This window comes from Lissotriton vulgaris, chromosome 12 (assembly GCF_964263255.1).
Source record: "Lissotriton vulgaris chromosome 12, aLisVul1.2, whole genome shotgun sequence".
NCBI lineage: Eukaryota > Metazoa > Chordata > Amphibia > Caudata > Salamandridae > Lissotriton > Lissotriton vulgaris.
Window position 1 is genome coordinate 119570470 of NC_141700.1, and position 144179 is coordinate 119714648.

The 144179-nt window shown below is 44.7% G+C and overlaps 2 protein-coding genes and 1 pseudogene across 2 annotated transcripts; 2 read left to right on the plus strand and 1 right to left on the minus strand.

The window, feature by feature from the left end:
• Nucleotides 1-742: 742 nt before the first annotated feature.
• LOC147673585 (myeloperoxidase-like) lies at nt 743-93091 on the minus strand. The gene is made up of 12 exons (XM_086947470.1): nt 92615-93091; nt 91416-91493; nt 58263-58386; nt 51414-51543; nt 48435-48641; nt 39184-39532; nt 28494-28654; nt 20377-20629; nt 9948-10118; nt 5356-5593; nt 2940-3151; nt 743-1538 (listed from the first exon to the last, which is right to left on the minus strand). Exons 2-12 carry the CDS (start codon nt 91489-91491, stop codon nt 1516-1518), a joined length of 1944 nt encoding a protein of 647 aa, XP_086803596.1. The 5' UTR covers nt 91492-91493; nt 92615-93091; the 3' UTR covers nt 743-1515.
• Nucleotides 93092-94715: 1624 nt separating this feature from the next.
• On the plus strand, nt 94716-96051 carry LOC147673586 (NADH dehydrogenase [ubiquinone] 1 beta subcomplex subunit 7 pseudogene; annotated as a pseudogene).
• Nucleotides 96052-138683: 42632 nt separating this feature from the next.
• LOC147673587 (olfactory receptor 1f45-like) lies at nt 138684-139613 on the plus strand. The gene has a single exon (XM_086946376.1). It carries the CDS (start codon nt 138684-138686, stop codon nt 139611-139613), a length of 930 nt encoding a protein of 309 aa, XP_086802502.1.
• Nucleotides 139614-144179: the final 4566 nt, after the last annotated feature.

Consider the following 144179-nt stretch of genomic DNA (forward strand, 5'->3'; position numbering starts at 1 on the left):
CAATGCAGATGGTGTACATTTAGTTGGCTGGTAGGTGGAGAAATTTCTCTTGGACCACATTTGTTTCTAATAAGTTGCTTTAAAAATGTAAACACACATAGAAATCAGAAATCCCTGTTTTAGGAATATGTTTCACAAGATGCACTTGATCAGAAGTGCAACTCAACTGTGGATAACGTGGTGTACTGGAGGATTCAGAATTGCAAAGAGAATAAGGATCCATATGAATTAATCAAACTGGTTTAGCTGCAATCTGTCAATGTAATTCAAGATTGGTGATTTGAAGCAACGTTGACAAAATCCTGCTGCTGTTGATTTTATAGAGAATTGGCTCATAATTAAACTATTATACAGCTTGTTAGGGCTAATTGAAATCTTCTTAGAACACATCGTTTTATAGGACCAGAACTCTCATACCCAAGACAGTGTGACAGGTTCTTGGAGGAAAATCCATTATTATGTTTATAGTTTTACTTTCGACCTTAGAACATGCATATTTCCAAAAGTGAATCAGTTGTGGACTTTGTTTTTTCATGGACTTTGTCTTTTTTAACTTATTTTTGTATTTTGAGTCTTATATTAAAAATCTTTTCAACGGTAGTGTAAGACGTGTTGTTGTATTTGAGGAAAATATCCCTTGTATTGTCTAAGTAATCATGTGCTTGCTGTTGGCTTGAATAAAACTTCCTTGTTGCTCCATAATATTTATAGTAATGTCCCACATATAAACAAGCGACAACACTTGGCCAGTATAACATACTTTATTTACATTTTACAGTTAAATTGACTGTCTTGTTAAAGGAAGACAAACTCATTATTCAGGTAGTAAACTATTTGATTTTCATTTAATAGATTTCACTTATTTTGACAAAACATTCACATCCTTTATACAACAATGTGACATAAAATGAATCTTTTCAACAGGATCAGTTTAATGGTGTGTGTTTTAATCAGATTTCCTTTCCCCACTCATTCCCTACCTCCTCTATACACAATATAAAGTGCTTCATTTGAAAGAAATTCATTCATAAGGCTAGGGTGAACATGATGAGTGCCCTCTGATAGGATACACCTGTTTCATAGCCTTTGGTCTCCTTTTTCCCACTTCAATCCTGCTAGTTCCACTAGCAAGAGCCCCTAACCCACCTCTCTTCGTAATTCTTAAAAACAATTCCCATACCACTGGCAAACCAGTCTTTTGGACAATAACTTGTGAAATAAATCTTTGACAGCATTTCAGGACACACAGTGTATTCAGTCAAGAATTTAATAGAATTCTTTTAAATCCCTTTTTCAATTTAGACTGTCCACAAATAAATAAATGAAATAAATTAGAAGACCTACACAATGCAAACAATTATTAGAAATCATATAAGTAAAGCATTCAGCTAAAAATGAGAGGTTCGTTTGTCGGTTTCAACACTTCTTTGTACAGGAAATGCAGAGTATCCAATCTGTTGACATTATTTGCATGCCTCTTGATGGGGGTAAGATATTCCTCGATATAGAAATCCACTATAGCTCTGTGTGTTGTTTCTCTGTTAATAAAACATTAAAAATTATTTGTAAATTCAGAACTACAATCCCAATTTCAAGCAAATCTATGCATAGCCTGGATTTCATCTAAAATAGAGTACTGTAGCTGTCTGCCCAAAGGGTATTTATTTGGTTCTCAATATTTGTTTTATGATAGGGTCAACAAGCAAAGCATCTGCCAATACGCAACATGGTTGTAGGTACATACATTCTGTGAAATCGAGTATCTCCTCTATCTTGCCAGTACAGGAAGAGACTTATAGTTCCCTTTCGATCGGGCCAAATAAAATATTTAGGTTCAGCTACTTTCACATGGTGAGATCAGTAGTGTGTTCAAGTGACCAAACTACACGCTTCGTGATAGCTTGACCGAGCATATGTCTCTTGTTCATTTTAGTAGAGAAAGCAGTTGTAAATGCTTTAGAGTTTAACCAATTGAAAGCTCTATGATATAAAACAAACTTATTATCAATGACAACAATAAAAGGAACGTTTAAATATTAACTATTTATGAAAACGGGTAGTGAAAAGTGGATTGACTATTAAAATGAGTAAGGGAAAATGGTGATAAAAAACAAGGGAGGCAGGTAAATGGCGAAAATATCTTGTTTAAACAACGAATATACTCATTTAGGGTTAACAGGTAAATGCAGAACTGTGCAGCATTGTTGTTAAGGATTCAGTTCTACCAGTACTTCGGATTTAGGGTAATGTGGTATTTTTGCCCGATTACATGTACTGCAACAGACTTCCAAAATAAGGGAACATATTTAAAGCTACTGCCAATAAAAGTCTACGAGTAACCAATCGCAATCCTTAGACCTTCACTTGGCAAAGGTGAATCGTGTTTACCCCACACTCATTCTGTAAAGAAATTGTGTGTGAAACAAAAATGTACATGATTTGAAACACGTATTGCACCACCCGTATATCCTGGAAGTACATAAACACATTCTGTTCAGCAGGCTGGTATTAGCACCGGTGTAGCACATATTTTAAAGAATTTGTTTGCCCTGACCTACTGTTCAAGTTTAAAGCCAGGACTATTAGAACCCGTATGAATGTGGTGAAGATTTTACTGTATCCTGGCAAAACCCAAGCATTTCACCCTGAAAGTAAAAGATCGTCTGTCAAGTCTTTTATGCTTTTTAATGTACCATTGAAAATAAGTTTAATGCATCATGTTGATGATGTCAGAATGCTTGCAAGATGGCTCCCTGCTTAACATTAGCTGTTAAAAATGTACTGCTCTGCAGGTCACAGGCCTCAATTCAAGCAAGGGTGGCTCACCATTCTATTCTTCTGGAGGTTAGTAAATTGAGGAATGTTAATTCGGGGAATAGTATGCACTCTATAAAAATTTAGTTATTAACAAATCACCCAGATATACATGCTAAATGTACCTTTTATTTTCCTGCCTTCCATCCAGGCAGACAGGTCGAGTTTGTTGATATCATTACAGCTCACAAATCCCTCTGGGTACTCATTAGACACGATTACATTCATCGGCACCTCTTTCAGACCACTGTTGTCACAGATTATTCGCGATAAAGTTGCTGTGCTCAAAGCAGATAATTGTTTTTGGGAGAACACACCTGGATTCTGCCACCAAAACCTGAAAAGGAAAGATGGAAATATTTATTTATGCTATATATTTATTTGTGTATTGCCTCATATCAATAAACCCCACCTACTTGAATTTGAAGCGCTGTACAACAAGCACAGAGTAAAAGCAGCATCCAACAGTCACATTTGTCATGCATTTTCGAGGTTAGTAAACTATGCAGACACATTGATTTAAGACATTAATTCATTGATTGTCAAATACCGAATTGTGAGTGGAGTTGTAAGGGTCTGCACACATGGACATTAATTAGAGGACGCCTTGGGTAGGAGTGATTTTATTGGGAACTCTGGCACTGACCCTGTTAACCCTGGTATCAGAATGAATGAAGGCAGAAGCAGAAAAAGAAGGTAAACTTGCTATAGTATTGAAGCCCTGCCATTTCCGTAACTACTCAGCAGGAAAAAGTAGGCGTTGAGGGGCGGGAGCAGATTTGAACCCTGCGAAGTCATTCGGGTCAAAGGGTATGTGATACTTCTTGGCATCCTTGGTATCTTGGTGAAACAAGGTCCATTTCTATGGAACACATTAAATCCTGTTGCAGGTCAGAGGGTGCACTGGTTGCAGATAAGGGGGTCTTTAGAACACCGTAAACTGCGGCTGTAGCCCAGCTAAAACATTGAAAACAGAACTGTTCTCATTTGTATACAAGTGAACTTCAAGCAACTGAGGAGAGTTGAAGAAACTGTACTATGGCATAACTATCTCTAAAAGGACTCCAACATCTTTCCTGTATCCGAACATAGGGACTCAGGCAGGCCCACAGCATTAGTTGGAATGCAACAGTTATTACCCTGAAGTGTTGTTTATTTTGGAATAATTTATACTTTACTTCATAATATACTTCAGTACATGATATTATGGTAATTCCATGCAGCCTGATCATCTACATGCCTTCCGCCATCCTGTTGCTCCACTGATAGTGCGTTTAACGTCCTTTTGCAAGACTTTTCCTTTTGGTTAAACACCTGTGACTGTGTCTAGGGGGCATTTGTCCTGCATGTATGGCTCTTTCGATACCAGAGAGCTCTCAGGAGGGATGATAACAATATATATATATAGGCATACATGTATTCAGTTTACAGTTTCACAGCAGGTATAAAAGAAAACTCAACTGTATGTTTATACTATGCTTTAATGTGGTGGGTGCAAAGCACAAATGATGTATTTTATCAAAGTTATTAGGAATGGTATTAGCTGCACGAGTCCCATTGACGAGCCATGTAGATGTAGCAACAGGGAAGTCTTTTGCCAGAGCGGGGTCAATGCAGCCCTTGTCATCATTGTGGCCCATACCATCATCACCTACAGATTGTTTGTAGAAGGAATTCCTACCCTCAAGGTCATCTTTAGTTTACTCATGTAAGGTTGCCGTCTTCAGTTCAAGCCAAGCTAGACCAGAAAAAAAGCTACATTAAACCTTTAAAGGCTAGATCCCTCTGTCAATCTAAAGGAAGAGGTGTTCTAATAAAGATTCCTGAAGCTCTGAAAACAACACAGGTCTCTATGAGTTGGTTTTTCCCTCCGACCTCAGCTAAAAAGGCCTAACTTGAACTGTTCAAATGTCCTCCTGAGCACTGGATGAGGAAGTAATCATGGAGAACCAAAAGACATGAGTCCTTGAAATATTGCTAGAGTACTTTTGGAACAGTAAACTTGAGGACCATGTACATACCACCGCACATAAAGGCATCCAATCCTCAGAATATTTAGGAGAGATATGTTTTCAGTGCTGAAGCCCTTGTCAAGAGAACATATTATCTGCCAACAAACCTAATTGGCATCTCGTGCCATATCCACAGACGTTGTCAGAAAAGACAATTCATCACTGTCAGGGTTACTTTGTCAACTCTGTATTACCTATCTATGCCTCTTCTAGTGGCCCTTACCCCTAGCTACCCTTTCCTATGATGGCAAGTTCCATTCATTTTGCCCAGAGGGCAGGTTTACTCCATAACTGGGTCACTCCTGACTAATACAGCAATTCTACTCTGAACCACATCGATCCCAATGACATATGCTCAAAATAGATGGCTTCAAATATGGAACTCAAATTCCATACCTACAGTACCCACCTACTAATTACAATATTGTATAGAAGCATAGCCTATAAATTGCTCTATATTTGAACTAGTGTTCACTAGAAAGGATCTACATCCAACTGGTTTTCAGGCATCAGTCCTTTAGCAAATTACCTGTCTCCATCCCGGATTTTTCTGAATTGGCTTCCGATCAGACAAGCGAAGAGGGGACCAACTCGCCCATTTTCAACAAAAGGTTCAGCAATTCCTCCAATCCAGAGGTCAATATTTTCTGGAGTCTTATACAAATCCAACAACTTCCTAGCCAGTTCTTTATTTTTAAAGACTGCAGCGAGTTCAGCCAAGTTGCGTGGTTCAGTGAGTCCACAGTACCTCCGCCAGGTATTGTATTCTAAAGTAAAAAGTATATAAGATAACATGGTAAAACCAAATGCCATGCTTCACATGATTTAACTACATATGATGGAACACATTATTTTGCTGAGAATCAATACATAACAACTTGTATGCCTTTGGAGTAAATATGAGGGTGAGCCTATTTACCAGAGTAAGTAGGAGTTGGTACCTTATCTATCTTTCAAAAGACAGGTGGATCCTAGCTCTACTGAGTAATTGATAAATATACACATGTCGACAAATACTAGGATATACATCACATAGCCATGCACTAGCATTGCCAAAAACCACTAAGAAGTTTGCACCACAATTTACTTTCCATCCAATTGTAACTAACTGCAACAGTTTTGAGTTTTATATAAGTTTGACAGTCTTCAAAAATGTGTCTTATTTGGGTGTAGTTGTGAAAGATTGAGTTATAATGGATCTTTTCTATAAATGCTGTTCTTTGTCAATTTGAACAATAGTTATTCTTGAAAATGTTGAATTTAATTGAAATCCATTTTTATGTGTAATCTTGCGTTATTCTCACACAATACTTTTAAGGCTGTGAATAGCATACAACTTTATTGTACATACTGGTTTTACTGCGGATAGGGCTTGATAAAGAGCCCTGTTTTAATTTCAATGTGGCCAGTAACTGGGGTTACAAATCCTAATAAAATTACAAGGTTCACCCACGGACTCTCTTGCTGAAAACAGGAAAAAAATGGAATTACCAGCATAATTACACCAGTAAGTACTGAATACTTTTGTAATTCATCATTTCTTTGTGGTATCTCAGGGACTCATTTGCAATTCTTGTTAAACTCTGCACACTCAGAGTCTCTGGTACCTGGTTGGGGTGAGGGGAGAGAAAGTTACTGGGTACAATTTTTTGAGTTACCGATTCAAACAAGATGACAAGTTTCTCCCAAGGGACTCCATTGCTGAAAGTAGCAAAAATGAGAATATCAACATAATTAACTAAGCATGAGCGGGAAATCCGTTACGCTCGCGGATTTTGCGGATTTTTGGGAAATCCGCAATCCGCGAATTTTGCGGATTTCCTGCAAAATCCGCAAAAAAAAATCCGCGAGCGTAACGGGTTCAAAAGTTGAACCCCCACTCATGCAACTATTTTACAATGGCGCCAGCAAGCTGCCAGCGCCGTTGTAAAATAGTTACAAAGTTAGCTTGCACAGGAACCACTAGATAAAACGAAGCAGGTGCTTCCTGTGCAGGCTAACTTTGTAACTATTTTACAACGGCGCTGGCAGCTTGCTGGCGCCATTGTAAAATAGTTACAGCCTTACACAGGTCACTCAAGGGACCCCTGCGCCCTTCAGGGCGATTGCATAGTAACACACACATGGTCACTCGAACTAGTTGATGCTCAAATTCAGTGACTCATTCATTAGCCCAAAAACAATCATGAGCGTCTTCGAGGCTGGACAGGTGTGCCTCTTCCCAAATCTACCGTGGAAAATCAGCTGTGATGCTGGGTAGAGGGCGGCCTTTGCATTGTCGCTCGAACTAGTTGATGCTCAAAATCAGTGACTCATTCATTAGCCCAAAAACGTTCATGAGCGTCTTCGAGGCTGGACAGGTGTGCCTCTTCCCAAATCTACTGTGTAAAATCAGCTGTGATGCTGGGTAGAGGCCTTTGCATCCTTGACTTTCATGAGCGCAATCCCCGTGCTGTTCCTGTGACCAGGAGCTTCTTTCTCTTCATATAATTGTGTTCGCACGGGTTGCTGCAAGTTCGCACGCGTTTTGTACAATTTCGCAATTTGCGAAATTGTACAAAACCCTCGCGAACTTGCAGAAACCCGTGCGAACATAAAAAAAAAAAATCCGCGCACATTCGCGGATTTTGCGGATTTTGGCAATCCGCAAATTCGCAAATCCGCTAATTCGCGGATTGCCAATCCGCAAAATCCGCTCATGCCTATAATTAACTTCAGGAATTACTGATTATTCCTGTAATTCCTAATTTCTCAGTGGAGACTCATTTGCAATCCACAATAAACTCTGCACTCACATTGTTATTGGTACCTCCCCCAAACCCCAGGGCAGGTGGGTTACAGGGTAAAATTCTATGGCCCTTTATGAGTTGACTAAATTATTGCTAAGCATAGTAGCAACATGCCAATACTAGGATAACACCTGACAAATCACACAAAGGAATTATATGTGTTAAAAATATGTCTTCCTCTATGAACTTACCATAAGATAAGGTACAAAGTCATGTTCTAGGTCACTTTGCACCCTGATTACCAGAGCAAGTCAAAACTTGCCTCAAGATTCGAGCAAATGACTTAAATAACTGGCACTTCTGTGCACAGTTATCGACAGGGCCTTGAGCTCTACACTTTGTTCTTGATATCTACATCTACAGGCTTGTTTTTCACGATTGTGGCCACCACTTGTCTGTTTCATATGTTTCCTTTTGAAATTTGAGGTTCAACGACCATGCCATCAAGTTGCTATATGCACTTACTGGGCCTGATTCACAAAGCTAAATTTGCACACATAGATTTACTCTCATACTGGACCAAGGTGTACATTTACAGGTGTCTGCTATTCACCATTTCAAAATGTAGATTTACATTGGAATGTACACCTAAATGTCTCTACCACATAGAGAAGCTACCGACAACAGGATCTACCAGTGTAAAGTTGCTACTAGTAATCCATTTTTCACATGTAGAGTCTCCCTGTTAAAAGTATAGGCAAAATATTAAAATGTAATATTCTTCAACAAAATTATTTAAAGTATTTTAATATAAAACATACATATAAAATAATTTTGAAAGTGTAACATAAACATTCAACTAGTAAGATAAAATGTTATAGCTCACTAGTTCATTTTGTTAAAATTGCGTAAAATAATTAATTAATTAAAAGATATCTATTTAACACCTTGGCTGCTAAGGCAATTCCCATCCTGTGCTGGAAATTGCTATTCTTCTTTATTCATGACGAGCTTAGCTCGTCATAAGCACAGCTCCAGTGTGCCTCATGACGAGCTGAGCTCGTCATGAGCAGGGAAGGGGTTAATGTATAACTATTTTTTAAACAATAATTCAACTACAAAAATCCCCACTACAGTAACATACTAATCCCTACTTAATATGTTATAATTGTTGTTAAAAGGTATGTGTAGAATTACATTAAAACATTTGAAATTGTTTACCTATATTTAAACATTTGAATTTTATTTTAAAATTAAGTTTCTTATGACAGTTTAAAATAATAAAACAATTGTCTAGTAGTAATGTATAGTTCTAACATTAAACAAACAAAATAAATACATATAAGCATATATACAATTTAAAAATTGAAATCATTCACCTTTATTTACAATAAAGTGTTAAGTTAGACTTGATTATTTTCAATGGGAGTGTGTTGCAGTATTAGTGAGTGGCCATGTGTGATGCTTGACTTACTATAAGAATGAACTGGAAAACAATTACTACTGGTTTGTAACCTCTAGGGCTGTAGTTACTTAGGAAGTATATAGGCTCACTGTTTGAGGGTGGGTGTTTGAAGTAGCATGTCATTCCCCAAACCCAAAGGAACTTTTCCCTTAACCCCTTACATTTTGTATTCCCACATTTTCCAGCCACTTGCTTTGTGTAACCAAAACTTACCAACAAAACATAGGTTTGAACATGATAAAATCTCCATACAGAAATGATGGGAAGGGCGGAGGTCTCCGCTTGTAGGTTAGTGAACAGCATTTGATCATTTTGTAGCAAGTGAGTAGTACTACTGAAGTATTACTTCATGTACTAGAAAATTCAGTTTGTGAATAGACCCCTCTGTGTTTGTTTTGTACTGCGGTGGGCTCCTGTATTTGTTTTTGTGAGAATTATCTTTTTTTCATATCACCAGACTTGAGAGATGGAGGAGAGAAAGGGAGGGAGAAACAAAGTAGGTGGTAGAGAAAGGTAGGAAAACAGTGAAAAAGAAAGAAAGATAGAAAGAAAGTAAGATACAAACAAACAAAGATACAAACAAAGATACAAACACACAAAGATAGAAACAAACAAAGAAAGAAACAAAGAAAAACAAAGGAAGTATTGAAATGCAAGAGTGAGATAAAAACCTGTGGGTAAAGGGGGTGGTGGTTGCAACAATGTGCAGAAAATCGGGTAAAGAGCAAGTAAGCTCTGCAGATCTTGTGGAAAGCATTGTACATGTTAATGGTGAAAATATCGAGGTGGAAGAATCCAAGCCACTAAAAGGAATATATTGACTGTTTTTCTTCATTCTGAAAGTCAATATACTACAATGATAGTGGAGGAATATAGAACAAAAGATAGTAGGAGGTTGTTATATCATTATAAAAAGCCAGGACTTACTCGGAAGGCCGAAGTCTCTTCCTCGCTGTAGATCTATAGAAGCCAAGTCTACTCCAACCCCATTAGATGTTTTGAAGAGTCTCTCACGGACCTCGTCTGACATCATAGTGTCATGTTTCATTAACTTGGCGTCGTTAATCAGAAGGCCCCTAAGTAGCGGGTCAATCCCACCTGTAATCAGACCACAGGTTCCAGTGAGTTAGGGTTAAGAACAACAAGTGAGAAAACATCAGATAATCCTAAGATATTATCATGAAAAGACACACTAGGAGTAATCTTAGCTTGAACCTCTTGAATATAGTGACATACAGGATGTAAAGCTATGTTTGCCTTAGTTGTGGTAATCCAAAAACATTGAGTAAACATTCAAAACTGCCAAAAAATACCTTCCAGATAAATTGTAAATTCATGGTCAAACCCATGTCTGATTTTCAGGATAGTCACGTCAGATAAAGTTTCCTATAATTAATTTTGTTTATGTAGTCAGTGATTATCTTGAAAATTTAGTTTGGACCCTTCCCTTGTGGACCTATACTGGACAACTTTGCTATAAACCTTTTGAGGCCGCACCTGACTTGCATGGTATTTTATTACTTGCAACATCCAAAATTGTGCTAAATGACAGCCTTCTAAAGCTTTACACCCAACATTACAGGTACTCTCTTCTGTCCTAATACTCCACTAACCCATTTGTTCATTGATCCTATATATATGTAAGCAGTGGTCGAAGTGGGAAATAAAAAGTAGGGGAACTGTGGGTGGAGAATCAGGGGGCAGGAATAACCAAAGATTGAAACAGTGGGCGGAGTCAGGGGTGTGGCTAGAAATAGCAAAACATACCAATTTTTAGTACGTTTAGCATTTCACTGACCAGTTACAGCTTATAACGTTATTTAATTAAAACAATGGATAAACATGTTTATTTCAGGTTTAATTCAGGAAAAAGCAAACACTTATAGGGAATACAGGTTTATGTAAAGCGTGTGAAATATAAGCAGGAACAACATGTTACTTTAACCCTTTTGTTGCTGCAGTCGGCACACAAGGTGCCCCATGCATAGCCCGGTTCAAACCAGTTACTGGGGCACTCCAGCCCCAGCTGTGGTGCGAAACTGGACAAAGGGAAAGGGGTGTAACCAGGGCCGGTTCTAGGATTTACGAGACCCTGGGCTAAAATGGAATGTGCGAGGCCCCTCTAATGTAGATAAGTGGCCCCTTTAAGGAGACCAATCACAGACACTGTGAGCGGCCCATTGTCCAGCATTTTGCCCCCCCCCCACAGTCATTTCTAACACCTTCAGTCTGACAGGTGTGAGAATTGCTTGTGGGCTAAAAGTTAAAACTATGGGGGTGCCAAAATGCTGGACAATGGGCCTCCCACGGTGTCTTTGAATGGGTCTCTTTGCAATTGAAGGGGGCGTCTCCCTCCCCTATGCCTCAAGACACCATCCCTGGGGGGCCCCTCTGAAGGACCTTAAATGCAAGGCGACACCTTTCTCTGAAATGGATCGCCAGGGAAACAACAGGACACACCACCAGTGCATGGCCCCATGCTGGTGGGCTGAGTTCGAGGCCCTGGGCAGCTGCCCACACTGCCCTTGCCTAGCGCCGGCCCTGAGTGTAACCACCCCCTTCCCAGGTTCCACTCATAGGAGGGACCTAGCAGGTAATCCAGCCCCTTAGTTTAGTATAAAGTTAGGAGCTGTGTATAGAGACTTTAGATTTATCCTGGAAAGAAACTCTGAAACTAAACTCTTGGACCTTCGACGTTCCATATCGACTGGAAGACTGAAGACATCTCCCTTGTGGTCAAGGAGTGACCACCCTGTGCAAACAGGCACCAACAGTAACTTGCCAGATTGCTTTGTCGACGCTCCCGCTGGAACCCGAAGACTTAGCAATGCAGGAACTGGACTTCCAGACTTCTGACTCCGACTCACATCCACAGCAAAGCTGAGACCCGTGGCGGACACGAGAGACGTGGGACCGGACATCCTGGACTACCTGATTTTTGCTACCTGTGCAGCTTCTGAGATACCCTTGAAGTTGTGCATTAGGGTTTGAGAGGCCCCAGACCTGAGCAGCATTTGCACCGAAGCTCAGCCCTCCACACTCTACGAGTGCTGCGTGGGGCCTGCGCCTGCATTTCCGCTCAATACGTCTTTGCGGTTGCTAGCCCGTTGGCTTATAGGCCCTCTGAAGACATCTTTGTAAAACTACACCGCTTTCCTGGTTGCTCCGGGCTTGCTCCAGCTTCTCTGTGAAGGAGAAGCTCCCCAGACTTGCTGGTCTGAACTAAAGCCAATCTTCCCATCCTGCGTGGATTGCATTTGCCAAGGTTTGTTGGGTCCAATCCGGATACCGACACCGCCAACAACTAGATCCGTCATGGGACAGCTCGACTCCTGCACCTGGTCACTGGCTAGTGACCCAGACTCCGTCCCCACTGCTTTCAGGTTTTTCTCGACTGTGATCCGGCCTTGGATCCACCCGGACACTTTTCTCCTGGTCGCCTGCAGCACTTTCTTGCAGCTCTCCATAGGAGACAGCGACGAAACCCGACACGAAAGAACACCTATGCACCCGGCTTCCCTGGGTGAGGTAACTTGAGTAATCCGGTTCTCCAGTGGGTATTAACTATCCAAGTGTCCTAGTTTAACATGGTTTTCCCGTAGTCCTTCCGGAAGGTCCCACATCTACTACTTCGTAACTTTTACGTTCCCATTGAAACTCTATGGTAACCTGCATATGTGTTTAGACACTGCACACGCGTCCTGTGGGTCTCCTACTTCCAATCCCTTGGTTGCTCAGTGTAGCCCCAGCAAATTCCTAGGCCCTAGGCCTACTCACCTTTCCTGAAGTGGTTCTTATACCACTTATTCAGTATATGGTTGGTGAGGCCCCTAGAGCAGAATTGTATTTGTGCAACTTATAGTATGGTTATTGAGCAACTTGTGCTGTATCTCGAACTGTGACCTCATAAAGAGTGCAGAGGGGTTGTGTTAGTGATAAATACATATATATTTGATATATACCTTGTGTGGTGTCCTTTCATTTGGTATTATACATGGTAAAACAGCTGGCTTCATATGCTCTCTGAAGTTTAAGCCTAAGACTGCCTTGTCCATGCTACCACTAGGATAGCTGGTCTATAAGGTTGACTTTACAACCGTCACCATAAGGGTTGTTTGGACTGGTGCAAGGTGCCCATTAGAATAGTGGACATCATGTACCAGGCCAACTTCTCACACTCCCCTGTTCACTACTCCTGCCCCGTTCACTACACCTGCCCCGTCCACTGCTCTTGCCCCGTCCACTGCTCCTGCCCCGTCCACTGCTCCTGCCCCGTCCACTGCTCCTGCCCCGTCCACTGCTCCTGCCCCGTCCACTGCTCCTGCCCTGTCCACTGCTCCTGCCCCGTCCACTGCTCCTGCCCCGTCCACTGCTCCTGCCCCGTCCACTGCTCCTGCCCTGTTCACTGCTCCTGCCCTGTTCACTGCTCCTGCCCCGTTCACCGCTCCTGCCCAGTTACCACTCTTGCTCATGCCTAATCACCTCTCCTGCCCCATCACTTCTCCTGCTTCGTCACCTCTCCTGCCCATCACCTCACCTGCCCGTCACCTCACCTGCCTGTCACTTCTTCTGCCTGTCACTTCTTCTGCCCGGTCACTTCTCCAGCCCATCACTTCTCCAGCCCATCACTTCTCCAGCCCATCACCTGCCCGTCATGTCACCTGCCCGTCACGTCACCTGCCCATCACATCACCTGCCCGGTCACTTCTCCTGCCCTGTTGCCTCTCTTTCCCTGTCACTTCTCATTCCCCGTCACTTCTTCTTCCCAGACACTTCTCCTGTCCCGTCACTTCTCCTGTCCCGTCACTTCTCCTGTCCCGTCACTTCTCCTGGCCCGTCACTTCTCCTGGCCCGTCACTCCTCCTGGCCCCCGTCACTTTTCCTCCACTGCTGCTTCTGCCCCATTCACTCCTCCTGCCCCGTTCACTGCTCCTGCCCCGTTCACTGCTCCTGCCCCGTTCACTGCTCCTGCCCCGTTCACTGCTCCTGCCCCGTTCACTGCTCCTGCCCGGTTCACCGCTCCTGCCCGGTTACCACTCCTGCTCATGCCTAATCACCTCTCCTGCCCCATTACTTCTAATGCTTCATCACTTCTCGTGCCCCGTCACCTCTCCTGCCCATCACATCACCTGCCTGTCATGCCACATGCCTGTCACTTCTTGTGCCCAGTCACCTCTCCTTCCCAGTCGCCTCTCCTTCCCAGTCGCCTCTCCTGCCCTGTCACATCTCCTGCCCCATCACTGCTCCTGCCCCATCACTGCTCCTGCCCCATCACTGCTCCTGCGCCATCACTTCTCCCGCCCCATCACTTCTCCTGTCCCATCATTTCTCCTGCACAGTTCACTGCTCTTGTCCGTTCACTGCCCCTATCCGTTCACTGCTCCTGCCCATTCCTAATCACAGCTCCTGCCCCTTCCCTTCTCCTGCCCCATCATTTCTCCTGCCCCGTCACCTCTCCTTTCCTGTCACCTGTCCTGTCCCATCACTGCTCCTGACACGTCACCTCTCCTGCCCCGCTACTTCTCCTATCCGTTACTTCTCCTGCCCGTCACTTCTCCTGCCCGTCACTTCTCCTGCCCGTCACTTCTCCTGCCCTGTCACTTCTCCTGCCCTGTCACTTCTCCTGCCCTGTCACTTCTCCTGCCCTGTCACTTCTCCTGCCCGTTACTTCTCCTGTCCGTTCTTCTCCTGCCCAGTCACCTCTCCTGTCCTATTACCTCTCCTTTCCTGTCGCCTCTTCTGTCCCGTCACTGCTCCTACCCAGTTCACTCTGTGTACAACATTGACAAGATACACAAGGTGGCAAATTCCCCACAGTACTCTGTTTGGGGAAAGCTCCTCTGAAATCACTAACTCCAATCTCACTGGCACATGACATGCTAAAGGCAGACGGCGGGTGCATTGTCATTCGAAAGGGGGTAATCAGCCTCAATCGGAGACTAAAACGTTTTCAATCAGAAACTAAAGCATTTTCAATATTATATAGAACAAAGTCATAGTTGTATGAATGTAGTATATTTGGGCCATATGTAACAAGCAAATTCACATTCGCAAAGGCCGAAATTCGTGGAATTTCCGCCTTTGCGAATGCGAATTTGCTAAATGGTATATTAAGCAAAATCTGGTGTAAAATAAGGATTCGCAAAATTTGTGATTCCTTATTTTGCGATTGCATTTAAGGAATCACAAATTTAGCGATTCCTTAAATGCAATGTATGAAGCCAAAAAATTTGCAAAATGTCCTTAAGGAATCGCAAATTACCACCAACTTCTAGTTGTTGGTAAGTTGCGAATTCCTTGAAAAATGCACATTTATGCATTTTTCAAAGTGCCATGTGACGCACATACATGCCCTGTATGTGCGCCACATGTGTACCCATGCATATTTCTGGGGTGAAACAGGGTGTCCTTTGGACACCCCTGTACCCTTGAAATTATTCTCAAATTGCGATTAGCAAATTGCGAATCGCAAATTGAGAATAACTTCCAATTCATTCCGATGGGCCTCCTGGCCCATAGAAATGAATGGGAAATATTCCTTAATTGCGATTCGCAATTTGCTAATCGCAATGAAGGAATTTTAAGAAATCGCAAAAAAATGCAATTTTGTACATAAATGCCTATTTGCAATTCTCAAATAGCGATTTCTTAAAAATCGCTATTTGAGAATCGCAAAAGGGTATCTTGATACATATGGCCCCCTATCTTTTCCAGCCAACAACCTTTGACAAAGCCAATAGTCCTGGCTTCTTGTAGGTGTAATGTTACTTGTATTATATATGTGGAGTCAATAACAGAAGCAGCAAAATACAAGTCGGGCAGCACATTACGCTGGGCACATATTTTTAGCAAAAATGTTTTCAGCCACATCCTTAAGCCACGTCCCTTTGAGAGCCCCCCAGTTTTTTCATCCCACTTAAAGCCCTGCCCCAATTGTGCTGTGCGTGATGGAAGGTCATGAAAAGTTGGTTGTATGGGTGTCAAGGGGGATCATATTATCAGAGCCACTGTCGCGTCACAACGAGAGATTCCCCAGCACACAGGCCCTTTACGAGGAGATACAAAGCTATACTGATCTGCGCTGCTTAACGATTTCAATCAGATCTGCAGCCATTGCAGTCTCAGACAAACAAAGTCAGCACAGAGGGAATTGAGAAATAGTTTTTCTCAGTCTCTTTTGATTGTACTGGGTTGCCTTCCTGAGGAACAGTGCAAAAAAATTCAGTGTATCAGTGAAAAAAAATGGATTAACCCTATACACAGAAAAGGCATTTCTTTCAGGCCTTCTGACATAACATGACACAATCATTGTATTGTATTGTAATTGCATTTATATGGTGCTTACTACCCCCAACGAGGCGTCGAAGCGCTCTTGCAGGGAAAGCGCCTCTGTAATCACTAACTCCAATCTCTGTGGCACATGACATGCTAATGGCAGACGGCGGGCGCATTGTCATTCGAAAGGGGGCCATCAGCCTTAATCGGAATGACAACAGGCCTGCCCTCAGCCTGTGCGAGCTCAGGGAGGGGCTGCTGCAGCCTCTGGAGTTCAACAGAGAAGTGCGAGCAGCCCCTGAAAGCGGAAAAAAAAAGCTATACTTTTTTATTAAGTAGAACTATTCTTGCCGTCCCGGGATGCGTTTTTGAAAGTAAGAAGTAGGGGAACGGACTGGAATAATTTCTAGAAGTAGGGGCACGCCGTGCCCACCGATCCCCCTCCACTTCTACCACTGTATGTAAGTAACTTTAAGTTTCAGCTTATGTATATCGTACTGACCTCAGTATATCACATCTATGTAAGTAGTTACACACACTGCCGTCAAGTGGTGATACTTACCTCGAGCATATGGGCATAGCACTTAAAATGTGATCTCAAGACCTGGAATGATATTTAGATGGGCTCATAAGAACTAAAAAAACACTTTGTAGCAACAGCAGAACTGGACAACCCCACTTAAGCGACCTACAGAACTTTGCATGATCGTACTGCAGTTCATTATGCTTCTCAAGTTATTCTCTTCTCCATCTAAGAAGACGGTGCAGTTGCACTGGTTGGACCAACAGAGTGTCCTAGTTTCTTTATTGCTTGAACTAGGGACCATAACATTACAGATCAACTCACTGGGATCACTGAGGTGAAGAATGGAAAAACAGACCAGAATCAAACCTTATCCCTTCGGATTCTTAACTGCAAAGCTCTTGATGAAACTTTCAGGTCTACACATAATAATCTATTTGTCACAACCAGAAAAAGGCATTCCATTCCAGTTGCAGTATTCATAACAGAGAACAATACTTTATGTGTTTTCCATGAAGTCAACACAACTGTCTAATAATTTTGATAAGCTCACTAACTTTATCATTGTGGCAAGTTTGGGGCTGAGGTTTCAGAACTTTCACTGTGGATGATGGTTGTAGATAGTGACTTACTTGCATTGTTACACATCTACATATGAGGTGTATTCATTAACAGGCCCTCATCTGTAACAAAACATATCTTGTGAAGTCTTTAGAGTACGCATGATAAAAAATGTTAAGTGCCTTCACCGGATGCTAATTGTAACTGCCATTCTTTCTATTCATAAATGAAGCTGCTCTGCTTTTCGTAAGTGGTCTTGTAAGGTGTAGGAGAGTAGGGTCTGCAATCCTATGATCACCCAGATTTTTTGCTTTTGTTTCACTGGTTTACGACTTTCTCTGGCTGTGGGCCTGCTAATCAGACCCACAGCCTGGCTGTTCTCTTTCTAAATTACGACATGTACCCTAGGTGCATTTACCAATTGGTACTGGGCCACCTTATCAGACCCTGTAACTCAGGGCATAGGTGTACCCAGGGCCGCCAGGGGCTGCAGCATGTATTATGCCACCCCTGGCTGGCCTCCTAAATTTGACACAACTGGCTGCATGACAGCTGGGGCGAAGTCGTGTAATCACACTTTGCTTTAGATATAGTAGCCCTATATCTAACCATACCATGGACACCCGAGTTCCTATCAGTCACTCCTATGGCAGGCCTTGACAATCCTGAAGGCAGAGTGCGTGGGCTCGTGTGAACTAGGTTCTGGCCCGAGCCGAGCCCGGTTGCAGCTTGCGGAATCAAGACCCAATGGCTGTTCCATGATAACGCGTACCACATCGGTAACTTCGGTGTCGCGTTATCAAGACATGTCGAGTAAGGTGTCATACGAATCGGGATGCTGCCCTCTCACCAACTCTGGCGACGAGGTTAGCATTCCGCCCTTCTAGAGGGACACGACATGTACGTAACTGTGAACCCCGGTTAAAGTTAACTAAAGCCTCAGCTCCACAAAATGGATGCTGCCACCACAGACACGAGTCTGACCTCCTGCAGCTGGGAGTCCTTCCAGCGAGGAGAGCTTGGACAAAGGGTTTCCTGTCGAGGGCGGTGTTCGCACCGTCCCAGACAGGGTTTGTGTATTCTGGGTAGGTAGGGCTTTTGCGAGAAGGTGACTGCGGAGTGGCACCCCGGTGCTCACTACGCATCTGCCGGTCAGAACCAGTTCCAGGGGCGCCAGCCCTGGCCTGGGGAAAGTCCGACAGGGGGAGAGGGGTGTAACTACCCCCCTTCCTGGTCCCACCCTTAGGGCAGGACCTAGTCATGTACCCACCCCTTTCTTTAGAATAAAGGCCGGAGCGGGGACCCTTCCAAATTAGATCATCTTTGAATCAAGAACTACTTTCTACGAAAGGACACTCAAGACTCTTCTCAAGATTTCTCCCTTGTGACTAAGGAGTAGTCACCCTGCATCAGCGGGCACCATCTAAGAACTCTGCGGTTTGCTGCAAGTCCTTCCTCAAGGAATCCGACGGCCCAGCTCGACGAGAACCGGCTTCCCTGGCACCTCTGACCTCTACCCACGTCATCAGCTCAGCTGTGATCTGTGGGTGCGACGAGACCTCGAGGGACCGGCCATCATCAGAACCTGCACGCTCTTAACCAGCACGACCATCGAAGCAATTCTCTGGTGAGTGCTCTGGGGTCCGAGAAGCCCCGACCCTGAGCCGCTCCAGCACCGAAGTGCAGTCTCCCAGCATCTCCACGATCTGCGTGGGGCCCTTCTGCTCGCTGCTCAGCACGTTGTCTGGTCACTAGCCGCTGGCTTGTGCCCTTCTGTGACGACATCCGACAATCAACACTGCTAGTCTGGTTGCTCCAGACTGGCCCTTGCTTCCATCTTTGCGAGAAGCACCCCGGGCCCTCCTGGTCCACTCACGACGCCATCTTAGGCCCACCACGTGGCCCTGAGATCTGCCAAGGCTTGTTGCCCCATCCTGGGCCCAGCGACGCCGACAGCATCATCCTTCGTGGGACAGCTCGCACCTCCACCGTGGTCGCCGACAACGCCTCCTGGTCCGTGAGACTGCAGAGCCTAGCGTCGCCCACTCACCTGGTCGAGGTGACGGCCAACCGGTGCCCTCCTGGTACCCTCTGACTACTGGCTAGTAGTACGAACTTGGTCCCCTCTGCTTTCAGGTATCATCAATCTCTGATCCAGGCTTGGATCTCTACGAACTATTCATCACTGGTCGCCGGCCAGCAACTCCTTTTCTTCCGGCTCCTGGCTCGTCAGCGAAGACCCCGACGCCTGTAAGACTTGTGCAGCCGCAGCCCTCGTGGCTAGGTAACTCGGCATTTCGGTGCCTGCATAGCCTCTTTACTCTAGGGTCCCGAGTCCCTCGCTTCCGACTTGCCTTATCGGGTCCGCCCGAGACCTTAAACTTTCCGTGTCCTCGGACACTTGTTTTAATTGTGCACTTGAAGTATTTTCCTAAGAGATTTGGTTTGTGCTTAGTACCCTGTCCTCATAAAGAGAACAGGGCTGTTGTGATTCTTAATAAATATACTGTTTATTTTCATAACACTTGTGTGGTGTCCTTTCACTGGGTGTTCAAGGGGTACATGTGTGGTAAACAGCTGGCTTAACGCGCCCTCTCGAGTCTTTAGCCTTAGACTGCTCGTATCCACGCTACTAGGATAGCTGGTCTATAGGTTGACTTACAACCAAACACCATAAGGGTCGTTGGAACGATACATAGCGGTCGCTAGAATAGCGAACGTTGCATATCGGGCCAACTTCTCACATAAGGTATTTGAGTCCCAACACAAAACTTTGTTCTTATGGTATTTCATTACCCACTGAGAAAGTGTCTTTGATGGGTTTCAATGGCCAATCACTGACGTTTGTTCAGTCTGGCAAGCCTAAGCTAAGTGTGCTCTGTTTATTACAGTGTATAAGTTTGCAGACATACATTTAGATAAAGGGCCTATGAACATGAATTTTAGATTGGAATAGTATCATGTGACCTACATTGTAAATTAAGAAAAGCTTCTTACCTTCCATAATAAGTTTCCATGTAGCAAAAATGGTTTGATGGAAAGGTATCTTAAAATCTTGACCGTAAGGCTTGTACTTGCTGTCCAAACGGAACATGTACGGTGGAATGGATGTATGGGCGAAACGAAATGCAATAACGTAAACCGTGGAGATTCTGGGGTCCACATCTTCGTTGAAACTTTTGTAAGGAGGGAGCTCTAGGTCAGTCCAGTCTCCAAGGACAAGCGGGAGGTAGTCTCTATAGGTTATTACCTAGAATGAAGAAACCAAAGTTTAGTCACTAGTTGATTCATTTGATTGAGGATTGTCCTCCTAAAGGTCTCATAGTGGAACCACTAAACAAGGGATTGGGGTTCTTTCTTTACCCTGTTTGCACTGAAGGAGCTATGTTCAATGCTCCGTTTAAAAATAAATTGTTTTAATATCATTTTCATATTAACTGTCACATTTGCGTATTTTCACATTTAAATGCGGGACATGTTATTTACGAGGGATTCTTAACTTCTAGGTCAGCGCTCTAGTCCTGACGCTGCCTCGCTTTCCCGGTCAAGTTCACTCGGCTTCATATGGAACAGATGATGCACCCGCGCAGTAGCACCATCTGAGGTCGAACCTGATTTTGAGTCATTTCTAGGTTTTTACCACTAATGCAATCCTGTTTGCACTGAAGGTGATGTGTTCAATGCTCTGAGGGGGTTGTTGGTTTAATTGTTTTAATATCGTTTTCATATTAACTGTCACATTTGCGTATTTGCCCATTTAAACGCTGCACGTGTTATCCACGAGGGATTCTTAACTTCTAGGTCAGCGCTCTAGTCCTGACGCTGCCTCGCTTGCCCGGTCACGTTCACTCGGCTTCATAAGGAACCGATGACGCGACCGCGCAGCGGCACCCTCTTGTGGGCGAACCTGATATTGTGAGAATTCTAGGTTTTCACCACTAATGCGATCCTGTTTGCACTTAAGTAGCTGTGTTCACTGCTCCAAATTGTTTTAATATTGTTTTCATATTAACTGTCACATTTGCGTATTGGCACATTTAAACGCTGCACTTGTTATTCACGAGGGATTCTTAACTTCTAGGTCAGCGATCTAGTCCTGACGCTGCCTCGCTTGCCCGGTCACGTTCACTCGGCTTCATAAGGAACTGATGACGTGACCACCCAGCGGCACCATCTGAGGTCGAACCTGATGTTGTGAGATTTCTAGGTTTTTACCACTAATGCAATCCTGTTTGTACTGAAGGAGCTGGGTTCAATGCTCCGGGGGTGGGAGTTTAATTGTTTTAATATTGTTTTCATATTAACTGTCACATTTGCGTATTTGCCCATTTAAACGCTGCACGTGTTATCCACGAGGGATTCTTAACTTCTAGGTCAGCGCTCTAGTCCTGACGCTGCCTCGCTTGCCCGGTCACGTTCACTCGGCTTCATAAGGAACCGATGACGCGACCGCGCAGCGGCACCCTCTTGTGGGCGAACCTGATATTGTGAGAATTCTAGGTTTTCACCACTAATGCGATCCTGTTTGCACTTAAGTAGCTGTGTTCACTGCTCCAAATTGTTTTAATATTGTTTTCATATTAACTGTCACATTTGCGTATTGGCACATTTAAACGCTGCACTTGTTATTCACGAGGGATTCTTAACTTCTAGGTCAGCGATCTAGTCCTGACGCTGCCTCGCTTGCCCGGTCACGTTCACTCGGCTTCATAAGGAACCGATGACGTGACCACCCAGCGGCACCATCTGAGGTCGAACCTGATGTTGTGAGATTTCTAGGTTTTTACCACTAATGCAATCCTGTTTGTACTGAAGGAGCTGGGTTCAATGCTCCGGGGGTGGGGGTTTAATTGTTTTAATATTGTTTTCATATTAACTGTCACATTTGCGTATTTGCACATTTAAACGCGGCACTTGTTATCCACAAGGGATTCTTAACTTCTAGGTCAGCGCTCTAGTCCTGGCGCTGCCTCGCTTGCCCGGTCACGTTCACTCGGCTTCAGAAGGAACAGATGACGTGACAGTGCAGCGGTGGCGCCGATGGCGAGCCAAAGGCACGCCTAAGGCCAGCGCAAAAATACTCTTACACTACAAACATAATTAATTGTTATAGAGGAACCTCATTAAGTAAGTGCTTACACTCTATGCCACCAGTTGGCTCTATTAAAGATTGACAATTCTGGCATTTTAAATTCTGCCATGTATTAAAAGCTCCTTCAGACCTGCCTACTAAAGAGGTTTTTAGAATGTTGCTTCTGAACTGTCGCTCATTACCTAAACATGCAGTAGAAATCCATCTACTGTTAGAAGAAGAAAGCCCTGATATATTATTTCTGACAGAGACATTGTTGAATGCAGATGCTGACCCTGCTATTGTTGAAGCCCTTCCCCCGGGTTATGCAATACAGAGGCTGGATAGGGAAACAGGGAGAGGGGGCGGAATAGCCCTTATCTACAATAATAAATTCAGTATTCACCACCTCGAATACTCTACAAGATTGGGAAAGTCTTTTTTTCACTATCGGTACATCCTATGTCTGTACCCTTTCAGGTATCTTGGTGTACCGCCCCCCCCCCCCAGGCCTCTTGGGCAACTTTTGCAAATAGCTTCCCATTATGGTAGCTGGATTGGCTAGCTCTCTCCCCAATTTTACTCTTCTTGGGGATTTTAATTTACATTTTTATGATGCCTCACTTTTATCTGCTTTGGAAGTAATTGAAGGGTTGGAGATGCTCCAACTCATACAATTAGTTAGTAGATCCACCCACAGTAAAGGCCACCTACTTGACCCTATTTTTTTTAATATTCCCAATCTACTGGTCAAGGATCCCACCCCAATACCGTGGTCTGAACACTCTCTTATCCCATTTATATGGACAGAGCAAGACTCTCCCATTCCAGCGGAGAAAAGCATCAGACATGTACGCACATGGGCAAAATCGTCGACCAAATTGTGGACAACTATTTTGGAAGACACTATTCCCACTATAGACTCCAATCCAGTAAATGCCAATGATACACTCAATAGATGGTTAGAGTCATCACTCGACATTACTCTGCCAAAGAAACACACTCATAAGAAATCGGGAGCCAATCACAATCTCTGGTATACGCCTAAACTGCCGGAACTTAAGCAGTCTAGTAAGAGGCTAGAGAGGAATTGGAGAAAAGACCCTACAGATGCTAATAAAATGAAATACATACTTGGAATAAGGACCTATAAACTTGAAATAAAAGCTGCCAAATCCCATTATTATGAAAAAAGAATTACTTCCGCAGCAAATTGCCCTGGTGAAATTTTTAAGATTGTTAAATCACTTGTAACTCCCCCTGCGCCCCCCATTGTTATTGCTGATATCCCTTTATGCTGCAATTCAATTGCAGAATTTTTTAATGATGAAATACAAATGGCGACAGCTCTGCAGACGTTACCTTCATCTAATTCCTCCATCCACCTGCTGGAGGCAATCCCCTCACTGAATTTGATCACACTTCAGGGGATTTTGAGCCAACGGACATATGGAGCACCCACTTATGCTGCCCCCCCCTAGTATTTTACATTTAGTCTCTGAGACTGTAGCACCCGTGATCCTAGAAGTGATCAACGCTTCTTTAGAAAAGGGTCTAGTACCTACCCTTTAGAAACAGGCTATGGTTAGAGCTCTTTTAACAAAACCTAACCTTGATTCCGAGGTACTAGCAAAATACCGCCCGATCTTTCTGCTTCCAGGAATAGGAAAAATGGCTGAGAAGTACGTAAATTCCACAATCTCAACCTTCCTGGAAAACAATAATTGTCTTCACCCCACACAGACAGGATTCAGACCTCAGCAAGGCACCGAGGCTGCAATTGTGACAGTGGTGGAAGAACAAAGAGAAATTCTGGTTGGAGGGGGCTGCACTCCACTCATTCTGCTCAATCTCAGCACAGCCTTTAACACGGTTAATCACCAGTTACTAATCCAAAGACTAAGGAATGTTGGAATTGCTGGCTCAACATTAAAGTGGCTACAATCCTTTTTAGAGGACCGATCCTTTGTAGTGGAATTTACCTCAAAACCAATGCCTCTTAGGTGTGGGGTTCCTCAGGGCTCGTTCCTGAGCCCCACTCTATTTAACGCTTATATGAGCTCCTTGGCAGAAATAGTAACACCCTTTGATATCAAGATCATCTCCTATGCTGATGACACTCAGTTAGTGGTGTTGGTTAGTCAAGGGGACAACTCAGCCTCAGGCCTGGCATCATGCTTGGAAAATGTCTCTCGCTGGATGGATAGCTCATGTCTGAAACTTAATGGAGCTAAGACAGAGCTGATGCTCCTGGGTAATCATACCACATGGAGAATAAACCCCTTATGGCCTATTTGTCTTGGCCCATCTCCCTCCCCTCATCTCCCTCCCCTAAAGCTCAAATTAAGAGTCTCGGAATGTGGGTGGATCACAATTTGGATTTTAAGGAGCAACACGCAAGGTGGCAACTTGCTGTTACGGGATCTTAAGAATGCTAAGAAAGATCCTTCCCTTGCTTCCTTTCTCTGCTAAAAGAGTGCTGGTCCAGCCACTAATTCTGCCTCGCCTGGACTACGCAAACTCTCTATACCTAGGAGCTCTTCTTTCTACTATCAAAAAGCTGCAGACTGTGCAAAATTTTGCGGCACGTCTGCTTACTAATTCTTCCAAGCGCTCTTCAGCCAAACCTGCGCTTCCTTCGCTCCATTGGCTACCGATTCAAGAAAGAATCCAATTTAAGGCGATGTGTATCACTCACAAGACCATACCAGGCAAAGGCCCACCGATCATCAGATCTATCATTCAGCCCTTTCGCCCCTCTAGGTCTTTAAGATCTGACAACAAGCAGTTGACGATACGAATTAATTATATTGCTCAATGGCGATAAACATTACTACTGAGGTTTGACATGGATGGCAAAAAGAAATGCACTCACAATTATATATATTTCTCTCGTTTTTACTTCATAGTATAAATTTCATTGAAATATGTCATACAGTACATTCCATACAAAAACATGAACAATACATAGAAGTGCGGTGTGTCCCAAGTGTATCAAAAAAAAAAAACTGACAATACACAAAACATAAGTTCTCTAAAGGCACAGTGGTTTCTACTGGATATATGTACAGGAAAAAGACCAAAGAAAGATAATATGATTGTTATAAGTGAATCTACACAATCGTAGGCACTCTGTTTAAAGGTTCTATTCCTTGTAGCGTCGACGGCGTTTCGACCCTTTAAAATGTGGGTCTCATCAGGACAGGAAAATGAAGGACATCTGATCTTTATTCTTATGTTCAACCATGCATGGTGAGATAAAGGAATAAAATTCACTCACTTACAAGTGACCCAGCCGGGCACACTTGTAGTGGTCAAGGAATATCAATGCGCAAAGTGTGACTGAGGACACTTGTAATGCAGTCTCAAGGTAATAACTGTTACACCTGCGATAAGTTTGTGATTGGCTAGGATAACGCAATGGTATCCTGTTCCTAAATCCAATGATTGATTCAATCGAGGAAAATGCCTCGATGCTGTGGAGCCCGGTCGCGTCTCATAGCTCTCTCCTTCCGATTCACTTATAACAATCATATTATCTTTCTTTGGTCTTTTTCCTGTACATATATCCATTAGAAACCACTGTGCCTTTAGAGAACTTATGCTTTGTGTATTGTCAGTTTGGTTTTTTTGATACACTTGGGACACACCGCACTTCTATGTATTGTTCATGTTTTTGTATGGAATGTACTGTATGACATATTTCAATGAAATTTATACTATGAAGTAAAAACGAGAGAAATATATATAATTGTGAGTGCATTTCTTTTTGCCATCCATGTCAATCCTCAGTAGTAATGTTTATCGCCATTGAGCAATATAATTAATTCGTATCATTTTTGATTACACCACTGGAACCGCTGTTCTTGATATAATTGTTGGCCCTGGTTCCTTTGTGAGTAGGGTTTCCCTTGTTTTTCGTTAAAAACAAGCAGTTGACAGCATTTCCCAAAATAAGGAAATCATGAAGCGGAGGGCGCCACTTCGCGTCTAGTGCTGCTAAACTGTGGAACCATTTACCCCTATGGATTCACCTTGAACCGAACTGTCTGACCTACCGCAATCTTCTAAAGACCTTTTTGTTTCCTTAACTTCTCTCGAACGCGAAGCTGCCTTGCATTTAGCGTTGGGATGCCCCCAGGTAACCATGCGCTCTAGAAATGTATTTCAATCAATTTAATCAATCAATCTTTAGGGCCCCAAGTTTTGGAATGCTCTACCCTTCAACATCAAGTGCTCCTGTTCACTCCTCAATTTCTGATGTAAGCTGAAATCACGTTTGTTTGGTTAGGCAGTTATAGGCCAGTGTCAAAATACTCTACAGGTTAGTGGTGCTATATAAATCCTGTTAATCAAACAATCAATTTATTAATCAATGCAACCAATGCAACCTAATGAGTAACCTTCATTCTGATTCTAATCTTAGGCATATGCTATGTAAAATGAGAATGTTCTTGCGATATAAAATAATAGGGGAAAATAAAGCAAACCCTTGCTTTCTAAAGGCTAATGTAGCTGCAGAATGAAGCAGTAAAATGCATTGCTGTATATGCTATTGATTTGCCCTTTGAATTTGGTACAGAGATGCCTCTTTTTAAAACCAATCTTACTTGATTCAGGTCTACATTTAGTAAAAGTACCATTTCAATTTTTGACTATCTTGAAGACTTCTCTTATTGTTTTGCTGTTGCCAGATTTCAAAGAAATGTTCAGGGTGGTTTTAAAAATTGTGTACATTTGCAAATGCCCTGCCCCAAGATCTAGGAGATACATGTTACACGATTGTTAAGCTGAGCTATGCTTAATTAACATTTTTGTCTTCTGTTAAATTGCTGTAAAAGACAAGAATTTCTTTTTTAAGAAATTGTGCACTTTTGCCATTGTTTTATTTTTTCTTTTATTGCCAGAAATATTTGAGAAGTTTTACTAAAGATTTTTATATTGTTTAATAAAGTGTGATGTATTTTTTGTTCCGTTTATACATTTAATTTGAATCTAAAAAGCAATTTGTTAAAGTCAAAGAGAATTGATTTGCTCCGGTATAATTGCCTCCCGTGTGGAGATTGGCTTCCACTCCCTAGGCCTTTCATTCTTTTAAATATCGTACTGTGTTAAGGACTTTAGACCACAGTAAGATTCATGAAAGCAACCCTTTTAGGTGGTTGTACACTAAAACGCAGTTGAACTATCTACCTACAAAATACTGCGTCCTCTAGATTGTTATAATAAGTATACACTTATCTCCACATCCTACTTAGACCAAACTGCACGTACGCCATCTTAGACGGTGGTAAGGTTCGCAAGATATCTGTCGGTGGATATTTTTTTTGTATCCGCCTGATAGAGGTGTGTTAGGGATGGAACACACTTAGTATTTCATATTTTGCAGATCCGGTGTGTCTGCCAAAGGTATGTTAGGTCATTTGCTGCTTTAGTTCTGAATTGTGCCCATCCTCTGGGGGGAGGTTTAGGCCACCATATATCAAACCTTAAAGGCTCAAGTTTTGTTAGCCGTGGCATTTTCAAGATACCCTTAGCTACAAACAGGCCCTAGTGATCAATCAAGGGGTAAGAGTAGCACCACAGCTACCATTTCCCTCCAGGTCATTATAGACATTGTTTCCAGTCCTGGACAGTTGTGTGATAGCCTAAAGCATTCTGGGTGTTCTAGTCTTGTTTTACTTCCAATTAATTAGATTACCACACTTGGTTAAAATGTCATTACTGGAGACAGTGTTTGTAATCCCCTATAGTGGGATGGTCACACTAAGTAGAATTGAAAACCATAGACATGATGGTAATACGCAGCAAATCTATCCTACCGCTAATGGTGGACTAGAGTTGGTATCTCAGATACCCAACTTAATTACAAGTTTTTTTTTACCTGAAACATGAATTAACAGTGGAAGTACAAATGCATACTTACAAACGTACATAAATGGTGTGCCCTCTACTTTTCTGCACACATCAGCACAGGCACTACCACAAACAGATTTTCGTACACATTGGACAGAAAGGAGGAAACCAGGACTTCAATCATTACCTGCATCAAAGCTGCCACAATCTTCCGTGCCTCCTGATAAATTTTTTCTCCATTCCAATGTGGGTTTAACTTCTTTAGTTCCCTTGCCAGCCGGTTGTGCTCTCGCATGAAAATTGTGTTGATGGTCATGTAAGCCATATTTTGATTACCTCGTTTGTCACCTTAGAAAAGAGGAAACCGCAGTTAACAACGTGATTGATTGGCATATATATATACACACTGAATCTGAAGGATATTAAATGTAAATACCAAGGAACACAGCATGCATTGAATATACAGATATGTGGGACCACTGGGTGATTGTCCCACATTGGTTGGATCCTCAGTAGTCTACATGAACTTCCAAAGCACTTATAATTACCACTGTGGTATGTTAAATGTTACTCAACTAGTCTAGGAAATACTTCAAAAATTCAGAAAACAATGATTTTAGATTTCAAGATCTTCTACCCCAAGAACTCTCAAAAAGAGTTTGTGGGAATCTTGCAGAGCTATTTGAATACTAAACCATCACCACATTGGGATCCAGTATACTTTATTTTTGATTTGACTCAAATAAAGTTTTCTTTAAGGCACTGATCAAATGGACAGCAAACCACGGAAAGAAGACAGCACCTGAAATGTCAAATCTTGGGTGTAAATTAATTTTGGGTCCAGTTATCATAGCACTTTTCTAGGTTTCCTAAGAAACAATGGGTACTAGATGTTTGATTCCTGTATACTTTTCTCTATTTGCTGGCATTTTTTCCAGGTTTTTCTGCCAACATCTGAGCAGGGAATAGAACTTGGAAGTGCAATGCTCTCTACTCCCACACTGTTTGCAATCCTGATTGTAGCTTAAATTCTTAAATACATCCAAATCAGAATTCTCTGAATACTAATAAGGATGGGCTACATTTTCAAACTTTTATATAGATCATTTTGAATCTTCGTTTGGTCACCATAATGCACCATAATCTTACAAATACATTTTTGGACAGTGATATTCTATTGTCATTTTTTTTATTTGAAAGTGCACTATAGATTGGGATGATCAATTTTGATAATGATTTATTGACTATCAGTATGAAATTAATTATTTATAGAATGAATTAATAATTTACTTTTCGGATCTGTGGATCGTTAATAATGGAGGAGAACTATTGGCGTAACTCTTAAAACCAACAGATAAAAAATCACCCACGTGATTTAATAGTACACAGCTAAAATTAGGGGCATGCCCATTTTAAACAGTCTGCTTCTATTATAGTCAGCACTACGCAGACTATTAAATTGAATTAGTCTTAGGTAAGTCTGTATCATCATCTGCCTCTGGTGCATCTGTGCTGCCCCCATTTAAAATTCTCCACAAGTTTCAATCTTTTTCACTGAGGTGCTGTTTTCAGTCAGGAGCATTATTTCTTAGTGTTTCATAAATAGGTTTTGATACTTCCTAATGGGTCCTTCCAATAACACCCTGCGTTTTAATGTGGCTGTCTCTAGCAGCAATGTCCAGTCTACTGAGCACACAATAAAACAATGCACCAAAGTACACACAACCCTGTTACAGTAGTCGACACCTGTTAGCAGCCGACATGTGTTTCGTCCTCCTGGACTTTTTCAAGGCTGATCAATGTTAACAGAAAACAATCGTCACTGATTTGCTGCAGGTCAGCATGAACTTAGTATCTCTAAAGCCAATGTTCCCAAAATGTGTTGAAACGCCCAGAAAAGATTCAATAAATGTAATCTGTAGTATGGGAAATGTACTCCGGTAAATAAAGATCCACTATTATGTTGCATTCCCCAAAAAACAATGTATTTTTGGGTGTCTGGATCCTGATAAGTCTGCGTGTATCTACTCGGTCCTAAATCCTAACAGATACCGATCTTCATGTGCAATTTTACAAACCTCGTTTATCTCGGTCGGTGACAAGATAGTCGCAAAAAGTGAAAGAGGACTACTCCATGTGCCGTCCCCTGGGAATATTGGCTTTAGAGATACTAAGTTCATGCTGACTAGCAGCAATTCAGTGACTATTGTTTCATGTTACATTGATCAGCCTTGAAAAAATCTACAAGGACAAAACAGGTTCCGGCTGCTGTTTTTATGGTCATTGCCGAAATAAAAAAAGATCTTGTTTACCGTCAACTGCATTGTTTAATTAACTGTGCTAGACTGCATTGTTGTTCTGCATAGTAGGTTTATACCTAAGGTGGGTGGGTATTAAGTGCCACAAGAGCACCACTGAATAGAAAATTAATCATATTGTGGGTATTCAAATTGAAAACTGACAAATAGATGTGCAGACATTAGAGCATATCCACCATAAGATTACTGAGCGCACAATCACTGCATTTCAGAGGTGAATGTATCGAAATTCCTGTGAAAGAGAAATCTTATATTCTTCCTTTAAGTTTTTGAAAATCGATCAACCCACCTTTTTGCCGCATATGTTCTACTATTTAGTTATATCAACGGTATTACAACTTTGAAATCCTGCTAGGCAGGGTACTTCTTTCAATATAGAATTACCCCACTGTGGTGTCTCTTTCATAAGTCTCCTCTGCCATTCCATAAAAGTTGTGGTCTTACTCCAAATCTGTATCAATGTCCTAATCGCCTGTAGGAGTGGTTGGTTTTTCTACCTCAGTTCTGGAAGTATTGAGGTAGTACAAAACCCCAATTGTAAATTGTTCTATATTGCATGGCCAGTTTGATTCTCAATGATCTCCACTCCCATCCCATAGAAGTACCAAATTACTGTCTTTGTCTCCTGGAGGAAGGTGTCTGGGACCTGATAGGGAATGTTTTGAAGCACATATGACACTTTTTGTAGGGTTATCATTGTAAAGATGGCCACCACTCAACATCAAAATCGTGAGTTGGTGCCACCTCTGGGCATCTAACATGAAAGCTTTTAAGACCCTCGAATAATGATGGCCCATAAACCTTTCCTTGACTCTAGTGACTTCTGTACCTAGGTCCCTAAATCCTTCCTCCACTGTTTGAATGCCCCCAGCATGGATTTCTATAAAAAAGTATATTGTTAAAAGAAATGGTGCACTAAGGAATAAAACCTGGACTCAGTATCCAAAATAGTTTGTGCCATCTAGAGTTAAGCATGTCGATTGAGGGTTTAGGTGGAAAATACATCCATAACTTTTGATAACCACTGTGACAATACTATCCAAGAGTGCACTCTATTTATAAATGCATGTCCCTGAAGCCCACAAAAGTGTATCCTTGCTTTGAATACAGGAAGGGTGAAGGGGCACAGTTGACCACTATGGGATTGGTCATAAACTGGTAGTGAATTCCCGAAACGAATAGGATATTAAACATGTGATATGTGGTTATTTAAGAGGAATATAGGTGTTTAAAATTAATTGATTGATATGTGTGTAGGTTCCGGATGCAACATAGCAGTCCTCTCGTAATCTGGTTCTCTTCCCCTGTTTTCCAGGATTTAGTGGTATAAAATATGTTTCATTGATGTCTTTCTTGCATTTGAAACTGTATTATATGTAAAACAGGGGACTTCTATAGAATATTTATAATATTCAAAATGTAGTGAAAAAATATAATTAGGCTGTCCATTTCAAGTATTTGAATTATATTTAATGGAAAAGTCATCCGCCCCAACGTTGTCTTCAAAGAGACGGTCAATCAGAGAGAGGGAAATAACTGGATATTGAATTGTATGCTTTGATAAAGGCTGGTACTTAGGCTAGGAAAGTAGAAACTCATTTTGATGTTATTTATCTTTTGTAGTATCTCACAAACTCTGATTGTGGATTATATACATATATATATATACACACACACAAAGGCCTGGAGGCTTTGTGATCATTTTTTACAGCATTGTCATTTGAGCAAGAAGGATTGTGAGGGGGTGATTAGAGGATACAAGTGTTGCCAAGACAACATGCAAATTCAGAATTAGGATTTTTGCAGTGAAATAAGATTTTGGATATGTACTTTATACAATTAGTGAGCAGGTGTGTAATGATTGTATGGTTCAAATCTTTTGATTAACATTGCAAAATGATATAAGAATGCAATCGCTATGAGACCCCCTTCCTGAGGCGTGCATAGAAATAGGGAAAATAAAAACAATCCGAACAAAGTTCCAGCCAATCCTCCCCCAAACTCTGCCCCCCTCCTCCCTGTACTCACTCTAGAATAATGTGCTTGTGTATAATGCGACCCTATCATATCTCGTGCTTTACCGTCTTTCCTCCCCTGTTATGTTCCATCCCGGATTCTGTCAATGCCAGCAAGCGTAGGCACATACATTTGTATAATTCTGCAGAGAGCATTATGATGTATGGCAGCCACAGCTCTCTGTAGGCTGCTAGCTGATGAGTCATTGTGAGTGTCAGACATTCCATGCTACCATGTGCCATATTCTATAGAGCCAATCAGTGTGTGTCAGGAGTTTCTCTGTACCCCAAAGCGAGAGAATTGTAATTGTAATTGGTATTTATAAAGCGCATTATCACCATCAGGTCACTAAGCGTAGCACCACTCCCACTACCAAGCAAATGTGTCGTCCCCTTCTAGATTTGAGAAGAAAGGTCAAGTGGTTGGGAAGTCCCAGGACAAGGTACGTTGGGAAGCAGGCAGATGTGTGTTAAAGTACTTGTCAGTGTCTGTCAGGAATGCATCCTAGTACCGGGTGAGTTTTGGACAAGGGAGCAAGATTTCTGGTGCTCCATAGCCCCTGCAGCAGAATGCAAAGTGAGTGGGGTTCCCCCTGTGTAGTCTAGTAGGAGGTAGATACCAGTATCTGGCAATTTTAGTAGCAGCTTCTATGCTTGCAGTGTTGTATGACGCGCTCTATAGTAGATGTACCCCCATTCCTTCTGTGCCTGGGTCCATCCCAACTCAAGACATCACAATTTCTGGCCCGGCATTTTATCCTCTGTATGAGGTTGCCGCAAGAGGGCATATGTCATTGATAATGCTTCGCTCACTTTCCTTGGACAGTAGTCACATTTCAAAGGGTGTAAGCGTCTGCTGTGCCCCCTCCCAGACATCTGGATTGGTGACCCAGTTGCAGACCCGCAGGTACCGCAAACGTTCTGTTTATGGCAGGCTGTAGTTGAAGGGTATGAGTCCTCCAGAATCAAACATGTGGCCGATAGAGCTACCGCTTGCCGACTGCTAAGCCACGAAAGCTCTAGAATCAAGGCCTGGAGAAAACTTTGAGTTCCCCAGCATAGGTGTCAACATCAAGGCATATGAGGTCAAAGCCATCTGGATGGAGATTCGGTCCCAACCACCAAGGGTGGCTCTAGTAACAGGAGAGAAGTACAGTCTCTAGGCTCTCTGATTCTTGCTTTATCCAAGGGATTTTTCAAAGATGTTCTCCTGCTATTGCTCTATTCATAAAGTACCAGTGCTTCTAAGACTCCTTATGGCTCCACTTCACCAGGAAGCGTAGTTGCTCGACCTGATAATAGTGTAGGACTCTAGGCACCCCCAAACTCCCTCCTGGGCAGAGCAGAGAATCTGAGTGTGGTTCATGCATGGCCACTGTCAATCTCAAACTAAGCTGTTGATTTCAGCCTGGAGTGATTGAAACATGTCCCTCCCTATCCATGAAAGGCAATAGTGTTTCAATTGAGCATGGTTAAGTACGGGCATGTCGGAGCAAGGCGCAAAATTGGTGGCCACTCTCTTCTATGGTGGGGGCAATATGCACCCTGAGGTGTGTCACTGAGTCCACCCATGCTAATAGGTAGCTGCCAATCAGCAGTTTCTGCATGGGAGGTGTAACCAAGTGGTTGAGGACCTGAGATTTCTGGTGGTTAATGCGGAAACCCAAGGCCTGCCCAAACTGTCCCAGCTCATCTTGGAAGGCCAGCAGGACCCTCAAGGGCTCCAAAGAGGCTGCCAGTATGTTTCACCCCGCGAATCCTCAGTTCAATAATACGTGGATTGTCCCTAACCCGCTGTGCCAAAGGTTCCATGTAAACAGCAAATAACAGAAGAAACAGTGGTAAGCCCTGTCGTGCTCCTTTGCCAATTGGAAAGGTAGTCCAAAGCACTTCATTAACTCGTATCGCTGCATGAGGCTCGCTGTAGCTGCAAAGGATCCAGGCACATTTGTTCCTGATGCCAAAGTGCATCAACATCACATCCAGGTATGGCCAATGCACATGATAAAACACTTTTTTAGCGTGGATGGCCAGAAGCATTATTTCCCATCTGGACAGCTTGTCTTCATCCACTAGATGGAGGATTACTATGGTATTATCTCCACAATGACTATGGAGGGTGAACCTGGATCAATCGGCGTCTATCAGACCCAGAACCAGGGACCCTAAACGTGCTGCCAGGATACTGATGAAAGGTTTGTCGTCAATGTTTATGAGAGAAATGGGCTGATATGAGCCACATTGCAGTTTCCCTGGTTTGGGTATGATGGTAATAGATGCCTCCGGCTTGGTGTCTGCAGGCTGAGAGTCCTGTGCCTCATAGAGAGAAGCATAGAAATCCCTAAAGGTGGCCGCTATTGCTGTGTCCTCCGTGACTGTATTGCCATCTGGCTGGAGGAGGGCCTATAGCCCACAGCTTGTTGGCCAAGAGTCTGCTGCATTTTTCGCTACCTACATAGAAGCAGAGCTGCAAGTGGAGCAGTGCATATTCCGCCCCATCTAAATATAACCTACATAATGGGTAATAATTTTCAACTCATCGTGGACAAGGGTAAAGGAAGGTTATATCTTTGACTTACGCCCGGGTGTGATGGCATAGATGGTACTGGGCACTGTCGCTGCATACAGCTAGCAGGTGAGTCATGAGAAGGGGCCCCATGTGCGCTTGTGAGTCTGTACAATGGAGTGAGTACATGCCTAACGTAAACCCCAACCATAAACTCAAATACACCATAAACAAATTAGTTCACTGTTGATCCAGTGGTATCCAAGGAAATCCTAAGAGGTGATCCCGGGCGGGGACCGGCAAGTGTGCATTCGAGGGTGTGTATCAGGGTCATCAGCCCCCCGCCACCTCTGCCCAGAAATCCAGATAGAGCCTCACTTACCTAGCAGGGGTCTATGTCAGCTATAGGCCTGGGAACAGTCTTAGTTCGACGCTTTGGGTCACTGCAAAAGCTGCTGATGACACCTTGTCGCTCCTGGTTGGGGGTTCCCTTCATAGGCCTTTGGATATGCTGGGACTCTCCCCCATGTGCTGTGCTGTCTCTCCTTATTATTGCGGAGTCTTCACTACGAACATCCCTCCGCCTGATTGGGTACGTTTAGGAGTCTGCAAGCCTCCGCCAGGTGTTTAATTTGATGAGTGTCTTCCCAGTAAAATTTGGGGAAATGGATGACCCCAATTGTAGGAGATCCCCTTGCTCATGAGAACTGCTGTAAATGGTCAGAAGGCCCTGTAGTTCTAGACATTTAGAGCAGACAAGTCCTGATTATAATGCTAGTTTTTGGCCTTAGAAACGTTCAGGTTGGGCATCCCTCACCCTGCGCAAGATAGTCTATTTCAAGTTGAAATTATGAACTGATGTCAGTCGGTCAGCCTCCTTTGACCCTTGTGAGACCCACTCTATGAACCCAGTCCAATTGCACATCAGTCTCCCCCTGTGAGTTCAGTATTTGGCAGAAGAGGACCTTCACATAGTCTGCAATGTATGTGCTCTCAGCCCCAATCGGTGCCCAGTGGATGCATATGTTATTCCTGCATGAGCGGTTCTAAAGGTCTTCTGTGTGGCCCTGTAGTGCCGCTTGTTGTTCTTGCAGACATAGGACTTCTTGCTGCAGCTGCTCAAACTCCTCACCCTGTCTGGTTTCATTGTCTTCAGGCGTGGACGCCCTGTCGCCCACCTCCACCAGATCACAGCTGGGCTCCCTGAGGTGCAGTGCTAATTATCGTTTCACTGCCTGGATATCCTTGCGCAGGGAGGCTAAGAGCGCCTCCATAAACAACCTTGTCAATGGGGCTTCCTCCTCACTTCCCTCTGCTGTGGGCACCGATCGCTGCGAATTATGGGCTTCTGCTGCCTTGGCTGCTGCCAATCCCATAAGCATATCTTTCGGTGAGCCTTCCTTCTTTCCCCTTGCTGAAGCCATGATAGTTCTTTGTTCGTTGTCTGGTGGTCAACTCCTTACAGAGGCCTGTCTACCCAACCGCCGGGGGCCACACTCTGGGCATCCCCCACGGGTCCTAGTGTCATTCCAGGACCTCCCCTTGACATCTCTGCTGGGTTAGGCCTCTGAGAGGAGATGGTACGTCTGTCTCTTTCCCAGGGTAGTCCGGTTGTGCAGCATACATGCTCCAACATGGTACCATATGCTAGGAAACCGGGCCACCTGTCCAGATGTTTCAATCATATGTTGCTGGGCTGTGGTGTTGCATGCACTCACACCCAGAAGCCACCACTGTCCTTGAGTCTGGGAATGGGGAACTCCCGTCGTCACCAGTACCCGTTGCTATTCACGTTCGCCTGGCTGCTTCGAGTGATCCACCAGAGTGCCCTATTCCCCTGTGGTCCACATGCTCCGTGGTGCGTAGTCTTGGGTGCCCAATGAGCTCAGCTCCCACCCAGCATTGCTCTAGGTCAGGCTGACCATACAATGCGGTTTGTCCCAGCCTCCTTCGGGTGCTAGGTCTTCAGTTCCAGGCCACCGGGCCCCAGTCAGGCATCAGGTGCAGCAGCTGTCTCTTCTGGGGCCCCCAAACCCTCTTGAAGGGTCTGCAGCATCCGGGGATCCCTTGCCCCCCCTGAAGGTGACCACAGCCTCTTTTCGTGGCTAGCTAGCGCAACCTCACCACACGGCTGCCATCTTGGGAGTGGGTCACGGTTCTCTGCCGCTGGGCAGTCTGCACAGCAACAACCGGGCAGCTCTTTTGCCTTCAACTGTGCCAGTGCTTTCTACAGTCCCTTCTCCGCGTTCCAGGAGTTGCAGAAGTGGCTACCAGCAGTGGCGACCTGCGGTGAGGCAGAGACCCGCCCCCTGTAATAATTTTAAGAACTACATTGTGATACAAAAGTGTGAAATTAGTTAGGAGGATAGTATACACATTAACCACTTTTCTCTTTTATAATAAGGGTACTGTTACGTTCTTAAACTATTCCATTTACCACCACAGGGCAACATTAGAATTATAAATATATAATTTTACTTAAATTATATGAAAGAAAATGAAATCTACATAATAAACATAGACAAAAATCCAGTCAATAAAATTTAAAATAAATCTAAATTGTTCGAGGTATTAATTGAAAAAATAGTGAAAAACCAGTTATTGTTACTTCATCAACACTCTTTAACAAGAGTTTACAAAACACAATATTTCAGAAAAAAAGCGTGTTTTCCATAATGCTCATCCTGCACTCCTCTCCCTTCCAAGAATTTAATTTTTAAAAGTTCCGGAGAAGGCTGGGTGGCTTCCACTGATGCAATCTGGTCTTTATCTGAAAATGTTACCTATACTTCAGGATCTACACCATTCCTTGCAAAGCGACTGGTTACAGCATAGCTGCCAAGGTTTCAGATTGCCATGTGTGACATTTTAAAATTTTTAGTGAAATTATGAGTGACATTTCAACGACGATGAGTGACACTTTCTCGCGAGCAAAAATCATGCAATTAAGGCGAGGGAAACTTATAAATATCAGAAATTACAGCCAATTGAGAAACTGGAAACTCCAAGAACTTCTTGAAACTGTTGCAGAGCACCAGCAATGGAAGGAGACTCTGTCTCTGTGACTCAGTGTGTTTCGGGCAGGCCTCTACACAAATCAGAAATAAAGACACTGATCATGTGAAAAACACTGAAGAGAGTGTAAATGTCCATGCACTGACCCGCCTTCGGACTTGATGATAATACCCACTATTCACAGCTCTACGTGACACTCAGAGCAGCTGCTAATGTGATAACACGTGCTGCAGAGGTATTAGGTAAAACTAAACCAGGACTAAAGGCAGCAGGCTCTCTGACTCCGGAAGGATGATTAGACAGAGCAGCCCTGCAGATCGATGCTTTTTAGTATGTGAAATTATTTTGTTTCACTGCATCATGACTCATGTTAGTACAGGTCACGGTGGTGCTACGGCCAGGCAAGTAGAATACATGCCGCAGTGCTCTTTGTAGAAAATCCAAGGGGAATGGGCTGTAATAATGCTGAAGGCTTAGTTCTTACCTCTCTGCGTAGGTGGCTACTGTGTGACAGTGTCTCTTCTGGCTGGCCTACCGGTACCCAATTTCTTTGAAAACTACTGTTCCTACATTCGCAGCCTAGGCTATCTGCCTTTTTTTTTTTAAATAAACGCATGTCACGGGAGGCAAGCGGCTACAAAGAAGTTAACAGCTTTGAGCTCTTGCTGAGTGTCACTTTTCTCTTGTAACACGTGGGTTGCTACCTCTTACATTTTGTTTGCTTTAGACACTTGCACCAGTGCCACCATTGCCTACGTAACGTTACGTTTGTTCTTGTGGAGTGTGTGCCATTTATTGCACTATTATAGGTTCTACTTGTTACTGTGCACGCTTTTAATACCTTGCACGCCACTTTTTCCTGTAATGCGTTTGTGCTTGCTACCTCTTGGATTTTGTTTGTTCACGATTGTCACTTTTAACACGTTTGCTTTTTGTGTAATAATTTGTTGCCTCATAACTTTCTCCTCATGTATCAGTACTGTCTACAGGACCGACTTCGAGGTATTTTAAAATATTACTCACCAGGTCTAAAGCACGGTATGTTGTAGGTGGTGTTCGCTTGCGGGCAGGGCTCTTTACGGATACAGAACACGGTGGGGCCGCACGTGTCTGCTATCTCATCATCGAAAGGTAAAAATTCATGGCTTCCATCCTTAAAACGCTTGTTGACTGCTAGAAGGCCCATGTTGTTGGTATTGTCCCTTAGCATCTGTGCGTAACAATCATGGCTGCCATAGACGGCGCTGGCGTCCAGAAATGACGTCACGATGTTGGCGGGCTCCCGGGCCTCTGTCTCGCTCGCGCAGGCTGGGGCAATGCGCATGAATCGCATACACTTGCGTGTCTTTGTCGTTGGGTCATCGGGTGGAAGCTGTAAACAAACAAAACAAATAGAAATCGTCGGTCAGTCACTGTCAGAATTTATGCATCAGCTACTCAGACATCATTTCGCTCCTGCTGTCAACTAACCTAAATTCTTTTATTGCACACATGCAGCGGTGTAAACACCGTAATTCACATCTGTGAAATATGGAAAATAGGTACAGTTTTCCGTAAAGTTCTATTTTATCATTATAATGCAAGGACATCTTAAGGATTTCAGGGAACCTGGGCCAAACATAATTTGGGGGCCTCTGTTCGGAACAGCTTTGAATTTATTGTCCAATTTCAGCTCTTTCATACACTCTTTGGCCAGGTCACTGACAAGGCACAGGCAAATTGATCCAAATTCTAAATTTGTTTACATCTAATATTCAAGGCTAGTGACATGTTTTCAATATTATTATACAGCACCAGCTCACTAGTATTGCAAATAATCTTTGTGAATTCCTCCCATTTCTTATATGAGAGGTTCTGTTTTGACCTGTAATAAAAAAACATTCTATGGATTTTGCATGGTGTTGAAAAAACATAATAACATTTCTCTGTCTGTAGTAGACTCCCACACAGCACCCACATTCAAATAGGTTATGGGAAAATTGTATTTAAATCAATTTGTTTAAGAATTATTCAAGGTCATCAGGGCAAGACTCTCTGCAGAACAGAGCTTGCTCTATCAGGGGGCCCCCTGAAAGGCTGGGGCCCTGGGCTGCAGCCCACTTTGCCCATGCCTTAAAACGTCTCCGTTATAATGACTGCTCCGCTCCCCTTCCCAAACCGCGAAATCGCGAAATCCTGGAGGGTCTGTCAGAAGTACTAGGGTTATATGGTAATCGAGGACCAAATTATGGGGCAAAGTTGACAAAATGGAAGCAAGACAAGGAAAATTATGTGGCATGATGTAGCACAATCTCTGGCCGTATTACTTTCCTTTTTAGCAGCTCACAACATTTCTATTGAAATCTGCCAATTATGTAAATTATGTGGCAGTCGTTGTAAATCCATAATTATGTAGTAAACATCAGCCAGTCTCATAACAACAGCAGGCGCATCCACTATTTTGTGAGGAGCAGAACACCTATATCGACCACAGACCTGCCTAGGAAGATCCTGGGCATGGGAATCAAATGATTGGAGAACACTTTAGTAAATTCTGTCCAAAGGTGAAAAAGGTAAAAATCTATAAGTGGTAATTTACGAATAAAGTTGCAAAACACCATCAGTAGAAAAAAACACAAACCACACCAATGCTAAAAAGCTCCCACAAAAAAGGGTTTTAATAACCCAAAACAAATCTAAAAAAAGAGCTTGTCCCTATAAATACTTAGGCAATATCAGGCTGTCTGCAGTGGGTGGGCTGCAGGGCCTTCGACCACCAGGAACTGCGCACAGCCTTTGGCTACAGGCTGCGTGGGTGTTCATCTGCAGTAGGTTGGGTGCAGGGGCTTGTCAAATGCCAGAATCTGTAGCCAAACTCCGCTGAGCACGGCCTTCAAGTGGGTGCACCTGATGGTGATCACACAGGCTTTTGCCAGCCATTGCAGTCTGTAATGGGGAATGGCCACACTCAGTGGCCTCGACTGTTTCTTCTTTCCCTTGTTCCCTTAAACCAAAGTAATATCTTTCTATAATCGTACTTACTTTCGGTAAGAAATGTAAGTCCAATTGTTTTACACAAATCTCACACTCATTTAGCCCCCTCTGATTCGCCTGACTTAACTGAGGTAAGTTCTCTAAAACCTCCTGTCCCTCAACCCCTAGACAATGCATCAAAAGTGCATGTTTCCTTTCTGCACTCAGATTCGTTCCACAGACCCTCGCATAATTTTCAAATATCTTCCTCCATATTTTAAACCTAATGGGAGGATTCTCAGAATCTGTAAGAAAGAATGGAGGTGAAATCACATTCTAAATTTTGCGCTCACCACACAATCAAAAAAAAAATTAAATTTCTTAAATTATAACTATCTAACACAAATTTTCTTCTGTTAAACACTACTAATTACACTTTAAACTAAATAAATGGTACACAGGCTGATGAGCATTCAAAGTTATTATGAAAAAAAAAAAATAACCCTCAAGGTGTGCCTGTCACCGTAAGCACACGCACATAAATAATTTTCCTTTTCCACACCAATGTGTATACTCCTCTATAACTTGTGTCTACTTCTTCTAAGTTTAAGTCAACCAAAGAGATTTCACCATCCTTCCTTTGCTGCAAAGCGTCCCATAGAATCCCAAAATCTCTTGTTAATGTACTCGTTTTTTTAACAGCAGTACCTTCAGGGTAATCCTCTTCCGATTTCTTCACAAGCGTTTTTTATTCTTTTTTAACAACGTTACCCTTAAACCTCTTCCTTCAAAACGATAAAACCAAGATTTGAAAAAAATGCTTCACAAAATGTCCGCCGATGTCGTCACAGACGCAAGTAGTCTTTTCTCTAAAGTCGATTGGGCTTGTTTCCTCCCATACGCCTTTGCTTCTTTCACCAAATCGAGGCTTGAAACGCGCAAGACACACGCGTTACGCTCCAACTTGCAAATTGTCTTTTCTAACAACGATTGGGCATGTTTCCTCCCATACGCCTTTGCAGCTTTCACCAAATCGAGGCTTGCAACGCACAAGATACACGTGTTACGCTGCAACCTTAGACGAGACTTGGCACGCACGTTGCTCTCGCGTTTCCATGACACGCTTCGTGACACACAGAGATTCAACTTCGCGTCACTCGCAAATGGGGCCTTCAAAATCCACCTACCGACAGTCTTGTCACTTGCTGCACCACCTGCCGACAAGGTAGGACCAGAACAAATGGCATTCTTCACCCCAACTGCGCTTTTCTCGTCGAAGATTATTCGGTCTAATTTTCCTCGATGTTGAGGTTGCTTTTCCTTCTCCTCCTCCTTCAAATCACCTTTATTCTCCACACAGGATCGTCGCCAGTGTAATAAGGTGACACTGGAGCCAGCAAGATTGAAATAGTTGGAGGTATTTAATATACAACCTCAGCCATCACAGTCACAGCAGCAACTGCCAATACCTAGAACCCCCCAAGTACAATGTTCCAGGTAACAACAGAGATGGAATCCAGATACATCACAGAAGGGTTACAGCGTAGGTCTTGAGGCAGGGAGTTCCAGATGGAAGAAGCGTTTCCAGAGAATGAGCAGGGTTGTGTGTGTTTCTTCTTTAACAGAGGGGAGATAAGAATGAAGGCGTTGGTGCTCCTCGTCGGTCGGGTGCAGTCTGCTTTGTAGAGTTTGTCTGAGAGGTAACGTGGGGTGTTTTGGTGAAGGGCTTTGTGCATGATACATGCAATCTTATAGGTGGATCAGCCTTCGATGGGTAGCCATTTGAGGGTTTTAAGGGCGTGGGAGATGTGTTCGAAGCATTTGTAGTCAGAGATAAGTCTAGCAGCTAGGTTGAGCACAGATGTGAGTGGTGCAAGATGGTCTTTAGGTGTACCAGCAAAAAAAGCGCTACCATAGTTGATTCTCGACAGGACCAGCGATTGGACAAAAGTTTTGAAATAATCAGCCGGGATGAAGGGTGTAATTTTCTTGAGATAATGGAGAGTGAAGAATGCTCCTTTGGCTGAAGTTTTTATGTGGGAGGTGAGGGCAAGGCTATTATCAATAGTGATGCCTAGAGATGTAACTGAATTGGAAGTGGTGAGAGAGCAGTTGAGAGCAGTAAGGTTGGATATCCAGTCTTGTATGGGGAGTGGGTTGTTTTTAGGGGAGGAGAGAATGATTTCTTTTTTTTTAGGGTTGAGTTTGAGATGATTATGGTGGAACCATGACTGGATCTTGGTCAGGGTGTCATTGAGGTATAGGACATCAGTGTGGGATTTAATCTTATAGTAAAGTTGAGTGTCATCGACATAGATGTGGCAATTGATTCCTGCTTGTTTGAGAATGAGGGTGACGGGTTCCATGAAGAGGTTGAAGAGAGCAGGAGAGGGAATGGATCCCTGGGGGACACCGAGGGAGATTGAAGTGGGGTTGGAAAGGCAGTTCTCGATTTTGATTTGTTGGGTTCTGTGTTGGAGAAAGGTGGTGAACCAGTTGAGGACATGGCCATTGAGGCCAAAGCAGAATTTAAGAGTGTTAAGTAAGGCAGTGTGGTTAAGTGTATCGAAAGCAGCGGAAAGGTCGAGGAGAATGAGTAGGCAAGACTCACCATTGTCGAGCGAGTGATGTATGTAGTCCACTATATTGAGCATGGCAGATTCTGTGTTGCATCCTTTTCTGAAGCCAGATTGCAGAGAGTCAAAGAGGTCGAAAGTGTTGATGTGATTATCCAGTTGTACCAGTGCGTATTTTTCAAGGGGTTTGGAGAGAAGAGGGAGCTTAGAGATAGGTCGGAGGTTATTTGGGTCGTTGGGATATGTGTTGGGATTTTTTGGGATGGGTGCGATTTGACCCAGTTGGAGGGAAACAGGGATGAGTTTATAATGGTGGTCCAGAGTGGGGCAATTATATGTTAGGTCTAGGACAAGGTTAGAGGGCATAGGGTCTTTGGTATGAGAGGATGGTTTAAGCTTAGGGATCATGTTATAGACTTCGTGTTCAGAGACATACAGGGTGATAATGATGCCAGGAGGCATTGTTTTTTTGTTGCTGCGGGAGAAAAGGTTTGGATTCAGGTGGGAAGGTAACTGACGAGAGATGGGAAGGGACCTGGGGAGGATTTGATAGGGATGGAGATTCAGGAGAAATGGCGTAAGAAAGTAGTGGGTTGGGAGAGAGGGGATTTAAGAGGAAGGATTGATCTATTTTGGTGATTTTATCAAAGTAGAAATTTGCAATTTCTACGCATTTCTCGTTTGTGGCTGTCAGCTTTTGGGGGGCAGCGGTTGTTTGGTTTTTGACGATGCTGAATAGTTCTCTAGGTCTATTTTTGGCCCTATCAAGCTGTGTGTGGAAGATGGAGGACTTTTCAATGAGGATGTGTTTTTTGTAGTTGTATCTATCAAATCGGAGGAGGGCTAGATGGGAGGGGGATGGGTGTTGCCTCCAGGTTTTTTCAGACTGTCTAAGAGAGCGTCTTTCGTTGTTGAGATCAGAGTTGAACTAGGATTTGGAATGTATGTTTCTTCGGGTTTTTAGTTTGGGAGGGGCCACTACGTCTAAGACCTCTGTAACTGATTTATTATAGTGCTCGGTGAGGGCTTTAGCATTTTGGGAGAGGGGACCGAGCAGGAATTGGGCTTTGAGTTTTGTTTCTAGTTCGCGGGGGATAAGTTGAAGGTTTCTGGTCAATTTCTTGTGTTTGAAGCCTTTGGCGTGGAGGGGGGTTGTCGTGGTGATGGAGAAGAGGATGATGTGATGGTCGGACCAGTCGATGGGGATGATGTTGGGTTGGAAAGGGAGGCCAAATCAATATTAGTGATGATGGCATCAAGAGTAGCCCCTCTGATGTGAGTTGGAGAGCGACATTTTTGTTTAAGTTCACTACTCTAAAAAAGATTTGTGAGGAGATTAACTGCAGGATCTTTGATATAATTCCAGTAGAGGTTGAAGTCTCCAAGGAAGAGATTTTTAGACTTGGAAAGTGAGGATTGGGTGAGGAGGTCGGAAAGTTCCTCTGCGAAGAGAAGGGATTCGCCAGGTGGAAGGTAGATATTATGTAGGCGAATAGGTGGGGCGCCCTGAATTTTAAGTTCTGCTCTGAGGTATTCAAAGATGGTGGGGTCAGAGTTCTTAACAAGCGAGAGTTGAAGGTCGTTTTTGAAGATGATGGTAGACCACCTCCAATTCTATCTAGTCTATCTTTTCTGAGTATGGAGTAACCGGGGGGAGAGTAGGTCAAGGATAGATGTAGAGTGGACATTGAGCCAAGTTTCAGTAAGGAAGGCAATGTCAATGTCTTCGCTGAGTATGGTTTCAGCTATTTCAGTCGCATGCCGGACAGCTGAGCAGCAGTTGACCAGCATGCATGTGAGGGGTTTCAGGTTGTTTATGGGGGGATGGCATGGTTGGATAGCGGTAAGTTGTGTTGGGGGCCTAGGGGAGATGGGGGAGGAACAGATTCTGCTCGTCCCCAGGATCACGGGAATGGTAGAGTGGGGGTGGGAGGATCAATTGGCTATTTAGGGAGGTAGGAGTTATAAAGGTCGAGGAGGTCTGAAGGGGAGAGATGGCTCGAGGCACGGGGTCTGTGGGAACAGTTGCAGCGGGGGAACGTTCGTTAGGAGGATTTCAGAGAAGAGGGAGTTAAAGTCTTTCGTGAGTTGAGAGAGTTCAGACGACAAGTTAAGATCTTTCCTGAGCTGGGAGAGTTCAGACGACAAGGTACGGAGATAGCTTTTGATGTTAGATAGGGTTTGTGTTAACTGAGTTATAGGGACTGAGGGAGAGAGGGTTGTAGGGAGAAGAGTAGGATCTGAGTTTTCCGGGGAGAGCGGTCTGTAGAGTGTGTGGGTTGGTAGGGGGGCGGAGTGGAGAGGCGTTCTCAGGTTGGTGGATAAAGGGAGGCCCATGTAGTCAGAAAGGGGGTGTGTAGAGTCATAGTCGGTGTTCTGAAGGGTTTGGGAGACTGGGCATGCTGTTTAGGTGTCCGGATGAGTGAAGGTTGCTAGCGAGGGGGGTAACTGGAGGATTGGGTTTGAGAGTCATCATATGCAGCATGAGTGCCTGTAGAGTGCGAGGTTGGCGACAAGGAGGGGGAGGGGGAGAGGGCGTCAATCTTTTGGGAGAGTGAAGTGTTAGGAGGTGGGATGGATAGTAGGTAGGATAAGGTGCTGAAGTGTTGTTCAAAGATGGTGAGGTGATTTTCTGAAGCTTGGATTAGGATGTTTCCGGATTTGAAAATGGAGATGTCTATTTCGCCGAGGAAATCAGGGGAAGGGGAGGTGAACAATTTAAACCATACGGGATTTTAAATGATTTAGTGATGGGGCGGTGGTGGAGGAAAATGCTTTTCCATTTGGAGGGACGTTTGGAATAAAATATGTACTTGGTTTTTATTATGGAGGAGAGCCTAAGGTAGTTATCGACAAATGGGGTTTCGTGGTGACTAATAAGTAGTTTGTGTTTAAAGTTTTTCTTAGCGTTTTTGGAAAGATTAGGTGGGTAGAGGATGGACCATGAATTCGGGCCATGTCTAGTGATGGGTGAGTCCTGTGGATTGATTCTGTAGTTTATGGTAATGAGGGTGTGTGTGAGAGGGGCATGGTTGTTGGATTAAGGAGGATAGGGGAGGGGAAGAGGATGGGGGAAGACTTGATGTGGACCGTAGAGAGGTGTGGGGGTTAGAGTATGAGCAGGGTGAAAGTGAGTGATTAGAGTAAGAACCAGAAGGGGGGTAGGGCCGCGTTAGGGGAATGAAGTAAAAGGATAGTGTTAGAAGGAGAAGATGCGGTAAATCGAAGTCAGGTGGGCAAATCAGTCAATACACATATTGAAAAACCTGGAAAAGTGTAGAAACAGGTAGGAATAAGGGGAAAGAAGAGGGATCAGCGCTAGGGGGAAGAGAAATTGTGTAATCAAAGAGGGTCAGAAAGAGTAATAATCAGACTAACGCAGGGAGATAGAATTACAAAGAGGGAATGCGAACAGAAATTTACAAGCCTCGTCTAGAAAAGAGCAAGTTGGGGCCAGGGGAATATATTAAGGGGGGGCACATTGAGGATATAGTGAAAAACTAAGGGTGATAAAGGCAACAAATAGTGAGCAATATGTGAAACAGTGAGTAACTTACAATCATAGCTAATAGAAGTAAACCACAATGGAAAACAATGCAAAAGAGTACAGAGGGTTCAAACCATCATTAAGGAAGTCAGTAGTTCCACTATGGAAAAATAGTTAGGCAGTAGTCAAAATAAATGGGCGTATAGATTGCAAAATTATTAATACCAATTGTTTATATTGATCATAAATCAGTTTTTCACAGAGAAGTGGGGCCTAATAACCTTACTCTAATTCCTGAGACCCGTGAATGTCCTTTTTCTGTTTCAGTGGACTAAGTCACCTACACATACAAAAGCTGAATACCCATGAGCTATTAAATTTGTAGGCTTTTACAAAACATCTACAGGTAGTTTCCCTTCTGAAAATGGTCTGAGATTTACAACAGGCATACACAAATGTCAGAGTGGAAAAGGGCGGTGAACGTCACAAAGTAGGTGAGGTGGTTTCTCCGTGGAAAAAAGAATTTCTCCTTCCAGAGACAAGAAAAAAATTGAAGCATGGAAGAAGATTTATTTATACATTTTGGAATTTTGGAACTTAAACTTGCTATAACATCTGTAACTCTTTGGGCTCATGAGTGTACCAGAGACATTTCAGTTGTTACAGATTGCAGGGAGAACTCTTGGATAAGATCATTTCGGAAAAAGCAGAATTACAAATTTTAAGTTGTAACATGTGAGTGTACATTTTACAATTTCCTATGGGAGGGTTTGTGAATCAGACAAGATCGAGTATATTGGTGTTTCATGGACTCCAGGAGAGGCAATCGTAAGACACAACACGGTATGACTCTGCATTTCCACTAAAAATGTCACATTATGTGATTGCCTGGAGGTGTGAAACCAAATGAGTGGATAGCACCGTGGGACGATAGTCCCTCCATGCAAGCACAAGCCCAAATCCCCTCAGGATAATATGGGCTACCATTGTCACCACAATCCCATTGAATGCCTGTATTTGTCTGCCAAATAATGTCCCAGCAATAAACATGTAATTTGGAAAGTTCCATCCACACTGTCGGTAAACATAAAGGAAAACCTCAGAGAGGGTTAGAAGACTATCAAACAGTAGATGCTGAATGAGTTACATATATGTATTGTATGTCTTAATTCCTAAGACCCTACATGATGATAAAAAAATAAATGTTAGTACCATGGACCATTCATAATTTAGGAAAGGGAATCCATTCTGTGTCCTACCATGATGGGGAAGCTATTTTCGGGTTCCCCTTTGATACACGGGTCACCGGAGTTCTTCTGGGGGTCACAATCTAAAAATCCAAGTTGTGAAAACACTGTGTCATGGGTAATAAACTGGCCCCACTCCATGAAGACCTGTGATCTCTCCTCATCTGCGCCCTCAGGCTTGTCAAGGCAGGACACAATCTTGTTTGATACGTCTCTGACCTGTGGAAGAGAAGAAAAGGGGAGCGAAGAAACAATTTTAGAAGGTACATCAAAATTATGCACATAGCAAGTGCTCATTTGAGCATGAAGTGATGTCTATGCAAACCAAAGAGTGGTTTACCCCGTCTTTTCAATTGTAAAAGAATACCTATGTAAAGGTTAAAGTTTGTTTAGTCGTTGGTTATGGCAGCATGCTTCACAATTCCCATTGCTTGCCCTGGGTTCAAGATGAGACACTAAATACAAAACCATGAGCTATTTTAGATCTGTCTAAAACCAGATTAAAGAAATTATGATCTGAAGAGTAGGGTGTTGAGAACATATAAATGGTACCAGACAAGTGTTTTTTTTACCTTTTTCGTTACATTCTCTTACAAGATGTGGAAGGGAGATAGCAGGGTTTGCTAAGAAGGAAGTAAATCTGTGGTCAAGTGCTGACGTTAGAACTGGAACTCAAGACTTCTAAAGTCAATGTCTTAGCAGGTAGACAACCTCTCTAAATCTGGTAATTTCATTTTTCAATATTTTTCAATGCTTTCCACATATTTTCCACGTATGAAAATAAGTAGAGGACACGTAAATATAATTTGCTGGGTATTGGTAATTCGTGGTGTAGGTATGCAGTTTCTTGTATGAATATAATCAAACAAAACACTTTGGAAAATGTACGTGTAAATCTTGCCATGTGCTGAATGAAGACTATATATCTCGTGTACACCCTTTTTAACTTGTGGAACGAGGGATAAAGCAAACAAGTATTCCACATGGGCAATTAGCACATAAAGATGATTACATAAAACAGCAGACTGAATGTTCTAATTTTCACAAAGTCAATCCCATCTTTCACTTCCAGTTTAATCTATTTCTTGTTACACAGAAGGACATAATTGTGAAGAAACAGTGACAAAGACTCTTTATAGTTTGGAGGTAGTGGACAATTCTGTAACTATTTAAAGATGTTCTGCAACTTTATCACATTTTTTTTATATTTTCTTATCAACTTATCGAATCTAGACTATTGACCACAGCTACATCATGAGTAAATCATGTCTCACATTGCCTTTTCTTAGCTCTACATTTTCGTAGTTTGAGGATATACATACCTTCAAAGTATGTATATGTGGAATAGTGGAATATTAACTGTATATTTACCTGTACATGCTTACCTTCATACTAAAGTGGTTGTCAATAGCCTAGATTCCAGATTTTGGCAGGAAAATATTACCTATTTTGCTATTATGTTATATAATCTATTTTTGAGAATGCAAAATTTGACATTTTCTTGCCCATCAGGACATGGTGTTCGAGGAAATTCCTATGTGAGAATCACTTCTGGACTTAGCACTTTTGCTACGGATTAAAGTTTTTTCCTGCTACTACCCAGCTGTTAATCATGTCCTCATTTGAAACGTTTGTCCATTTCTCATATAACACACATATCAAATGTGAGAAAAAAGTAATAATTTAAAATTTTTGCATAGCTGCAAAGTGTATACTTGGATAACCCCTGAACAAGTACATGGAACATCACTCTACTGGATGAAATCAATCCTCTCAGATTACACATAACAAGTAAAACATGGACAATTCCTCTCAAAAATCTCCCAAGTGACATGAAGACTACTTCAAAGTTCTTCCATTTTCTGATTCCCTCAAATTCCTGCGTGGTTTGCCCACAACCACCCTTAAAAGTCATATAGTTGGATATCACATGTAGGCCAAAGTCACTCGGATCCACAAATCGATTCCAAAAGTTCTTGAGAATCACTTCTCTGCCAATGTATCCCTCTCCCACTTGTTCGAGCGACGGAATGCAACTTACTTTGCGTTAAAGAAGGTGAAACTAGGCCCCTGGACCTCTGCTCTGAATCTACCAGATCATTTTCTTTTGCACTTCCTCATGCATTGATCTCTTGCTGCCTCAATATGAATTGCGTATTCATGTTCGACTCATTCACCACATAAGGCAAACCTAAATTCAACATTGTGTTCTGCAGCCCATCTGATGTGTCCTGTTGTGTCTTTCAAACTCAGTCGCCCACTACACTGAAGCAATCATTGCCTGATATAATGCTTCACAATGAAAAAAACCCCAATAAAAATAAATTAGCTAAAAGTGTTTGGTGTGCGTGTTGTCTGACACAAATACAGACTATAAGTGCTTTCCTCAAAGTGTATCATATTGGTGGTGGATCATGCAGTTGATGTAGCTAAGGAAGTTGCCGTTGAGCATGTTTTTTTAGCACTAATACAAACTATACATTTTCACTCTGGTGTACCGTGCACTTGACCAAGGGAAGGAGACAGCTATACAACACTTTGTCCTTTACGGATACAAGTACATTTTTGTCTCTATAGTGCAACAGATTACAGCTATGGATGGATTGGTGGATGTTGTCCCTTTAAGATACAGACTGCTAATGTTTTTCCACCTTACAGACCATTGTTGAATTATGAACATTAGTGAATACACATTGGTTGCTGACGTAAGATTGCCTCACATACATCTTTGCGTTTCCCCCATGTATCGCCTGACACCAGTTGTTTGTTTGGCATCTAACGGCCATTCTCTCCTTGTGTCACACATTACAATTCCAATTCTCCGGGACTGGCCTTCAGCCACCTCATCAGTGCTTCAGAATAAATCCAAAATGCGTCTTTATTCAAATCTCGGGCTTCTCTTGCAAAATCCATGAACTGACATGAGGAACTATAGAGGAGAGGTGAGGTTAAGGAGATGGCAGAGGGAGAAGGAATGACAGTATGACTTACCAGTGGGAGGGGATGTCCATTGTACAGTTTGCCTTCTGTCCAACCTTGTGGTAAAGAAACTCCATCCTCGTATTCGGCTGGCAGCCAACGTGCATAAGCAGTGTCTGATACTCCAAGAGTAGGCCTTGCCCTAAAAGAGGAACAAATAATTATTTGTATGCATAGATACTTAAGCCCATGATTAGTAGCTACTATTCTGATTATCAGAAAAAAATATATAGAACGTAAAATAGGATCAATCCACCCAAAAATATTAATCCTGCATGTAGTGATTACAATTGATTACTTCCTTTTAACCATGTATGAAAGAATGTATGTCATGAATCCTTTGGCCTAAAAAACATAAAAAAGATAACAGATTTATCCACAGATATTTTGTTTGCTGAAGTTGTAGGAGCAAATCAATCCTCAACTCTCGTTGCTATTAAGCATACCTAAATTTGATAGTGCAATCCGCATCACATTTTATCGATTAACAAATCTGATATCCCAGTCGGACCTTTGTACTTAGACTTAAGTTCCTCAATCTTGATCCGCTTACACAAATTCTCTTTTGCTTGCCTAAAAGGAATGCTTGATTTTGCTACCAGATGTCGGCGGGTCCTACAAAATATTAACATATCACCTGTGTTGTAGCTGTTATCTTGGACAAAGTAACAGACAGCTGAAATTTCGAACAGGGTGTCATAAAAAGAAGGTAGTAAGTTCACTCGTAAAACAAGAGAATGAAGCAACCAAAGCCAACCATGCAAGAGAATCTTTTAACAAAATGTGACCAATCATACATTTAAATGAGCAATGTCCTTTAAAAGAAAATCATCGTAAGTTCACAGAAAGTTCAAAAGGAGGCAGCACAAAGAACTCCCATATTCTAACAGTAGTTTTCTAGGCATCCATTCTTCTTCCCTAGGGTACTGAGTAAGAAGGAAGTTGTCAATCTTCAGGATCCATTTGATCGATACTAAACCAGATTACACATCTGTAATGACGAGACTTAAAATCGTCACCACGTTTCCTGTGTAGTGACGAGACTTAAGGCGGTTACCGTCGAAGATGTTTATTATGTTGGAACGGCAAGTATCACCCCACAGGCACTGGCCAGCGTCCGCTGTCACCACTGTCCTGTCTTGCTGAAACCAACTGTCAATGGACGAAGCGCTTGCGACCACTCCACACTAGGCATGACGCAACACACTGCCCAGGCGGAGAATGGTCACACGGGGCAGATACTACAAAATTCCTACAAACACAATTTCTCCAATAAAACTGGCCAAAAGCCATAGCTTTTACAGACAGTTCAAACAACCTGGGTGTGTGAGGTAACATTGCCTAGAACCATGTTTGAAAACTGCATAAAACAGCTCGACCTTTAACCCTAAATGCTTCTAATGAGCTTTGTCCAGTGGTCAGGTCAGTGACCTGACCTGACCTGGTCAGAGCCGGTCGCTCCTTCCGCCGCGTGGCCCACCCAGAGTGTGTACGGGACCCGCTTGCCGCCGCTGCTGCCACTGCCAAGTTTGTATCTGCCCCCTGAATTGTGCCTGTATTTGTTCATTTACATCGTCAACTGTTGTACCCCTGTTCCCCTGTGCCCCTGTTCTCGCTCCCAGTGTTGCGTCAGTATTGTTTCTGCCCCCTGCCCCCTGACCTCAGTATCGTGCCTGTATTTGTTTTGTTATCGTTTGCATTGTTGTGCCCCTGATCGTTCTGTGCCTCCACCGCCGTTTTCTCCCGCTGCTCCCCCGCGGCCCCACCCCCGCTCCCTCCAGCATCACCGCTCCCCTCCCCACTCGCCACCCCGCTCCCGCCTCCCAGCTGCTCCACCCCCCCACTCTCCATTTATGGCAGAGTCCGCACGTACACGTAGCGTTCACGCGCAGCTGGCGTGCCAAAGTCAAGCCCGTCTACGCCCGTCTGCACCTGGACCGCGCCCAGCGCCAGACCCCCTGACCCCCGCAGATGCCATCCCACCCGCCGGACTTACGACGCCGCCACCCTCAGCCCACTCAACGCCGGCCGACTTCCCGGCTGCCACCGAGCCACTCCAGGACGCACCCACGGACCCATCACCTGCTAATCCTGCAAGTTCTCCTGCATCCGGACCTGCACTGCTCCCGCCCCCGCCAAGCCGAGCACCAACAACAACCACCTGAAGTGCATCCTGCTCAACACCCGCTCCGTCCACAGACATGCTGTGGAACTTTGGAACCTGCTCGACACCACATCTCCGGATGTCGCCTTCCTCACGGAAACCTGGATGAACCCCTCCTCAGCGCCCGACATCGCCATAGCCATCCCTGACGGATACAAGAACACCCGAAGGGACTGCGTCAACCAGACAGGTGGAGGCATCGCTATCGTCCACAAGAACACCATCCACATCACGACCAGCACCTACGACACCCTCACAGCCGCCAAACACCTTCACTTCCAGATACACACCGACCCCAAGACCACACTCAGAGGCACCCTCATCTACCGACCCCCAGGACCCCGCACACAATTCAGCGAAGACATCGCAGACTTCAGCAGCCCACACGCCCTCCCCTCCACTGACTACATTCTCCTAGGGGACCTCAACTTCCACCTGGAGAACAACAACGACAACAACACCACCTCCCTGCTGGACAACCTAGCAAACCTTGGACTCAAGCAACTGGTGAACACCCCCACCCACTACGCCGGACACACACTCGACCCAATCTTCTCCTCCTGCAAGTACATATCCTTCAGCCACTCCACCGGACTACACTGGACAGACCACAGCTGCGTCCATTTCAGCTTCAGAAAGACCACGAGTCACCACCACCCGCAACAGGTTCCCCGCAGGAGCTGGAACAAGATCACCACCGACCAGCTCACCACATCACTGAACCAGAACCCTCCTGCCAGATCAACGGACCCCAACCAAGCAGCCAACAACCTCACACAGTGGATCACCAACTGCGCTGACGACCTCGCACCCCTGAAAAACCATCCCAGCAGGCCCGGAAGCAAGAAAGCCTCCTGGTTCAACGACGACCTCAAGAACTCCAAGAAGAACTGCCGTACCCTCGAGAAAGCCTGACGAAAAAACCCGACCACAGACAACATGACCGCCCTCAAGCACTCCGCCCGAAAACACCACCAGCTGATCCACACCACCAAGAAGTCAGCATTCAAGGATCGACTAGACAACAACGCACACAACAGCAAGGAAGTCTTCAGCATCGTCAAAGAGCTCTCCAACCCCAGCGCCGGTAACAACGACATCACTCCCTCACAAGACCTCTGCGACTCACTCGCCTCGTTCTTCCACAGCAAGATCGCCTACATACACAACATCTTCGGCGAACAGACCACGCACCCAACCATAGAACCAATGCCCCCACCACCACCCTCCGCACCTGGACCCCCGTCAACACCGAAGACACCATCCACACGATGAACACCATCCACTCCGGATCGCCAACCGACCCATGCCCCCACCACGTCTTCAACAAGGCCGACTCCGTCATCGCACCCCAACTCCGGGACATCATCAACTGCTCCTTCAACACCGCCACCTTCCCGGAAAGCTGGAAGCATGCCAAACTCAGCGCCCTCTTGAAGAAACCTTCAGCAGACCTCACTGACCTCAAGAACTACCGCCCCATCTCGCTCCTCCCGTTCCCGCCAAAGTCATCGAGAAGACGTCAACAGTCAGCTTGCCGCCTTCCTCGAGACGAACGGATCCCTCGACCACTCACAGTCCGGCTTCCGAGCCAACCACAGCACCGAGACCGCCCTCATCGCAGCCACCGACGACATCCGAACCCTGCTCGACAACGGGGAAACGGCGGCCCTCATCCTCCTGGACCTCTCCGCAGCGTTCGATACTGTCTGCCACCGCACCCTAGTACAACGCCTCAACAACGTCAGTATCCAAGAGAAGGCACTGGAATGGATCATCTCGTTCCTCGCCGGAAGAACCCAGAGAGTCCGCCTCCCCCTGTTCAGATCCGAGGCCATCGAAGTCATCTGCGGCGTACCACAAGGATCATCACTCAGCCCCACCCTCTTCAACGTCTACATGAGCCTCCTCACAGCCATCGCACGCCAACACAACCTCAACATCATCTCCTACGCCGACGACACCCAGCTGATCCTCTCCCTCACCAACGACCCTGCCACCGCCAGAACCAACCTACATTAAGGGATGAAAGAAGTAGCTGAGTGGATGAAAAACAGCCGCCTGAAACTGAACTCAGACAAGACGGAAGTCCTCATCCTTGGATCTTCACCCTCTGCCTGGGACGACTCCTGGTGGCCCTCGGCCCTAGGCAGCGCACCCAAACCAATGGACCATGCACGCAACCTGGGCTTCATCCTGGACTCCTCCCTCTCGATGACCAGACAAGTTAACGCCCTCTCATCATCGTGTTTCAACATCCAATGCATGCTCCGAAATATTTTCCGATGGATCCCCACCGAAACCAGGAAGACGGTCACCCAAGCACTCGTCACCAGCCGACTGGACTACGGAAACACCCTCTACACCGGAACCACAACCAAACTGCAGAAAAGACTTCAACGCATCCAGAACGCCTCTGCACGACTCATCCTGGACATCCCCCGACACAGCCACATCTCCAGACACCTGAGAGACCTGCACTGGCTACCCGTCAGCAAGAGAATCACATTCTGTCTCCTCACCCACGCACACAAGGCCCTCCACGACCTGGGCCCCAGGTACCTCAACAACCGCCTGACCTTCTACACTCCCACCCGCCAACTGCGATCGACCAACCACGCCCTCGCCGCGGTTCCACGCATTCGAAGAGCCACCATGGGAGGAAGGTCCTTCTCCTACCTGGCAGCCAAGACTTGGACCTCCCTCCCCATCTACCTCCCTCGTACCCAGGACCACCTCTCCTTCAGGAAGCAACTCAAGACCTGGCTGTTCGAGCAGTAGCGGAACCCTCCGTCCCAAGCGCCTTGAGACCCTCTGGGTGAGTAGCGCGCTATACAAATTTCTTGATTGATTGATTGATGTGTTCTGGAGTGGAATGTACATTAGAATGTATATTTCCAAAGATGCAGGAGCATTCTGTGTGAATGCTGCTGGCAGAGAAGATGTTAGGGCCTGTTTTCTGAGCAGAGCTGGAACTTGGAATAAAAGAGAGAAACACGTATGGTGTCCTGATTCTTGTGTGGACACACCTCAACACTGCTCTTTCGTTTTCCTTATCCTGTTCCTTTCAACTAGATTCTCAGTCATGTAATATGGCCATGAGTTGATTTGGTGTAGGAAGGATTATAGAGTAAATAGTTGCACATATAGCACAATGTCAATCTTTTGTATAGCAATCACTCAGGTTGGTTTCACAATTCTAGTCCCAGGAATAAGTTTGTTTTGATATTTTTAATATATAAAACCAAAGGTTTATCATCTTCTGTCCTTGAGACACTTGTGAAGCACAAGGATGAATAAACTGACTCAAACAAGCTATTGCCTCTGCAACCTTTTTAACTTCTGGTCCAGTGTGCCAAACCAAACCACCTCAGTGCCCTAATTCTGTTATCCCACGTTTACTTCTCAAATATATGGGTGTGATTTCAGTCAAGATACAAATATATCCAGTGTATGCCAACCATTGCCATACGATGTCATGGCCATAACCATAAGATGGTCATTGTTCTCTTGAGTCCAGTTATGTATCATCATATGCCAGTCGACGCCATCAGAATCCAAATGTATGTTCGTGTGCCAGTTAATGTAATGTATCTAGGTATGCCCCTTGGCCACCTTGTGTCATTTGCTTTGGAATACCACGTACGCTAGTCGATTCTTCTACATCCACAAATCCCTTGTATGAAAGTCAATTCCATGTCCGGTCCATGACAACCACTATCATCAGGTTGACTTTTTATGATGTCCTGGTCCATTGGTTGAACTTTGTAGGACGTCCCGGTCCATGATTTCAGACCCCATTGGTTGAACTTTGCATGAAGACCCGGGTCACGGCTTCTACACTCATTATTTGCCCATGACTGGATGTCTGTAAGGATCAGCCGTTATAGGTGGAAAGCAGGATTCTGAGGATAGGATGACTTTACTCAAAGCACATACATGTAGTGCCCTCAGGACAAGTAAAAATCTTGTTTCTGTCTTTCCTCTCTTTTCTGTACATGTGGACGGTGAAAGTTCAGCCCCTCTTCTGTGCACTTCTGCACAGTCAATCGGTGTGCATGTAAAAAAAAAAACTGTACCCAACCTGCATACAGTTATAGTCGTTGCTAAAGAAATTGGTGAACCTTTACTCCATATTGAAAGATAGGAAATCGGTGACAAAGGAAGAAAGCAGCGTTAAACAAGCATTGGCAAAGCCAGTAGGTCTTGCCGTTCTGACCTATTGATTTGTCAACGGTTAACACAAAGGAAAGAATGAATGAGTGCCTGAAAAACAAGCAGTCAAAGCAGGGATGCAAGCCAGTCAAAGAGATGGTAAAGAAGCAAACCTCCTTTAGAGGGCCAAACATAAGATTGACAAGCTAGGACACGAATCAGATTCAGGTAAATGAGAGTTACAGGAAAGGCAACCAATGGGAAGCAATGGGCGGACTCTCAGTCCCTCTATGTTCTTGGTAAGCCACAATATGCCCTGCAACTGACAGTGAATGCACTGTCTGGTAGGCCCAAACTAAAAAGAACCAAGCTTTCCAGAGTAAGATATAGAGGCAATGCAGGTTGGTGTAAGAGAGATGCAAGCTGTCGAATTAAGACTCAGCACCCTTGCTATTTGTCAACACTAGCATTCGGCTGCACCGGCAGCGGCCACCTAAAAAAGCGTTAGCAGTTTTTCAAAAACAAATTAAGCATTGTTTTACCTGTTGTTGCATGCACCGTTGATGTTCCTGTACACATCCTGCGGTGGGCAGCTCTTCACTGACGTCTGAGGGGTGCAGTGAATGTATTTAGGATGGCTCGCATGTGAAACATGCGTCTGCTTACCTGCAACAAAACAAAAAATGATGCATCATTCAGACCTATCCCTTGTCTACTGAAAGCATGCGTAAAAGCATAGTGACCACACTTATGTACCAAGTGCAAGCTTCAACTGATGATTGTTTGGGTGTCTTAAGACGTGTGCTTCAAGAATGGTGCCTGTAGAGGGAGTTTCTATGGCTAAAGCCATGCCTACTAGAATCATGTGCTTTTGTGGCCATTGTATTTTCCACATGACTGAGGATTTACTGTACTTTCGCGACAAATAATTGTTTTCAGGTAGGGCAGTCTAATCATTTCAATAGAAGTAGAGAAGGATTACAGTGCCCAGAATGCATTAGGTGATCCACAAAAGTTCAGGATTGGGAACAGTGTCCATAATGACTTGGAAGGAGGCAATCATCCTATCTTCAGATGAGCATCTGGCACCGGGACTGGCCCCATGGTTCAATTTAGGAAAACCTGATGTAGGCCATGCATAGCAATCATGGAAAACAAGGTCCTCATTTTACTGGAAAACATGTTTTTTTTTAATTCACATGCACATTAATTTAATATAAAAAAACATCAGAACAGCATCTATTAGGGTATAGTAACTAGTGAGTATGGTTGGGCAAGTGCAGCATACTACAAGTATTAAAATTATGTGCAATTATGAATAGATTGTGAAAGGTAGAGTTCTTGCATGTCTTCAGACAGTTTAAAGAAGTGGAACCACTACCCTAAAATCATTCGAATGAACCTTAACTGCTTGGCCTGAAATTCTAACCTTTCCGCACTTTTTTGCTTGACAAGTTTTCAACCAATAGGACCTGGCCATATCTTCCACTAATAGAATATATGTCCTTCAATGTAGTATATACCTCTAATTCTAGGCTTTCATTTGAAAATGATACCTAAGATGTGAAGAGTTTTGCCTTTCTTTCGAGTCCTCTTTCCCAACAGATTTTGATAGTTTGACTTGTCAAAATCTCTAAGTGGAAATGGCAGGATTCTTCGTCTTGGTGTCAATGAGATGAAAAAAGAAAAGAAATGCTTTGACAAAATAAAATAATAATGAGATGATTATAGTTGTCACTGTTGTGTTTTGATGTTTACTGAAATGCATATGAACAATGTCTAATGGGAAGGTATAAGGGTCTGTGAGGGAAATATATAGTATTGTGTTTATTTCAATCCCCTCTTTTCCCTGGCCTAGAATATTAATAGAGGGGGTCTCTGAATTCTTGCCATAGTATGTAAGAAATATCCACACCTTTGGAGAGCCAATCCCAGCTCCTACTCCGGCATTGGAATTTGGATCTCAATTTATAATATGGACCTTAGAAGTGCCTTGGCAGCGAGAAAGATCATCATGAAAAATTCGGCGCCAAAGGAAAATCTCAATAAACAGTCAAATACAATTTTAAGATGATCCCCTTTGTAAAGATCTGAACTTCACGTAGACACAAAAGGTCAACCCCAAATTTAGTTTCAGGTTTAGGAGAGCGGTAATCAAACCATCAAAATATCAAATCCCCTGTATTTCCTCTACATAAAAATCATTCATCAATGCTCCATGACATATACTCCCACCTCTATGACAATATGATCTGTTTATTTTTCATACAAAAATCAATAACATGGTTTATTTTCAAACCTCATAATAAATTATGCATATTTGCTTTATATTTTCAAATAATTCATTTTCACAAGCCCCCATGTTATTCCCTGACATCCAAATTTCAAACACATTCATTAAAAAAACATGAGGATTCAAATACCCTATATCTCCCAATGTGATCTGAACTCAAATCATAGTTCTAATATGCAGGGAGATGTTAATGTCTCAAAGATCTGCAACTGACACCGACCAGTTTTGTCCACTCATGCTTAGGTCCATCTTTCACCCTAGTCCTGATAAAACAAATATTGATGTTTAGAAGTTGTATAAAAAAATTTGGATAAAGTTTGCTTCTCAGTTAGATGTTAGGGTCATTTATTCACATTTAAGTAAAGTTAAACATTAACGGTTTTCTTTAATTTTTATTTTGCCAAATTGATAATGATACTCTGTTAACTGATTCTATTTAACCCTGTTTTGCACCATAAATTCGCTATTCTCATAATTGCTTTTAATTGTTATGGCTTGAACAATTCTGCTTCTAATAATGTACATCAGGATATCTAACTCCGGGTCAGTATATCTAAGTCCTCAGTTATTTAAACAGGTGCAGAACAGTTTTTTTTATGTATTGTGCTTTGGCGGTGTCCATAAACTGTTATGATTTTGCATGCAACACATTTATTGTATTGCATTGATATTTACATAGGACTTAACCATACCCCTATTCAGGCCTTTAAATGTTGTTGTATAGTGCTTGACGCCACCCAAACGTTGCTTCAGTGAAGCAGTAGGGAGAGTTAGGCAAGGAGAAAACAAAGAGAATGGAAAGGGGCGACCACTCGGTCCCCCCGAACGTATGGTCGGGGGCCCGGATCCTCCCGGGAACCAATTTTGTGTGGGGGGCGTGTCACGGCTGGTATGCCTGAAGCGGCGTAGCCGGGGCGCGCCTTTTTTCCGCCCAAGAGGGGTTGTCCTAGACACCTACACCGTTGGCCACGCCCCGTAGGCGTACCAGATGAGGGTACACGCCCTCCCGAAGAGGAATAAAAGGAGCAGCAATCCGAAGAAGCATCCTCTTGTTCCTGTGCTAGGAAGCTGCACCCCTCGTTGCACGTGAGCCCTCGACGGAACAAGGAGCAATTTTGAGAACTTGTAATCTTTTGCGTTTCTCTTTTCAGAACTTCTGCCTTAGGATCCAGGACCGTGTTGAGCAAACAAGGATCGGATATCCGCTGAACGATGCCTGGCAAGAAGGTTGGAAAGAAGTCCGGGACTGACCAGATGCTTCGAATGCTGATAAAGGACATGGCAAGTATGAAGAAGCAGATGGCAGCGATGAATAATTCGGGTAGACCGAAGAAAGTTATAGGCCCTGCATTGCCGGGCGTTGTCCCTGCGGGGCGAGGTAGAAGGGTCAGAAATAGGGCGGCAGGGGGTGAAGTCCCGATCCCCGAGGTACCCCCGGCAAGCCCGGTCACTCCAGTCGAGGCCCCGGTACCGGTCCCAGACGCAGGTCAACCGATTCCGGTTGTTGTTACGCCCGCCAGCGAGGAAGACATGCCTCCCGAGTTGGCCGCCCAGTTGGCCGCATGGCTTGGTAAAAAATCAGGGGGTGCTACGGCACCGACAGACACGGCCGAGGAGGCCAAGTTACTAATAGAGCAGTTGCGGCAGTCGCGAGATGCCGCGAAGGCGAATCTCCCTTGTGTTCCCTCACAGGTGACCCCAGGAGGACCGGCAGTTGGTGTGGGAAAAACGGCGGGAACAGCAATGGAGCCGGGTAAGCATGCATTGCCAATGGCAAGGGAGGGCTCTTTGCCCTCAAGACGGGAAAAGGTGGTCCAGCATATACCGCTGGCCACAAAAGAGATGATCTGGGCTGATAAGTACGTTAATATGTTTTCCCTGTTGACCGACCACCGCGAGATGGAATATGTTAAGACACAAAAAGACTTGTGGCACCCGAGTGTATGGCGAGCAAAGATGGCGGGTTTCAGGGTGGATGAGACAATCTCTAATTGGGCCAGGGCCTTTGCGATGTTTACTGCAATTATTGGGGAGCGTAAGCCCGAGGTTTTGACCGAATTGTCCTGCTACCAGGCACGAATAATGGATTTTTATGAGACATATGAAGGTGATGAATGGATAGGTTATGATATGAAGTTTCGTAAGGCCAAGGAGTTCGATTCATCTCTGACGTGGGATTGTCTCGACTCGATATCTTGGCAGAAACAGCTCCTGCCGGGCGCGACGAAGTCGTCGTCGCTTGGCGGGAATGGGTCCGGACCTTCCCGCCGTCAGCCAGCGGCGCCCTTTCGAACGAGCCCCAATGGTGACCACCAACCAAGGAATGGAGGGAATGGGGGTAGGAAAGGGGTCTGTTGGAATTTTAACAGGGGCAAGTGCACGAGACCTCAGGGGACATGTAAGTTCAGGCATGAGTGTGCAGGTTGCGGAAATTCTTCGCACCCCGAGAGTTCGTGCAGAGCCAAGAATGGTGATACAGGGGCTAGAGGGGGGGCCAAGCAGGTCTGATGGGGACCATGGCGTACCGCCACCTTCCCCCATTGATATCATGGCAATGATCCCCTGGCTAAATGAATACCCTGATCATGTCTCCGCTGGGGTGTTGAGGAACGGCTTCTTGTATGGTTTCCACATCCCGGCGGGGGATTTTCGTGGGGAGTCACTGTGTAGGAACCAACTGTCAGCTCTGCATAATCCTGTGGTGGTACAAAAGAAGATTGCAAAGGAGGTTGCCCTGGGTCGAGTTGCTGGCCCATTCAGGCACCCGCCAGTACCTAATTTTATCTGTTCCCCCTTGGGAGTAGTCCCCAAGAAAGACCCGGGGGAATTTAGGCTGATCCATAACTTGTCAGCTCCGAGGGGTCTTTCAGTGAATGATGCAATTGACCCAGGAGTTTGTTCGGTGCGGTACGCATCCTTCGACGATGCTGTCACCATGTTGAATCTCCTGGGGCCTGGAGCGCTGATGGCAAAGTCAGATATCGAGTCAGCGTTCCGGTTGCTCCCGGTACACCCACAAGATCAGCGTCTGTTAGGTTTTGTTTTTCAAGGACGTTACTACATGGATAGATGTATGCCAATGGGCTGCGCCATTTCTTGTGCTTATTTTGAGAAGTTCAGCTCTTTTTTACAATGGGCGTTCACCAAGGCCACTGGCCATATCCAGGTTATGCATTACCTAGACGATTTCTTGTTCTTGGGGTCAGCCGGCGACACTCAGTGTGCGCAGGCGTTACGAGATTTTTGCGCTCTCATGGAGCGATTCGGGGTGCCATTGGCACCAGGTAAGACGGTTGGACCATCGACTTCACTCGAGTTTCTAGGCATTGAGCTCGATTCTGTGGAGGGATGTTTCCGTTTACCGGTGGGGAAGGTAGCGAAGTTCAGGGCTTCCTTGGAATTGTGCATCAGCAAAGAAAAAGTCACGCTCCATCAGCTACAACAAGCAGTGGGCCAGCTTAACTTTGCACTCCGAGTGATACCAATGGCCCGCCCCTTTTCCCGCTCTATTGCACAAGCCATGGTCGGTCTCAAGGAAGGACACCATTGCACGAGACTGTCTGCAGAAGTTCGCCAGGACATGCGCATATGGTTGGCATTTCTGGCGGATTTCAACGGTCGAGTGGTGTGGAACAAACCACCAGCGTCCTCGGACGAGCTGGGTTTGTGGACTGACTCGGCGGGGAGCGTGGGATTTGGCGCCATCTTTGGTAATCGATGGTCGGCGCAAACATGGCCGACGTGGTGGCACACCAGCGGTCTCACAGGTAACATTGGGTTTCTCGAGTTGTTCCCCATTCTTGTGGCTCTGATGGCATGGCCAGATGAGTTTAGAGATCGCTCTGTGGTGTTCTGGTCCGACAATATGACTGTTGTGGAATGTATAAATAGTCAGGCAGCACGCTGCAAGTGGATACTGAGATTACTGAAGGAAATTGTACTCCTTTGCATGAGATTGAACGTACAATTCAGGGCGAAGCATGTGCCAGGTGTACTGAACCAGGCGTCTGATGCACTCTCTCGTTCACACATGCAGGCTTTCAGGGGTTATCTACCTTCCGCGGACCTAGCGGCGGCACCGTTTCCCGAAGCACTCTGGCTACTCGGTGCCCCGGATTACAAGACCTTGTGGCAGCAAGCTTAGCCCCCAGGACATGGAAAGCATACGAAGGAGCGTTTCGTTCCTATTGTGCATTTTTGGGTCCAACAGGGGAGGTCAAGTGGGGTCAGGAGGAGTGTGTCTTGAATTTTCTGGTAGCACTACACAGGGCAGGCCGATCAGCGGCAACAGCCAATAGGCACCGAGCCGCCATTTCATTCATGGCGCAAGCTCATGGCATCAAGGACCCCACATCGTCTTTTTGGGTAAGGAAGGCCCTTCGGGGTTGGCAACGCCTTGAGGGTCGGAAAGTAGACGAAAGGCGCCCGATTGGGTTGGAAAGGTTGTCCCTGCTGATGTCAATACTCCCCACGACACGTTCCTCCCACCCAGTTTGAAGCAGTGCTGTTCCAGGCCGCTTTCGCATTAGCGTTCCATGGGGCCATGCGGATGAGCGAGCTGGTAGCAAAAAATAAGAAAGATGTAGAGGGAGGGCTGTGTCGAGATAACATTCTGATAAAGGGTGATACAATGGTGATCACGATAGCCAGGTCCAAGACCGATCAGGATGCTATGGGAGAAAGTATTGTTGTCCAGCGCATGCGAGGGTCCCCCATGTGCCCGGTAAAGTGCGTTGAGGAATATTTGGCACAAAGGGCGGATGCGTGGGGGGGAAGCTTGCTGAGACACATCGACGCCACCCCACTGACAAGGTTTCAGTTCCAGCGGGTGCTAACGATGGCAATTTCGGGACCCATTCCTTTGGGATAGGGGCTGCTACAGAAGCTACAGCCAGGGGTCAGAGTGTTGAGAAGGTAAAACAACTGGGGCGATGGTCCTCGAACTGTTATAAGAGGTATGTGCGGTTGCACATGTTATGAAGCCACTGTCATGCACTCACGCCTCTTGTCTTTTGTTTGGTTTACAGTTTCGCGAGCATGCGATGCGGGGCGGACTGTGCCGTCGACCCGACACCTGGGGACCAGCGGTCAGAGATCACCGGCTGAGGAAAAAGTGGTGTGGGTCGTGGGCCACTCATACGTGAGGCGGGCCGGTGACGTATTCAAAGCAGGTGACGTGATTCACGCGGCTGGGGAATACGGGTACAGGGTGACCTTCCACGGAAGGGGCGGGCTCTGTATTGACCAGTTTCAATGTTTTATTGAGGGACTGTTAGGGCGGACAAGGTCACCGCCGTCCGTAATCATAGTACACCTGGGAGGCAATGACTTAGTGACACTTGGTCGGCGAGTACTACTCGAGGTGGTTCTATCTACTGTTAGCTGGCTGGCGAGAAGGATCCCGGGGGGGCACGATAGCATGGTCACACATGATTCCCAGGAAGGTGTGGCGGGGGGGCCTCTCTGTGTCAGCGCTGAACAAGTCAGTTAAAAAGGTCAATAACAAACTTAGTAGGTTGTTTCGCTCGGCGCAGTTGCACTGTATTCCGCATGCTTGTATTCGGGGGGATCACATGTATATCGAGGATGGGGTCCATTTATCCCGGGAGGGGAATGTCTTACTCATAGGAGACTTCATAGCGTGGTTAAAGGGTTTCCAAAAGCATGACCTTTAGTAGGAGTTTGTGGGGGGGCCGGATAGCCGGTCAACTATCCGGCCTGTGGCGGTAAGGTCATGATCGGTAAGCAGTAATTTCAAGATCCCTAGAGGGGGGGCGCCACCCATTATGGATGGGAGCGCCCGGGGGGAGGCGGCCATTGGCCCCTCCCATGGGGAGGCGGCACCCACTAAGTATGGGGTCGCCTAAGGGAAGGTTGTCATAGGCCCCTTCCAGGGGAGGAGGTGGCTCGATGCCCCTCCTACGAATTTCCCGGGGCCAGGATATCCGCGACGGCGGATATGAGAAGCAGTGTGGGGTGGTCCACGCTACCTTCTAGACACCTCACACGAGTCCTCGGACGACCATTAAGATGGCGTCGAGTTAAATAGAGGGCCCCCGCGAAGACAAGGGAAATTGGAGTTGGCACAGAGGTACAGTCCTCTGTGCGCCCGCCCTCACACCGTGAGGGGGGAGTTCTGGTAGTTGGGATCTGACACCGGTTGCGACCTTGCCGTTGGCCCGTAATGCTAGGATGTACAATTTTAATTTAGAAAAGTATGCATTGGCAGGATGTTAGACTCGGCTAGGAAAACCTTTGTACTAGAGAATTGTTAAGGTTAGCCATTCAACGTGTCTTCATCATAATGTAATAAATGAAAATTGTACATGATATGAAACTGTTATTTTAATGTTTTAATTTTGTTTCATATTTTAATAAATACGGCCGGGAGGGTAACTCCCTCCTGCCTTCCAAAAGTTCAGAACTGCGTCCGTCTTCCCATCCTTGGGGATTGTGTTGGGAGGGGGTGACAGGCATCCCGGCCATATGGAAAGGGGCGACCACTCGGTCCCCCCGAACGTATGGTCGGGGGCCCGGATCCTCCCAGGAAACCATTTTGTGCGGGGGGCGTGTCACGGCTGGTATGCCCGAAGCGGCGTAGCCGGGGCGCGCCTTTTTCCCGCCCAAGAGGGGTTGTCCTAGACACCTACACCGTTGGCCACGCCCCGTAGGCGTACCAGAGGAGGGTACACGCCCTCCCGAAGAGGAATAAAAGGAGCAGCAATCCGAAGAAGCATCCTCTTGTTCCTGTGCTAGGAAGCTGCACCCCTCGTTCCACGTGAGCCCTCGACGGAACAAGGAGCAATTTTGAACCCACCCACCGGCCCCTTATGGCAAAGTTAGTACTGCAATAAAATGTTTTGCTTCGATAAACATCTTTTCCCTCCTGGTTTAGTCGTTAATAAAAATGTTGATGTTGGTACTGCAATAAAGTGATTTGTTCTTAACGTTTTTCCTCCTTAATAGAGCGGAGTATAACAGGCTAGTTGAAGGAAGTGCGAATGTGTAAGTAATACAGGATTTTAGAGGTTAATTTTCTTTCTTAGTAGGTAAACAAACGTCGTATTTATTTTGGTCGGGCGGTAAGGTCATGATCGGTGAGCAGTAATTTCAAGATCCCTAGAGGGGGGGCGCCACCCATTATGGATGGGAGCGCCCGGGGGGAGGCGGCCATTGGCCCCTCAAACGGGGAGGCGGCACCCACTAAGTATGGGGTCGCCTAAGGAAAGGTGGTCATAGGCCCCTTCCAGGGGAGGAGGTGGCTCGATGCCCCTCCTACGAATTTCCCGGGGCCAGGATATCCGCGACAGCGGATATGAGAAGCAGTGTGGGGTGGGAGGGGGGTCCACGCTACCTTCTAGACACCTCACACGAGTCCTCGGACGACCATTAAGATGGCGTCGAGTTAAATAGAGGGCCCCCGCGAAGACAAGGGAAATTGGAGTTGGCACAGAGGTACAGTCCTCTGTGCGCCCGCCCTCACACCGTGAGGGGGGAGTTCTGGTAGTTGGGATCTGACACCGGTTGCGACCTTGCCGTTGGCCCGTAATGCTAGGATGTACAATTTTAATTTAGAAAAGTATGCGTTGGCAGGATGTTAGACTCGGCTAGGAAAACCTTTGTACTAGAGATTTGTTAAGGTTAGCCATTCAACGTGTCTTCATCATAATGTAATAAATGAAAATTGTACATGATATGAAACTATTATTTTAATGTTTTAATTTTGTTTCATATTTTAATAAATACGGCCGGGAGGGTAACTCCCTCCCGCCTTCCAAAAGTTCAGAACTGCGTCCGTCTTCCCATCCTTGGGGATTGTGTTGGGAGGGGGTGACAGGCATCCCGGCCATAAGAAAGGAAGGATATAAGGGAAGAACGAAGGGCTTGGTGTAACCCCAATTGGACTGAAGGGGTCCATTGTTCCCTTCACAAGACTACCTTACTAGTCTTAGCTTTGAATACGTGACTTGGCATGTTCAGAATTCAAAGGTACTGTATGGCTCCACATGACCTCCAGATGGCGCTAGTAGCCCACTACTGTTCAACAGGCATTTTTGAGCATCATAGAGAAAGAGCGTGCGTCCCTTGATCTACGAAAGCAGCACGGTTAACACTGTATATGCTGGCGAAGGAATTATTAGAGCCTTCACAAGGACAAGCAACCCCATATGGGTCTCCGAGTCATGTAAAGCTGAAGGCAGAAATGCATTATGCATTTTGCACTCTGCCAGATGCAAGACGTAATGCATGTAGGTGCAACTTTTATATTTTTCCTGGTGAGGGATAGTAGCAGCCTTAGACAGCAACCTTTGACCCACGTGACAAAACAGTAAACACATACCATTTCAGTAATAAAGTATATACGAGGATGCATAAAAGGGTACCATTGAATATTTTCCTTTATTGCCTTTCGAGGGGGTTCTGATGACACCATAAACCACAATTTAAGTCCATATTACACAAGTTACCGATTATACATTTTATATTACAATCTTATTTTGAGGCACTTAGTTTAAAATATCCTTTTTTTTTAAATAATGGAAATGTTTATTGAAAGCTGTAAGTGAACTCTGAACCATTTGGTTGTGTATGTAAAGAAGGTGCGAAAAACAATTATGTAGGTAAGAATGTAGAATTTCTGTAAAAAAAATACGCTCTGTTAAAAAACATTTTTTTATAGAATAGAGAGAGATTACTGAATTTGTTCTTTGCAAGACGACTCTTATAGTGGCAAGTAAACATAGTCAGAACGTTTAGCTTTTGTTTATCTTTCATGAAGAGAATATTGATTAAATAGTGGGCAATGGACAATGGTAAAGTACGTAGAGTGGTTTGGGACTGTAATTGTGATGATGAAGCCCATATTTCACAGGGATCCATGAAATAATTTCCATATCTTACAGGGAACCATTAAATATTTTCCATACTTCACGGTTCACCACATTTTGTGCAAAAAAACTGCTAAATAATGCAATAATGCAGTTTATATACATGTTACAAGCTATACTTAACATGTGTGAGTTACCTTTTTGGAGTAAATGTACACTCAAGTTTTTTAAATAGCCATAAAGTAGTACATTTTCTCAAGGTTGTAAATTACTCAAAAGTGTAAGTTACCTTTGTGAACCAGGCACGTTATTATTATTATTATTAGTATTGCATTTATTGAGCGCACAGCTACCCGGAGGTTTCCCGGCGCTTGCCTTGGGAACCAGTCCTGGCTTTTCCCTGTGAGATAGCCCCTACAGGGCATCCCCAAGGTGAAAGCCAGGCATCCCGCCGCAGGGGGGCCGTTGTGGAAATTAAGCAAGCTTAATGCCCAGAGTTGCAGAGTGAGAACCCATGATTAGAGCAGGCACCGAAGCGAGAATTATCGAGTCCGTGGACATTTGAGCTCAAGACCCGTTCTGTCCCTTTATTTAATCTTGCAGTTGTTTTTCATCACTCCTTCCTTTCTTTTCCTCCTTCGTTCTCCATTTCTGCCTTTCTCTCTCTTTCTCAGGGTCAAAAATAAGTCCTGGTCACCAAAAATGAGAGTGGTCCCTACGTCTTGCACTGCTGGAGGAGTTTGGATTTATAGCTTAGCGTGCGACTCTGATGGTTTTGGGGTCTAGGGGCTCCTGGGTTGCAATCCTGACTTTAAGTTGAGGGGTCAGAGCCCTGAAGGAGTAAAGGAAACATCTGAGTGCCCTCACAGCCTTGGTAGACCTAGAACACAAGACTGGTAACTTTACGCGCATTATCTCTCCCTCCACCACAGCAAATGATTAAGTTGTACTGGTTAGGATATCTCTATCCGGCTACAACTGATGTAAAACCCCACTATGTTGTCTGTGTTTTCCTAGGTCTCCGTGGAAGTTTTTCGTTAATCGCCAGGCAGCTACATTGAGAGCTGGTGCGTGGCAGCTAGTAGTGGGGTTCCTGTGGAATGGGGGTGGCAACTCACATAGGGGCGGCGGGTCTTCGAGCCCGCCCCCACAACCAAAGCGGTGCCCACTGCCCGCAAGCACTGGCAGTGGCTAAGGTTGGGTTTATGGATCCATAGGCGAGGTTTCCTACTAGCAGGCCTTCTGAGACCCTGTTTGTAGGATCAGTGAAAGGAAGTTGCATTTGATGGTCTTTGAAGATTTCTTCCAAGTTAAAGCTGCCTATAGTCTGCATCAGGAGGACCTATTTTTTTTAATTTTATACCAGGGTTTTAACTAAGGCGTTTGTTTTGCCTTGGATCACCGTCCTGTCGACAAGATGACATATTCTTCCGCTGCCCGCCTCCACGCCTGGAAACCCTGTTTCTGTAGATGGTTTAATAACTGTAATTATATATGGCAACAAACACACCTCACTGTTCTTGTCCTGATACATCTAGGTCAGTTCTAAGAACCTTTCTCCTATGATCTTGTATTTCCACCATGCATTTTTTTGGGGGGAAATCTGTTTATTAGCATAGTAGTTGGAGCAGAGACATACATATTCAAGCGCAGCAATATTCAGGATGTCACATGCATCTGCTTGCTCAGGATGGATAGGTACATAGTATTACTAATTTTGTTGTTTTCCAGAACCATTCAACATAACAATCCCTTACTGTTCCTGAACCCTCCCCCTACCCTCAAGAGTCCCTCCCGACACTCCTTCAGTATGCGTATAATCATAGTATTTACATCTGGGTCACCCATGTCACCGTAAAATGCAGTGGTGTCCATACACACAGGTAGGTAGGGGTAGGAATAACGATGGTACGGGGTTCCTCGTACCAGGTCTCAGTGCACCACAGTCCGTGACGGTACATGAAATGTCAAGGAGGGCTGGGCATGTTCATCATACGTACAGCGAGTTATTTGTGTCCCCATCATCCCCATCATCCCCAGTTTCAAACATTCCCATTAGGGCAAACCAATCTTGTGAAATCAGTGTTTGTCTGAGGCCTCTGCGTTCCTCTCGCTGTAGTACTTCGCCTTCCGCCTTGCCCCACCGTATTACCTCCGCTTTCCATAGATCGGGGTCGGGTGGTCTGGACGACTTCCACCTCATCGTGATTGCTCGCTTCGCTAGCAATAGGGCCATGTCAGTAAAACGTGTCGCTACGCTTCTTGTACGTGCCGATGGTCCCAGCCCTAACAGCGTATATTCTAGGGTGAGTGATTGGGGCAGGGTTTCCAGTTCCCTCAAGCATGTCATTGATAGTGGTCCAGTAATAACCTAACTTAGGGCATTGCCATAGCATGTGTATTAGTGATGCGTCGTCAGTGTCACACCGGGGGCACTTGCCATCTGCATCAGGGAACATCACGTGTATGCGGTGCGGGGTCAGGTAGGCCCTATGTAGCAACATCAGTTTAATAAACTTAAACTTGGGGTTTCTAGCTACCTTCTTGGGAAACTGGAGGACACGCTCCCACTCTTTGTCTCTCAGTGGCCTCCCAATATCTCCTTCCCATGTCGCCCTGAGAGGCGACAGAGGGATCGCCCTCCCTGTTTTGATGCTAGCGGTGAGCCATTTGGTCAGGTGGTCGCCCGTGCCCATGAGGTAGTGCATTGTTATCAAGGGGTTTATATTCGGCTCTCGACCCTCAGGTGACCACTTGTGTGTTATATAATGGCGAAGGCCTGCGTGTAAAAGGAATGAGCCCCTAGGAACACCATGTGCGGCTCTGAAGTCTTCAAAGGACAATAGGTGTCCCTCAGCAAACAGGTCACCCACATGCGACACTCCTGCATCATGCCAGGACATCATTTTGTTCGTTGTAAGTGTTCCCGAGCCCAGTGGGATACCTAAGAGCGGGATTGTGGGGGCGTAAGATGTCGTGGGGGACGTGTACTTTAATGCCTTCCGCCAGTATTGCACTGCCAGCCGGAGGAGCGGTGGGGCATCTCCCGGCAGATCCGATCGGGGTAAAAGCAATGTGTGTATTCTCCCTTTGGCATGCTCATCCCCTGACATGTTAATCTCGTGGAGGTTGTGACCTGCCACCCAGTAGGCCAGCCATTGCAGCTGGCACGCGTAGTTGTAAGCCCTAAAGTCCGGCAGGCCCATGCCACCAGAGCCAGAGGGGAGCTGTAGCTTAGCGAGGCCTATGCGCCTTCGCCCGTGCCCCCACACAAGTTCCGTGAGTAGTGTGTCAAGAGTCTTAAAGGTCGCTGCTGGGATCAGGAATGGTAGGCTGGTGAAGTGGTAAATGAGGCGAGGGAGCATCACCATCTTAGAGATTGCCGCTCTGCCGGCTACCGAAAGGGGCAATGTTAGCCAGAATTGAATTTGCGATTTCAGTGCTCTTATGGCCCTCCCAAGGTTTCCATCTATCATCATGTCAGCTTCCCTGTAGATGTGCATCCCAAGGTATCGGAAGGTGGTTCCCGCCATCTGGAATTCGTGCGGGGCGAAGGGTAGGGGAGTGGACAAGCCCGCATCCCTAAAGGTGAATCCATAAGACTTAGGTTCGCTTATGGTGAGGCCTGAGATTGACCTGAAGTCCTCAAATATATGGGGTATAGGGCCCAGGTCGCCCCGCAGGTCCTGAAGGTATAAAATGATATCATCAGCGTAAGCGGACACAATGTGTACCGTCCCGTGCCTCTGAATACCACAGTGGGGGGCCGCTGTCCTAAGCCTACAGAGCAGTGGTTCGAGGGCAAGGATAAATAGGAGTGGGGAGAGTGGGCAGCCCTGACGGGTGCCCCTCGCTATAGCTATGGGTCCTGAAATGTGCCTGGAGGTACGCACTCTAGCCGTGGGGTGGGTGTATAGTAGTCTGACCCAGGCAATGTATTCGGGCGGTATCCCGAATTTCAAGAGTGTTTCAGATCCAGCGATATGCAGCCCTCTGAGCCCGTGCCCACCTGGTTTCCGAGCATCAGCTGGGCCAAGCGCCTAAGATTCATGGCCGTGTTGCGGCCCGGTACAAATCCACATTGGTCGGGATGGATCAGCTGCGGTATGTATTGCACTAGTCTCGTCGCCAGCACTTTGCTCAAAATCTTGTAATCGGTGTTGAGGAGAGATAAGGGTCTGTAGTCGGCCAGCTGCAGTCCGTCTTTGCCTGGTTTTAAGAGGGATGTGCTTAACGCTTGCATGGATGATTGTGGTAGGGAGGCTGTCCGTAAAGCTTCCAAGTAGATAGTGTGTAATCGTGGGGCTAGGAGATCAAGGAACGTCGCATAGAACTCGGCCGGTAGGCCATCTGTTCCGGGGGCCTTGCTCTTCGGGAGAGCTCGTATCGCCTGTCTAATTTCCGCCACTGAAATAGTGCGCTTTAGATCTTTGCTTTGCCTGTCAGTGAGTTGGGGTAGGTCCAATTCCCTCATGAAGGCCTCGAAGGCGGCCTCTGAGAGGGGTCGGGGGGGCTGTACAGTATAGTATAGTAGTCTTTGAATGCATTATTGATCCCTACTTGGGTTGAGGTCGGTTTGCCTGTTTGATCCAGTATTTCCAAAATCGGGTGGCAAACTGGGGAGTCACGTAGAAGACGGGCCAGTAGGGGGCCAGCTCTATCTGCTTGCGTATGCTGCCTATTCGTGTATTCTCTATAGTCTAGGAGCCTCAGGTCTTCTAGTAGCTCTGCATGTCTTATGTGAGCATCCTGCAGTGGTGTGAAATGTGCATTTGTGCCTGCGGCCTCACTCTCTAGGGACGCTAGTGAACTCTCTACTTCCTTCAATTGATTGATTACCTCTCGCCTCCTGCCCACTCGAGTGGCCATCGCTTCTCCCCTGAGGTAGACTTTGAAAGCGTCCCATTCTATCTGACCGGTGCTGGCTGTGTTTGTATTCGTGGAGAAGTAGGCTTCTATAGAGTCGGACAGGGATGACGGGAAGACCGTCTCCTCAAGGAGATCTGTGGGTAGTCTCCAAGTCGGGATGGAGGTCAGCAGTCTACCCCACTGCCAAGTGAGCTCAACGGGGTTGTGGTCGGACAGGGTTTTCCCCATGTGTTGCGCCTGAACAATCGAATCTGTTAGGGAGCGGGAGCAGAAGACATGGTCGATTCTGGTGTGGAGCTGGTGAGGTGGGGAAAAAAAGGTGCATTCCCTCTCTTGTGTATGTGTGCTGCGCCATGCGTCTGCCAAGTCCCATCCCCCAGTCCATTGTGCCAGAGCGTCTGCCTGTTTCCTGCTTTCAGTGGCCTGCAAGGGGGGGTGTGACCTATCCAGTGTAACATCAAGCACAGCGTTGAAATCCCCCCCAATTATCCAGTGATGATCAGCCCAATCTGCAAGGATCCCGTTTACAGTTAGCAAAAACTCCGACTGACCTGTGTTAGGTGAGTACACACAACCAAATACAATGGCATCCCCGTCCAACAAACCCCGTATAAACACATATCGTCCCTCCTTATCAAATTTCTGCTCCAACATCTTGAAAGGAACAGAGTTGCGAAGCCAAATAGCCGCCCCCCTAAAGAACGCGGAATAGGAGGTAGCGAAGAGCTGCCCTCTCCATTTTTTGCGTAGCTTCACGTTTTCAGCATTGTTCAAGTGTGTCTCTTGTAGGCAAGCTATCTGTATCCCTCTGCGGTTGAGTTGGGCTAGAATTCTATGGCGTTTGTGGACCGAGCCCATGCCCCGCACGTTCCAGGTGTACAATTGATAAACATTAAGAGGCCCCATGACCATCTGTGTGGAGCGGTAGAGTGGAGCACTTGGGCGACCATGCCAGATCTGTCTTGCTACAAGGTAGGAGTGTCTTACGAACATGTAACCCCATAACCATAAGGTCCCCAGGCCAACAGGCTCGGGAGCCAAACCAAGGTGCCCAACGTGGGCACAAGTCAATTAGGTCCATGTGCATACTGGGGGTAGTAGGCCACCGGTGTCTGTCACTTAATGGCCTGCATTGGCATGGTAGCCCTCAACAGGGTGGGCCCTCATGCAACCCACCACAGATGAAGAAGGGGATCAGTTATACGTTACCACCCGGAGAGGATCAAGCATGCTGCCACTCAGAACTCTGCCGCCATCTGGGCTGTGATCTTATGGAACAGTTGCAGGCTGTCCACTGATCCGGATCCCTCAGTGTGGGTGTCGGTGGTAACGGTGATCCTGTCTCCGGTTGCTCCCGCGTCGTGTGCGGCCAGCGCCTCCTCCGTTAGCCGCATCAGCGGTGACGAATGACCCGCCGTCTGATCTCCTGCAGGTTGAGCTTTCGTTGGTGCCCCTGCTGAGGGGGAATGTCCGATGTTGGAAGTGGTGGTGTCCCCTCGGTCCGGCGGGTTCCGGCGACTGCCGCTGCGATTATCTGCAAATGGGTCTTGCGAGGCCGGCGGGGATAGTGTGACCTCCATCCATTCCTCCGCCTCCTCCGGCGAGTCGAAGAAGTGAGATTTGTTGTCATGTAGTATCTTGAGTCTTGCGGGGAACAAAAGCGCATATTTCATATCTCTGTCTCTCAATTTGCGCTTCACTCCCATGAAAGTTGACCTGGCTCGTTGTACTGTGGGCGTGAAGTCGGGGTACACCGATATATTTTTGTCCTCGAAGCGTATTGGCGCCTTCTCTCGAGCCGCTCTTAGAACAGTGTCACGATCTTTATAGTGGAGAAGGCACGCAATCAAGGGACGAGGGGGTGCCCCCGGTTGCGGGGGCCGTGACGGCATTCTGTGTGCTCGCTCCACACTGTATAGGGCAGTAAGATCTTCCTGGCCCACTAGTTTCCGCAGCCAATCTTCCACAAACTGGGTGGGGTTCCTCCCCTCACTTCGCTCCGGAATTCCCAGGATGCGGACGTTGTTGCGGCGGGCACGTCCTTCCGCATCGTCCACCCTGTCCCATAGCTGCCTGAGCTGTTTCTCTACGTTCTCCAGTTTCGTAGAATGTTCCGTCTGTTGAGGTATGAGGTCGCTCAGCGCTATCTTTTGTTCCGAGACCCGCTCCGCCAACTTATTATGGTCAGCTCGCAGCAGGGATAGGCCAGTTGCCATACTGTCTATGCGTGATTCCAACGCCTCGCGCGTTGCGCGTATTTCGTTAAGGATAAGGTCCAACTTAGCGTCCTGGGATCCCTTCCCGGTCGGCGGGATGATGTCCGCGTTTGAAGAGGCTAGCGGGTCCTCGGAGCGCATGTCTGTTGGAGCGCCCTGGTCCTGATTCCTGCCCCTGTGTATGCCCATTGACCTAGTAAGCAGGGCAGCGCTGTAGTAAATGCGGCCGTCGGCCTCTACCTCTGCAAGTGTCCACTCAGGGTGCCGGACAGCGGCTGCGGCGTGCCTGGATTCTACTGGAGGAAGGCAGTTACGGTGATGGCCCCAGCTCAGGCAGGGACAGCGTCAGTCCGCCCACCACAGCGCCTCTGTAGGGTGAAGTGGCGTTCCGCTGCGGACCTTGTGAGTTGCTATGGTTCCGGCCCGGTAAGGTATAGGGGGGAGGCCGCAGTCCTCAGGTAATGGTGGGGGGGACTCCTTTCATAGACCGGGAGCGCGACAGGCGCCTGGCATCCAATGTGGCGGCAGGGCTTCACAGAGTGTGACTCTCTTCTCGTCCGCCGTGTGGGCCGGTTCTGCTCAGCTCAGCTGCTTGGGGGGCCCACATCTCGGTGCAAGGTGCGTGGGCCTCTGGTGCGCGTCGCCGCGTGGCCTGTCCCTGTACACTGCTCGCTGTTGTGCAATCCAGAGGTGGGCAAGGCGCCGCAACAGATACTCTGGGTCCCTGGTCCGGTCCCGGCGTGGAGACAAAATGGCGCCAACAGGATTGCCTTGGTGTCGGGCCGCTCCGTGTCCCCCAGTGCGTGGTGTAGCCAGAGGATGTCGGGACCCCCAGCGCCGACGTCGGTTCTCACGCTCCTCCCGACCCGCACTCCTCACCCGTGTCGATGGTTGCGTGGGCACCTCGGATGGATTCAGGCGGACGGCGGGCCGGTCCAGGAAGCTCCCGCGTCCCAAGTGGGCTGCTCTGCAGGGTACGCCGGCTGGGGGTTTCAGCAGCGGGGGGGAGGCAGCGAGGCCGCAGACGGAGCGGGGACCCCCCTGCGTCCCCCGATGTATCGGCAGGTATTGTGCTCCACCGCCGGTCCGGGACCCCGTCAGGAGCGAGCCGGCAACCGGGGGCGGGTCGGGCAGGCCACTAATCGAGGCCAAGGCTTCACACTGCTCCGCAGGCTGCAGCAGGCACCACAGCTCCAACGACTCTCCGGCGGTGTTCGGGGGGAGCAGCGCTTCTCCGCTGCACGCCGCTCTCTCCCGGAGACTTCATGCACAGGATTCAGGTGGGTTGCAAACCGGGATTGCAGGATAAATTGCTCGTATTTAGGGCTAAGGACGGAGCTCAGGGACTTCACGTCCACCATGATCGGCACTTGGCCACGCCCCCTCGTATTTCCACCATGCATGATCCTTGTTTTTATTTCATTCAGTTTGTTTGTTGTCATGCACACTCGCTGTGTGATTGGTTGCAGCCCTGAAGCACTGAACACAACAGGCAGGAAGCCAGGAGGAGGAAGAGAAGGTGCATGAGAGGTGTCTGAAGGTAGGTGGCTGGGTAGGGTCTAATCCTTACAATTTGTGGGAGTTGGGCAGATGCAGATCTTCAGTTTCTAAGGTATGGCTCGAGATGGTGCAGTAGTAAAAGGTTACATGGGTTTGCACAAAGCGAATGAAGGGATTTTACCACAGAGGGCCACGTTACTATGCCCGTGTTATACTTACCGGTAACTTAAACCCTCCTCCACCCCTCTTCCTCCTTAGTTCCCAATACCGAGGGCATCAGTGACTCTGAACGAGGGGGCGGAGTAACTTTTAAAAGTGAGATCCTGAGGGTCTCCTTAGAAATGTGGAATTACCAGGGAATCATTATTTACAGCCCGTACCCGGAAGATAATACTTCATTTTACCAAGAATTCCTCCTTGAAACTCCAGCTGCTTTCAGCTTGGTCTGATTCCAGCCGGTGCAATCTCAAGGTGAAACTCCACAGATTCGCGGAGTTATAAGAATTACTAAGGACCACGTAAAGTGGACCAAAGTGTTAGTATTGTATCCGCTGGAGGCAGGGGCAATCTGCTAAGGATTGCTACCGGTAGTGATCTTGTCATATGGTGCGGAGGTAACAGCCCTAATAAGTAATCGAGAGATCAACAGTTGAGTGCATTATGTACAAAGCCAAGAATTCCAGCAGTGCAGGAGCACAGATTCCCGCTATACAGCCTGCCTCAACGCGACATCAGCCACTGCGCCACTGGAGTACGCACACGCGCCTCCTTCCAATTTATTGTGACCGAATCTTCCTCTGCTTACTGAAGCCACCATTGACACCGCCTTCCTTCCCTACCCCTAGTTCCCCAACTCAAACTTGTCAGTGTAATAAGGCTCTATTCCACAGGCATACAATGAATGTCCTGATGATGATCCGTACATTACCCCAATGGATCGAAACACCGTCAACACTATACAACACCTTATATGCTTAAAATTCTCCATTTGAATATTGTAAAGGTATTCTTCACGATTTGTTCTTTGACACTGTGAACTGTTCTTATGTAACAAAGCACGAGCTTTGCCTGAGCCCCCTGTTGTGTTGTTTTGTCTTGTATTCTATTAGTTGAGTAGGACGCAGGCTTGTGTCCCACTTTATGTATTACTGTTTAACCACTGTTTAATTGCCTATAAGTAAGTATCAGACCTCTGTCTGGCTGGATATGTCCACTTGAAATAGTACTGATTGAGTCTATATTCATTTTTGTTGGTTTCCTATCCCTAATTTCTCTAGGGACCATTGTTGTTTAAAATAATTGATTCCCAAGGTCCCTAGTCGACTCTACTTGGGTCCCCTTGTTGTTTTATAATATGGTTTGAGAGAGTGTCCGTTGAATGAGTGCGCTTAGCAGCAAGGATACTGCTCTCGGTGGTGCTCCCTTCATACCTATTTCACTCGTAACCGGTGACTCTTACCTTAAGAATAAACCTGATCCTGTTTCACCTTACTACTGACTCCCTGAATCTTCATTTACCACAACAGGGAGTCACAAATGAGTCAGGACATTCTGCATCCTCTAGAGAATGGGCAAGTTGTGATGTGACCTCTTAGTACAAAACTTACATAGCAAATTGCACACCCATTCGCAGATCAGCGTGTGCAAAATGCACATACTGGGTTGTGATATGACCTCAAGCCCTACATCTCAGATGTATACTGTGGCTTCTTTACCTGTCAACCAAGCTGTAGATTTATAAAAAAGATTGTATTGCAAGCAATTACCGAGTGTAGAGAACCTCTCAGCTTCACTTGACTGAAATGTCACTTCAGGAGAGCAAAGATGACTACCAGCTCCCTGTTGATGTCACTGAATAAAATCCCATTTGGAGATCTGGATTCAGAGCATTCCTGTGCACGCCCTGGAACCAAGCCTGCTGACCTGAAAGAACAGCAAGTTCCATGCCAGCTAGGTGAGCTGGACACACATCACTTGCAATATAGAGAAATATTGAAATTAAATTTAGATGCAGTACACATATCCTCCTCTTGCCCTGAAGTGGCATTTATTAAAGCTCTCCAGCCATTTATCCTCTGAGGAGAAGAAGCTAGGAGATCTGCACTACAATTCCCAGAATTCCAAAAGTGGTTTTGCAGTTGTAAAAAAAAACTATTTGCCTGAACTTCCACATTCATGTATGAGTGTGAAACAGTATAACTTCTTGGACGTTATGTATCTCCAAGACATTAATGGATTTCCGCCATAAATTGACTGAGCTCCCACAATGATGCACTTGCAGTTACCCACCTCTGATTTAGAGGTGGAGAAACTCTTTGGGTTCTTCTAAAGGGGCTTAGCCAGTTTCACTGGCAGAAACCTTTGACCTGGTGGCCCATTCGCAACAAAAGCCACCATGTTGATGATGTTGGCTCAAACAATTAAAGGTGCGGTGATCAGCATCGTTTTGTCATTCCTAGGGATCACTGCCAGAATATCGGAAACAAAACTATCATGTGGACAGTATATCATGCCAAAAATATGGAGAACCAAAATATCGAGAAGGTAAGTGCAAATACAAAAGTATAGATTTACTATTCTTAACTCCATATCTGCTTACCTTGAAGATATACATAGCGTCAAGATACATATAAGTGGAGTTATATATAGTAAAACTTTGCTTAGCAATAGAAACTTACCTTCACAATATTTTAGTTCTCAATATTCTTGACACTATAATTATTCTCCAATATTTTGTCTAAACACTGTCAGAGATATTTGTTTTTCTTTTAAATTCCAGCACTAGGCCCACCACACATCCCACTTAAGGGATTTCTCCCTGGCAAGAAAAAAACAGATGAAAATAAAATCAATGGACAATATAACACAAGGAGTAAGATAGAAAATATTTGGGAACGTCCCTTCAGGTTTTAAAAATCCCTACTAGTCTGTACATGGCTACAAAAACCTTGATTGAAAGTCTGAGGGACAGGCTTATTTAAACCCTTTTGAAGATACAGTTTGTTTGAAACAGTAGTTTTTTTTTAAATCTCCCTTTAAATGTTTAATACACAAAGATGTTCCTTCCTGAATTGCAATAAATTCATCTTCAAGGTTGGTGCCTCCATTGTATGAATTACGCAGTCCTTTCATTTTCTGAAGATTATGTTCAGTGTATTTTATTGTGACGAAAATTCAAGAACATTGCATTTGCACCTACACACACATATGTGTTGTAGCACTGAGTGGTGTGAGGGTGTGAGGGTGAGGGGGTGTGAGGGTGAGTGGGTGTGTGAGTGTGTGAGGGTGAGTGAGGGGGTGTGAGGGTGAGAGTGTGTGAGGGTGAGGGTGTGAGGGTGAGAGGGTTGTGAGGGGGTGAGGATGAGGGGGTGAGTGAGGGTGTGAGGGTGAGGGGGTGTGAGGGTGGGTGAGGGTGGGTGAGGGTGTGACCAGTTAGATATGGTTGGTATATGTTAAACATAATGAGGATAAGAAATGGACCGTAGAGCATTAGCTATATATGTTTACGGTATTTGCAAATAGAGGAAAACGTCCCCAACCCTGCAAGAAATACTGGCAGGATAATGAGCAAGTAAGGGAAAATTAGATTTAGGAACAGCCATACGAGATGTGCCTAGGTTCCCAGACGATCGGTCAGGCGATGGAGCCGAGATTGGGCTCCAGTCACCTCTTTCAAAGACTTCAACTCAGCTTCCATATAAGGAAGCACAGGATAGACGATGTCGGTGATGCAACGTGCGCCCCCCCCCCCCCTTCGGTATGCATTTGGAGCGGGGGAACCAGGCTTGATCCACCATGTTTGGCTCGGCACCCAGTGATTAGGAGCAAATCACGTAATCACCCACGGGACTAACACTAAGGAAGGTGCCCCCGTTCTATAACGCTGCTGTGCGCGTAAAAAAAAATGCTTTCATATCCGCGGGCTGAGTCCACACCAGATATAGCTGTGTACTCCTACCCATTGGAGGTAAGACTACAATGCAAAAAAAAAAAAAATAAGAAAAGGAGTGGAAAGATTCATGCTAATCTCCTGAGTGTCGGGTATAACCACTTAATCTCCCGGTGAGGGGGATTTGATAGGCAGAAGGGAGCCTCAAAGACTTTTACCATGTCCTGAGTGCGACAGGATAGAGTTAAATGAAAAGAGCGTGGGAGAGGTGTGGCGCATGCCCAGAGTTGCTGAGTCCGGAGCGCAAGGCTCGCGGTTCAATCCCCACATATGCTGATCTGATGTACTAAAGGTGCCGTCAAATTCAGTGATATTGAAAGGGAGGCACAGTAAAATAAAATAATTGCCTAGGAGCTCACAGGCCGGTCAGGGGGGACAAAGCCGGGACCGCGCAGAGGTTTCTGCATTACATCTACATAAGTCAGCTTTGTCATTGAGGCGGGGTGGCTATTGGGGGTATCAAATGCATGTACATAACATGCGTACCTGCAAAATAGTGCAATGGTTATCTTTAATACGATGGAGAGCGTGTTTGAAAACCTCACACATGCAGTACAAACTAAAAAAAAATACGCATCTACCCGTGGCTGGCAGCAAGTATTCCGCAAGGTAACGCAGGCCTGTGGCATCTGATGTGCGTTAGGCTGCACTGGGCTGATTGTGTATCTCACGAGCAGCGCACTCCCCACCTCCCACCCTCCGTGGCGCCCCATTGCCATGTCCCTTCATGTGCACAAAGGGAATACACAATTGACAGTATGCAGCGTGGAACTCCGGCTTCAGGTAAGCTGTGTGATTCACGTACATTAAATGTTTGCATTTTGCTGTACACTGATCTTTCCAAGAGAATCATCAGCAGCCACCAGTCGCTGCATGCATCATTTATAGACTGGTTTACCCACGGTCACAGCCTGTCTCGCGAGGCGGCATAGACCAATCCGATGCTACTGCAGTGCCTAGGGAGATAGTTTTATGGCGCAAGCATAGCTAGAGAGCAGCGGAGTGATGGAAAAGGAGTGCTTAGAAGCCCACAAATTAACTGAAAAAAATAATCTCTGAACAAATTCATTAATTCAAAGTGTCAGAATACCCCATCAGGGTATGGTATTAGAGCATCATAGCTAGGAAGACAAGATGCGAGGCCGCCATTATTTAATGTTAAAAAAAGACAAGCAGGAAGTAGTGCTTGTGAGAGCACAGCGCTCTAAAAAAACACGCATCTACCCGTGGCTGGCAGCAAGTATTCCGCAAGGTAACGCAGGCCTGTGGCATCTGATGTGCGTTAGGCTGCACTGGGCTGATTGTGTATCTCACGAGCAGCGCACTCCCCACCTCCCCCCTCCGTGGCGCCCCATTGCCATGTCCCTTCATGTGCATAAAGGGAATACACAATTGACAGTATGCAGCGTGGAACTCCGGCTTCAGGTAAGCTGTGTGATTCACGTACATTAAATGTTTGCATTTTGCTGTACACTGATCTTTCCAAGAGAATCATCAGCAGCCACCAGTCGCTGCATGCATCATTTATAGACTGGTTTACCCACGGTCACAGCCTGTCTCGCGAGGCGGCATAGACCATTCCGATGCTACTGCAGTGCCTAGGGGAGATAGTTTTATGGCGCAAGCATAGCTAGAGAGCAGCGGAATGATGGAAAAGGAGTGCTTAGAAGCCCACAAATTAACTGAAAAAAATAATCTCGGAACAAATTCATTAATTCAAAGTGTCAGAATACCCCATCAGGGTATGGTATTAGAGCATCATAGCTAGGAAGACAAGATGCTCGGCCGCCATTATTTAATGTTAAAAAAAAGACAAGTAGGAAGTAGTGCTTGTGAGAGCACAGCGCTCTCAAAAAACACGCATCTACCCGTGGCTGGCAGCAAGTATTCCGCAAGGTAACGCAGGCCTGTGGCATCTGATGTGCGTTAGGCTGCACTGGGCTGATTGTGTATCTCACGAGCAGCGCACTTCCCACCTCCCACCCTCCGTGGCGCCCCATTGCCATGTCCCTTCATGTGCACAAAGGGAATACACAATTGACAGTATGCAGCGTGGAACTCCGGCGTTAGGTAAGCTGTGTGATTCACGTACATTAAATGTATGCATTTTGCTGTGCACTGATCTTTCCAAGAGAATCATCAGCAGCCACCAGTCGCTGCATGCATCATTTATAGACTAGTTTACCCACGGTCACAGCCTGTCTCGTGAGGCGGCATAGACCAATCCGATGCTACTGCAGTGCCTAGGGGAGATAGTTTTATGGCGCAAGCATAGCTAGAGAGCAGCGGAGTGATGGAAAAGGAGTGCTTAGAAGCCCACAAATTAACTGAAAAAAATAATCTTGGAACAAATTCATTAATTCAAAGTGTCAGAATACCCCATCAGGGTATGGTATTAGAGCATCATAGCTAGGAAGACAAAATGCGCGGCCGCCATTATTTAATGTTAAAAAAAAGACAAGTAGGAAGTAGTGCTTGTGAGAGCACAGCGCTCTAAAAAAACAAGCCATGCGCGCTCTGTGCTGGAGGAGGGCCATTAGCCTGTAAGAACTCGCGGCAAGATCAAAGGAAGGGTGGGAGGGACATTGGGGAACAGATGGCCGTGAAGGTTTGTGGCCCAAAAGCGCGTGCCTGTTGCCACGTGAACTCAAAGAAAACCGCACGAAAAAAACCGTGGTTTCATGAGTATTTTGAGCACTTGAATTCTCGCCATTTCCCATTCCTTCGGAATGGAAAAGGCGAGACCTAAAAAGAGAATTTCCATGATCATTAATCCTGTCAATTTTTCAGGCAAAAGTGCTTCACTCCAAGTTTATTAGGGAAACAGAGGTTCCTGATTTAAGCCCACCCCCTCACTGTGTCAGGTCACATGCTTCTCTGCCCTGTACATAGCTCTGGGATTGTGGGGATAATTTGCGTGACATTTAAGTACAGCTCTCAGAGGAGCACAAACACAACTATGTAGGACGCGTCATTCCTGAAAACAGTGATTACCATTTTATTAATGGGAGTGTCCACTGAGGTGCATACAATTATACTTACGTTAGCCTTGATGTTTTCAGCATTTAACATTGGCACTGACCTAAAGGTATGTGAGGAGTGTGACTTCACTGCTATGACCCAGTGACGCCACTTGTGAAATATTCTGACGATTCAGGTACTGCTTAACTCGTACACAAAAGACTCTAACCTCTTCTAATGAGCCCAGGGCTCGAGTGGAGGTGCCACGCGGGTGGACGGCGTCCCCCCACTAATTTTACCGGGGGGACGCCTCCCCCCCCTGCCAAACAGCTGGACTTCACTCTTTGGCCTCTCTGGGACGAGGAGCTCGGCACCTTTCGTGACGTCACTTCCTGTAGTGACGTCACTTCCGGTGACATCGTCCCCCCACTTCTTTTTTTAGGACTTGTGCCCTGAATGAGCCCAACTCTAGTCTGTCACACAGAAGTCATGTAGATTGAAATCGAAATCCAGTATTTGTAAAGCGCACTATTACCCGAGGGTGTCAAAGGGTATGGGCCGCCGGGAAGGGTAAGCGAGCTATTGCCCAGAGTCACATGGTGCTGGACTAACCTGCCGCCGGTACTGGGGATCGAACCGTGAACGCCATGGTCCGGAGTCAGGCACCCTGGCCGCTGTGCCACACCTCTTCCCTAAGTTCAACATGTCCGCTCTCTGAGGACCTTATACTAAAGAACAGTGCTACTTGTGGACAGTTATATATAAAGAGGCTTACTACGTGTGTCATCCACAAAAAATCAAGGTGAAATAGGGTAGAGGGGCATAGAAAGCCCCACACTGAATTTATGGTTACAATAGCCAGATGACTACCCACACAGCGGATGTCCAAGACCCAGATAGTCAGCCCAAAAGACAATCAATACAACCTATGTCTCTCTGACTCCTGTGCTTCTCTGTGGTTTCCCCACGGGTGAGCACCATGCTCGTTTCCCCTCATCTCACCACCACCTGGCAGACAGCATCGAGGGTGCCCCGCTGCCGCCGGACAACATCATCCCTCCGCTCAAAATGCTCTTTTTGAACATTGACGTTCTACATAGTAAAAAGGACAATGAAACTGGGCTGCACTCATCTCTAGCCATTATTTGATATTTCTTCAAGAAAACGGGCCCACAGAACTTGTCAGTATTGATGGGTTTGCTGCATATATGGTACTGGCAACTCTGTCACCTACCGGTCCGCCCAAAGGTGGTTTCATGGCTTACTTATGAATCTTTTTATTTTATTTTTTAAATCTCACAAAAGGGGGTCTACAGAGAGCATCAATGAATGACTCAACATCAACCATACTGCTCCAAACGAATTATCAACTCACACTATGTACGGGGATAGATAGGGTAACTTATGACCTGCTTCTCCCAGGAGAGTTGACTTGGTCTCCTAAAGGCGGAGGGAGGAATTATGCTTGGAAACCACTAGAGAATACTAAATTTCTGAAAAATTACTTCCAGACGGACGAAGTGGGTAGATGTGCATTCGTTAATTAGGCATTTCTGCCTTGTTTCTTGGTGTAATAACTTATGAGTCACCCTGGAATGTCGAATTAGCCCGCTACATTGTGAGAGTCCTACTATTCAAGCCCTTTTGTTGACCTGGCCCAATGGTATTCACTTTGTTGTCATCAGTTTCTACGATGGACTCTTTGGAGCTGAGGCTTGCGCCAACATTTTTAAGCTCTCAAGATTCATATTGGGTCTTGAATCAGAATTACCCCCCCTTTATTCAGACTTACCTGTCTATATTATTTTTCTCTGTTTTTTCCTCCCTTGATATTATGCCTCATCAATATTCTGGGGTCGATATTCAGGTGCAGACCATATTGTTCAGAAATCCATGGGTAGTCTTTCAGAATTTCAGAATGGAATTTCTGTAATTCGAGAACTGATCATAGGAATGAACAGCTTCAGCAGAAGGAACCTGCCATCATGGTACTGATGGGGCTTTTGTCTACTATTATGTGCCTAAATAAAAAAAAATGTTAAGTCATTTTGTAGATGCTAGTGCTGTGCATTCATGTGCCTACAAAATGACGTCAATTGCCTCCAGTTGGGTTTGCACAATCCTAAAGAGGCCAATTGCCTCCAGTTGGATCTGCCTAATCATAAGGAGGCCAATTGCCTCCAGTTGGGTTTGCATATTCCTAGAGAGGCCAATGGCCTCCAGTTGGGTTTGCATATTCCTAGAAAGGCCAATTGCCTCCAGTTGGATCTGCCTAATCATAAGGAGGCCAATAACCTCCAGTCGGGTTTGCATATTCCTAGAGAGGCCAATTGCCTCCAGTTGGGTCTGCCTAATCATAAGGAGGGCAATAGCCTCCAGTCGGGTTTGCATATTCCCAGAGAGACCAATTGCCCCCACTTGGGTTTGCACAATCCTAAAGAGGCCAATTGTCTCCAGTTGGGTCTGCCTAATCATAAGGAGACCAATTACCTCCAATTGGGCTTGCATATTTCTAGAGAGGCCAATTGCTTCCAGTTGGGTTTGCATATTCCTGGAGAGGCCAATTGCCTTCAGTTGTGACTGCCTAATCCTAAGGAGGCCAAGTAGTTGTGTTTGTATATTCCTAGAGAGGCCAGTTGCTTTCAGTTGAGTCTGCTGAATCCTATAGAGGCTAAGGACCAGATGTATGACCCTTTTTTGCAGCCGCAAATGGGGGAACCTCCCATTTGCAGCCGCTAAAAAAGGTAATAGCATGTACAAATGCTATTTTGCGAGTTCCGGAGTCGCAAAATAGCATTTGCGACTCTCGCTATTAGGAAGGTGCATCCCTTCCTAATAGCGAGTCAACATGCTATGTACTAGTGTTTTGCGATCACATTTGCTGCTGCAAAACATTTGCAGTTTACCACCTACTTCAAATAGGTGGTAAACCACTTGCAAAGGGGAAGGGGTCCCAAGGGAACCCCTTCCCCTTTGTCAGTATGTTGGAAAATACATTTTAAGAGCAGGCAGGCTGGAAAGTTTCATTTTTCTTTTTTAAATGCATCCCGTTTTCCTTTCTTGAAAAAACAGTCCCAGACATGGTAGTCTGCTGAGCCCAGCAGGCCACCATCCCTGGGAGGGCTGTCATTCCCAATGGGCTCGCAAATTGCGAGAGGCTCATTAATATTCACGAGCCTCACAATTTGCGACCCCATTAGGAATCGCAAACAGTGTGAAGTACACTGTGTTGTACATCAAAAATTGCGCCTCGCAAATTGGGACTCTCAAGAGAGTCGCAATTTGCAATGTGCAATTTTCTTGGTCGTACATCTGGCCCTAAATGACTACAATGGAGTCTGTACATTTGCAAAGAGGGTCATTGCCTTGAGTTGCCCTGCATGTTCCCTGAAAGACTGTTTGCCTTCAGAGGCGTATACTGATTTTCAGAGAGTTGACATGTGCCTTCTGTTGAGCCGCCATGTTAACAATGTGGGAAATTTCCTTTCAGAAGAGTCTGCACATTCCCAGTGAGGCTTATTGTGCGTATGGTCGGCCAGTTGGCCATGGGCCTTGAGTGAAGCTCGCCTCCATATTCCCGAAGAAGGTATTAACTTTCGGCTGTGTCTGCACATGAAAATGCGTTCATTTACAGAATCGATATTGCAAAGTTCAGCATACTAGCCCAGATGCCTGGTGTTTTCCTGTCTCTATTACTGCCGCAGGTGAACAGTTCTGCAAGGACCACAGGTGTGTCATCTCATCCAAATCATTTATGAGTCATCCAGGGCTAGAACTTAAATTCCTCTTTCACCAGCAAGTAAACACATTAAAATAGCAGAGGTGGTGCTTCATCATATATGGATTCACATTATTATCTGTTGCTTCCGTGTGTTGCATCACAAGTTTCAAATTACCAAGAAGCACTGGCAAAGCCAATAGGTCTGATGCTCTGCCTTTCAGCACTGACAAAAGCAATATAGGCTGATATAATGCAACACAGTTAAAAAAAGATTTGCTTTAGGTATACAATGAAATAAAATGAAATGAGTAGAGGGGCTAATGTTTTAAGATTCTTATCAAGGAATTTTACATTGCATCAAACAATGATTTGCAATTGGGGATTTCTTAATAGGAATCTACCAAAATGCATTTGGTAGAAGTGGGTGCAATGTGCACACCGACTTCTACTGAACACATTGGTATTTTGTGAACCAACCTATGTACTGATAGATTGGTTCACAAAATACAGATTAATAGTATGTCACAATTCGACCTACCTCATTAATATGCATGAGGTAGGTCGTAAATTGAAACCCTTTATGATTGGTTAAAGTCACAGGCATGGTGGCCGGCTGGGATCAGCAGACCACCATGTCTGTTATTGCTTTAAAATAAAACAGTCTTTTTTTAAAATGCAGCTCATTTTCTTAAAAGTAAAACAGAGTGCATTTAAAAAAAATGAATACTTTTATAAACAATTTTGCGAGGACCACTGCCACCTCAAAAAATGTTTTTGTTGACATTCACAAAGGGGAAGGTGCCCCTTAGAGATCCCTTCCTAATTGCAAATGCTTACCACCCTTTTTGATTTGGGGTAAAAAAATGATGTTTTGCAACTGGATTTTGGTCACCGAACATTAATACCTACGTTAAGAATCTGTATTTGGAAGAGAGGCCTGTTACATTCCCCTTCCAGCTACTGATTCTGTATTTTTTCTAAAACCCAAATTGTGATTCAATAACATGTTACCGAATCACAATATGGATTTGAATCATTTATAAAAGCCATTTTGATGTTACAAAGGCTCACATAGGACAATGTGACCCTAAAATCACTCGGTTCATCAGGCCCTAAATGTATGAGGAATGAGTATAATTTAATGAAGTAAAATAGACCCTCTTGCATTCTAATGGATGTACAAGGATACACCCTACAGCAAAGAGAAGAAAGTGAGACTAAAATGCTCATCTAAGCTGATCCAAGATGTGTTTGACACTATCTTAAGTCACAGGCCGAAAGTTCTTGAGCCAAATAAGACAATGGCGGAAGGGGGCTTATAGAAAACCTCAGGGAGTATGTAGAGAATACCAAGTACCCTAAGCACAAAGGTAAGTTGACACATGCAGATTTACTCATGAGTAATTTTACTCTTGCACATAGGTGTAACTCTACACTTTTGTGCAATTCACTATTTCGGATTTATAAGCGTAAAACTGCTACTAGAAACTTTTCACACGAAAGCAGAGATCTCCTATGGTAAAGTATATGGAAAATTCATGCAATTTGCAATTTTTTAAAATTAAAATAAAAAATATTTGAATGTAAAATATTTATGTGAATTACTTTAAAATAATGATTAATAATCTAGAACTAGTACAATAAAACATTCTGTCACAGTTACTAATAACATTCTGTATTTTTTAAGTATTGAAATAATTAAAATCTATTAATGTATTTTATAAATATTGTTTTTAAACACACAAATAGAACCCACACTAGAATACTAATATTTAAATAATATTTACTAAATTTAAATATAGAGTTTAATTAAATTATTTTTTAAATGATAAATTATTTACTTTTTAATATAATGTAACATTTAAAAACTAACAGAATGTATATATACATATATGCTGAATATTAAACGTCTGAATAGTTTAATTCATTTAACCTTATTTTCTATGGCTTTTTATGTAAAGTCCTTATCGCCATTGTTTTCTATGGGAATACGTTGCACGACATGGGATCTATCACGTGCAGTGCTAGAACCAACTCCCAGGCTGGGCTGGAGTACATTTACTGTTTTTGGTGCCTTGTTGGCTGTAGTAACTTTAAAAGTGTCGTTTGTGAATAACAAAAAACATACTCTGTTGTGGGAAGGTGTTAGTATTAGCTTGTTCTACCCTACATTCCTTCATAACCTTCTCTAAACCAGTGCTTACACCTTCCTAAATCCCTCCAATTCCACAATTTACCAATTTCTCACCTTTCCCCATGGTCCCATCAATGTTTGAAGCGCTCCACATAGAAAGGATAGATGTGGAGATTTCCACTTGTCTATTGTAGTAAGTAAATAGCGCTAATGTAATATTACTTTACCAACCACAAAATTCAGATGTGAATCGGTACGAATATGTTAACTATGAACAGCTCTTGAGCCATCATGTGTTATAACTAAAATGTAGCTCTGATCTAACTTTCAAAGTATAAGTAACTTATACTCATTCCCTAATCCTTAAATACATTTGTCTCCATTCTCCATTTTCTCCCCAATCACTGTGACCATTGGTTTGACCTCACAGCCACTCAGCCAGCCTCTCCACTTCGAAACGAGACAGACCTTTCCTTCCTATTCCTTTGCCATTAATAAACCTAAAAAGAACAATTTACAAGCTTCTTGGAGATGTCACTGGTTGACAAACCGCACCTGTGGAAAAACAGCAAACATCACTTCCAATGTACAAGTATCTGCCCTTACTTACAAAACTACCCCTGATGATGCCTCACACATTTTACAAATCATTCTCTCTTCAAACCTTTTAACCTAGACAGGAGCACGGCCAAAGAGAAGTTGTACAGTTGCATAAGCCCAGTCATCAAGGTGGCCTGCGGGTGGAGGGACATTATCGTGGTGTGCAGTACAAAGATCTGGAGGAAGCTAGGAACTTGGTACTCACATCCATGTCTTTTGCTTCACTAAAATAGCAGGGCTGGTGGAAAAGAGATCACACATCATTGACCCAATATGAGATCATGGGATTGGACCCTTGTCCTATCCATAGCTCTCGAAAGCCAGTGATGATGAACCAGAGAAGAGTAAGGAGCGGAAACTGTTTAAATTTACTTTCTCTGCCTGCTGATCCCTTTGTGACCCATAAGACCAGGGTAGAAAGTGAAAAAGAAACGGATATCATCGGGCGAGCCAAGTGTTGAAGCGAGTACTTTTGGCTACTCAATAACTGACATCCAAGAGCCCACAAGCACCCACTGAAACCTGGATGCGCACGCTGTAAAAGAAGCGAGAGATCACTACCAGACTCTTGGGCAGATCTAAGAGTGACCTGTAGATATAAAACAGTGGTGGGAAAGCCATTACCTTGACCCGAACATCCCGGAGCATTCAGTTGGGCAATGATGAGGAGGCATCCGAAGAAACGACAAACACCCTTCATCCCTAGGAAAGAGGAAGCAGTATATGAGGGAACTTGTGAAAAAAGACAAAGATATGGATGTGACAATCCAAAGTTCTGATGCTGTATTAGTAGATCTGATCACGAAACCTAAATATGTGATCTATTCAATTTTTTTACAGATATTATTATAGATTCGACCAAGCACCATGAGACTGACTTGCAAATAAAAGTGCACAGTAGGTGGTACTTTTAGGGTACCGCATGAGCAGAGTTGGTGGTAGGGTGACCACCTCATTCTAGGACGGTCATTACGGACACTGTTTCCATTTCTGAACTTTTGTGATATAGCTGGCCGTGTTCTGGGCGTTGTAGTCTTGTTTTGCTTCCATGACCTAATTAGATGAACACACCTGAAATCAATGATTTGTAGGTGAAAAAATCAGGAGCATCTTCGTAGACCTGGGGTGAGGTGGTCACACTAGTTGGTGGTATTCACAACATCCACAATGGCACAGCTGATGGTGCTCACAGATATAAAATGCTGACTTTAGCGTTACTTGCAGGGACCACCGCTGCAGTTGACAGTCCTTCAAAATACCACTAGGGTACCCTTGGTGGTACTCACAGATATGGCATGTGCACATTTTGTGTTACTTGCAGATACACAACACTGTTAGTGGCATTCACAGATGTCACTAGAGCAGAATTGGTGGTGCTGCAAGGTTTCTACTGAAAAGTAGAGTCTCTACCGCAGACTATTAGTAAACATTGAGTAACAAGCACAAAAAGCAGTTTCTAAAACTAACAAATGCCAGAGGCAGACTTAATTTAAAAGAATTCCAGTTGGCTAAACCACATACATTTAAGCATTTTAAGCACACATTTAGTGAGGGAATTATGAAAAAGATAGCTGTTCATTTTCTAAAACAGGTCCTAATCTGGTGGTAGTATTTTATGCTGGCAGAAATGTGCCAAAGTCAGTATTTCTGGGCTTCCAATATAGAAACAAATGCATTCCTAGAGTTACAGTCTTATTTCATAAAAAAGTAAATCAATCAAACTAAAATACAATAAAATAATGGTTTGCACATATAATAAGAACATTCTCATATTGTGAAACAAAAAACAGAAAAAAACATTATTAGAAAGGGCATTGTCTTACTGGCTGTGCTCTTTGTTGGAGTGGTGGTGCTTCTCGACAGAGTCACTACGGTCCAAGCTGAAGCGACAGGCCTTGTCGGCGGAGTGACCGTGCCTCTCAAGAGACTGTGATTCTTGATGTGGTGACTGTGTACCCAACCAAAGTGACAGAGTTCCTGCTACATCTGAGTGACCGATCTGGGATTACAATGAAGTAGGTACAATGCGTGTACTCCGTGTCAGAGTGTCCAACGACCTTATAAAACAAACCATGGTCTGCACTGGAGAAACCCTGTTCCTCATCCAAGTTGCTGTATCTTTCATCATAGAGTGGCCATGTTCTTCGTTGGTGTAGCACTCCTCTTCATGGTATGACTGCGTCCCTTGATGGAGTAACCCTGATCCTCGTTAAAGTGACTCAACCGCTGATTGGATGGCTTTGATCCTTGTAGAGGGGCCTGAACTCCTTGTTGGCGTGACCGTGCTCTTTGCGGGAGTCAACTTAGGTCTTCGTAACGTGGATCCTTTATACCATGTTATAAGGAGCCACCCTATTTAATAAGCTGGTTGAAGGCATGCGGCTATGAAGAAGTGATGAAACCCCATGCTTGGAAGGCGGGAATCCTCGACAAACCTGTTGGATGACTCCACACCTCAGAGGATCTGTAGTGAACCATGGTGTTGTGGGCGTGTCATTGACACCTTATTAGAGAGCACATATTAAATTTTCATTGACTCAGCTCTTAGTTATGTTTTTGATTTCGCAATAAGTTAAACTTGCGTTAGTAATTCTATGTAAAACCATTAAAGGCTTTTTAATCCCTTTATTTGACTTTAACCCCAGCCCTGTAATTAGCCTGTTATTTACTTGTCGTACAGGTATTTCATTTTATATGAGAGTTGTGCTACATGAATATAAACGTTTATTCTTAGTTATATAGAAACCTTTGAAAGATGGCCAGCCGGATCTAGGTAAGATGACCCATGTCACAATGTAATAAGTTCTAGTTAAATTAATTATTTTTATCTTAGCTGGATATTATGAAATTCTGGCATTTATTCGAACCTCTTAGATCTGTAGTGGTCAACTTGATCTAGAGTTTCCTATTGAAGCAGAAATCAATAAGACACCTCAGTTGGTTCATGCACTTGCTCAAGCTATCAAAATTGCATTTTCCTAGCTCAAGTACAGAGTTAAACATGCACGTCCCATTTAAAATTGCATTGTAAATTCAGAATATAGACATTACCTGTAGTATGAATGATCTGAGGTCTACAAAATGGGGGCAAATGAGTTACATAAAAGTAAAAACTCTTATGAATTCCATTTTGAGATCTAACAGATTTATTAAAATATTACAACTGTATAATTGCAGATTTATTTCTGGAGGTAGGTGGGGTTGTTGTGGTACCTAGCTGTAATTTCTACAAAACTAATTAAAAATGTGAAGTTTTTTGGAAATCTGCGACTGTTGCTAAATTTCAGGAGTGTTTTGGAATGATTTGTGAATTTAAAGGAAAGTGGAGATTTGCTCCAAATTTCGGGGGTAACCATATGTTAGAAAATTGTCTTTATTATTCCCTAACTTTTGTCAATCCTGTTGAGCTTTTTACATTTCAATTTATTTTATTTGCTGTGTAAAAACTTGTTTTAATTCTTTGTCTTTACATGTGTACAGGTAATTTAGTCTTTATGTCGCTCATGTATTTCAACTGTCTTTTTTGCTTTGTTTTTCCAGATGATTTGACAATGTCAAGGTGTTGTGCTTCTGTGAAAAATTGTATAAATTACATTTCTGTAAAAGATGAGAGAGGCAGGGGAACATTGGAAAGGAGATTCTAGAGTGTTGGGAAATGAAAACAAATGTTTCTGTATCAACGAGAAGACAATAGGATATAGCAAGTTTTTAAGTGAAGAGACGTCTTTTCATTTTGTTGTGGAAGAGGAGGAGAGCTGCTTCTTGTGAATCTGGAATTATTCTTGTTCTAGATCTTCAGAGTTTAGCATGCTTTCTGTCGGGTTTTCACCAAGCCCGCAATGCTGCTGTGCCAAGATACTGGACTTGAAAGCCGGATATGTAGTGGCCTTCCTTTGGGATGCTTTATAAATGGGTGGGACCGCCATGAAAATGCTGTTGGAAATGGACATCGTAATCCTGGCTGTGCTGCCTGCGCAGGCACCGCCTCCATTAAGGATCACAATTCTGACAGCAGCCCCATCGTAATCAGTAGACCCTGTTGGAGGCGGCGACAGTCAAGGGTCCTGCATCGTAATGTGGCGGTCGGCCTAGGAGGCCCATATGAAGTCTAGAAGGAGGAATGAGAAGCTAGATAAGGAGCTTGGAATTCGGAGGGAGCTATGCCGCGGTTTCTTAAATCCTCAGTTGCACTTAAGTGATTGGCATGACTCAGATACTAGTGGATGTTCAACTGTAGGGGATGAGTGATTTTATCCTGAAGCGCTTATGATTAGCTTGTTGTTGTTAGATAATTGGTCAAGCTGACAGTGATCATGTACTGTATATACCCCTTTGGACTTTGTTGTGGATCACACCCAAACGCAATGTTTAACGTTATGGTTCTATATTGGCCTTTATTGATTGTGAAAATAAAAAATAAAAGCTTACATTTTTTTTCAAATGTGGCAGTCGGCCCAAAGGGCTGTCTGTCAGTGGGACCACCACAGGCGGCCTGGTGGTGGTCCCAGTGGCATCGTAATGTGCCTCTTATTTATTACCCTAGACGACGTATTGCAGGCACAGTAGATGCATGGAAAAGTAACATAAAATGAGAGACCTGAAGGTAATACGGGTGGACAGGCAGAGTCAGTTATCCGAGAGTAGGTGTGATTTGTTTACCTTTTCAAAGTGTAGTCAGTGGGGACGGCTGCATATCAATGACTTGTCAAAGGGGCGTGGTTTCAATGCCCCCATCAGCAAGGAGGTTTCTTCTCTTTTTCAAGGTTTGAGAGTAACGCAATTTGATTTTGTTTCTACGGCGCCGCTGGCGCACTACTTCCAGGTCACGGCTGTAGGTGACTTCCTGTCAGGGCAGGCAGAGACTATTGGGCTATTCAAAGCTATCAGGGGCATCTTGCCTGTCGGTACTTGGGGTCCCAGGAACCCAACCGCCTGAACAAGCCGACCCGGCCTCAGCCCCAAGTTGAGCTTCCCAGAGGAGCGCAAGGAGCGAGTGATGATAGCTACCCAAGCAGAGATGGAAGGCACTCAGCTCCCCTTAGCGCAATGGGATTACAGTGCCCACCACCGAATCGAGTTCATGAAGTGCAAGATGGGCTACTGGCCAAACTTTCTAGCATGCAAACATGAGCGGCACGCTTGGGACTACTGCAAGCGTCAAGACTACGACATGCGGATGAAGGAGTATAAATGGGAACAAAGGCTACTAATGAGGAAGAAGAGGCGAAAGGATAAGGCAGCTGAAGCACAGGGAGCTTGAGGAGCTGCACAAGCCTATCTCATTAAGTGTGACTACTCTTGAACTCACATAATTGCATTTATTTTAAATAAATACAATTCTCCTAAAAAAAGTACCACCATTTTTACTGCAGCTCTGATGTCTTCTTCCACAAAAAATGTTTTACATTCTGAAACAGCTGTAGTCTGTGCATGTGGTTTTCATCTTATGTGTGGCACAAGTCTTGAAGCTGAGCAAGATGTCAATGTGCAGGCTAGGTTGATAATGTTGGCCAGTTTGGGTTCTATATTCATTGATCATGATTTGTTGTTTTTAAGTCTCAGCCACTCTGGAAGTTCACAAGAGTTTCAAAGAAAAAGTGACCCAAAATCTGCAACCTGTGCTATCTTCCTCAAACTCAGCCCTATCAACAGCAGTTTACCTACTGCTCATAGCAGACATTGACCACTGGTAACACTAATACTCCAGCTAGCCAACTAGTTTTTGACCATATGGTGTAGAGGCTACATCTAGGCTTCCAAAGGGATGAATTTTTTATTTACTGACTAGCAGCCCGTCCCGACCTTGTCCGGGAGCAACAGGCTTCCCCGACCCCCGCCCGCCCCGACATTGTCCAGCAGCCCGGGCCCCCGCCCGGCCCGTCCCCCGCCTGCCCCGACCCCCACCTGCCCAGACCCCCGCCTGCCCCGACATGGGTCCCCTTACCTCAGCCGCCGCTCCTCCCGCCTGTCCGCTGCTCGCACCGCCGCTGGCCTGTCCGCTGCTCCTCACGTCACCGCTCCTCCCCGCGCCATGTCCGCCACTCCCTTACCTCAGCCGCCGCTCCTCCAGCCTGTCCGCAGCTCGCACCGCCGCTGGCCTGTCCGCTGCTCCTCACGTCACCGCTCCTCCCCCGTGCCATGACCGCCGCGCTCCTGGACGCCGCTCCTCCCCGCGCTCCTGACTTGAGCACGCACGTCGCGGCCAGCGCTACTTCGGAGGGACTACTTTTTTTTCTGTAAATTTTTTAAATAACGTTTTTGTAAACATTTATATAGCCTATAACCATCTACACACCCTGACGATTCCAACGGTGTATCAGGTGTGTGGATTGGCGCTGTGGTTCCCGAGTTTACCCGCCTCAAAGGCTGAAAGTTCTTCCTTTATTATAGTAGTATAGATTTCAACGATATCTTCGATTTTCAGATATAAAGCTTTTATTTCACCCTGCAACCTCACCCTTAGACTTAATTGGCGAACAACACAACTAGCAACAAAAGCACATATATTTGCTTTGGGGCACTTACATAACCACATCTGGTCAGAAATAAATGACACTAAAAAAACTACTAATGAGAAAAGATAAATCAGTGGAGTGACATGTAAGACCCCTACAGACAGAAACATTGATACTGGTGTGCTGCTGTGAAAACTTAATCCCACCCAAATCCCTCCATAATTCAGTGGTGTGGAATTCCTATCGTCCGACGCCCAGGAGATATTGTTTGGGGCCAAGGGCCGATGTTCGATGGACAAGTAGACTCAGGTCCCCGAAGCACGAAGTAAAGTAAAGTGCAGGCCTGGACTGGCTGTTGAGGGCACCGGGCAATTCCCCGGTGGGCCGCATGGTTGGGGGCCAGTTTTGGGCCCCTGGGGCCGTTTTTGTTACAGGGCCGTTATGCTGCAAAAACGGCCCTGTAACAAAAACGGCCGAATACCGGCCCTGTCACAGAGCGCGGTCGTACCTCTCCCCCCTCCCCTCTCCTCCCGGAGGGGGGAAGGGGGGCCGGCGGAGCACTTTGCCAGGGCCGGTTCTGGTTCCCAGTCCGGCCAAGGTAAAGTGGGATTTGTATTTGCGTGTGTAAATTATTCAAACATGTATATGTGTTATATTAACTCAAAGTGTTTACTATTAAGACCGTAGCTGCAAGGAAATGTAATGAGCTGTGAGTTCAGCTTGCATTACTGACAGTGGTTCCAGTACAAAAACGGGTACACGACTGCAACATTGAACACTCTGAGACTACTTAAAGTGATCTCTGATTACATCCAGAAACCTGGAAACAATGTTGCTTATCTTGTTCGTTCTTCTAGCTCACCACTATCCTTCTCAATTCAAAGAACAGACTAACATATAGTGGAGGAGTGTGGCTCAATGGTTAGAGCGGTAGACCCTGATGCAGAGGTCTAGACCGGGACCAGGGTTCAATTCCCCGCCTCGGCAGGTCTTGGGCTCAAAAATTCCACGGACCTGATAATTCTCGCCTCGGTGCCTATTCCAATCATGGAGTCCCACTCTGCAACTCTGGGCAATAGCTTGCTTAATCTCCACAACGGCCCCCACAACGCTAAGGATGCCTGGCCTTCACCCTGGGAGTGCCCAGGAGTGGATACTTCACAGGGAAAGCCAGGAGGGGTTCCACAGCGGTATGAGAATCAGTGCCAGGAAGCCGAATAGGCTACACCACAAGGTGACCATCTGGTGACAGTGTGCTCTATAAGTACCATGACATTTAACATATCCACCGCTCAAATTAATTTCATATTTCACTATACTAATTCCCCACTAATCCTTTTTCAGATCAGGAGTAGCGTGCTACTCGCCGAAAAAGCACTTTGACACATTGTCAGTGGGTAGTAAGCGCTATATAAATGCAATTACAATACAGTACAAAATTCAATGCACACATACAAAAATTCAACTTGAAAGAAATGTCCTGCTGAACCATTGCACAACCCTTGAGAACATTTCTTTGAGGCATCTTTTTGTAAAATTTGTGTGATGCAATTCAGTATCTAAACAAAAATTGAGAGAGAATCAATGCAAACTCTTTGTGGACAACACGAAAATATGTTTAGGGCCCAATTCTTAGAGAAAGACAGAAAGGTGCACCTACAGATATATGACCTTGCATTATTTCAGATATGTGACTTTCAGGAATTCAGAAACATTTGCTAAAATATGCCTAGAAACAGAACTCCTAGAACATGTTTTCTCGAAACATTTTTGCTTGGGCAAATATACATGGTCACAGGTTCAAATCTTGTTGGCTCTGCTTAGCCTTTTATTCTTCTGAGATAGATAACATGAGTACAGCTGAGATGAGTAATAATAAACATTTCCTATTTCAGCATCAGGAAATCCTAGGCTGAACATGCATTTTACAAATACCTTGTTATATTTGCTCTTGGGGTAATCTGCTGAGAGATTGCAGACTTACCTTGTCTACACCCTTTTCCCTCCTTGTAGAAGTTCTCCTCTTGATCTTGTCAGGAGTAACATTCCAACCTTTTCCAGTGTGGAAAGATTTTTGGAGAGGAGTTGGTAAATACCAGTCGGTATGCAAGTTATAGGGTGTGCACAGAATCAAAGGGCACCCCAACCCAGGAACTACAATCAACTTCGTGCGCCTGTTTCTAGATTTGTGGAAATGTTGGAAATTCAGAGCCTTGCTAGGAATCCAAATCCAGATGCAATGTGTGCATAATCAGAGATGCTGTTATCGGAGCACTGATATAATAAAAATGCTGTCCTAATTTGCCCTTTTACAATATGGTGCCAATAGGGACAAGTGTTACAGCAAACAAATGATGGACAGAATGCTGACAATGCAAACATTCTCCCCCAGTCAAAAGATCTGGGTTAAGTCCATCGTTCTTTTGCCCACTACGCCACCCCAGTTTGGACCCAGCCATATGCTTGACCCTGCGCCCCATGGGAACAGTCTTGACCCTGTGCCCCATGGGAACAGTCCAGACCGAACTTCCAAGCCAGGTCCTCCCTGGACCGGAAACAAGCATCCTGGGACCGGTTTCAGGGTATGTCACCCTTCTTCGGCCAGGCTAGCTTGGATCCAGTGGCACAGTGAGTACGGGACCCACGTCTGGGCATACCCATCCCACTTAGGGCGAAAAGTGTTACAGCAAACAAATTCCCATCAGCAAATAGATTACCCGGCTGGGCAAGGGCCCCAAATATCTTTGTCAGAGGCTCAAATGATATTACCCTGCTAGGAACTTGCGTTCCAGTGAGAAGGAACTACTGTCAGTCCCCCTTATTCGACAAATCTAGATGGCGTGGAAGATTTTTTCCTATCTGGCTCCTAACCTTTGGAACAAACTGCCATTTCATGCCAGAACTTGTCCTGACTATAATACATTTTAGGAAAGCACTAAAAACGGTTCTGTTTTAACTCAGTTTTAACCTGTTGATGTGGCCCCAAAGATATGGAACTCTCTGCCACCGGAAGTACGTAGAATGTCCTCAACGACTGCTTTCAAATTGGAAGCCAAAAGATTCCTAATGGACAAATTCCTTCCTTAATCTGGGCCAGGTCCACCGGCTCGAAATCATTGATCCTGCAACCACTGTTCCATCATGTCATTCTGCTCTTCCTTACCGCATTGTGCGCTCCCCTAGTAACCCGCTATTATCTGTTTATTGTGTTACTCTCTTTTGTGTCATTTGGCTGTGAGTTTTTGCTATTATTCATGTTGTGTGATCTGGCTTGATGTTGTTATTTTTTTTATCTTCCTTCCACCCTTCTGTAAAGCGCTCTGATATCCTTCGGGATCTGGTTGGTGCTATATAAAACTTCATAAATAAATAAAATAAATAAATAAAATAACTGTAAGCTGAGATAACCCTGAGGGGGTGATTCGCGAGCGCTATCAAATAAACTCATTCATTCATAGATATTTTATAAAATTCTACACCTCTGCACATGCTTCCAAAAACCAGAACACAGGCCAGAGGTTCCTAGCTGCATCTCAAACAGGGTGGAGGAGTCAAGGTCAAGGCAACATTCCGTCCGCACTACACACCCATCATCACAAAATTAACTAATAACCTAAAAATATAACAATATATACACAAAATAAAGGTATCGCCCCTTACGCTTAAGCTTAGATACCTGGAGCACAGATGGGCAGTCGTTACTGGAGTTAAAAAACAAGTAACACGAGAAGGAGTACCAACTGGTACCGGACAGAAAAACAAGTAAATAAGACAGAAGTACCAGCAATTTGGAGTAAAACTCGAAAAGAGACACATATTACTCATCTGCCACCACCAAACAATTATATTGTGGGCATGTCAAAAACCCATACAACCTTCCCTCTAGATCATACTACAACACATTCTAATGCAGGCAACCCTCTACCTACTGGACATGTTCCTGACACTTGGACTGCAAACTTCAGCCCTTCGGCTCAACCACTATATTTTCCAGCACTTTAGCCAGGATCATGCTAAATCCCAGAGCAAGAGCTTGCCAGTGTAAACGGTAAGTTGACCGCCTCGCATACGTCAGCAGTGAGCTTGTAATGGATCCAACTTACCGTGCAAGGCCATTGGTTACTTCATAGTTAGGTGTGTGCAACCATTGGCCCATATAGCACAGTGGAAGACAAACATGATATAGGTTACTATATCATGTTGGCTGGAGGGCCTCAATGACCAGCTACCCCTCCTTGCATAGTGTTGGCGGTTACATGTCAATATAGTCTCTGCGGTTCTCTGGAGTGACCTAGAGGCGTAGTATTTCAATGCCCACAGACCTCTGCCTCTGTGTATTATTTATTTATTATTTAATGGTTTTGTAAAGCGCGTAGTAACTCCGAGGAGCATCCCAGCGCTGATCTGCTTCTCCAGGGGTTTTTAGCCAACTAGGGGATTATATTTGCGGGAAAAGGAAGGTTTTCAGGGTCTTTCTGAACTGGAAATAGTTCGGTTCAGTCCTAAGTTTTCGGGGTAACTGGTTCCATCGTTTTGCCGTGTGAACCGAAAAGCGGCGGCCACCGGTCTTGGCTTTTCTCACTCTAGGGACAGCAATGAGATTTTCTGTGTTGGATCGGAGATCTCTCTCTGCTTTGTAAGGGATTAAAAGTTCTTTCAGAAGAGGGGGGCCGTTGTTATTGAGTGTTTTATGGGCCAGGCAGAGGGATTTGAACAAGACCCTTTCTCTGATTGGGAGCCAGTGGAGAGAGTTGAGGGCCGGCCTGGCGGAGGATCTTCCAGGAGTGCCCGTAAGTAACCGGGCTGCGGCATTTTGGGCTTTCTGCAGTGAGTTCAGGGTGGCTTCAGGGGCTCCCAAGTATACAGCGTTACAGTAGTCTAATCTTGCCAGGATTAGACCCTGGATGAGGAGCCTTCTTGCAGTCTCTGGGAGCAGGGGAAAGATCTTCCTGCAGGCTCTGAGTAGTCCAAAGCAAGTCCCTGCGGTTCTCTTTGCCTGGGTTTTAAAACTCATGTCTTTCTCAATCCACACACCAAGGCTCTTGACCTCTTCCTTGGGTGCGGGGGGGTCCCCTAGGCACCTGGGCCAAAGGTGAGGTGGTAGAGAGGGTCCATTATGGCCCATCAGGAGGATCTCAGTCTTGGACCCGTTTAATTTTAATGAGGAGAGATTCATCCATCGGTGGACTTCGGAAAGGCAGCTGTGGAGGTCAGATGGTGCGTGGTGAGGGTGGGAAAGGGTGACGACCAGCTGAGTGTCGTCGGCGTAGTTGATGACTGACACGCCGTACGAGCTGACCCTCTTCTCCGGTGGGGCCATGTACACGTTGAAAAGTGTAGGGCTCAGAGATGAGCCCTGTGGCACTCCGCACCGGAGGGGGATGATGGATGAGCAGCTGTCATTTTCCCGCACCTGGAAGGAGCGTTCAGTCAAAAAGGATTCTAGCCATTTCAAGGCCAGACCCGTTACTCCGATCTCTCCCAGTCGGTGGATCAGGGTGGGATGGTCTACAGTGTCGAAGGCCGCACTGAGGTCTAGGAGGATCACTGCCACTGATCCTCCTGTGTCCAGAATGCTTCTGGCCTTCTCCACTGCGGTCAGGAGGGCGATGTCAGTGCCCTGACCTGGACGAAATCCTGTCTGGGAGGCCGCTAAGAGGTTTTTGCTTTCTAGGTAAAGCGATAGTTGCCTATTTACCAGCTTCTCTGCGATCTTGCTGTTACCCGGGAGCAGGGATATAGGCCTGTAGTTGGCAAAGTCCTGCGGGTCTAAAGAAGGTTTTTTCAGCAGACCTGTGTGCATTGTGTGAGTCCTTGTTCTAAGGGTGTTTGAGATGTTCTTGGAGATTCAGTACATTTGTATAGAGGTTCCATTAAATTTATTTAGGAAGACTTTCCCTTTGCTTGAAACTTCTTTCCTGAGTGCCTTTCCCGCGTAGCCAGCGATGATACTCAAGCATGCATACTGGTTGGAGTTGCACGCCTAGGATGTACAACTATTCTCACAGGTTCTCCACACCAGCCTGTTTGGTAAGAAATTGTGCATCCCTCCTGTCCGCTTTTATGGGTTGCATAGGTGAAAGGCGGTGGTTGGGAGGAGAAATCGAAGCGTCTGTTCAAATTGTGGTACTCTCCCACCTTGATGGAGGCAGTTCCTTTGGCTGGATTACAAATGGTTGTGATGTTGCATGTGTCTCCACAAGCACAAAACTCCCTTGGTTCATATGCTTCTTTGTCATTTAGGTATTTTATTTAGTAAAAAAGAAAATCCCCAGCGCTTCACATTCTGGAATTCATTTTATTCACTAATGTTTCTACGCTTTGATCTGCCCAAGTCTAATCCCTTGCATGGATTTACTACTGTGATTTCTCCACTCTACACTCATTATGTAGAAATATGGACACAGAGCCCATTACTGCCAACCAGGATACCTTTTTTGGTCTTGTATTAGGAGAAAAGATCAATAAATGTGAAAATGTCTTTGTAAATCAAACCAAGGCAATCTACATGAATCGAGCCAGATAAGAATCCCAGCGGATGCAAAATTTGTGATTTAATAATTTTTAGAATTCTGAGGTTTCAAAAACAAATATCAAGTATCATTTGTTAACCGAAGTCACAAATGACACCTTTTTTCAAACTAGGAATGATATCCCCTGGACACGATAAAAATACATTTTTCCATTTTTTTGGAGTCAGCATATCGCACATAACAATTAACTAAAACATCTTCAAAGATTCATTTGATTAAGAAATTACTTATTCTTGGCAGCGCGTTCAGTAATCTGATGAGGATCAAATTGCCAGAGTGTTAAAGACGCATTGTGATCTTTCTCTGCTCCCAAGAATCAATTAGTGACTCATACTAATGTTTTATTCAATAGTCAAACTATGACAGTCCCTCTACATATGCCTTTACTTTGCAAGATTTTAATTATAGACACACTTTAGACAAGTCTTGAGAGTTGCAAATAATGCAAAAAGATTGTTTTGTGTAGATTGTAAAAGTTTAGTGCTATTTTTTGTTCAGAATTGATTCATCTAAAATAATAAATATAATCATTTCAGAAGTAAATCATCTATTGAGGAAGTCCTATGCATATTAGAACATTGGAATGTTGAGAACTCCATTGTAAACAATGGAGTGCTCCAGGCTTCTAATGGCTGATAGAAGCCCGGAGCTCCGACATTTCAATGCTGTCCTTCACAGATGTTGCTGTGAGTGAAGGCCTCATGGAGCGGAGGGGATTTCAATCCCCTCGGTCTGTTTGAGGCCTTTGCTTTATTTGTTAACACATCTGCCCTCTAGTGGCGGAATGTTCTAATAGCCTTATAGCCCTCTGTTACTGGGCTATACTGGCTTCAAAGTCCAGCTCCCTTGTTAAAGGCCTCGCCTACGGCTCAGGCCTTTAGCACTGGAGCAGGCCTTTGATGGCCGGTATAGCCCACCATTGCAACCTACCTCATGAATAGTAATGTAAGTGGGGGGGTTGTGAACTCTCCGGCTATTGGAGCTGCAGCGGGGGGGGGGTGGGTGTTCTTTATGGGTCTCTTCTGTTTGCAACTCAGCCGACAGAAGCTCATAACATTACACCTGAATACCGGCCTCATTAGGACAGCAAGCAGGAGCAAAGAAGAGTTAAAGCAGGGAAAGAAGGAAGGAATGTGGAATGGAAGGAAGGGTGAATGAAAGGTAACAAGGGTGATAGGAAGTATGGATGGATGAGTGGGTAGATGGATAAGTGGGTGAAAGGATGCGTGAATGGATACATGGATAGACAAGTAAAGGGATTGCAGAGTAAAGGGAACTATCAGTGTGGATGGATGGATGAATGGATGGATGGAAGGAAGGCTTAATTGATGGATGGGTAAGTGAAAGGACGGATGTAGGGGTGGATGGATGTGTAGATGGATGCATGTATATATGATGGATGTGTGAACAGATGGATGGATGGAATGGCTGAATTATTAGATGGAGAGAGATAGAATGATGATAAGGGAATGAATGGGTGACAGAATGTAATGGTAAAATAGTGGATATCGTGGGTGAATTGAAGAGGGAAAGGATGAATAAATGCTGCTCGGATGGAAGCGAGAAGGAAGATCTTCTATGGAGGGTTGGGTTAATTTGCTTGTCGTGCTTGATGCGATCAGAGCTTTAGTTCAGAGTGGGGGGTGATATTATAATTTTCTGGCTACTCTCTTAAATGTGTGATAGGTCTGATTCCAATCCACAGTGAATGGGAATGATGTGAGCAAACCTATTTGCACATAGGCCGGTTCTTAAAATCTGTCCCTCTACTTCTTAAAATTCTATTCCATTTTCAAAATGTTGGTGATCAAATTGCGATCACTTATTTCAAAATAAATTCCTATGCTTCTGTCCCTCTGGTTTATATTAGGAGCTAAGATCCTGAATTAGAGTTTGGCAGACAGAGTAATCCATTGCTATTGCAAAGGAGCAGCCTGCTCGCCAAAGTGTTTGGTCCACCCACCTCATACAGAGACGGGCGGACCTTATTCTGGCAATGGAATACAGTTGCGGCCATTGGAGAAGGGCCATTACACCATCGGCTTATTTATGCCATGAAAATGTACTGCTTTTTTCCTGTCCATCACTGCCAGGAAAAAGTTGGTGGCAAGTGGCAGAATAAAAACAATAATGGCCCCTCAGCATGGGAGAAAACTCCAAGGGTGTGTGAATCATTCCTTATTTTTGGATTTCGAAAACCTACTCCTACTTTGGGAGTTTGTTTCTGAAAAACAAAAAATGTTTACCCGTTTGGTGGACAGCCTTCAAAACCGACTGCAGCCGTTCATCAAGTGTGTAGTACATTGAAAGAAACCTATGCAGTGGCGGTTCAATTCAATTTACAGAGATGTCCTCTGGGTTGGCAGTCACCTCTAAATTTAGTGGGCTCAGTAGCTTCAAGATGGTGGAGGTAATGTATTCTGCCATACAGACAGACACTTTTCTGTCCGCCACATGCTCAACCAGGCCGTAAGACCTCAGTCGGCAATGACTCATTATTATATAAACACCACCAATGACTATTGCACTGAATATGAATGGAATTCCATCTATGATGCTAATGACCGGCACAGCAACACTCCATGAAGCCTGCCGGCGACTAATGCCATTGGCATGCCTAAGACTGTGGTGTCGTGAACAAACGCGTTAGCCTCACCCATCCTCACTCTACCATGGCATGATCATTATGAGGAAATGACTGCGGGCTTTTTTCCCTGTCTCGTTCGCCATTTTGCTAAGATTCTATATTTGTTTGCGCACAGCCATTTTGTCCCTCAGGCAGCAGGGATATTTAGTTCATGGAATGTGTTGCATTGCTTTATAGTATATGGAACTTTGTTTACTTGTATGTAGAATGTGGTAAAACATTACTTAATTAAGCAGACACTGCTGCTGTAAAATAAGACCAGACTTATGATGCAAACATCTGCGTGATATTGAACAATTCCGAACATCTCTTTGCGGCTATTGGCTTGCAGTCAGTCAGTCAGTGAGTTCTAATATAGCCTTGGTGGGCTATGCCGGCCATCAAAGGCCGGTATAGCCCACCAAAGACACGTGTTTCTGGGTTGAGACCGTCTTCAGTAGAGAGCAGCAGTATTAGAGAGCAAAGAAAAATCATCTGGGGTTTCTGGAAATGCTGCCCTTTTATGTTGTCTTCTTTTTCTTAATGGGGAAATGTTTTGCATATTTCTCTTCGTTTATTCTAATAATCTTTCTTCTTTTCTTTTTAAAATGTCACGTGCGAGATTTAGGTTGCAGGAGAAGCACCCTTGTTATGATGTAAATTCTAAATAAGTGAGTTAGACCCAGTTTAGGGCCCTGTGCTGGAATACAGGGACTGCCTTCCTTTTCTTCATTAAACCAGGATATTCCCAAAGGCTTTCTGTAGATTTTAATGAGGAGTGGGTATTGTAAAGCCGCTGGGTAGTCATATTACCGGTGCCAATTCCCAAATGGTGAAAGTCCATCAGGGCTTTTAAAACAGATGGGACTAAAAAGATACAATAACAACGTACTCTTCCAAGGGGATCTGGATTGCTCCACCTCGGGGATTTAAAACTACATTTAAAGTAGCCTTTATCAGGCACAGAGATGAGAGTGTACAGAAACCAGCCAAACAGGCAGTGCTTGCAAGGTTGATTTTTACGGTCATGTTTTTCCTACTTTTTTCATCTAAAATTCAGGTTGGTGAAAACATCAACATCAATATCGTTGGACATCGATGACGTATCTCTATGTCATCGTAGGATCTATACGTGCTGATGGACTTCTAGGCCCATCACACAGCGAATTCCACTGGACTCCCTCCTGCTGTAGAGAAGGTCTCCAACCTTCCATGGTTGAATCCTGGTCTCAGATAGAGCGTACCTTCACTCAGGTAAAAATAATTATCTGTAAATTCATGACGCGTTTGATATCATTTCATCGGTAACACACTCGGTGCCTCCACAATAGTAATTGCAAGAAAACCTACACAGATACCCATTAACTGCCTAGTTTGTGTTGAGTGGTTCCAGGTTCTGGAACTCCTTTTTTAAAGACCCGACAAAGTGCCAGATTTAGAGCTTGATTGGCAGGTTACTCCTACATAAACGTGATGGATATGATGCCCTTTTTTCATATTTTTCGTTTAAATTTTTATTGATTTTTCAAAATTCATCCTAACCTTTCCCTGCCCCTCCCACACAGCTGGTGACACACCAGAAATATGTAGCATAATTCATTCAAAATCCTTGCTTCTATGAATATATTACATATATATCAACACATAAAAATTCACAATTTATAAGCAAAAACACAAAAGAGAAAAAAAACACCAGACCCACCAAACCACCCCCGTGCCCGAAAGGGCTCTTTGCAAAGAACCATATGTAAACATTTATCTCTCTAGAGTTCCCACTCACTCCTCCCGATACCCTCGAACCAACTCTATTAAAGGGGCCCAGTTTTTCAAGCCTTTTCGTCGGGCACAACTACTTTTCGGCATGTAAATTGCTTTTTCTAACTTATAAACTGCCAAAAACCAAGCCAACCATTGTTGGAAGCCCTGCAGGTTAGGATCTAACCACACTGAAGCAATACAGATTGCCATAGATATAAAGATCAAATCACGTCCATATTCTGGCCCATTTATCTCTGATACTCCTGATAAAATTACATCTGGTGATAGCACTATTGTCATATTGAGTTTATCCGAAATAAACCTAGATATTTCTTTTTTGCGAATTTAGTAGCTCGCCACAAGCAACAAAAATATATACAATATCTGCTTTATGTAGTGCTCATTGAGGGCAACATGTTCCTTTCTCCTTTCCCCACTGAGGTCCTGTTTTCAAGTTCCTTAGGATTTTTGCACTTTTAATAAGGTCGATAGTGACGAATAACTGGTCCACCAAGCCGTAAATCAGACCCATAATATTCATCACCTGACTTTGGCCCAGAGCAAGAGAAAGACACAGAAGCGGAAAGAAGGTGGAACAGGACAGCGACAAATAAGTGAAAAAGGGATGAAAAAGAATTCCAAAAGAGTGAGATGAAGATACAGGGAGTTTAGGACGGTGGACTAGGAGTCTTGGCATTTGGTAACCCAGCATATGGTACCACAAGATCTGGGCTCATAAGACAAACATGGGGCCATGCCCTTATTTGTTTTTACAAAATAAGCATGGCACAAACAAACACACAGACACAAAGGCACTCCCAGGAATGGAGACACACTCACACATGTTTGAATAAGTCCTGCTTTAAGTGCCTTACTCGATCCTTTCAACTTCTATTGCCCTTTTAGTAAATTTACAGCTCTATGTACACCTGGAGTCTCAGACTTTTTTTTTTTTAAGAATTTTTATTGATTTCTCCATGCAACACATCTGGAGTCTCCGACTTGAAATAACTGTAGTTACTCCAATCCAAAATTCTTTATTCAGCATTTCACATTAACGCCATAAAAGTACAGATTAAAAATGACAATAAGGTGCAGTTTAAAAGAGATACAGAAACTGTTACTCTTGCAATTTCTAGGGCCCATTGCCCCCCCCCCCCCCCCACACATATTAGTCGTAGTTGTGGTGGTATTTTACTCAACGAGTCCCTCTAGTGTCTCTTAATTTTACTTCTAACCTTAAGAAACTCGTCCCAGAACGTAAAGTCAGAGGGTCTTGGGCCATTTGTAAATATCAAAGGGCCTCCTTCGCATGCCTAAATTTCGCTTTTTTCAGCAAACTTAATAACTGTAGTTACTCAAATACGCCCAATCAAAGCACAAAATAGGGGCCAGAGGAGATTTAAAGACCAGCAGGAATTGACTTCCCAAAACTAACAACAAAGCACAATTAAACATCTGTGTCTAGATAGGAGAAATAGAAAGAAGAGAGGAGTTGGGCAGTGTGCCTAACCGATGTGGAATATTCCTTTTAAAGGTCAAATTTCCTCACCCACCAGAGGTGGCATGCTTCATTATAGTGAACCTCCTCACGCCGTGATGTGTAGTCACAGTGCGGGCTACCACCACATCACTAGAGGGAGGAGCTCAGGGATGTTTTCAGTGGTATGATAAATACCTTTCTAATGAGGATGGAGAGGTGAGGGAAAGCAGAGCGTGACAGAAAAGGTGAAAGTTAAAAGTGGCTCCAAGGTACGCAACACATTTTATTCATACATCTCTGGGTCAAGATTAAAACAAGCAAAACCCAACATGTACATTTATAGCTGCTGGATATCTCTAAAAAGGTTGTTCGACATGTTTCTGCCTATGACCTTCCTCAGGGGTGTTGCGGCATTCCTCACAACCTATATAACTGGTGCTTCTGCTTCAGTGCTCAAAGTGAAAAAAATGATAAGTGTTATAATACAAAACCAGTGGTCCAAATATAAGTCCAAAGTAGGGATCTACTGGCGGCTTACTGAAAGACATACAATGCATAATGTTAGCAATACAAAGCCACATACAGTAAGTAAAAGAAACCAACTAGCAGAGAAAACCCTGTAAAAACACATTGGAATATAGTGGATATCTCACTTATTTTTCACCCATTCAACAAGCCCTGAGACTTCATGGGAACTAATGGGACAGGTCAGTGTAACAGGGGATAGAAGAGGCTTACCCGCTCACATCAGGAAAGTTGCCTCAACCAGGCCCTGCCGCGAGGCTCAGGGAACAGTCTCCCCTAGACTGCATCATAGGAAGGAGAAAGAAGCGAAAGAGAAAAATAGTCAAGGATAAGAGCAATTAAAATGCAGAGGTTCATTGTGACGTCAAGGTTATGAAATCAAAAAATTCCAAAATCAGCTCAACTTTATAATCCAGGCATAAACATCAGAGTGTAGTTATGTGTCCAGCAACCCATTTAGTAGCACCTTGACAAATGCCTTCATCATTTGCATTTATTGTGTGGTTATGTCTGGCATCCCAATTGCAAAAGCCTTCTGAAACCCCCAGGTTGTTGATGTGTGGTGACCATCACCCCCCACCATTATGAAAACAATGTGTAAACAGTACATCAAACTAAACCATTATGACCATAGTGATCGGTCACATAACCGCCCTCTTGATGGTAACTAAGCACTGTTGCTCAAATACGAGGTCGCATCAATACACAAATAAAAAAATACCACTTTACGAAGGCCCGCGAAGCGTAATTGATAATGTCAGACTTGCAAATAATAAAGTGGAGGAAGAAGATACATTCCCAATGGCGGCTGGCTTGTACCGAGGGTGTTGAGACGGGCACAAAAAAAATGAATTCCCTTACCTTTGCAGCGCGACGTCCTCCTCACTCGGGTGTCTTCCAGGAAGCTCCTGATGAAGGAAACTGCACTACCCAATGCTGGTGCTGTTTTCACAGCATGAAAGCAGCACCAGAATTGGAGAGAGGAGCAGGATCTCCCAGCGCTCCTAGGAGCATTGGAGGTCTGTGCTTTCTCTAATCCAGCTGCCTAAGACAACTACATTAGAGAAGTTTAAAATGTACATATCTGGCTCGCCATCCCAAGATGGCCGGCTAAAGAAACATGCACATTTTAAAGCGCACAGCACACTGCTGCTGTCACTCGTCATCGCTGGCCCTGGCCTGTCCTGACACTTAGTTCAGGACAGATTGCAGAAAAATAAAACGGTAATAAATAAACGTTATCACCATTCTGTTTTTCAGCTCTGGGCGGGCTTGTGGGGGTGACGCTCCTCTGCTCAAATGGAGGAGCTACTCCTGAACACTCATAGGCGGGAGTTGGACCATTATTGCCAATCAAAAACCACACCGGGCGGAAGACACTTGCCAAACCTGCCAACCTATGTGGGCACAAGTGACGCCAGGACAGAGAACACTTGTCACCGCGTTGTTTCCAGGTTTAAGTACCTGGTTTACACCTTACTAGATGTGTCTTTTCCTCTGAAAAGACTGGAGAAGCGTGGATGTTGTGAGGCGCAATCGGAGAAGCCCTAAGCCTCATGGAAAACATAGTTTGTGTGCTGATAGAGTGTTCAAAAACACAGTGCCAAAAGAGGCTCATGGAAACTGTAGCCATCTTGCTCTGGCGTAGGGAGAAATGCTGTGGGCAAAGCGTCAGAGCCCCAAGGGAAAATAGGTTTGTGTTCTGATGAGAGGCTTAGAATCACATGGCCGATGATTCCCAAGGGAACTGTATTCAGTGATTAATAGATAGATTTGTAAATGACACACCAACAAATAAATAGTTATGAAACAATCTTGTGTTGATTTATAAGTAAGGGGGTGGTTTTGAGTTGGTGGGGTGGGCAGCGCTTTTCTATCTTATTTTATAAGGCACAGAGTGGTCATAGTCAGTTAAGATGGATATACACTTCTATGTATGGGTCCTAATTCCATCCCAGGGTGCATGCAAATTGCTAAATCATTGAGTGTAGAATTATGTATGTGTGTGTAGTTTCATCATGGTTACCATGCTGATGTCCTGGGATAGAGGTCCAAGGGATCTCTTCATTAAGGCTGTGATATGACTGCGTAACCTAATAACCCATTGCTATTGCCTAACAAACATGAACTGAGAGACATTCGTGTTTGAGGGGGGTATATATGTCTTGTTCAAAACAGTCCATCTCAAATCATCAGCTGAGTGACCCTCCACGATGAGGAAATTTGTCATCTTGGTTGTTTGTCTCTTGCATCCGATAGTGCTCGTATGCTCTGTAATGCGAATCCTGATTTTACGTGTCGTGATCCCCATTTACTGTAGGCGTCAGGGACATGTCATTAAGTAAACCAATCTTTCACTATTATAATTTTTCACAATGTCCAGCACTCTTTATCAAATGTAAAAATTATCTATTTCTGTACAGTATAATAGCCAAAAACTTCTCTTTTTTTGATATACAATATAGAATCACAATATTTCATTTAGTCAGTCCTGATCAAATATGAGTAATATGAGTCTTCAGTGGATGAAATGATAAGTTCTTTATTTGATTCCAAAAGCATAGATTCAGTCTTCATAAAAACAATGTTGTAGCCGGTGCCTACGCGTTTCGTCCAAAAGGACTTCTTCAGGGCAGGTAAGTCAGTTTCTGGATAAAGAGAGGCTTATCTGTTTCTTCTTCATGAAGGATTGTTTATAATTTGCTTCCTTAATATATTCATAACCTTTGCAGCCAATATCTTGTGATTTGTCAAGTTGCGTCTTTTTACTGGGGGTCACGTGTCTGTGATATATGTCTCACAATGTCCTGGACACTGGTCTCTGATGTACCGGATTCTTATACATCCAACATGTTGAGTGTTGACAAATCACTGGCTTCGTGGTATCGTAACCACAGCGGCTTGCCTCACTTTATCCAGAAACTGACTTACCTGCCCTGAAGAAGTCCTTTTGGACGAAACGCGTAGGCACCGGCTACAACATTGTTTTTATGAAGACTGAATCTATGCTTTTGGAATCAAATAAAGAACTTATCATTTCATCCACTTAAGACTCATATTACTCATATTTGATCAGGACTGACTAAATGAAATATTGTGATTCTATATTGTATATCAAAAAAAAGAGAAGTTTTTGGCTATTATACTGTACAGAAATAGATAATTTTTACATTTGATAAAGAGTGCTGGACATTGTGAAAAATTATGTTTGTTTGAGACTATTTAGTCTTAGGGAGATTTAGGGGTTTTTGAATCTCCTGTCCTTAGCACCTAAAATTTGCAGACACAATTGTGACACTAGTGGATAGGTGCAATATCGTATAGCCTCAAAACCCCTGTGCTTAGTGTGTATAACAATCTTTCACTATTGCAGTTTGTGTGCTGTTGCTGCTCCCAGGGTGTGTTCAAGCCAATATCTAACTAGGTGGAATGTTCGGTCTGTGCACACACTCCACACAAACCACAGAGGTAGTGTCCGTGCACTGGTGGTAATCCCCAAAGAGTGTTTTGCCTTCTACTGCTAGCCTTCACTGGCCTGGTGTGTACTAGTTTGTCCTTGAGGTTGCTACTCCTTTTGATTGCAAACAAAGGCCGCGGAATGGTCATGCTCCATTTATTCAAGATGTGCTAATTCTTGCATACTGATTTCTTTATTAGTTCAGAGAAACTGCTGAAAGTGTTCACACACACCTGCCTTCCGGTTGGAAGTTTGGGTGGATTGATGTCAAGGAGAGCCTCTCAGTTATTGCTCATGGCTCTTTTGGCTGATTGGCCCATAAGCGGAGCCGGATATTGGTTGTCTAGCAAGTTACTCTAAAGAGTAGTGACGTGAACTCTGTATTTCTGGGCAGAGGAACAGTTGCGTCGGGTCGGACCTGCAAAAACTGACCAAAGGGCAGATTGTCTCTGAGCACCTTTGGATGGAAGCTCTCATTGGACAGCGGGGCATATAGGTTTTTTTGTATAGTTCTGTTTCAAGCGAGCCCGCCTTAGAGAGTATGAGTAGGTCCAAAAAAAGCGAATTTTTCCTTACTGAATTCACACATGAATCACAGAAAAAAGTTCCCAAATACGATCTTTTCAACAATTGGTTAATTCTGCACTGGGAAGATATAAACTGTGTTAAAGTTTTGGTGCTATCCCAAACCCCTCACACAATCCTCACTACAAATCACGTGGTTGGTATATCCCTACTAGCAGAACCGTAAGTTGGCAACTTTGACCTGACGTATTTGGAAATAATTGTATGAAGGAAGTCCCACCACATGCATGTCTGAAGATGAGAAACATTTGCTATTTGCAATTAAAACAGACGCTTCGCCATAGTCAGACTCACCGTGTTCAACACATTGATCTGAAATGTGACATCATCCACTGAAGCTTGCTTAATCGATCTGGCTCCATCAGCACCTTCTGTTTTTCTCCTGTGTGCAGACACACATTTCTTCCAATTGGGGATAGCTTCAAAGTTCTCATCTATAATGTCATCCTGTAAATTGTTCTTGGCCTATCCCTACAAATCAAATTGTAATCAAAAGTTTGACTCACGGGAGGAGGAGCCTAGCCCGTGACCAAGATGGCCGCCTGATCCCTCGGCTCCGCCGACCCTCTCGTTCTTCTCCCGAAACGCCGCTGATCCTGCACGTTATCCTGCCCACTTGTCGGCGTCCTGGAACCGTGAGGCGCTCCTGAGTCCAGCGGTGTGCTCCCCGGCGCGATCCTGGTGGCAGAGACGGCGAGGTGTCCCGGTCTCTGTTACAGTGTTGCAGTGCTGAGGCCGGGTCTTTGTTCTCCGGAGGCTGCCGTCCCAAGCTGCAACAACGGCTGACATTGTAGCAGGACGGGGTCGGCTGACGGAGAGCTATCGCCGCACTGTTTTCCCTGCAGCAGCGAGCTGCCCTGTCCTGCACGCCTTCGCGCCAAACTCGTGTCACCGCCGTGGACGATAGACTCTACTCTCTCTCCAGCCTGTGGACGGCTCGAGACATCTTCTTGTTTCCCAGCGCTGCGCCGGGAGCCATTTTAATCTGGGCGCTCGGCATTTGGGACTCTCTACCCCCGGCGGCCATTTCGGGTGTTCCTAGCGGATTGTGCTGCACTGACGCCGGGGGCCAAGCGAAGGGGACCGTCCCGCTGCTGTGCTCCCTGGAGTGGCAGTGATTTGAGGACCGGCTACTGGTGGGCTGCTGAAGCGATGGCCGACGGCGACCAGTCTCGAGGGTTACGGTGTGATCCTGCGCCCAGGGTGCATGAGACGGCAGCTCCCTCTCATCCTGCGGCATCCCTCAGACTTGCTGATATTATGTATGCCCTGAGAGATCTCCATGTAGCTGTGCGTGACATGGCCCTGGACCTGGAATGCCGACTGGATATCTCTGTTCATACAGAGCCCTCGGATGGACATGTTGAACCCCATGTGCTGTGCACCTCGCCACACCCTGTGTTTGTCTGCGACTACCAGCCTGCTCAGACGGACTTGATGGTGCTGGATAAGAGAGATGTGGTGGCTGCCGGGCTACCCAGTATTGCTGCAGGGACGTGTGGAGATCTTGGTCCTTGGCGGAGACTGGAGGTTTGTGTCTGGGCGCCTCGCCGCACGACTGTTTCGGGGCTTCATCGCGGGTCCCACCGGCCCATCCTGGAGTTGCAACTGCTGTTTTGGTCGGCTGCCCTTCAAGCATTGCGGTTGTGCGTTGCCCCTTTTTGGTCGGACATTTACCGTTTGGCTCTGAGGTGGAGTGACTTTGGTGGCTGGCATCGGGCGCTGCAGTGGACCTTACTTTTGCTTTCTCCGTCCAAGATGGCTGTTTTAGAACTGGACTCCGTCGGCATGCTGGATCGAAGGGGACAAGGTTGAGGATGTTTTCTCCCTTTTGGCTGCATCTGGTTGTGTGCTTTGCTGGGACTGTAATGGACAATTGTGGGAGTTAAATGTTGGTCAGATACAGGGTCGGGGTCCGGGGATGGGTGGCCGAGGGTAACAATGCTGATTGTTTTGGACATCTATTTGGCCCTCCTCCGGTCTTATGTGATTTCTTTTCCTTCTTTTTCTTGCTTCTAAATTTCGGGTACTCTTGGGGCGACAGACACACTGCTCAGGGGGGGGGTAGGCCGTAGCCTTTGCATGCGTGTAGGGTGGGGGGTATTCTTTCTTCGTTCGTTCAGTTACTATGGGCCTTATTTTTCTTCTTCTTCTTCTACTCTTTCTTCTTCTTATTTCTTTGGGTCAAGGGGTGGATTGGCGCGATGTGGGTAGTGGCTGGGGTGTACTATAATGTTTGATCGCCTTCTCTCCTGTGTTACTCGCCACCAGCCTCTTGTTTAATAGATAATGTTCGCTGATGTTCCTGAATACTGTTGCCCATTTCGGTCCTGGTACGGATTGTTTGGACTCTGATCCTTCTTGGCTCCTATTACTCTGGACCTTTAAAAACTTTAAAATTAAACCTTCACTTCTCCTACCTCTCGGCAGCGCACCTACTTACAGTGTAACTTGGATTAATCGTGTTCTGCTTTGATATGCTGCTGAGTTGCCCAATTGCTTGCTGATGTGCTTTAAACGATTTCGAGGCCGGCCGGTGGGTTGTAGGCCCGTATTTGTTTGCCTATAATGTCCAATAAAGGTTTTCCAAAAATTAAAAAAAAAAAAAAAAAAGTTTGACTCACATATCCAAAACGAATTATTTATCTGACTGTTTACGGAACGCAAAATAATAAAAAGAGATATAATTTTTAAATATGTTCCCAGTAATTTTAACAAACATCGTTTGATTCGTTTTCTTTCCCTGAGAAAAATATTTGGATAACTATTAGATAAAAAAGTTAAAATTAGGGGAACATTTTGTCTTCTTTTCACTAAACTCTCTTGGTCTTTCTCTGCAAGAAATACAACCAGTTGTAAATTACACTCTTTGTAGATTTCCCACTCTGGTAGGTGCTAATATCAGTGGTGCTGTTTTTTTAAACTTCTTGCCAGCATCTAATATCAGTGATATTGTTTTTCTTCTTTACAGCATCTAATATCAGTGATATTGTTTGTCTTCTTTACAGCATCTAATATCCGTGATATTGTTTTTCTTCTTTACAGCATCTAATATCAGTGGTGTTGTTTTTCTTCTTTACAACATCTAATGTCAGTGATATTGTTTTTCTTCTTTACAGCATCTAATATCCGTGATATTGTTTTTCTTCTTTACAGCATCTAATATCAGTGGTGTTGTTTTTCTTCTTTACAGCATCCAATGTCAGTGGTGTTGTTTTTCTTCTTTACAGCATCTAATATCAGTGATATTGTTTTTCTTCTTTACAGCATCTAATGTCAATGGTGTTGTTTTTCTTCTTTGCAGCATCTAATATCAGTGATATTGTTTTTCTTCTTTACAGCATCTAATGTCAGTGGTGTTGTTTTTTTTCTTTACAGCATCTAATGTCAGTGGTGTTGTTTTTCTTCTTTACAGCTTCTAAGATAAGTGGTATTTTTTTTCTTCTTTCCAGCATCTAATTTGGTGCAATGTTTTTGAATCAATAGTGGTTAAATTCTCCCTCTGTGGTCTATGAATACCACCGTTCGTAATTAAAGGTGAAAACTGAAGGGAAACTGTGAGAAAAGTATTCACCGGCTATTGCATGACTATAACCTGAATATTGCTAGCCTACATGTCTAAAAAACTGTACGCGGTTAAGGTTCAAACCTTTTTAACATAAGCAGAGTTCTGATCATATTTTAGGTGAAAAATCTAACAGTTTGTTGACTATTATTCGAGTAATGGATTTCTGAGTGACACTACCTGGCTGCGCAACTGCAGTGGGTTACTTACTGGTTGAGTGGGAAGAACTTAGGCGATACTGCCTTGGACGACACAGTCATGACGGTCGCAAATATACACGCACTGTTTCATCCGTTAGCTAGGATCCGCTGCCCTGATCAACTGCACCTTGCGGTGGCGAGGAAGTGCTACGCGAGGAGCCTAAAACTTACAAGCTCTACCAAACCATACGCCCCAAATTTGCCACTGTTGGGGACGCCCTGGGAAGGGGGTGCACTCACGGAGACTGCACTGGGCAGTTGGTCGGCTGTTGACTTAGATAGCTTGGGAGACTTATTTGCAGAGGGCGTTTTGCTTTCTTTTGTGACCCTTGCGGGCAATGCTGGACTCCCTGCTGGGCAATTCCTGACACACGCGACACTTATCCGTATGCTGACATGATCCTGGGGTGACCTAATGGAGGAACTACCAACACACCTGCTGATCCAGTATTTGCACGTGATTGGCAATGGCTCCCACATAGTGCACTGGCTTGCTCAGGCATTGCACATACACACGCAATTTTCATCACAGAGACTGCAAGATAAATGGACAGTAGATAGGGGACGGGACTGGACCGATAGAGAGTGGATGCTGGTGCTAGCTGGGGCAAAGAATGTTCCGCGCAACTCCCGTTTTAAGATCATACAGTATTATATTGTTCACTGCGCGTATTTATCTCCTGATAAACTTAACCCCTACTTTGGTCTCGACTCATCGGTGTGCCCCAGATGCGGACTTGTGGATGCACAACTACTGCACGTACTCTGGACGTGCCCTCCTCTGCAAGATTACTGGATTTCCGTGACAGCCACTCTGGCGGCAGCGACAGGAGGTAGCTTACCACACACATGGGAAGCTTGCCTATTGGGCTTATTTAAGCGGACGAAACAGACGAAGGTCCAGGCGAGGTTTTGGGACCTGGGGCTGATAACTGCGAAACGCCTCATTACCAAGCGATGGAAGAATAGTGCATCCCCCCAGGCGATACACTGGCGCACCTAATTTGACAACTGGGCAAGGACGGAAAGTGTAGCGCTGCACAGAGAGGAGACGGCGAGACTCTGCATGTATCCCATAGAGCAGGACTGGGATAATGCCCTGGTAGCTTACCACCAAGTGTGCCTTCAGAGGGGCATTATTTAGACCCCAATACCATATTGCGCACTGCACCGGCTGTTCCCCCCCTCACCCCCACCCCCACCCACCGCATTTCTAGCTAGTCGCGCCAAGCGTCCCCCACTACTAACACGGTGCCGCACGTGCCTGCTCCCTGTCTGCCCCGTGGGCAGCACACGTACGCACACATTCATTGTTAGACACCACCCAGTCTCTTGTTTCTGTATTCCCTGGTTGTTATTTACAGTTTCTCGTTTTGAATAAAAGGTCTGAATGTATATTGCATTGCTACTGCGCTTGATTTCTTTGATCTGTGACCATAACATAGCAAGTGTCCCGCACTGAACAACTCACTGGTATGATATGAGGAAACAGTTGATATATACTGAGAACTCTCACTGTTGATTTATATACCCTTTCTAGCATGACTGTAGCCAATGATTCTGTCAGGCTGTTCTAAATAATTTGCTTATCTCTTCGCTTCTTACAGACATGTTCATGTATGAGTATGTATAACTGTTGCGAAATGTAACGTATATCCTACATTACGGCTTGGTCATTTGTTCATATGTTTAATTATGCTGAGCAACTAAAACTGCAATAAACATATTCAAACAAAAAATGGATGTCTGAGTGACAATCCTAGCGTTGGAGGCGAGGTGATAGCACAGTTAGAGGTAATCCAGCATGGCTCTATGTTTTTGCAGTTGCGCAATATTTGTTCATCCTGAAAGATGGTTCCCTGCTAAACCTTGGGGTAGTTTGCATTTGCCAACAGTGTTTAAATGATCAATCTTTCCTTCCATTTCTTGGTGGCATTACCGCTAAGATTAGCATTACTACTATGGGTTACTTGGTTTTGGATGCAAACTCCTGTTTGCTCCTTAATCAGAATTCTAACTCATTGGGATCAGCACATGGGCTAATTGCACATGTAATATTTGTCCATGCTTAAATTATGTACATGTGTCTTTGGCTTACAAGTTAGCAGCAGGGAAAAATCTGGTATTCTATAGCGTAAAAAATCAGAATTTCAGTTTATTTGCCAGTTTTACCTGCTGTAAACGTTTGTGTGAATCGCAAGGGGATGCGATTTGCCTAGGACAAGTAGCCCATGTTCAATTTAAACAGTTGCAATTAGAACCAGCCTTTAAGATCCTTTTCAGGCACATAACGAAATCAGCACTGTAGCTATAATCAGGGACTAGATGGTTGGGGTGAAAAGTGGACCAGGGATTCTTCGTCAAAGTCTTTGAAAACTGTTTTACCCTTTTGCTGAATGTTTGTCTCTTTCATGTAAACATTCACATCGTTTTATTTTCAAATCAGGCCTTTTTGGCTTTTCTTTAGGTTGAAAGTTAATATTCACAAAGGATAACTGTTTGCAACGGTTTCAACAGAGGGAGAAGTCATTATTCTGCAAATTGTTGTCCTTTTGGCTAAAAACAGTTGGGCAGCAGCGATGACAAGCTCCATGCCCTTATAGCTCTTGATTCTTGTTGCCAAATACTAAATACTCACCCTTTAAAGGGGGGTGTTGAAGTAATGACTACAATATTCCTTATTTGATATGTGCGGTAACAGAAGTATGACAAATGCAGGTAAGGACACCCATAATTGGTGTTTAAGTTTTTTTTTAAGTTCTTTTTATTGGCATTTTGCATTTTAACAAAGTTACAGCGCTGTGTCATGTAATAATAAACCATGTCACAGTCTTATTTTCGACATTTAACATTCTGGTTTGATCATATCTGATTATTACTATCAGTTTACACCATTACGGTTCTCAGATGATTACCATTGCTTTTACGAAGGGGGTATGTTAACACTGCAGCAAGAAAAATAATACACTATTCAAAGAGAATTGAATTGCCAGTTATATAACAGAGAGAGGGAAAATATAGTGAACAAAAAAAACCAAAAACAAGAAAACAGGGTGGCCTTGCACAAAGAATGGATTCAGTCAGCTTCTTGTCGCCTACCCGTAGTACCAGTGCGTAGCGACCACTAACTTACAGGGGGGGGTAGGCGTGTGAGAGAGGGACCGGGCAGCCACTACTCGGCAGTTCCCTCCTAGTAGTATAACGAATGCCCTCTTGGCCATGGCCACCCATTCTGTCCTGTATGTGGAGTGGGGGGGGGGGGTCTATAACTCCTCAGTTTGCGACACTTGGGCAGTACATTAAAGACAGGGTTCTAGGGGTGTACCCCAGTTCGTCTCGTAACTGTCTCGTCTCTTTGGTCCCCTGGTTCTCCAACCTCCACTTCCTCAAGCAAGTCATCACTCCTCTCCGGGTCACCCCGGGGCCATTCTCGGGTGCTTCCACATTACCAGCACCTCAGTACATAAATCTGCTACAGGGCGGACCCGAAAACCTCTGGCCTCCTCTCTAACCAGGGCCCTCTCCTCAGCCCTTGCCCACTGGGTGACATCCATCCTCCAAATTTGGATTCTGGGTCCAGGTGTAGATTTCCAGGTCATAGCTATTCGTCTTCCAGCTAACACTTGAGCTAGATCTATAAACCTTATGCCAACTTCTTGTGTGATCAGCCTCGGGAATAGCCCCAGGACACATGCCTCCAGAGAACAAGGGGGAGAACGTCCAGGTGTGGCTTCAAGGGCAGCAAGTACTGCCTCCCACTAGGGTCGCAGTCGGGGGCAATCCCACACCATGTGGGCAACATCAGCATCTAAATGTCCCCCCCATCTGGGGCAGGGGTGAGGTTCGCCTCCATAGACCACCTGAATTTTGTGCGACGTCATATACGTCATGTGTATATAATTACATTTGAGATACTTCAGCCTCGTATTTCTTGAAATCCTCTTCGGGGAGGCCAATATTCCCCGCCATTCCGCGTCTGATAGCTCACATTGTAAAATCCTTTCCCATCTGTACCACAACAAAGTGATTAAGGGGCTGCGGACCACTGTCGCGAGAGACCGGTAACACCAGGACACCTGGTGCCCAGTTGCACCCATGGAGCCCAGTAATGGTAGGACAGCATGGGTCGTGGGTTCCTCCTGTTTCCCAGCCCGCAAGTACCGAAACGCTTGCGTCAATGCTTGGTATGTAATAAACTGGCCCGGCAGCAGGTTACAATGCTCCAATGGTAATAGGGTGCCCTGCTGATAGGAGTCTCCGACTTTGACCAGCCCAGCATCCGTCCAAGCCAGCAATTACCCAACATTACAGCAAGTGAGGGGTTCTCTTTGAGGGAACCTCACCAGGGGCCGTGCTGGTGCATACAGTGGTGTTCCCGCAGTCTTTAAAAAGCATCTGAGCCAGCATTTCAATGCCACAGACAGTAGCACCCCTGCACGCTGGATAGCCAATAATTGTTTTCTAAGGTAAATAACCAGTATCTGTTTCCCTTGAATCACATGCAAAAAGAAGAATTGATGAACAGAATGCAGAACAATGTCATACATTCACCCCAGTACAGAGATCTGGGCCTAAATCCATCATTTTTCTGCTCACTATGCCATTCCAGTTTGGACCCAGCCATATACAAATCAGCCTTGACCCTGCGTCCAATGGGAACAGTCCAGCCCGAACTGCCAGGCCAGGTCCTCCCTGGACTGTAAACAAGCATCCTAGGACCGGTTTCGGGCTTTCAGCCCTCATCAGCCAGGATAGCTTGAATCCAGTGGCATGGGGAGGCCGGCATTCACGTCTGAGCATACCCGTCCCAAGACTGATTTGCATATGGCTAGTTCCAAACTGGGGTGGCATAGTGGGCAAAAGAACAATGGATTTTGCCCAGATCTTATGACTGGGGGAGAATGTTTGCTTTGTCAGCATTCCGTCCATCATTTGTTTGCTGTAACACTTTTCGCCCTAAGTGGGATGGGTATGCTCAGACGTGGGTCCTTGGTCACTGTGCCACTGGATTCAAGTTAGCCTGGCTGAAGAAGGGGGACATACCCTGAAACCGTGCCATGCCATGCCATGTCAGCGGAAATAGAATAAGGCACCACGCCAAATATGGCTGACATGGATTTGCAATGTCTGCACCATGCAAAACAGCCAGATATGGGCAGACCAGAAAGGCAGGCTCTGCACTGTGCAACACTTGCATATCATGTAGTCAAGACAAGCAAGGTGACCTATAAGGGGGTACAGAATAGCTTGTTGAAGCTTGTCCAGTCAAGGTCAGATAGGAAGCCCTTTTGAGCTCCAGGTCTCATGTTAATGTGAAATATCTTTTAAAGTGTATACACATGAATTTGTATGGATATTTATATATGTTTTATAACAATCCCCCTTTTTGGATAGACCTATCCAACATTAGTGTAAAACCAAAATATATATATATGTATATATGAAGGAAACATTAGTCACATATTTTTGGATGGCATTACGCAGTGTTTGCATACAATGCATGTATTGGCACATTGATACATCTTGATGAGATCAATAATATATCAGCAGGCTGTTGTGATACCAGCAGTAAGTGTCCAACAAATATTTTTCTCTGTGCAATGCATAGTGCTACAGTGTCACTTTAGTCACTCAGTTCCTGGGCACTTTCAGCAAGTGTCAGTAATTCTGCTTCTATTCCTGGTCCGCAGTCGTCTTGTTCAGGGGCAGTGTAACGGACCTGCCCTGCATTGTCCTCTTGAGTCTATTTTTCTGCAGGTGCAGACCATCATGTGTACTTCACTCAAGAGCATCAGTAGATGTAGATGTGTCCCTCTGACACTTTATGATGGGCCCTCATGGATCGTGGAAATGGTCTGGTCTGTCCTCTTCTTGACTGCTGTGTTGCTCAGGTCCTCTGGTGACAGATGGTCATCACTTTCTGGTACCGTCCTCTCAGGACTTGGGGCGCTGCCTTGCATCTTCTCCCCTCAATCCATTCATGGCGTTGGTTCACCGTCTGTGGTCCAGTCCACCTAAAACTAAAAGAAACAGCTTTTATTTTTCTTGCAATGACCATGTCTCCATAATCACTTTAGAAGTCTTTGCCACCTTGCAGGAAGTCCTAAATTCAGAGTACCAGGCCATTTCAGGCCTGTTCCATCAGTTGCTTTTACTAATAATCTATTTTTTTTATTTATTTTTTTATCTTTATTTTGGAATTCATTTACTCCTCCTGACCTCAAGTTGGAGGGTGGTATGCGGGATGCATGTTATACTTTATTCCTAAAAACAACCTATTCAGCATAAATGTAGTCACTAAGTGATCTCCTTTTATCGCTATATATGCCCTGGTGGGTCCTAACCTTGGAGAGATGGCTTTACTGAAGTACTGCGCCTCAGTTGCTGCACCATTCTTCCCTGTTGGATACACCTCCATTCATTTTGAAAACATATCCACCCACACCAACAAATATTTAAATCCATTCACTGGGAAGCAACATGCATCTACACATTCATCCTCCTTTTTGTAATATCAGAGGGTCCCTGCTCCAGTTTTGTAAGGGAAAGGAACATACTGCGTGGGGACACAGGCATCTCATCCTGGTAGGCCCATACTCTCTTCATTATTCAGCTCGCATCCATCATCAATCCTCCCTCTATGTTCATCTGTTGTTGGAGACCATTGTGCTTCCTTTACATTAGCTTGCTACAATTGTCTCTGAATGAGCTGTATTTTTGGAATGCTTTGTTCATTAGTCTCATCTGCACTGGCTGTAACATACTTTCATTTAATGCTGTGTCAGAGATGGCATCACCTTTGGCTGACTTAGATTTAGCTCCTGTGTAGGCTTCTCGTTTTATTACCGCTATCCTGGTGTATAATAATATTGCTTTTAACAAGATCCTCACTAAAGGACCATTTTTAATAAAGCACCCTGCTTCTGTTATGAATCTGTGATATTTTCACTGCTGGCCACAAATAAGAACTGCAAAGCATAATGTGAGTCAGTTTAAATGTTAACAGTTTTACCCAGGACTAGTATTCATGCTTTTGTCACAGCTTACAGCTCATCTTATTGGGTAGGTGTTCCAAGTGGCAGAGCTGTACTTCAGCTATTGCTATAGCATACCCTGCTCTGTAATCAGTGTCTATCATTCTGCTAGAGGAACCATCAGTGTACCACTCCTATAGTCTACCTTTTTAATGGTTTCTAATCTTGGCGTGGTGCCGTTTTCTACAATCTCAACACCAACTTACTTGGGGGTCTTATCTGTTTCTAAGAGAATGGATCTCATCAGAATAACCTATTACAGGTAATACTTTTGACAAATTAACAGGTGCTAATCTTATTATGACATTTAGACAATGCCATTATAACCTATGTGCCTGTAAGCAGAAAATGTCATGTTGATACAGACAACAACAATCATACCAAATGTGGCACCTAGACAATACAGCTATAGTCCAACACAATGAGAGCTGTCATCTCTACCATCACAGCTGCCGATGGCCAGTCACTGCAGAAAGCAAAGTCACATAGTTGTGTCCCAGAGGCCTTTCTTTTCCAGCTGTGTCACCACACCATTGGCAGCATCACTACATTTGCAATGTTATTTTGCTCTGAAGCAGAGATGGAAAGGCAGTTTGTATTCAGGCAGTCCAGCATTCCCCATGAAGGTGCAGTTCACAATGTCTCTTTCAATTTCTTGAAACAGTTTGCAAGTTCATTTTGTAACAGTCATAGCATCTGCATTTGTTACCCATTGGTGGCAGCAGTTCATTATCCCCAGGAAGGACATCATTCCTTTCTTGGTGGGCAGGAGATGAATGCCCTGAAACAATTTAATTATGTCAGGTGATATGCAGTGTGTACCTTGGAATATCACAAAATCCAGGTAAGTCACCTCTTTTTGGCAGCATTGGCATTTTGACAATGAGGCTTCTCTTCTCTCCTGGAGGTAGTTCAGCAGAGCTACAGTGTCTTTTGTCACAGGCTTTCACAGGCCTCAAGTGATGGAGATGTCACAAGGAGGTCATCAGCTTACTACAAGACAATGTACCGCCTTCCAGGCATAGGTGGCCCAAGTCTCTCTTTACTGCCTGCGCATTGACATTGGGACTCACAGTGAACATAGTGTACTTAGTATCTCAGTATGATGGCAAAGAGGTTTCCACCCAGTGGATGGACTTTAATGCTAAAACCCACTGAGGAGAGAAAAATACTCTGCCTCTACAGGTATAAATAATAATATCGTACTGGTGTCATGCACAACAGGCTCTAAAGGAATCACGAGTTCATAAGGTAATCACTTTATGGGGACGTTGACACCAGCCTCTCTTTTTAAAATCTTATTTATATTAAATATCACTTTATGGTGACGGCATTTTTTCAAACCTCTCCATTCCCTAGATCAATAACCTTATTGTTAGTTATGTGTACATCCATCCATTTCCTTTTCATATGTAACAAACTGCAGTCTAACAGCATCATTCTTCACCTCTCAACAAATCCACACGTGCTCTACAGGGGGTGCATACAACAGAGAATCCTTACTGAAGCTGCAAGCAGCAAGTGCCCTGTTCTAACCTATTGTTAGGTATTTGTGAGTAAATTCCATTTTGTTAAAAAAACATATATATATATATATATATATATATATATATATATATATATATATATATATATATATATATATATATATATATATGTATATATATATATTCACAACTCCCAATCCTCACGGAACAGGTGAAGGCCACTCGGGGGAAACGTTGGAAGAGGCTTTTATTCAGAACAGCGTTGCACAATGCATTTCGGCCTCGCACGGCCTTCCTCAGGTGCCGCCATGTACCCGGCATAACTCCACCCCTCCTTAAATGTCCAGGTTGCCCCACCTAGGCGGAAGTCCGCTGACGTCAGTCAAATGGCACCAACTCGGCTGCAGACCTGCCACGACTACAGCTCCCAGAATTCACTCTTCCTGGGCGAGTGTTGGTAGGTGAGAAAAGAATTACTGGAAGGGACGGGGTGTTAAATTGGCGAGTTGGGTAGAATCCAAGTTCTTCCTCCGGTCCCCTTTGTCACTCCTTCCCCAAAGTGCGTGTGTCAACGGGATCGCGAAGCAGGATAGGTTGAACCTGCCTCCTCGTTTTAGTGACGAGCTGCGGAGCGCAGCGGCCCTCGTTGAAGGTGCACTCTGTGGAGAGCAAAAGTTTATCAATCACTTGATGTGCAAAGGGGCTGCAAGCAGCGGGGAGCCAGTGAAAACTCTTGCCACTTTAAGGAGCGGGGTCTTCGAACACGCCTCTGGCTGGCGTGAAAATCTTCACAACTCCCAATCCTCACGGAACAGGTGAAGGCCACTCGAAGGAAACGTTGGAAGAGGCTTTTATTCAGAACAGCGTTGCACAATGCATTTCGGCCTCGCACGGCCTTCCTCAGGTGCCGCCATGTACCCGGCATAACTCCACCCCTCCTTAAATGTCCAGGTTGCCCCACCTAGGCGGAAGTCCGCTGACGTCAGTCAAATGGCACCAAATCGGCTGCAGACCTGCCACGACTACAGCTCCCAGAATTCACTCTTCCTGGGCGAGTGTTGGTAGGTGAGGAAAGAATTACTGGAAGGGACGGGGTGTTAAATTGGCGAGTTGGGTAGAATCCAAGTTCTTCCTCCGGTCCCCTTTGTCACTCCTTCCCCAAAGTGCGTGTGTCAATGGGATCGCGAAGCAGGATAGGTTGAACCTGCCTCCTCGTTTTAGTGACGAGCTGCGGAGCGCAGCGGCCCTTGTTGAAGGTGCACTCTGTGGAGAGCAAAAGTTTATCAATCACTTGATGTGCAAAGGGGCTGCAAGCAGCGGGGAGCCAGTGAAAACTCTTGCCACTTTAAGGAGCGGGGTCTTCGAACACGCCTCTGGCTGGCGTGAAAATCTTCACAACTCCCAATCCTCACGGAACAGGTGAAGGCCACTCGGGGGAAACGTTGGAAGAGGCTTTTATTCAGAACAGCGTTGCACAATGCATTTCGGCCTCGCACGGCCTTCCTCAGGTGCCGCCATGTACCCGGCATAACTCCACCCCTCCTTAAATGTCCAGGTTGCCCCACCTAGGCGGAAGTCCGCTGACGTCAGTCAAATGGCACCAACTCGGCTGCAGACCTGCCACGACTACACCTCCCAGAATTCACTCTTCCTGGGCGAGTGTTGGTAGGTGAGGAAAGAATTACTGGAAGGGACGGGGTGTTAAATTGGCGAGTTGGGTAGAATCCAAGTTCTTCCTCCGGTCCCCTTTGTCACTCCTTCCCCAAAGTGCGTGTGTCAACGGGATCGCGAAGCAGGATAGGTTGAACCTGCCTCCTCGTTTTAGTGACGAGCAGCGGAGCGCAGCGGAGCGCAGCGGAGCGCAGCGGCCCTCGTTGAAGGTGCACTCTGTGGAGAGCAAAAGTTTATCAATCACTTGATGTGCAAAGGGGCTGCAAGCAGCGGGGAGCCAGTGAAAACTCTTGCCACTTTAAGGAGCGGGGTCTTCGAACACGCCTCTGGCTGGCGTGAAAATCTTCACAACTCCCAATCCTCACGGAACAGGTGAAGGCCACTCGAAGGAAACGTTGGAAGAGGCTTTTATTCAGAACAGCGTTGCACAATGCATTTCGGCCTCGCACGGCCTTCCTCAGGTGCCGCCATGTACCCGGCATAACTCCACCCCTCCTTAAATGTCCAGGTTGCCCCACCTAGGCGGAAGTCCGCTGACGTCAGTCAAATGGCACCAACTCGGCTGCAGACCTGCCACGACTACAGCTCCCAGAATTCACTCTTCCTGGGCGAGTGTTGGTAGGTGAGGAAAGAATTACTGGAAGGGACGGGGTGTTAAATTGGCGAGTTGGGTAGAATCCAAGTTCTTCCTCCGGTCCCCTTTGTCACTCCTTCCCCAAAGTGCGTGTGTCAACGGGATCGCGAAGCAGGATAGGTTGAACCTGCCTCCTCGTTTTAGTGACGAGCTGCGGAGCGCAGCGGCCCTCGTTGAAGGTGCACTCTGTGGAGAGCAAAAGTTTATCAATCACTTGATGTGCAAAGGGGCTGCAAGCAGCGGGGAGCCAGTGAAAACTCTTGCCACTTTAAGGAGCGGGGTCTTCGAACACGCCTCTGTCTGGCGTGAAAATCTTCACAACTCCCAATCCTCACGGAACAGGTGAAGGCCACTCGGGGGAAACGTTGGAAGAGGCTTTTATTCAGAACAGCGTTGCACAATGCATTTCGGCCTTGCACGGCCTTTCTCAGGTGCCGCCATGTACCCGGCATAACTCCACCCCTCCTTAAATGTCCAGGTTGCCCCACCTAGGCGGAAGTCCGCTGACGTCAGTCAAATGGCACCAACTCGGCTGCAGACCTGCCACGACTACAGCTCCCAGAATTCACTCTTCCTGGGCGAGTGTTGGTAGGTGAGGAAAGAATTACTGGAAGGGACGGGGTGTTAAATTGGCGAGTTGGGTAGAATCCAAGTTCTTCCTCCGGTCCCCTTTGTCACTCCTTCCCCAAAGTGCGTGTGTCAACGGGATCGCGAAGCAGGATAGGTTGAACCTGCCTCCTCGTTTTAGTGACGAGCTGCGGAGCGCAGCGGCCCTCGTTGAAGGTGCACTCTGTGGAGAGCAAAAGTTTATCAATCACTTGATGTGCAAAGGGGCTGCAAGCAGCGGGGAGCCAGTGAAAACTCTTGCCACTTTAAGGAGCAGGGTCTTCGAACACGCCTCTGGCTGGCGTGAAAATCTTCACAACTCCCAATCCTCACGGAACAGGTGAAGGCCACTCGGGGGAAACGTTGGAAGAGGCTTTTATTCAGAACAGCGTTGCACAATGCATTTCGGCCTCGCACGGCCTTCCTCAGGTGCCGCCATGTACCCGGCATAACTCCACCCCTCCTTAAATGTCCAGGTTGCCCCACCTAGGCGGAAGTCCGCTGACGTCAGTCAAATGGCACCAACTCGGCTGCAGACCTGCCACGACTACACCTCCCAGAATTCACTCTTCATGGGCGAGTGTTGGTAGGTGAGGAAAGAATTACTGGAAGGGACGGGGTGTTAAATTGGCGAGTTGGGTAGAATCCAAGTTCTTCCTCCGGTCCCCTTTGTCACTCCTTCCCCAAAGTGCGTGTGTCAACGGGATCGCGAAGCAGGATAGGTTGAACCTGCCTCCTCGTTTTAGTGACGAGCAGCGGAGCGCAGCGGAGCGCAGCGGCCCTCGTTGAAGGTGCACTCTGTGGAGAGCAAAAGTTTATCAATCACTTGATGTGCAAAGGGGCTGCAAGCAGCGGGGAGCCAGTGAAAACTCTTGCCACTTTAAGGAGCGGGGTCTTCGAACACGCCTCTGGCTGGCGTGAAAATCTTCACAACTCCCAATCCTCACGGAACAGGTGAAGGCCACTCGGGGGAAACGTTGGAAGAGGCTTTTATTCAGAACAGCGTTGCACAATGCATTTCGGCCTCGCACGGCCTTCCTCAGGTGCCGCCATGTACCCGGCATAACTCCACCCCTCCTTAAATGTCCAGGTTGCCCCACCTAGGCGGAAGTCCGCTGACGTCAGTCAAATGGCACCAACTGGGCTGCAGACCTGCCACGACTACAGCTCCCAGAATTCACTCTTCCTGGGCGAGTGTTGGTAGGTGAGGAAAGAATTACTGGAAGGGACGGGGTGTTAAATTGGCGAGTTGGGTAGAATCCAAGTTCTTCCTCCGGTCCCCTTTGTCACTCCTTCCCCAAAGTGCGTGTGTCAACGGGATCGCGAAGCAGGATAGGTTGAACCTGCCTCCTCGTTTTAGTGACGAGCTGCGGAGCGCAGCGGCCCTCGTTGAAGGTGCACTTATATATATAAATTTATATATATACTGTTGCAAAATTATATTTCTTTATATTAAAGTTGTGAAATGTATCCCTTTATCTCCCACGTTAGTGGAAACATCTTCCTCTTTAGTGGAAACATGAGATTCTCCTTGGGCATGTCTGATATCTTCATCCTGACACACTGTGCAAAAATAAAACTGATACCATACTCGTATCTACTCTCTGGTATCTACGCTGCACCCCTTGATAATGTTATTCAGTGGAATAAACCCACCCTGCATATCTCCTACGAAGGTGTTATTTCTCAGGAAAACAGTGATATCCTAAACAGATCTGTAGTGTCAAATCTAGCTCCAGGAAACTAATGGGTTATCCCTAGTATTATTACCATGAATTGAGAATTAATTTTGACCCTAATTTCCCTAGGCACATTATAGATTTAAACATCATTAGAGCAAAATGTACTTTTACCTGAAGTGTTATACCCTACAATGGTAGAATCAGGATATTTAAATAATATGAAGGAATTTAAGCTGTTTAAACTACTCTTCAACATTCCATGCAGGTATTATATCTATGTTTTTTTCTTTTAGAACAAGTTGCACTGGAGTTTGCATTTGCTTAACACTTGTTATTTGCTGTAGGCCAAAATAGAAGCAAATCTGCTGAAAAGGAATATGTTCCCCTTTCAATAAAACACAGCCCTGTACACACACACGGCGGCTAACCTCAGATAAAAAATGCTCAAAAACTCCCTGCGTGGACCGATTTTACATTACTCTTACAGGACTGCAGACACTTCTAAAATTATTTCTCTTAATAAAAGCACCTACATTGTACGCTTAGGACCATGCTCTTATGTTATAGGAGCAGCAGGAAAATCCCAAACTGCTCATTTTACAGGTATTCTAGTGGGTACATTTTCTCCAGCAGAACATGTTGTAACACACTCCTATAAAACAATATTTTCTTCAAGAATGTTTGCTAAGGAACACATGGGCATCTTCCCTGCATTCTACTTTTCATGATCCAAACTATGCAACATCAGCTCTAATAATCACAGTCTGCTTATTTACACAGACTAGCTAATAAAAACTAGCAATGCCTTTGCAAACTATGTAGCATGAGAATAACCTACAATAATGATGTTATCACCTGAGAGTTTTTGAACAAAACTACCCACATCTAGATCCCCTTAAAGGTCAAATAAAGGACCAGCAATGTAGACTACTCATCCTCTCATTAAAACATCAGACAGGATGGGCAGTAACATAGCATATATATATTCATTTTATTATTGCTAACAATTTTTAAAACAGTATTACTGAATAGCCAATTAATTGTCTCATGGCTATTTCATAGACAGTTTAGACAGGCTCAAAAGAGATTGAGAAAAAGAGAGAGAAAACATATTTTTTCCTACCCTTAATTTGTAGAGGAGCTAGCCTCCTTCCTCCATTTTGAAAGTAGGAAACCTGAAACAGGTTTCACTTCTATCAACACTATCAACCCCTATTTGTAGAAACTGGGCATAAACAAACTCTGAGGAGGGTAAATAGTACGTTGAAGCTAAAAACATGAATACCCAACCTCAAATCCCTTTAGTAAGTATACTAGTAGTGATATGAGGGCACATGAAGTGAAAATATATCTCATCTCTGCCATCTTGTCTTTCAGAAAGTTTCAGAGGTCAAAATGTCAAAGGCAAACCTTGCTCTGAGCCCTGTTAGGCTTCTAAATGTAGAACTCGACCTTTTAACCCATTAGCAGCTGTTCCATCTTGGATGCAAGGCTTTCCATGCAGCTTTCCCCATGTGGCCATCACAGTTCAAGTAACTCTCGAGAAGCATGGCTGAAAAAATATTGCTGCTCCGTCCCAGTGTGCTGATATGTTTTTTTAAGGTAGGATGCAATTTATACTCTTTTTTTATTTGTTTTATTCTTGTGTACTACGCTTTTCCAGTAACTTAAAAAAGTGGCTCAAAGTATTTCAGTTTTCAGAATGCCCTAATTTTCTCCTAGTATTCTTGTGCATAAAAGAAAAAAGATTGCATAAAGGTTTGCAATGTAATTCTCATGTCTGTACGGCTACTCTTTGCATACATTTGTAAGTGCCCTAATATTCAGTAATACTGTGATTGCTAGAAAAACGTAATATTCACCCTTTTAATTTGGTGTAAGCACAAAGGCTTTACTGAAACATTGAAATTTTCTTTCACCCTTTAGAAATAAATTATTTACTAATATGGAAAAGCAGGATAGGAAGTCCTGACTTGTATTCTTTCTGTTTTATCTAAAATAATCAACTTCTATTTTAAAACTTTCAAGGGTGCTGCAACATTTTGCATCTATTTTTAATATTTGTTATATCCTAGTTTTGTAAAAACACACAAATTCGTTTTTCTCTGTGAGGCCGACTTTTTTTCTATTTATTGCCTTTTTCTAGGAAAAGTCAGTTTTAACATTTATCATGTAACAATTATTATTAAAGACTCACTGGGGGAACCAGGTCTGTCTCTACCAAACCACTCCCCCGCATTCCTACAAATCTATTTCTGCCTGACCTTTTCTACCTTTTTGACACGTCCTTTTTTAACAACTGCCAAAAAGCCTCAGATTCTTGAATGTTGTAAGCTCTGACTGCACCACTGACAGTGTTTCCAGTATAAATTTTTACACATGTTTTAAAGTTTAGTAATATGAGGCTATGTATAATTATCCCAGAATGCTCTCTTATTATATGCAAATATCTGCAGATGCTTGAAAGCAAGTGTGATTATTCTTTGCTTTCAAAATAAAACGTTCACAGAAAATGCAAGCAGGAAAAACATTTTGTTAAACTACTGTAATATTTTAGGTACTATATCTTTGCAGCATTATTTAGTAACATGATGATGTATGCTAGTATTTCATAGTATTCTTAATGGAAAATCAGTTTAACCAGTTTAAATACATCTATAGAAAACAAAAATAAACAAGCATTGCCAAAGCCAGTAGGTCTGATATTGAGGTCAGTCTTTTTTTTTCAACGCATGCCTTTTTCTAGGCATGGTTTTTTTAAAACCATATCAGTGTTGGAGCTGCTGGGCCCTCACCATTCCAACAAGCATTGGCAAAACCAAACATCGCTTTTGGTCTCAAAAAGTACACATTGCCACAGGAATTCTGTGCACTGTACAAAACTAGTGTGTGGGTCAATATGCTCCTTGTGAAAGAGCAGAATACAGTCACTCACAGTGATGCCAGCTGATAGAGAGAGAGAGGGAAAGGCAAAAGGTCATGGCTAACGCCAGGCCTAATTAGAAGCCCACTTTTCCTCCAACCACTTTTTTCTAACCCTGGAAGAAGTTTTAATCTGCCACTGTCAAGAGTAAATTTCCAAACCTCTCTCATTATGAGAATATTTGAGAAGAATTAGTGAAAAACATTAAACATGCAAGTCACTAGGTTTGCACAGACTCAAAAGGGCATTCCAACCCTACTTTGTAACTGCTTCACTGTTGATAGTACTTAACATATTTTCTATACTTCAAATTCTTACCTTCATTTGAATTTTTCTCTTCTGACGGTTTTTTAAACAGCTTTCTAGTGCGCTTACCATGATTTTCATCTGAGAGCCTGTCTTGTGATGTCTGCTTTGTACTTACAATGTGCGATTACACCCTGAAAGATAAATTCAAAAAGTCTCCTGCAAAGGAAAAGTTGTTAGGTGAGGGATAGAATGAGTTAAAAAGAGGGAAATCAACAGTACTGGACTAGCCAGAGACGACATATATAAAACTAATTTCCTTCTCTCATGCAACAATGCGCTACAGTTTTTTTTTTTTTTTTTTATAAATGAAGAAACCATAGAGGTCCAGTACAGAAGATGAATGCCCTATTCAAATGCAGTCATTCATCCATGACATACCTACGCATATTTCAAAATTATTTCTCTGTATTCCGGTGCAACCAGCAAATCAGATGCTCCACTCAGTATATTCTGGAAGGGTTTCTTTTTGTGGGTAAAAACAATACCCCCTCCTAGCATAGGGTCTCCTAAAAAATGGATTTTATAAAACCCCTAAAGGGTCTAGCCATTTGTCAATATTTATTGACATAAAGTAACTTAGTTACTTATCAGTCACCTGCTTCACTACTACTTATATGTGTAGGTACATATAAATTATTCTCTGACCCAGTCTCTCCTGCAGTGTATGCCACATATCAATTAGTGTATTGATACAGAGAATATTTTTAAAAACATTCTCTACAGTCCCCTGTCTATTTTAAATGCCAGTCAATGCCCCTTTTATTAATACTATGTGTTAAATACATATTTGAAAGGCTGAAAGGTCACTTGCAGCAAGGCAAGTTAGTTATTTAGCTTACATCTTACTTACCAACTGGTGACATCACAGTCCTCCAATATGTTCCACTTTCTGACACCATTTTGATGGGGAAATACTGGCACCCTCCAAGGAGCATATGAATGAAACTCACCAGACATGGCAGGTTTGCTCAGAAACAGAGTGAAATGCATTTATTGGTACCAAAAGCATGCATCATTGATAATCAGCAAGGAAGAAGTCAGATCTGCCACCTTAGGGACTCTCAGACCGCTTCTTCCCGGAGGGACAGATTTCTAGGTGTTATTTACCTAAAGTAATGCCATGTCAGCGGAACTAGAATAAGGCACCAAGCCAAATATGGCTGACATGGATGTGCAATGTCTGCACCATGCAAAACAGCCGGATACGGGCAGACCAGAAAGGCAGGCTCTGCACTGTACACTTGCATATCATGTAGTCAAGACAAGCAAGGTGACCTGTAAGAGGGTACAGAATAGCTTGTTGAAACTTGTCCAGTCAAGGTCAGATAGGAAGCCCTTTTGAGCTCCAGGCCTCATGTTAATCTGAAATATCTAATCATGATATCTTTTAAAGTTCATACACATGAATTTGTATGGATATTTATATATATTTTATAACAGGAAGGGTATGCCCAGACATGGGTCCTTTGCTCACTGTGCCACTGGATTCAAGCTAGCCTTGCTGAAGAAAGGTGACATACCTTGAAATCGGTCCCAGGATGCTTGTTTCCGGTCTAAGGTGGACTTGGCCTGGCAGTTCGGTCTGGACTGTTTCCATGGGGCACAGGGTCAAGACTGATTTGAAAACGGCTGGGTCCAAACTGGGGTGGCATAGTGGGCAAAAGAACAATGGATTTAACCCAGATGTTTTGACTGGGGGAGAATGTTTGCCTTGTCAGCATTCCGTCCATCATTTGTTTGTTGTAAAACTCCCTTGAATCAAAGCCATCAAAATAGTTGGGAAAAGAAATATGCAGAAAAAGTTATGTAAATGGACAAAATTCCTATTGTTTGTTGATTTTTTTTAGCAAGACGAGTTAACCTAATTTCTTTCAATGAATAGAATTCTGCAAACTAAATTTTGAAGGAGAATTTTGCCAGCGGATGCAATTGGACACAAAATAATAAATGCTATTTCAAGAATGGACATTTGTGACTTTCTTCAAATTTCATCGGTGGCATTATCTTTTTGGAAACATGTATAGCTGGACGTACATGACTTAAATGATACTGTGCCAAGGGTCTTCCTCTTAACTTTTGAAGTCAATAAAGCCGCCTCAGCAGGTAAATCACTTCTTGGTGGCCACTCAGTCAAATTTTCAAGAAACAGACTCAAACCTTGAAAATTCCCCTCAACCGCTTAGCAGCATCCAATGCTGTAGACTTATCACCACACTTTTCAATTTCATTTATAAAGTGCCTAAGAGTGGGAGCTGTACAAAGATCAAAAACAAGCATTTAATACAAATTGGTACACAACAATGAACACAATAAAGTAGCATTTAAGGGTAATTGGTCTATGCCACAAAAAGTCTGACATACCAGAAAAATACTGACTACATAAAAGAAATTCTCACCAAAAGAAGAATCCAGGTCTGATGAAGTGAAAATCAAGTGTCCTGGAGGGCTATTTTATAGATAGCAGCAACTACCCAAATATTAGGTAAAGTGATGGGAATTAACCAAGTTTAGCGTGAGGTGTAATCTGAGGGAAAACGCAGGAGATCCCAGGGTTGATGGGTTCAGGTGAGGAGAGATCTACTCTGAGCTCTAGAGAGGGAGCCTCCGGTTACAGCAAAGAATTTAGCTGAGGATGAGTATGCATAGGGATTTGGATAGTATCTAGAATGACAGGCCTATGAACATATGCAGAGGATTTTGAAAATTATTTTATGGCCTTGTAGCCAGTGGTGTTTGTAAAATAGTGAGAAATACCAGTGGCGTAGCTAGACCTAATGCCACCCGGGACTGACCCTAAGTTTGCCGCCTGGTGCAGGTAAGAGCGGGGGTGGCGGCAGACAGATGACTTGTTCAGGGGGTGGCCTGGTGGCCGACGGGCAACTTGTTTCTTGGGGGGTGGGGGATGGTGGTAGTCGACAGGCACGACTTGTTCACCTTCACTGCCCCCAAAAACAGTGCTACCCATATTCCCCCCCTTCCCCCAGCTATGCCACTGAGAAATATGATCACTCCGGGTAAACCTACATTCAGAGGTTATTCAACACCTTGCATATTCGGGGTTTTGGTAAGTATTATATCAGATTATCACTATTTCTTGACATAAAATGTTTGATGTTACTTCCTTTGATATCAAGACAATAAATATCACTTCCTTCACCCCTAACAATTAAATGGAAAGTGACGTCACTTGCTCTGCCTTTAAAATGTAATGAATTGCACCACTCCCTTCACTTCCCACTCTGTTTTTTTTTAATTGTTGCTGTTTTATATACAAGGGCATCGGAATGCTTTTTATGAGCACCAGTGTAAATCAAATATCTTTTGTCTTTTTTTTAGGCATGAAGTGATTTGCCAACAATCACAGACGGTTGAACTAATTCCAGGATTGCTGGTGCCCAGTTCCAAAGTGACCACTCTGACAGAAAGGCTAGAAGTTCTTGATTCATTGTCTTGTCCTGACATTATGCAACATTATGCATTACAACATGCTTCTTGGAGCAAACCTGTGCTGGCATGTCTATGACGCTGAACTAAAACTCAGTGCTCAGAAAAGCACAAGCTTTCAATGCTGGACCAATCACCATTAGATGCCCATACTTCTTGATTGTGATCTAATCAATACATGGACCGAAATTAAAGCTCCCTAGAGATTTGTCTGGACATACTTTCCAGTTGAACTGACCTTTTATCTTTTTATTTGTTTCACAATTCTTTATTGGAAGATTAAAACAAAGCAGTGTATTGGGGAAGGAGGTGGGCGAACACCAGTGGTAAAGAATACAGAACTTAGCTGTGGCTAGAGCCGTATGCAGTACACGGCTCTGACTGTGGGAAAGGTCCAAAGAGGTCCCTAGATCACGTAGAAGGATCAGGAGACGAGGCAGGGGTGATGTGATTGGCAGGGTCTCGCTCAGAGTGGTGCCGACAGCCTCCCAAAAGAGTTGTACCGAGGGGCAATCACAGAGGACGTGTATCAGGTCACATCATGACGTTTCATGTGTTGGTCACCGATGGTTAAACATGGGTTTGAGACCACTCGCCCTCCCTAGCAAAGAGCTATTCTATTCACATAGTAACATCTTAAAGCCCTGCCCTTAGGCCAGTGCATCAGTTATGTTTTGCCATTCGTACCTAAAACTAATATAGGTTCAAGACAGAAACTTTTACCTACATAAACATCTAGAAATTGTCAGGCTCAAATATGTTTTTCAGGAAAAATCTGCAAGGCAGGTGTGCATATACTTCCATTCACTAATGTTGGTTTGCAATGCATAGATACAGTTGAATCCAGTTTTTTGTTCAGTCTCAGATATTCGGCTATGCTCCTGATCTTCAGGTTCCTTTCGCAACGCAAGTGGTATGGGAATCGCCAACAGCACCAAAGTCATAGAATTCATCTTCTTGGGCCTCTCTGGATTGCCTGAGCATCAGCCACTCCTTTTCACTCTTTTCCTCATCACATATATGCTCACATTGATAGGGAACGTGACCATCATAATGGCAGTATGGACCGACACGCGCCTCCAGACGCCAATGTACTATCTACTTGCAAACTTCTCGTTTGTAGACATGAACATGGCTTCGGTGACTGTGCCGAAAATGTTGGTGGACTTAATCTCTGTGAGGAAGACAATTAGCTTTTCTGCTTGTTTTGTGCAGATGTACTCCTTTCTACTTGTCGGGAACACAGAGAGCTTTCTCTTGGCAGGGATGGCCTATGATCGATACGTAGCCATATGCCTCCCGTTGCATTACACCGCGGTGATGACGAGAAGACTCTGCTTGGGAATGGTGATCTTTTCGTGGACGGTGTCTTCTCTGCACTCGCTATTACATACTCTTCTGGCAACAACATTGTCCTTTTGTGGATCCAATGTCATCACCCATTTCTTTTGTGATCTTCCAACCTTGCTGAACATATCATGCTCGGATACTTCCACCAACAACATAGTTCTTTTCATCGAAGCGTCCTTGCTCATATTAAGCCCATTGGCATGTGTCCTGTTGTCCTACATCTCCATACTTGCGGCCATCTTGAAAATACGGACCGCACATGGAAGGCGAACTGCCTTTTCCACATGTGCCTCCCATTTAGCTGTTGTTTCGCTGTTCTACGGTGCTGGAATGATTACATTCCTGCAGCCATCATCTGCTCGCTCACTCTACAGGGACAAGCTTGTCAGCCTCATGTACACTGCAGTCACACCAATGGTGAACCCCTTCATTTACAGCCTGAGGAACAAGGAGATCAAAGCTGCTCTCAGGAGAATGCTGGGGAGTCGTGTCTGAAAGACGATGTCGGAGTGGGAAGGCATGAGTCGTAGGCCAAAAAGATGAACACCAAGGAGAAGGAAGGATTCCAGAAGGAATCTCTTGGTCTTTTTTGAGGATTCGTGCAAGGTTGGAATGACCCACTGGGGATGTTCTCATCTATAAATAATAGAGAAGTAGACATGGGACATAGACACAGGTAAAGAGAATGCAACGTGATGGCGAGAGTGGTTGAAATAACGTATAAGAGAGTACAGCAGAGTTGAATGACAAGAAATATCTGTGAGCAATGAGGAGATAAAAAGTGAGATAAATATGAAAAGAGCAGAAAAATAGTAAGAAATAATGGCAAATGTTAACTAGTTTTCTTTGATAATAAGGGTGTTTTCAGTTATGGTTGTATAATAAAATAAGATGTATTGTATTCTGAGATTTAAATGCTTGTGATTTCTTAATGACAATAAATTATCTTGAATAATAATTTGTTTGCAAATCATGCTTACTGTACAAGTTTTGAATGCTACGTAAAGCAGATGTTATCAGCAAATTTAGACAAGTTACAAAGATTTACCTCAAAGTGCGTAATATGTACCCGAGATAGCATGCAGTGGGCACCGGCACTCATTTTTGGAGATGTTGACTTTTTATTCATCATTAGACTTTGATCCACAGCAAGAAGAGAAATTCTGAAAAGGCAGAAATAAGGAGCAAAAAAAGATAGGTAAACAGGGCAAAGAGTGAAATGTGGATCAAAAACAACCTGCAAGTGTAGAGAAAGAGACAGAAATTGTAGGGTGGTGGAGGAAAGAGTCCTGAGGGCAGTCAATATGAGGCCAGTTCCCTTAGGCTTCTTCTATCCACCGCATCCTACACACCACCGTTTTGAATGCCCACGGCCTCATATCAGAAATCAGCCTTTTTTAGGAACAGAAACTAGAACAGAGGGAGCTGCAGAGCATCACATTAATGCAAAGCCAGGAATACAGATCCACTTAAACCAGTTACAGACACAAATCCAAAAGGGAGGAGGTGGGGTGGTAGTGAGTAACCACTTTGCAGCACTTTCTGATATAGAGGAAATAGATTGACTATCATCTCCATCCCAACCAGCTACCTTGGTAATTCCTAATTCACATGAATCTGCAGTTTGTAAACTGCTGACATGGAACGTAGCGGGGGCCAGAAATAAGAGGGCTGACCCACCATGGATAGATTTCATGAGCAGCTTTGACATTATAGCCTGCCAGGAAACATGGGAAATATCATCTGACCCCTGGCTGGATGGTTATTCTTTCTATTTTACCCCTGCTACTCCTAGCACTTCGGGCACGGCTAAAGGCGGCCTCGCCTTTTTGCTCTCTTTAAACCTAAAAGGCACGTTTAAGGAGGTACCAAGCACTTCCCCAAATATTTTGATTATTGAATGGACCGTCCCTCCTTGTAGTAAAATCCTCCTTATACATTTCTACAACTCCTGGGATAGGGGCAGGGGAAATGATCATATAACAGATCTACAACAATGCATTAATGTGTACAGTCAAAAAAAAACACACTCATTTCGATATTCTCTTGTTTGGAGATTTTAATATACATCCGTGTAGTGAATCATGTTTCCTAGGTAACCAAGAGGGGGACATAGATATACTGACACCTCATTTTGAGCACACGAAGGCAGGGGAGGCTCTTGAGGATGTTCTCGCAAGCTGGAATTTTTATGACCCAGAGATCAGCGAGGGAGGGATAAGAACTATTACATTTAAGGGCACTGGCCCTGGTTCTGTATTGGATTACATTTTTATAACCTCAGGCCTGTTACACAGGGTAGTATCTTACACTGCCTTGGACTCACCTTACAGTGACCACAACCCTGTCCTATTAACCTTGCGTTGGGAAGTCCACCGGGAGGATAACCATTGCCCTATGGCCAACAGCAACACTTTATGTTTGGTGGACCAAGGAAGAAGGATCAATTGATGAAGATTTTATGGCCAAACTGTTACCCACAATAGAAGAACAATTAGTTACCTGCCAGAACCCACAGGCTTCCCCGATAGAGGTGGTGAGGGGCTTCGAAAGTATATGCTCCCGTGTTGCTGGCGCCTTAGTAACCAAACAGAACAAGGATAGGCCCAAATTGCATCGCTGGTTCGATGCCAAGTGTTCCAAAGCCCACAAGTTACTGATGCTAGGTTTAAAATTGATTCCCAGAGACAAGGTAGTAGTGGCCAGCTTAAGAAGAGAGTACAAGAAAATCATTAATGGCAGGAAATGTGAAATTAAAATGAAGGCCTGGGAAGACCTACTTTCTTGTGATGTGCTACATAATAGCGCACAATTCTGGTCCATAGTCAATCATCCTTATTTTTCTGAAGGGGACAACACTGCCATTGAATGTATCATCCCAGACGATAAATGGATGAACCATTTTAGGGGTGTATACGGGGACAGTGACAGTGATATTGTAACTGAGGATACCCAATGGGAGCGGGGTGAGTTCGATCCTTTGCCGTTCTCGGTTGAGGACGTGGAAAAGGCAATAGAGGAGACATCTAAAAAGAAGGCACCAGGGCCAGATGGGGTCCCCGTGGACTTCTACAGACATTCTCCCAAAAAGTGGGCAAGGATCTTAACAAATGTGTTCACAGCTACAAATTCCAAAATTTTCCCTGTCACTTGGACCACCTCTATAATTGTTCCAATTTTTAAGAAAGGGCAACGCGACGACCCAAACTGTTACAGGCCAATATCTCTCTTAGACTCGGCTATCAAGATTCTGGGCAGAGCTCTCCTACACAAATTAAGAGACAATATTGATAGTTGTGGGGGCTAACAAATATCCAATATGGCTTTAGAGCACACAAGGGGTACAGTGGACCAGTGCTCCAACTTGCACCTGATAATATCTAAATACACAGTAGCCAAGGAGGGGTCTCTGTTTCAAGCTTTCATGGACCTCTCCTCGGCTTTTGATCTCGTTAACAGATCAAAACTGTGGAGAGTCCTTGACCAGATGGGTGTGGATAAGCCTCTCATTCACTTTTTTGCTTCGCTACATCAAGATTTATTTGCCCAAGTGAGGGTCACAAAGGAGGAGTGGTGTACAAGCCACTTCAAATCCCTAAGAGGAGTACACCAGGGCTGTATCCTGGCCCCCCTCCTTTTTACCATCTACATAAATGGCCTGGGTAAACATCCTGAGGCTGCTAAGGGGGACGTTCCGCGTATAGGAGAAGCAAAGTTACCAGCCCTGCTATACGCGGACAATGCAGTCCTAATCGCACGCACAGGGTTAGGCCTTCGGCATTTGCTTGATTCTTTTGGTTCATTTATGGACCAGCTGGACCTAAAGATCAATGCAAAGAAATCTCATACAATGGTGCTAGGACGACATAGTAAGAAGAGGAAAAACATATCTTTTTACTGCAAAGGGGAAGCCATGGTCAGAGTAGGTACTTTTCCTTACCTAGGCGTGATGTTTGATGAGAGGGCTACATGGGGTCCACAAGTAAAAGCCAAAAGCCTGTCCTTGGTGAGAGCAACTTCCGCATTGTTGAGCTTTTCTAAAAGGTTAGGAGCCAGACCCATGGATGCCCTGTTAAAAATCTATGACTCCAAATGTATTTCCATTGTTCTCTACGGTTCACCATTATGGGGCTACGCATCACTAGACCTGATACAAAAAGCAGAAAATAAATTCCTGAGACGCCTGTTATCTACCCCCCAGTCTACTCCTACATTTTCATTGCATGGGGAGGTGGGTCTTGACTATGTCACTGACAAGATCAGGATGGCCCCCTTACTTTTCTGGCTGAAGACATGGTTGAATGACGAGCTATCGCTAAATCACTCCATCTTAGCAGATGTGATGTCATTAGATCACGCAAAGAGAATTTCCTGGCTAGAATACATAAAACAGACCTTTGCACGGCTAGGCCGCCCTGATCTATTTATAACTCCATCCAGTATTAGGCGGGAGGATGTGATATGGACCAAAAGAAATTTTATGGACCTGGCAAGAGTTACCCGGGAAGAAGCGGAACTAACGAAACCTACAGTCAGACAACACTATTTGTTGTTAAGCTCACCCTCCCTGGAACCTTATTTAAAAATTGTTACTAAGCCGTTCCACAGGCTGCTGTTAACCAAATTCAGATTTAATCTGATACATTACGCCTTAGGCACATATCATACATGGTGTAAACCGGAGAGTGCCCCCCCCTGTGTCTGCGACGCATTCTCCATACAGGACTCCATGCATTTTATCATGCTTTTAGGGGTGAGCGGAAAATCCGTTCCGCTCGCGGATTTCGTAGATTTTCGGTAAATTTGCGATCCGCGAACTCCCGCGAATTTACTGAAAATCCGCGAGATCCGCGAGCGGCGGATTTGGGGGGCAAAATTCAAGCCTGTTGAACTTTTACTATTTTACGATAGCGCCGGCAAGCTGCCAGCGCCATCCTGAAATAGTTACTAAGTTAGCTTCAACAGGAAGCACTAATAGATTAAATAAAGCAGATGCTCGAGCACCTGCTTTATTTTATCTATTAGTGCTTCCTGATGAAGCTAATTTAGTAACTATTTTAG

What these genes read in the sequence shown, in the direction of transcription:
- LOC147673587 (XM_086946376.1), top strand. Translation starts at nt 138,684, where the DNA reads ATGGGAATCGCCAACAGCACCAAAGTCATAGAATTCATCTTCTTGGGC.
- LOC147673585 (XM_086947470.1), bottom strand. Translation starts at nt 91,491, where the DNA reads ATGAAGGGTGTTTGTCGTTTCTTCGGATGCCTCCTCATCATTGCCCAA. An exon ending in AAAATAGCTTCCCCATCATG is followed by an intron (nt 39,533 to 48,434) that starts GTAGGACACAGA and finishes GTTTGTTTACAG; the next exon opens with CTTCCACCCGATGACCCAAC. An exon ending in CATACCGTGCTTTAGACCTG is followed by an intron (nt 28,655 to 39,183) that starts GTGAGTAATATT and finishes CTCTTTTCTAAG; the next exon opens with GTGACAAACGAGGTAATCAA.